Raw genomic sequence first — 144,179 nt, forward strand, 5'->3', positions numbered from 1 at the left:
GAATTGTGGGGGGGACCCCACGCCGTTTTTTTTCGGCGTGGGGCTCCCCTCAAAATCCATACCAGACCCGAAGGGCCTGGTTTGGAACCTCGAGGGGACCCCCACACCGTTTTTTTTCTCATTTTGGCGTGGAGTTCCCCCTTAAGATCCTCAGAGTGCAAGCCACACCACAAGTCAGATCATCCCAATCCGACTTGTGATGCGACTTCCATTCAAATCAATAAGCTGAAAGCCGTATCAAAGACGGCTCCTAGGCAACCAATGTTTTTGAAAGGAGGCAGAAAAAACGCTGCTAAAAGCCAACGTTGCCAAACGTGCAATAACGCCAATGGAAAAAGCTACTAAAAGCAAGTTTTTACAGCTGCTTTTTCCTGGCGTTAGAGGTGGCTTCTGACGCTCTGTGTGCATGGGGCCTAAGGGGGTTAGGTTGGGAGGTTAGGTTAAGAAAGATTGGCTTTTTTAATACATAGACTGAACTAGTACTTCAAGAAATGTAACTAATGTAAAAAAAAAGGATTCTTAAGTGACAGCTTTTTTTTTTACACTGAAAACCTGTTTGAACTTAATTTTCCCTGCTAAAGGATGCGGGGAGGGCTGTCCTGCAGATGGAGCAAAGATCACAAACCAGGGTTGGGCACAAAGCCAGACACTTGGTATTTAACCACTTCTGGACCGGGCCTTTTTCTGACACTTGTTTACAAGTTAAAATAAGTATTATTTTGCTAGAAAATTACTTAGAAACCCCAGACATTATATATATATATATATATATATATATATATATTTTTTAGCAGAGACCCTGGAGAATAAAATGGAGATTGTTGCAATATTTATTATCACACCGTATTAACGGTCTTACAAAAAATACAATTTTTTAAATTAAAAAAATAAGAAAACAGTTAAGTTAGCCCGATTTTTTTCTATAATGTGAAAGATAATGTTACGCTGAGTAAATAGATATCCAACATGTCATGCTTCAAAATTGCGCACGCTTGTGGAATGGCGACAAACAATGGTGCTTAAAAATACCCACAGGCGAAGTTTACAAATTTCTACAGGTTACCAGTTTAGAGTTACAGAGGAGGACTAGGGCTCAAATGATTGCTCTCGCTCTAATGATCGCAGCAATACCTCACATGTGTGGTTTTAACACTGTTTACATATTTGGGCACGACTTGCATATCCGTTCGCTTCTGCGCGGGAGCTAACGGGGACAGGGCGATTTATTTATTTTTTCTTTTCCTATTTATTTTATCTTTTATTTTTTATTTTTACCCTGTCCTTTTTTAAAAAAAAATGTTTGATTACTTTTATTCCTATTACAAGGAATGTAAATATTCCTTGTAATAGAAATAAGCATGACAGGACCTCTTTAACCACTTACCACAAAGTGACGTAGCTCTGTCGGCAAACTTTGCGGGGGTATACCGGGGTGATGCATCTAGCTAGAGACACCATCCCGGTACCGTGGTTTAGAGCCAACGGTCGGCTTTCCGTCGGTAACGACCGATGTGGCTCGGGAGCCGCTCGATCGTTACCCGGGTGAGCGGGATGGGACATCCCCCCCCTCCCGCCGCCTTCCGTGACTTTGCTCGGGCTCCTGTCCCACCGGGAGCCCCGAGCACCCAGCCGGCATGTCCGCCGGCTGGATGGAGTCCCGATCAAAGCCGGAAACGGCTTCGATCGGGTCACCGATGACGTAACCCGGAGGTGGCGTCCAGGACGTCACTTCCGGGTTACTGTGCTGCAAAAGGCGGCAAATTTAAAAAACGGCTGTATGCAAAAATGCAGTTTTCGGCGTTTTGCATACATGGAAGTGTAGTGGAGGGGTCTAGGGTCTTTTAGACCCTCGATCCCTCCATAAAGAGTACCTGTCACTACATATTGCTGTCACAAGGGATGTTTACATTGCTTGTGACAGCAATAAAAGTGATCAGATTTTTATTTTTTAAAAAAAAAAAACCTGTAATAAAGTTAAAAATAAAATAAATAGGAAAAAAAATAAATAAAATTTTTAGCCGCCCCCGTCACCGTTAGCTCGCGCACAAAAAAAACGTACGGAAGTCGAGCCACGAATGAAATCGCTGTTCAAACCACATATGTGGGGTATCGCCGCGATCGCCAGAGCGTGGGCAATAATTAAAAAAAAAGAGCTACACTCTAACTCTAAACTGGCAACCGTTAAAAAAATTTAAAGCGTCGCCTATTGAGATCTCTATTGACCGTAGTTTGTCGCCATCCCACAGGGGGGCGCAATTTTAAACCGTAACATGTTGGTTATCTATTTACTCGGTGTGACATCATCTTTCACAATATAGAAAAAAAATGGGCTAACTTTACTGTTTAGTATTTTTTAAATGCAGTGAAATGTGATTTTTCTAAATTTTTCCATAAAAATGGCATTTTAAAGACCGCTGCGCAAATACCGCGTTACAAAAAATATTGCAATGACCAACATTTTATTCTTCAGAGTCTTTTCTAAAAAAATATATATAATGTTTGGGGGTTCTAAGTAGTTTTCTAGGAAAAAATACTGGTTTTAATTTGTAAACAAAAAGTGTCCGAAATAGGGCTGGGGCTTAAATGGTTAAGTTGAGATCTGGGGTCAAAAAGACCTCACATCTACACTAAAAAAGAAAAAAAAAAAGTTGTTTTTTTCATGATGAAAAAAAATGGGCTCTTTAAATCCGTTGTAGGAAGTGACGTATGACGTTGCTCCGGTCCTCCAAGGCCATAAAGCTGGGGCCATCTTGCCCTCACTCGACTTCCTGCCTAAGGGGACAGCAGACCAGATCGTTCTTCCCACTACCGACGGGTCCGGTAAGCGGGGGAAAACGACCGGGAAGCGGCGGGAGGGGGCACCTCTCCCGCCGCCCATAAAGGTGATCCCGCTGCTGGGACTACCCTTATGTTAAAGTGGAGCGCCCACTGTTTAGCTGCCATAACCCCGGTATTTAACGTCAAAATGCCGATGTAAATACACGGTGGGTGGTCCGTAAGTGGTTAAGAAGTGTGTGATGTCCCCCCCAAGCCGCCCGCACTCAGGGGAGGGCTGGCAGCCTTAGGCCTGGGGGGCAAATCCAGTCAAGTGGCCCATTGAACGCATGGAATCAGCTCACCATCCGTGCCCACCTGGTTTTGGACTGACAGCTGTATACAGTGTCTGGCCCCTACATTAATCCAGCCCTGAGTTTACTACCTTTTTACTAGTTTTTACCACTTTTCAGCGTGGCCCGGGGGGCAATTGCCACCCTACCCCCCTTGCCAGTCCTCCCCTGCCCGCACTTACTTCCACATAAACCAGAACCCCCAAATATCCCATTCCCTGTTTTATAACCCTTTGCCCCATCCATTAGGGACGTAGATAGCCGAGCATCAGTGTACAATATACTGTACATTGAAAAATTTTTTTTTTTTTTTCCCGCCGCACTAGGCTCTAACGCATTGTTATTTTAATGCTGCTGCCTGCTGTTACTCCACCTGACCACCTGGAGTGCCACTATCCCGCCCACTGTCAGGGGCTGTAGGCTTGGCTTGAAATGAGGGAGGCTCTGGCTGACAGTGCTCTTGTCTGTCTGCTCTGCCTCCATACCTCCTCTCTAGTCCAGACTGAGACTCCAGAGACATGTCTTGACTTGTCCAGCCAGTTACAGAAGCTTCCAGGAGGACAGCAGACTGAGAGCAGAGCGGGAGGGAGCGGGCAGCACCTATCCCGCCCACTGACACGTATGATCGGCTCTTCCTCTCTTCGAGCTGCTACTTCCTGCCTTTGGCTGTCGCTTGGGGAAGGAGCTGCCTGAGTCTGAGTGCTGTTAGCTCAGCTGAGCCTGCCTGCCTGCTTGCCAGTAACACATGGAAGGATCATCTCAATTTTCTCTGAAGTGCTGCTGTGCTGTGCTGGAGTCTGGACCTTAACCTTGACTCCAGGAGGACCGGTCCCAAACAACCACCAGGTGTGTCTCTCTCTGTGTGTTCTAGATCTGAACTTCAACCATGGATCAAGTTCAGGGCTGCTAGAACAATTGGAGTTCTGTTTTTTTCTTCTGTTCTTTTATAAACTCTTTCATAATATCTCTTCTTATCCTCCTCTTATTTCATGCTTGCAATGCATACCTCAGTCTCAAAGAAAGGCGACCTACAAATGAACAGGCTCTCTCTCCCCATGGGTCTGCTATCTGCACATTCACATAACAGTGGGAACATTCTGAGATTTACCCTTTGCTGTATGGAGTGCTGTGCTGCTACATTTGAATGCTGCCCTGAAGGTTATTAACCAGTTGCCGACCGCCGCAAGTACATATACTGCGGCGGTCAGCCCCGGCCAGGCAAAGTGACGTATATATACGTCACTAGCCTGTCACTTGCTTGTGAGCCAATAGCGGGCGAGCGTGCCCGCGGAGGCGCACGCCTGCCCCGGCTCGTTCCCTGGGAAGTCCGTGCGTGTGACCGGCGGACCCCGATGTCCGACGGTCACTCGTGATCGTCCGCCGTGAAGGGAGAAAGGCAGGCGGTTGATGTAAACAAGCCGCCTGTCATTCTCCCCTGTGTAGGAATAGTGATCAGATGGTTCTACTATGTAGGACCGTTGATCACTGTTCCTACACCAGAAGCCATGTCCAATCACAGTAAGAAGCACGCCCCTAGGGACACACTTAACCCCTCCTTCCCCAATAAAGTTAACCCCTTCCCTGACAGTGTCATTTTTACAGTAACAGTGCATATGTATAGCACTGATTACTGCAGTAATGTCACTGGTAACCCCAAAAGTGTCAAAAATGTCAGTCAAGGGTCCGATCTGTCCGCCGCAATGTCGCAGTCCCGCAAAAAAAAAAAAATCGCACATCGCCGCCATTACTCGTTAAAAAAAAAACAACAAAAATGACAAAAATCTTTCACTTAGTTAGTAAACACAATAACTTTTGCGCAAACCAATCAAAATACGCTTTTTGCGATTTTTTTTTACCAAACATATGTAGCAGAGAACAAATTGGCCAAAAATGTTAAAAAAAATTTGATTTTTACATTTTTTTTGGGAATTTCATATAAAAAAATGTGAAAAATATTGTTATTTTTGCAAAATTGACGCTCTTTTTTTGTTTATAGCGCAAAAAGTAAAAATCGTACAGGTGATCAAATACCACCAAAAGAAAGCTCTGTTTGTGGGAAAAAAAGGACATCAAATTCATTTAGGTACAGCGTCGCACGACCACGCAACTGTCCGTTAAATTCACGCAGTGCCGAATCGCAAAAAAGGCCCTGGTCAGGAAGGGGGTAAAATCTTCTGGGCCTTAAGTGGTTAATCCCTCTTTAAATGTTTGCTGCTAGCCTGCTACATTGTAGTCCTGCTGAGGAAGTTGTTGGCCCTTTCCATGCGATGCTAGGCCTACTGGTCTTAGCTTAAAGTGGTAGTAAACCACAAAAAAATCTTCTCCCTGAAAGTTAATGGCATAATGTGCTAGTATGCATCGCATACATTATTATTAGTATTATTATCACATTATTTTTATTATCACTTTATTTTTGCGCAGCTGTTTTGTTACATATTTGAATGTATTCTGTGTTTATTATCTCACAGCAGAGCAGAGTCACTGCTTATATCACCAATTAGTTGTGGTTTTAATAATGATGTTTTCCAAGCGCAGTTTCAGATTTTGGATTTTATATATATTCTAAATATCTTCTCTTTTTCTGTATGTATGGACTTTGCAGTGTCTGCAAAGTACCACTTCTCTTATCCTGTATGCCTGTTTAACAAAAAATCAGTGTGTGCTTTGCTGCTTCCTTCCACAAGATGGTGCCCTTTGCATCTGCCCAGTAAAGATCCCAAATTGCTACATGTGAAAAGTCAGGGCCTAACAGGCTAACACAACAGCAATTATGGAGGCCCCGGCCTCAATGTATTTTATAGGTACAAGGAAGCCCAGGTTTTGTTTAAACATGTCTCTTAAACCCTCCCACTCTAATGTTTTGCCACACCCACTTTTTTGCTGCGGCTCGCTGCTTGTAAGGTATTTTCTGTATATATGAACTATGCACAGTGCCGCTTCTCTTGTTTGGTATGCCAGGTTAACAATAAAATCAGTGAGTGGTTCCTTCCACAAGATGGTGCCCTTTGCACCTGCCCAGTAAGATTGGCTATTACAGTACACCACCCTGTGGGCAGTCCAATGGCTGAGGGCACTGTACACTGTGTTCTGTTGAGGGGGGGAACACAATAGCACAGCTGGGGAGATCGCTGTACTAACACAGCGAGTTTTAGTACAGTGATCTGTCAGTTTTTTTCCTTCAGCCAGTACCCAGCTTTAGGCTGGACAATAGCCAACCAAACTGGGCAATGTTCATAAGAACTGGAAGAAGGCAAAACTGAAATCAGGCTCAATTGTCAAGAATATTTGAGGAAATAAAATTAAAAATGTGATTGCTTACTATGTGCAATACATAGTTTTTTCCGTTTTCCAGCTTTTTTCTTAATTTGGCGCAATTCGTTTTTTTAAAAAAAAAGACTTTTACTTAGTACCTACTGCAAAACCCCCCCCCCCCCCCCTCCGAACAAAAATGTATCTCCGGCCCTGTCAACCCTCTATATCTAACTGATATGTAGACCTCTGTAAATCATTTGTACTATTTAGCTACTAAAAGTTTTATATATCACACTATCTCTAAAGGATTCTGTGTCTAGAATATAAGTGTAGGACCCTCCTAGGTAGGTGCTTGGAAAAGTATAGTTGTGGCCCTGTCTGCATATCAGGAGGGCCTGATCTGTTATCTAATCTGTCACATGCCTCCAGGTGTGGCCTGTTGAGTCTGGGGAGTCTCCCCACTGTACCCAATGAGGGATCTTGTTGGGCAGTGGAGGAAACCTAGCCAATGGCACACCAGGGCTTATGACTGTCCCAGTGGGCGGAGTCGGCCGCAATGCACCCTGGGATTGGTAATCTGTGGAGAGCAAGAGTGTCTTTTGGCGGGAGCATCAGTCTCAGGAGGAGGTGACGGCTGTCTCTCCTTCTGTAAAGTGGGAAGGTGGTCCAGGCAGTCGGCCTAGGGACCGGAGTGGCTGACCGAGTGGAGCAGCTGGGCAGAAATCTTCAGGAAAAACAGTGTCGTGAGTACTCAAGAACTGCCCAGGGGTCTGCCTAAGAGAGGGGACCACTCCAGAAAGGTCAAAGTGGATCTAGAAGCCAGCTAACCAGGAGTGCACAGTAAAGGGGGTGCCAAATAGTCAAACCCTGAAGTTGGGGAGTAAAAGGGGGCGTCAGGAAGGGCCCTGAAGTGTTCAGCAATACAGTTTGCTCTAAAGTCAGCTACCTCAAGAAGGAGAGTCTTGGGGAGCTTAACCGCTTGCCGACCGCCGCACGACGATTTACGTCGGCAGTCAGCCCCTCACAGGCAAAGCGACGTAAGGCTACGTCGCTAGCCTGTGAGGGTCTAGGGAGCGAGCGCGCGCTGCCAGAGGCGCACTCCTGTGCGGTCACGGATCCCCCCCGCGCGTGTGCCCGGCAGACCCGATGTCCGCCGGTCACTCGCGATCGTTCGCCGTGAAGGGAGAAAGGCAGGCGGCTAATGTAAACAAGCCGCCTGTCATTCTCCCCTGTGTAAAAATGGAGATCACACGGTTCTACTATGTAGGACCGTTGATCTCTGTTCTTACACCAGTAGCCATGTCCAATCACAGTTAGAAACACGCCCCTAGGGACACCATTAACCCCTCCCTCTCCAATACAGTTAACTCCTTCACTGCCAGTGTCATTTTTACAGTACCAGTGCATATATATAGCACTGATTACTGCAGTAATGTCACTGGTACCCTCAAAAGTGTCAAAAATGTCAGTCAAGGGTCAGATCTGTCCGCCGCAATGTCGCAGTCCCGCAAAAAAAAAATCGCAGATCGCCGCCATTACTTGTTAAAAAAAAACAACAAAAATGACAGAAATCTTTCCCTTTGTTAGTAAACGCGATAATTTTTGCGCAAACCAATCAAAATACGCTTTTTGCGATTTTTTTTTTTTTTTTTTTTTTACCAAACATATGTAGCATAAAAAAAAATGGCCTGAAAATGTTAAAAAATTTAGATTTTTACATTCTTTTTTTTGGGAATTTCATATAAAAAAAATGTGAAAAATATTGTTATTTTTGCAAAATTGACGCTCTTTTTTTGTTTATAGCGCATGATCAAAAATCGCACAGGTGATCAAATACCAGCAAAAGAAAGCTCTGTTTGTGGGAAAAAAAGGACGTCAAATTCGTTTAGGTACAGCGTCGCATGACCGCGCAATTGTCTGTTAAAATCACGCAGTGCCGAATCGCAAAATAGGCCCTGGTCAGGAAGGTGGTAAAATCTTCCGGGGCTTAAGTGGTTAAAGGGACTTTTCCTACAGTCAGAGGTGAAGTTCTAGTATCTGGCCTTGCTGAGGCCAGCATCAGTGAAGAGTTAAACAGCGTCAGAGGAGCGCTAAGTGCCGGTTCACACTTCTGCGATGCGGGAACGCTGTGAATATGCAGCGTGTTCCCGCATCGCATCCGCACCTCTGGCAGTTCACACTGCCATATGCGATATGCAGGGGGTGTCAATTAAATCTTAACGACCCCCAGTTGCGATCGCATATCGCAGTGCGATCTGCAAGTGCGCACAGAATCGGATCGCACAAGTGTGAACCACTATGCGATCCGATTCTACTGCGGCTCAAAAAAAGCCTCATGTGCAAGTTTGGTGCGAATGCGGTGCAAATTCAGCCATACAAAGTGTATGGCTGAACTCGCACCGCACATCAGATCGCATGTAATTTAGGAGCAGTGCGCTCCGAATTACATGCGATCTCCGCAAGCGCAGAAGTGTGAACCAGCACTAAAAGAACGCCAAGTAGCATCATTCAGTGTCCCTGCCTAATTGTGCATAGTTCAGTTGTTGGAGTATCCCACTTCTCCCTTCTCCCATCCAAGTTCTCAAATAAACCCTAAAAACCATAGAAACTGGACTGGTTCTTGTCTGAGGAGCTCACACTTGAAAACATGTCTGAAAGTACTGTTGTTGCTAGCGGTAACCCAGGGGGACCCACACTCAGCTGCCTCCTTCAGAGTAGGGCTACATAAGAAAAGTAAACTGATGATCAAATCACTAATGGGCTTCATTCACTAATTTTTGGATATGAATTCATTATGGTCGGGGTGACTGCAGGAATGACAAGGGTGTGTTCATTATCTCTATATACTGTACTTTGTGCTGAAAGGTTTTACTTTGCCCTCCCGGAAACAGAGGTATGCATAAACAAGTCAGTTAAAGCTGAACTGGCAAATGGCCTAATGCAAATATGGGAACTGTGTTTTCCTGCCACGGGATTTGAGTTTCTGTCTATACAGACTTCAGATTTACACAGCTCTGCCAGAGAGTAGAAGTAACTTTGTGACTTTTCTCTGCTCTAGTTAACCACTTTACCACCGGAGGATTTTGCTGTCTTACGTCTGTGCCACTTTTTGCGTTTCGGCACTGTGCGACTTTAACTGACAATTGCGCGGTCATGCAATGCCGTACCCAAACAAAATTTACATCCTTTTTTTCCCACAAACAGAGCTTTCTTTTGGTGGTATTTGATCATCTCTGCGATTTTTTATTTTTTGCGATATTAATAAAAAAATGTGACAATTTTGAAAAAATAACAATATTTTTCTACTTTGACAGTTAAAAAATATCCAATATATTCAATTTTTGTCATATATTTAGGCCAAAATGTATTTAGCTACATGTCTTTGACAAAAAAATTCTCAATGAGCGTATTTTTAACCGCTTTAAGACCGGAAGATTTTACCCCATTCCTGACCAGGCCATATTTTGCGATTCGGCACTGCGTTAATTTAACGGACAATTGCGCGGTCGTGCAATGCTGTACCCAAATTAAATTGACGTCCTTTTTTCCCCCACAAATAGAGCTTTCTTTTGGTGGTATTTGATCACCTGTGCGATTTTTACTTTTTGCGCTATAAACAAAAAAAGAGCGACAATTTTGAAAAAATAACAATATTTTTTTAATTTTTTTATATGAAATTCCCCCCAAAAAACATGTAAAAATCAAAATTTTTTATCATTTTAGGCCAATTTGTTTTATGCTACATATTTTTGGTAAAAAAAAAAATCGCAATAAGCGTATTTTGATTGGTTTGCGCAAAAGTTATTGCGTTTACTAACTAAGGGAAAGATTTCTGTCATTTTTGGTGTTTTTTTTTTTTAAACGTGTAATGGCGGCGATCTGCGATTTTTTTTTTTTTGTGGGACTGCGACATTGCGGCGGACAGATCAGACCCTTGACTGAAATTTTTGACACTTTTGGGGGTACCAGTGACATTACTGCAGTAATCAGTGCTATAAATATGCACTGTTACTGTAAAAATGACACTGGCAGGGAAGGGGTTAATTTTATTGGAGAGGGAGGGGTTAATGTATGCCTGGTGCTTACTGACGTGTGTGGGGGGAGGTGACTGAGTGACAGAAGGACAGATCGCATGTTCAGCTATGCTGAACCCTGCAATCTGACCCTGCCTGTCACTTAGGAGATCCGCCCGATCTGTTTACACAATCGGGCGGATTTCCACACTAGATCCCCGACGATCGGGGAAGAGCAGTGGTGATCATCGCCTCTCCTCCCCTGGCCCGACTCCCGCTGTAACTGATCACAGCGGGAGCGAGCCTCCGGCGGCGCCGCCGAGAGAGGGGAATGTCTGGTGACGTAGGTCTACGTCGCCAGACGCTAACGAGCCACTTTGCCGCAGTAGCAGCTCAGTGAGCAGACGTAAAGTGGTTAAAGAGGAACTTCAGCCCCCCCTTACCTGCTATGATGGCTTGGCTTTGGTTCACTCGCTCACCTGTCTAATGGATCCAGTTTTGTCCTGCTACAATCCGCTGTTTAGGTGTTACAGCCTAGGTCCCGCGCCACCATCTTGGTCCTCCTCCATGAGCACAAGCCAGCTGCCTTCTCTAGGTTCAGGGAGCCGCCCCACAATGATGAGGACCAGCTTTGCCCCAGGCCACTGTGTGTCCCTACCCCAGTAGCCTCCTGGGTTATGTAATGGGGATATCCTGTTGGAGAAGGGAGAGGACTAAAAGAGAATATTAGCAGGGTGCAGGGCCAGGTTACCAATTAAAAAATATAAAAAGAAAGTTGCATGGACCCAGTCACTCAGGGGAATGAAGGCCTGGTTTACCACCTTCCCAACCGCACTGCAGCCAAAAGACGGTTACAGTGCAGTCGCCCAGTTCTGGGAGGGCATTCATAGATGTTCTCCAAGAACCCCGCCTCTTGCAAGCCTCCTTTGGACACAGCTGATCACAGATCGCGGTAAAGGGCCAATCACAGCAGCCGTATTACCATGTCCAATCACAGCTGATCACATGTAAACAGACCTGCTGGTTATTGGCAGTCCTTTCCTCCCACGCTGTGTCTGTTGGAGGAAAGGAGAGCAGTTAACTGGCAAGCCTGTCAGCACATTGCTTACACTGATAATCAGGGAATCAATGCAGCCCAATCAGGGCATCAATGCAGCCCCATCAGTGGCACCTATCAGTGCCCATTAGTACCACCTATCAGTGCCCATCTATGCCGCCTATCAGTGTCGCCTCATCAGTGCCACCTCTCAGTGCTGCCTCATCAGTGCCCATTAGTGCCACCTATCAGAGCCTCTCAGTGTAACCTCATCAGTGCCGCCTATCGGTGCTGCCTCATCAGTGCCCATCAATGCCGCCTATCAGTGCCTATCAGTGTCGCCTCATCAGTGCCCATTAGTGCCACCTCTCAGTGCTGCCTCATCAGTGCCCATTAGTGCCACCTATCAGAGCCCATCAGTGTAACCTCATCAGTGCCGCCTATCGGTGCTGCCTCATCAGTGCCGCCTATCAGTGCTGCCCCATCAGTGCCGCCTATCAGTGTCGCCTCATCAGTGCCCATTAGTGCACGCTCTCAGTGCTGCCTCATCAGTGCCACCTATCAGAGCCCATCAGTGTAACCTCATCAGTGCCGCCTATTGGTGCTGCCTCATCAGTGCCCATCAAATGCCGCCTATCAGTGCCTCCTCATAAGTGCCGCCTATCACTGCTGCCTTATCAGTGCCACCAATCAGTGCCACCTCATCAGTGCCCATCGGTGCCGCCTATCAGTGCCTCCTCATCAGTGCCTCCTCATCAATGCCGCCTCATCAGTGGCCATCAGTGAATAAATAAAAAAAAAAGACTTATTTGCAAAATTTTATAACAAAAACTCAGAAAAGGTTTTTCTTTTTTTCAAAATTTTCAGCCTTTCTTTGTTCAGAAAAAAGTAAAATAACGCAGCAGGGAATAAGTGCCACTAAAAGTAAGCTCCATTTGTGTTTAAAAAATGATAAAAATTTCATATACAGGTTATGTACAGTGTTGCATGACCGCGCAATTGTCATTCAAAGTGCGACATCGCTGAAAGCTGAAAATTGGCCTGGGCAGGAAGGGGATGAAAGTGCCCGGTATTGAAGTGGTTAAACAATACAGTTCAGTCACCTCCTTGTCCCTGGCATGGACAGTGAAGGTTTAGCAGCAGGTGAGCTCACCCTTCTGCTCACTCTTCTCCCTCCTCCTATCAGCGTGTTTCTTGCCAACACATGTACAGGCAACCCACGTCAAAGGCTCCCAGTGCTGCTTCTCCCTATCAAAGCGTGAGTTCTCCCATAAAAGGGAATGCAGGAGGGTAATACCAAGTCATATCCAGGTGATGGCATTAGCTGTTCCTGAAAATAAATTGAATCCCTTTTTTTTTAATCTGCCAGGAGTTCATTACCCACTGGGACCTCCTGTCCTGAACTATATTTTTTAACTATTGCCCAGAAATACAAATATACAGTATGTCTGGGCAACATTTAAAAAAAAGTATATACTCAGTAAAACACATGCTTATTCCCCATGCATTGTCAGCTCACTACAGGACATATGTTGGATTTCCGGCTGGTCAACAGATATTTGCCCGTACTTGCAGCATGCAAAGAATTAGGCTACGTTCACATCTTGGCGTTGCTATTTACAGGCGTTTTTAGGTTGACTAGTAACCAATGGAAAAAAATAAAAAACGCCTGTAATCTGCCCAAAAAGAAGCTCATGTAGTTTTTTGAGCGTTGGGCGTTTTGCTTAAAACGTCAAAACGCTCAGATGTGAACAGGGGCCATTGAAATGAATAGGATTTGTCTTGTTGGGCGTTTTTTGAGCTGATCCTAGAGCAGAAAAACTCCCCAAAAACACCCCAAAATGCCTACATGTGAACTTAGCCTTAATGAAAAATCAATGGATTCTACTATCCAGAGGAATCTCCCTTGCCAGCGATTGTATTCAGACAGCGGCAGCTCCCAGTAATTGCCTAAAAAAATTTCCACTCGATTCAACAAAATTCAATTCAAAAAGCGACTGGCATGAAAATGATTGGCCAATATTTGGGTTTACTTGGTGCTGACAGGGCCACCCACATCTCAGATTTCGGATGATTCCTGCGGAACACTAGCTGTGTGAGGTAGGGCGACCAGACCTCCCCAGTTTCCAAGGACAGTCCCCGGATTGAGGACCCTGTCCCCAGACAAATTCTGATTTTGTCCCCCCGGATTAACGTAGACAGGGCATCCCATGCTAGCTGAGAAACAGCCCGGTGGCTCAGATGCAGACGCCCCCTGCTGGACAATCTCACTGCCGCTCCTGCTGCTGTTCAGTGGAGGAGAGGCAGAGCCAAAAATTTACTGTGTGGAGGGCTGAGACCGGGAGATAAGCAGATGCGGGGGGGGGTCTGTTTGTACACAAGTGAGGGCATTAGGGGAGCAGGGGTCATAGCTGATGGAGCTGCATGGAGAGCTGGAGAGTTTAGCTGTTGTGAGGGAAGGGCTGCCGCTGCAGAGATAATGTGTAAGAGAAGGGTGCAGAGGTGAGCTATGGATGTGGGGGCAGAAGTGTCCTCTGTGCATAGCAAACCTCTGAACCCTGCACTCTATACCCAACACCCTCCTGTATATTATGTAGTCCTGTGCCCAGCGCTCTGTGTATAATGCAGTCCTGTACCAAGTGCTCTGTGTATTATGCAGTCCTGTGCCCAGCGCTCTGTGTATTATGGAGTCCTGAACCCAGCGCTCTATGTATTATGTAGTCCTGTGCCCAGTGCCCTGTGTATTATGTAGTCCTGAACCCAGTGCTCGGTGTATTATGTAGTCCTGTGCCCAGCGCTCTGTGTATAATGCAGTCCTGTACCAAGTGCTCTGTGTATTATGCAGTCCTGTGCACAGTGCTCTGTGTATTATGCAGTCCTGTACCCAGCGCCCTGTGTATTATGTAGTCATGAACCCTGCGCTCTGTGTATTATGTAGTCCTGAACCCAGCGCTCTATGTATTATGTAGTCCTGTGCCCAGCGCCCTGTGTATTATGCAGTCCTGTGCCCAGTGCTCTGTGTATTATGTAGTCCTGAACCCAGTGCTCGGTGTATTATGTAGTCCTGATTCCAGCGCTCTGTGTATTATGTAGTCCTGAACCCAGCGCTCTGTGTATTATGTAGTTCTGTGCCCAGCACTGTGTATTATGCTGTCCTGTGCCATTTGCCAATAAAAAATAAATAAATAAAATAAATAAATATGTCCCCGGATTTCATTTTAAAAATTCTGGTCACCTTAGTATATGGCCAGCTTAGGACAGCTGAGCAGGGCACACTGGACAGTTGCCTGGGGGCCCCACTTGCCCAGGGGGCCCCACCTGCCCAGCGACACAGCCAAGCATTAGTCCTGATTCCTGTGTGCATCTCGTCGCCAAACTTAACAGGGGGCAAGCGCCTGTCGGCCATGTGCTGCTGTAAGGCCACTTGGGCTGTGGTGGAGGAGCCCACAACTGCAGGAATGCCTGTCATCCCCCACAGGAACAGGCACACACAGGACAGATGAGTCTGACTCCCATCCGTGTGTGTGTTCACCGGACCCAGCCGCTGAACTTGGAAGCTGTCATTAGCCTGGCACTGCTGTACCAATAAATATCGTCTTATCGATAATTTGCATTTTTATTCTCGTGGGTGATTGTGTAGGCGGGGCCCCAGTGCACTGCATTGCCCGGGGCCCTTTAACCACTCTGCAACCGCTCACAGTAATACTACTGCGGCAGAGTGGCTCGTTCCCGTCCAGCCACGTAGTATTAACGTGACTGGACTCCTCCCCTTCTGGGCGGCGCTTGCGCGCCGCCGGAGGCTCGCTCCCGCTGTTTTCATTCACAGCGGGAGTCGGGCCAGGGGAGGAGCAGCGGCGATCGCCGCTGCTCTTACCCGATCGTCGGGGATCGAGTCTGGAGATCCGCCCGCTGTGTGTAAACACAGCGGGCGGATCTCCATAGTGACAGGGAGTGACAGATCGGACTGTTCAGCATAGCTGGACATCCGATCTGTCCATGAATCACTCAGTCACCTCCCCCCCTACACGTCAGTAAGCACCAGGCATACATTAACCCCTCCCTCTCCAATAAAATTAACCCCTTCCCTGCCAGTGTCATTTTTACAGTAACAGTGCATATATATAGCACTGATTACTGCAGTAATGTCACTGGTACCCCCAAAAGTGTCAAAAATGTCAGTCAGGGGTCCGGTCTGTCCGCCGCAATGTCGCAGTCCCGCAAAAAAAAATCGCAGATCGCCGCCATTACGCGTTAAAAAAAAAACACCAAAAATGACAGAAATCTTTCCCTTTGTTAGTAAACGCAATAACTTTTGCGCAAACCAATCAAAATACGCTTATTGCGATTTTTTTTACCAAACATATGTAGCATAAAACAAATTGGCCAAAAACTTTTAAAAAAATTGGTTTTTACATCTTTTTTGGGGGGAATTTCATATAAAAAAATGTGAAAAATATTGTTATTTTTTCAAAATAAACGCTCTTTTTTTGTTTATAGCGCAAAAAGTAAAAATCGCACAGGTGATCAAATACCACCAAAAGAAAGCTCTGTTTGTGGGAAAAAAAGGACGTAAATTTCGTTTGGGTACGGCGTCGCACGACCGCGCAATTGTCAGTTGAAGTCGCACAGCGCCGAATCGCAAAAAGTGGCCTGGACGGAAGACAGCAAAATCCTCCGGTTGTAAAGTGGTTAATGATCTTAAGATGGCACTGCAGCTGAGCAAGTGTTTCCTTACTGCAAAGAAGGCATCTATGACTAGCAAAGATCCCGAGGTCTAAACTCAGCTATACCAGGAACATCACAGTTTTAGAACTTCACTCTCTTAATCAACATTGACTATTTTTGATCTTTATGCTGCTAGCATTCGTAAATAGATAGGACGTTATATTATATTTATTTTAAACTTTTTTTTTCTTAGATTTCTTCAGTTATTTCTGGTTTGTGGCCTAGGCAAATGATGCCATACATCCCAGGAGTCTTCAGGAGGGGAACAGAGACACCCTCCTGCCTGCATGCCTAAGATAAGAGCATATGGATTCCAGGAAGTAATTGCTACATGAATCATCTGCCCTTACTCAAGATGGCTGCAGCTAGAAATGCTAGGGGGTGTGTTTTTCAAAGTGATTTCTCAGCAAAATAAAGCATGGAGACATGGATGGATGGGGGACTTGGCTCTGAATATTGAAAAATTAATTAAAGAGGGTTTTTGGTTTGTGGTACTGAGACGCAGTCTAGCTCCATTTTAACAGCCTTACTAATAGGGGCCCCTTTGCTTTTACAGGCCCTATAGCAGTCGAGTGGCCTCCGATGGTCAAAGATTCACTCATTTAAAATGAGTGAATCTACAATCAAGCATTTATTATTTGGTGTATGTGTGGCTTTAGAATAACTTGTTCAAACAGCTTACAGTCTGGCCACCAATAACTTTATGTCTGTTTCCACCTTGACCTAGACACTCACTGGCCACACTCTCTTAGCTGTAACAATCATAAAGTAAGTTTTTTTTTTCCCCAGCAAAACGCTAATGTTTTCACCAGAGAAAAAGTGAGGCAGGGTATAGTTTGGGGATTGCCCCCTCTCCCTTGGGACACAAATGCAGCCCATATTTGTGGTATTAGCTCTAAGTAGACGGTGTCTGCCTTGCAATGTTTAACCACTTCTGGCCTGCGCTATAGCCGAAGTACGGCTACAGCGCGGACTCGAATTTCCGGGAGGCCGTCTTTAAACGGCCTCCCGCGCATCGGGGAAAATCTGTGTCGGCCGTGTCCCTTGGACACAGCCAATCACAGCAGTGCCACCTCTCAGTGCCCATAAGTGCCACCTCATCAGTGCCCATCAGTGCAGCCTATCAGTGCCCATCAGTGCAGCGTCATCAGCGCACATCAGTGAAGAAGAAAAATGTATTTATTTTCAAAATTTACTCGCAGAAAATAAGAAAAACTTTTTTTTTTCAAAATTTTCTGTCTTTTTTCTTTTGTTTTTGTAAGAAATAAAAAAGCCAGAGGTGATTAAATACCACCAAAAGAAAGCTCTATTTGTGTGAAAAAAATGATAAAAATTTCATTTGGGTACAGTGTAGCATGACCGCGCAATTGTCATTCAAAGCGTGAGAGCGCTGAAAGCTGAAAATTGGCCTGGGCAGGAAGGGGGTATAAGTGCCCAGTAGGCAAGTGGTTAAAGATGGAGTATAAAAAAAAAATGCAAAAAAAGACTCACTGCATTAATGTGACTTCTTTATTAAAATCTCAGTAAAAAAAGAACAATGTTTCGGGTAAAATAACATTTACAACATTTTCCATTTTAATGTCTAACCAGAATTATACCTTACCAGATCAGCGCCTCCCCAAGCCCGCAGTATCAGTCTCCCGGGTTTACTCTCTGTATTCAGGTGCTGGAAGAGACCGAGCCAGGGGCGTAACTACAGGGGTTGCAATCGCTACTGGGCCCCATGCTCCAGGGGGCCCGGTAGCAAACCAGTGGGTGAACTTCCAGGATCGCAAAGGTCACACTTGTGACCGGACCCTGGCATTGCACCACTGTGGGGAGGCCCCAAGATTGCAGGAAGGGGGCCCACTGCAGAACCTGTGAAAGAATCCTGCTGCGGGACCATAATAAAAGGCCATGCAACGAGTGTAAAGAGCCCCAGGATTAGTGGGAAGAGCCCTGGGCTTGAAGGTAAGGGCCCCGGCCAGGGGTCTGGGGGGCCCTTCATGGTTTCTTGCATCAGGGCCCTGAAGGTTCTAGTTACGCCTCTGGACCGAGCACATCCCCTTCCAAGATATCATATAGCATACAAGTATCACCGCACACTGGATTCAACTCCAATATGAAATAAATAAAAGGCAGGCTTCAACTCAAATTTTGCCCATCAGTCAAGCCCCTCTGACATGTTTCACCCACATTGGACCTAATTGTAGAGATTCCACATAGAGGTTCCTCTATGATTAAGCCCAATGTGGGTGAAACAGGTCAGAGGGATGTGGGTGAAACAGGTCAGAGGGACATAGGTGGCAGTTGGGGATGTGGGCCAAAGCCTGTCTTTTCTTTACTTCACACAGGAGGTGAATGCACTATGTGTCAATATTTGCTATATGGAATTAAGCTGGTCACAATTTTTTAAAATTATTTTCTCAGTTTGAATTGCCCTGGTCTGAAACCTCAGTAGGTCAACTGAAAACCACTATGCCCTTCTGTGAAATTCAGGAGTTCTGTACTCCCAGTAAAATAATTTTTTAGAGTTCATTGAAGGATACAGGAAGTCTTAAAACTTTGGGTTATGCTGCCACCTACAGGAGGATCAGACAATAGCAAACACAAAAACTGTTAGCCAGCCTAGGATAACTCCTCCTACTGCCAAGTAAAGCAAAGTGGTACCAAGAGCATGATGATAAACACAGAAAGGTGCGACCTCTGTCCCATAATAGAGCCAAGAAAAGGATTTTACAGTGAGTACAACATTCTGTTTGAACATTGATGGAAACAATAAGTCTTACACCTTAGGAGTGTTCAAAAGTGTTCCAACTTATGCCCCGTACACACGTGCAGATTATCTGAAGACTTTTGTCTTCAGATTTACCTTTTCTATGTAGTGCAAGGGCCTGCCGGATTGCATACAAATTGTAAGTGCTTAGGTTTGACCTCATATTATATGGTTTTGGTAAGTCTGCAGACAAAAGTCTTCAGATAATCTGCACGTGTGTATGGGGCATAAGAGATGTCTGTGTGTGTGTGGGCGCAACACAGTCTAAAATTTCTAACAGGCCCAACATAAAAAACATTGGCAACTGTGGACCGCCTACAATGCAAGAGCTGCCTGAAGGACCTTAAAAAGAGTTGTAAAGTCTCAAGGTTTTTCACCTTAATGCATTCTTTTGATTAAAGCGGTTGTAAACCTAAAATAAAAAAGCACACTAGCTCATTATGAATTACTTACCTTAGAACGAAGCCTCGACACGGACCCCCGAACATCGCTGCGGGCGCTGACATGATCCCTTGGCGTCTCTTCCGGGTTCGGCGGCTCCGGCGCTGTGATTGGCCGGAGCCGCGATGACGTCACTCCCGCGCATGCGCGCGGGAGTCATTTTCAGGCAAGCTCTCGGCAAGGGAAGCTGAAGGTCCGCCGGACCTTCAGAGCGCATGCACCGCTCGCGTGAGCGGCTGCATGCAGGGCAAATATCTCCTAAACTGTGCCGGTTTAGGATATATTAATTGTACCTACTGGTAAGCCATATTATAGGCTTACCTGTAGTAAAAGTGAAAAAAAGCGGTATACTACCGCTTTAAGGTGAAAAACCTTTGGTGCTGCAGCTGTCCCCCAGACCCCCCCCCCCCCCTTTTTCTTACCTGAACACGGTCGTTTCAGCGATGAGCCTAGTGGCTCCAGCCACTGTCTTGAGTCCTCATTGGGTAGATTGATAGCAGCGGGGGTCCTTGGCTACCGCTGCTGTCAATCAAATCCAGTGACACGAGAGCAGGGGGCGGGACTGAGTCCCACTGTGTGTGTCAATGGACGCAGCAGCAGGACTCGTGAGCATGCCTGCACAGGGGACCCATGGGAAGCGGCTCTCTGTGGGGGCACCCGATAATGAGGAGGAGTCAGAAGCGATGCCGGGGCACCCCAAAAAAGGAGGATCAGGGCTGCTCGGTGCAAAATCCTTGCACAGAGCAGGGAAGTACATGTTTGTTATTAAAAAAAAAAAAAAAAGCGAACCTTTACAATCACTTTAAGCCTAAAACTAGCATCAGATGCACCCGAAATGTCCACCTGGCAAAGAATGTAGGATTAAAATGCAAATGTGCTTGCCTGATGCCAGAAAGCCCAAGACTTGCCACATATCCGGTAAAGTCAAGCCTTAACATGGGTAACATGGGGGGGGGGGGGGAAGGGGGGACCTAATGCTTGAGAACATAAGCTCAAATGATGGAACCACCTAAAAATTGATGGAACAAGAGCCTGGGCACCCTTCCAAAAGGCAGGCTTAGGACAACCATGACGGGTAGCTGCAAATCAGAGGGAAACTTATAGCAGTAGTGTAGAGAAAAATTGAAGGATAAAAAATTGCTAGCATATTTGGTTACTTTCTACAGCAGCAGAGCTGAAGAAAAGATGTCCCTCCTCCTAGGACACTAGCAAAACAACGAGGCATGCTGGTAGTAGGAAGGGTTATCCTGGACTGGCCTACAGTGTTTTTGTTTGCCAGTGTCCAATCCTCATGTAGTCCGCAGTGTAACCTGAAGGTTTATACATTTTTGGATCCCTAGATGAATGAGAAAGAAAACTAAATTTCTTAAGGATCAGCATATCCAGAGATATAGGTAGCTGAATTTTATATCCCAATTTATTGACTTTTCCTGAAAAATTAACCTTGATCCAGCCTTCTTAACCCACCGACCCCTTTTATTGTTCTTGTAATTTTTGAATGAACTGACTGACCAATTGAAAATCTCAAGGGATGGAGAGGGGTGTGGCCAAGGCTTTCCTTTATAGAAAAAGTTGAGATGTGCATTTAATTGCATCTGCCTGTGTTTCTGGACCTACCTATTGCCTGTTGCGAGTAGAAACAGGCTTAAAAGATTTCAACAAAATTGATTACGGATTTTCCAAAAGTTAAAAATCACAATTTCAATTAAATTTCTCCTTTCTTCAGAGGTTGTGTTTTTGAAGGGTATATTTAGGGTAGTTAAGCTTATTTCAAATAATGTTATTTGTATTTGTTCGAGTTTTATTATATCTTTATTTGTGTTTGCGGTTTTCCGTCTGAAAAACATGAGCTAAATAATTAGACTAAAGTGGGATACGCACTATAAGAAAATCGGGGCGAACAATTGTCCGATTTTGCTCGTTGTTTCACAGCAAATCGGAACGGATGAAATAATTTTCTTACGAAAATTTGCACAAAAATTTTCTACAACAAAGGCTTTTTTTGTTGTTTATTGTTTCTGATCATGCACAGTCTCTTTTCTGATTTTTCTTTTACAAAAATCGTACAAAAACGGTACACATTAAATGAAAATCATTCATTTTTCCAGTACGAGAAACATTGGAGTTTGTCCCTTCGAGAATTTTCATATGAAAATTCTGAATAATCCGTAGAAAATTCTGTACACACTATACAAAAATCGTATGAAAATTCTTTGGACGAAAATGTACGCCCAATTTTCTTATAGTGTGTATGATCTTTATTGAGGGGCTATTTTTTTCCCAAAAGAACAGGTCCAAGGTAGTTAAAGCTTTAGTTACCCATTTAAACATTATTAAACCCTTGAAAACAAACAAAACCACCTTAATTTCACCTTCCCCGTTGAGTCCAATTCATTTTGTGAAAATGGCAAGTTTCACTAAAATTTCAGCGAAATAAAATTTCAGGGGTGTCCAAACTACGGCCCTCCAGCTGTTGCGGAACTACACGTCCCATGAGGCATTGTAAATCTCTGACATTCACAGACATAACTAGGCATGATGGGAATTGTAGTCCCTGAACAGCTGGAGGGCCATAGTTTGGACCTAGACACTATGTAATCACTGCTTTGGTGGTTTCCATCATACACTTGTTTGTGACAGGTCTGCTTTATTAAAGTTCTATCTAATATATCCTGGAGAGCAGATGTCAAGCCATCAATGCCCTTTGGTACAATACCCTGAATATCTCTTTAACCTGTGATACCTGTAAGATAAAAATTAAGTCTGAATACATCTTACCCATAGTATTCTAAATGATATAAAATTCTTCTTCGATTTATATGCTCACATCCCTTAGAATTAACAATAAAATACATGATCATTTTTAAAAAGTAGGAAAACCTGATTCTCTACATTCTTAGATGTTGGAAACACAACAGCAACTCCTAACGGGCCCATGGGTTGAGCAGGGCCCGCTCTCGTCCCCATGCGGTCATGCAAACCAATTCCATATTTGTTATCTATGAAAGAAAGTTAATCTCAGCTAAGTTTTTATCACTATAGGATCCCCCATCATGAGGATGATATGGCTGAGCTCCACCAACACCCATGACAGGGGAATCTGGCATCTAGCTGGTCGGTCTCTCCAGGAGCTCCAGGTTGACGGGTGAACTTGGTACCATCACGATTCTTATCATTGGCTTCACTTCTACCCCCTGGGGGTTATATCTGATCTCAAACTTCCTGATGATCTGCAACATGCCATAAGAAAGAAATTGGTATAATTAGTATAATTGGATTTGTCCATTGCATGTTTACAAAAGTTTAGTATCTGAGATGCCTAAAGAGCTCTCGCCTCAAAAAAAAAAAAAAAAAAAAATCTAAAAATTCCCTTTAGTAGACAGTCAGTACACGGACTTCTCCCGAAGTCTCTCCTTCCTCTCCTCTGTTCCAGTGCTGCAACATCTGTCAGTGTCTAGCATTTATTGCTTCAGGGAGTGTCAAATGCTATTGTCCCCTCTGCTGCATGCTGTGGTTCCTTGCTTGGACCCCTATGTCACTACAGGACTTGTCAGTGAGGTGGGTCTCGGGGAAAGTAACCACAGCACGTAGCAGGGGACACAGGCATCCAGCACTCCTGGAAGTGTTGAATGCTAAAAAGTTGCCAAAGGCTACAGCTCTGGTACAGAAGGGAAGTAGTAGACACGGGCCAACAAAGAGATTGCAGGAAACGGCTATTTTGAGGGGACTGATGTGCGCCCTAAAGTATAGCTGATATAGGGAGAAATAATGAAGGCTCACATCCTTCTGAGAATTTGGATCGCCTGGCTCTAAAGGTTTTTAGTTGGGAGGGTTTGGGAACGATGGAGTTAAAAAAAAAAAAAAAAGTCTAAATCACCCTGTAATGTGCAACTACACTTTTTTTTTTTTCTTAAATGTTATTTAAATTTTAAGATATAAAATTTTACAACACAAAAAAAACAACAAATCCATTCCCATACCTTCATCCCTTTCACCCCCCCCCCCCCCCACTCCACATATTTATCCGTTTTTTAATCCAGCCTTTTTTTCTCCATATTCCCAGAACTTTTCTACTTGATCTTCTTCTCTACTTCTCAAATATTCCATTATATCTATCTATCTATCTATAAATCAATAAATAAATAAATAATCAATTCTCCTAAACCACTCCCTTATTGTAGGTCTTTCTGCATCTAGCCATTTTTTTGGTATTCCACCTTTAGCTGCATTTAGTAAAAATGTCACCACTGTACTTTTATATTGTTTTTTTGTTTTATGGAAAAGACAGAGCTACAGATCATCGGGTATCTCTGTTCCCGTGATCTCCTCTATGTATTGTTACACCTTCTTCCAATAATCCCTTATCTTTGGGCATTCCCACAATAAATGGGCCATAGTGACCATGGGGTTACATCCTCTCCAGCACAGAGGGGATTTTCCTAGTTGGGATCTGTGTGCCTTAACCGGGGTTATATACCATCTTGCCAGACATTTATAATTCGTTTCTATGCTGTTTATATCAATCGAGAAACAACGTACTGCTCTCAGTATTTTATTTAGTTGTTGCCCAGGTAACTGAGCACCCAATTCCCTTTCCAATTTTGCAATAAATGGAAGCATTCTCGGTTTCGCTATTCATGCAAGTATTTTATAGATCTGTGCTATACAATATTTAGTGGGCTCCTATGGCGGCTGCCCATACAGGGCGCAGGGGCACCGTCCCCCCTAGCCAGGCGTCCGCCCCCCTAATCTACATGTGGGGCGCCGGACACATGGAGTTCAATGGGGCTTCTTTTTTTTTTTAGCCATGTGATTAGAGCCAGAGGCTCTCAGAGGCAAAAAAAAAAAAAAAAAAAGGTGGGCTTGGGGCGCAGAGCAGTGCGCCCCGACCACACCCAGTTGTGTGACAATAGCGAATAAAAATTCACTATTGTCACACGGATTCTCCTCCTGGCCAATAATCAGGAAGCGGGTTTTGAGACCCGTTTCCCGATTGGCTGAAAGGAGAAGCCATGCCATTGGGCATGGAGGAGAAGGGAGGAGATGGGGAAAAAGCCGAAGCTGCCGCTGCTACATCCAGGCAGCTTGAGTGAGCGGGGGGTGTGGGGGGGGTGCTCTCTGTCCTCTCCTCTCTCCCTGTGGTCCGGGGGGGGGGTATGGTGTGCGGCCTGGTGTGGTCCGGAGGGTTTGGGTATGATGCGGTCGGGTCTGCCGCCCCGGCCCATGGAGCACCAGCCGCCACTGGTGGACTCCTGACTATTGCAAAGTTGTTCAAATGGGTTCAGGTCTTCCTCTGACCTAATTGATTGTGGTAGCGTTGACACAAAATGCTTATCTGTGAATATCTCCATTCATTTAATTTCATCAATTTTCCCCTGTGTTTCAGTTCTTTGTAATGATCATATCTTCCCTTCTTTTGTAATGTCTTTTAACTGTGTGTTCTTAACCCAATCCCGAAATAGTGCCCTTTTCCCTGAAAATTAAAAATATGTGCCCGTTAGTGAAATTAAAAGAGAGTTGTAATCCATTTTTGCTTGCAAATCGCCGCCGCTCCTCCCCTGGCCCGACTCACGCTGTGACTGAAAACAGCGGGAGCACGCCTCCGGCGGCGCGTGAGCACCGCCTACAGGGGGAGGAGTCTAGCAACGTAGTACAACGTCGCTAGACGATAACGAGCCACATTGCTGCAGTAGCAGCAACGTGAGCAGACGTTAAGTGGTTAAAAAGAAAAAAAAAAAAAACTTATTAAAAAAATCCGGTTAAACTCACAAGCTCTCCACAGAGCTTTAGATGACGCCCTGTGGGAGGGGCGAAACCGGTCAAGCTTCGAGTCGTGCGTCTGACGTCACATCCGTTTCCAGTGGTTGGAGCACAGGCTGGTTACATCGTCCACCACACTAGGAAGTAGCGCATTATAACACGGAGAGCTTGTGAGTTTAACCTGTATTTTATTTAATAAAATACTTTGCCGTTATAGGGCAGCTGAAGGTCTCTAGTGTGCGCGTGCACCAGATCCAAAAAGGCAAAGATGGCAGCTGCTCTGATCTGTCTGAAGCTAGAAAACAGGGAAAGGTGCACATGGACATGGCAATATACAAAACTGTAAAGGGATCCCCAGCACACTTTCATACTAGTCAAAAAAATAAATAAAAAATAAAAATTTAGCTCTGATGAAGGGGTAGCTCCCAAAATGTGTTGGCTTGTAATTTTAGCATTATAAAGCACTCATAGCATTATTATTTTGTGTTAATTATTATTATTTTCTCACCCGAGCCAAAGCCAGGTGCATCTCCAGCTCTGCAATGCGTCTCCCAACACAGGCCCGAATCCCATAGCCAAACGGAATGGAGCTGAATGGATGGTGATTCATCCCGCCATGGCGCAGCCATCTCTGAGGCAGGAACTTGTCCGCGTTCTGAAAGTAGTCCTCGTCTCTGGAGATGCCATAATGATTCAGAACAAACAGAGTCTGTTGGAAGAGATACATATTTGACAGCATGGAAATGCAACAACCAGTCCAGTCGGGATCTAGACATCGAATTCTAGTGAATGGGTGATAAATGTGTTTGAATAGAGAGGTTGGGGAATGTGCCTAGATTCAACTTTTTTTTTTTTTAAGCGGAGTTCCGGCCTCAAATACCTAACTAAAAATACTCCTATAATACTAATCCATCGCCCTTTACAGAACCGCTATTCTCATACTTACAAGGTGTATAGTATTGGTTTTTAGTCAAAATCTTACTTTTAAAAATGCTGTCAGGGCGCGGCCATCTTGGATGTGGGCATCTGAACCCACAGTGTAATCTGCTGCGTCCTTCTTTCTGATTCCAGGGAGTGTTCTGGGAGTTCTTCCTGATTCCAGGGAGTGTTCTGGGAGTTCTTCCTGATTCCAGTCTCCTGGGAGTGATGACAATGATGACAAACAGCTCCCAGTATGCAATGCAAAGGCGGAAGTGATGTCGGTGGCCGTGGCCACAGAGGGGGGAGAACGAGGAAGTACAATCAAAAATGCCCTGAAAAAAAGGTAAGGGACCCCCGAAAAAAATTTGAAAATGCCCAATTGTTGATCAGCATAACGAGCACTCCAGGAATCACTAAAGTTGCAAAATAGGCCGGAACTCCACTTTAACATGAGGGGTGCGTCAATGCAAAGGATAATTTCTAATTATAAACTTGGTACAGGTAACGTACTTTTTTTGGAAACCAATAGTCACCAATAACGACCTCCCTTTCACAGATCATTCTGCCATTGACAGCCGCGACAGGATACAGCCTGCATGGGAGGAAAAGCAAAAGTATTTTATTATCTATGTTGAATTGTAAATGGATATATAGGCTTTGTTCACACAGGTGTATTAAAGCATACATCCATGTGAGGGCAGTGTTTCTTCACACAGAATGTACAGGTAGTCCCATTTATGTCAGTTGGGGTCCAGCTGCTGCACAGTCACAGCTGCCACACCCACACAGATGTTAAATTGGAAGCAGCGGCTGTGTCTAGCTTAAACCCTAATCACACCTGCATTTTGCATTTTTTGGGGTGTATTTCGTCTGACAGCATAGGGCAGCCCGTTCACTTGAAGGGCCTGTCTTGCAAGCAGGGCTGCTGTTAGAAATCACGGGGCCCCCTACAGCATACCTGGCAGGGCCTCCCCCAAAATTTTAGACAATAAAAATACCCTAAAATCATTATTAGCAGACACAAACATAACAGAGAACCCGCGGGAAGCCCTTTTTCATTGTTTTTACATGTAAAAAAATGATTTATATTTTTTTAAATGTTGAAAATGTTTAAAATTATTTTAACTTTACGATTTTTTAAAAATTACAATGTTTAATTATTATTATTTTTTTTACAATTTGTTATTTTTTTTTACAGGGCAGGGAAGCCTGCAGCGCTGTGTGTGGGTGGGGGGGGGGATCAGAAGCAGGCAGAAAAGGTGTCAGAGATGCAATTACAGGAACAATGCCCTGTGTCTGTGTCTCTCCCCGCAGCAGTTGAAAGCCTGCAGGAGGGGGTAAAACTGGCTTTCAGCTGCTGCAGGGAGTCACACAATGCTTCCTTCTATACTTGCCCCCCTGCCCAACCACACTGATTCCCCATGCTGTTGGGACCCCCCTGTGTGCCCGGGCCCCTTACAGGAGGACTGGTGGTTCCCCCCCGATCAGCATCCCTGCTTGCGAGCGATAGACACACCAAAAGAATGCACTAAGGTAAAAAAAAAAAAAACCTTCACCTTTACAACCACTTGAAGCTCATGGGTGGCTTTTAAATGATAAAAAAAAAAACTACAGCTTGTTTTAGGAAGTATGGGTCATGCTCGGCAGTTGGTAGCAGCTGCTGAAGGTGGCAGGAGGTATAATACCTGCCGCGGTCATATGTAGCAACGCTTTGAAGCTGCAGGATGTGTATACCCCTGGCCATTGCCTCTGCAGCTAAAGGGAGGCAGTTAATAGGGGGTGGGGAGTAAAAGCACGGCTTAACAGTGGGGTTTTTACTGCTCCCCCAGCTGCTAGTGTGAATGAGCCCTTAAGGCTCAAAATTTACATGTGCGCCAAGAACAGGCATTTCATCCGCGTTTTTATCATCTCAGTGCTCTGTACCAATTATGCCCATTGCAGCCAAGTTCACATGGTTGCATCCCTATGGCATCGTGCCAAAATGTATCCAACATGTAGCGCTCAGCTGGCTTTAATCGCTCCTCAAATGCCTCCATTCACGTCAGTGTAAATGCGCCACGTGCGTGCCAAAAACACGTCACAAACACGCCTATGGCGATTGCAGCGCATTTGAGATGTGTTTAGAAAGTGTTACTAGCCAGGATGATGGTACAAAAATTTATATAATAGAAAACCACCAACAAGGATGCATCTGGCAATCATTGTTTAATGCAGCAGAAACGCGTTCAATATTGTCCTTTATTGGACGTTCATGGTATCTAAAATTTCAAAGCACATCTAAGCGAACCCTAAGTGTGTTTTCTAAGTGGGCAATTAAACGGGTCATTTTATTATCTACCCCCACCAACCTTTCCTGCTGGGTTGGGCTGAAACAACGTCATCTGGGTATCAGAAGTCTCACTTCATATGCACAGTGGGTTCTACATAGCCCGAAGCCTCCTGGGATGTACAATGTGAGTATCCCAGGAGGCTTTGTTTGTGGGAGGGGTGGGGGGGGGCATCGTTCTCACCTAGATGAGAAAGGCGGAAGCACAGGTGGATATCCCCCTCTAAGAATTTATTTTTGTGCAATTTGCTGATGTGGTTGTGAAAAAAATGAGTAAATGGGCGCTTTAAGGACAACTTAAATCCAATAACCATACCGGAGGGTCTCTTTAATGGTGGCTTTTAGTAGCGGCATTTGAGAAATATCGTCAGCTGTGGGTATTTCCTCCGATGGAGCCACCCTGAGCACCTCTTCATGTAGGGATTGCTGCAGCTCCGGGTCTTGTGCCAGGTGATACAAACACCAGGTCAACGTGTTTGATGTCTGCAAGAAGAGAAAAATACACCAGGCTTTATACACTATATGCCTAAATGTTCATGGACACCCAACCATCATATCTATCTATATGGCCAAAATATGTGGACATCTCTCCAAATTATTGGGTTCAGGTCCCTGGTGCAAAAAACCATAAAGGGCCCTCCTGATCACTGGGAGCCCCCCCCCCCCCCCTACATATACATATACAGTACATACATACACACACATTTACCAGCCCCTTCCCCAATCTCTATCCTATAAGCATCCTCCTGACGGGAGAAGGGTCCCGGAACCTGGCAGCGCTGAAAGGCTGCAGAATCTAAATGGAGGGGATCGGTTCCACTACTATATATGACACTCCTACTGTCTAGGTGTACAGGGGGCCGGGTTGCAATTGTGACCCCTGTATGTACCCCCCTGGTTCAGGTGTCATCAGCGAAGGGTACTGGAAATACTGCATTATAAAAAGACATTTTAGACAAGTGTGTGCTTCGAACCCTGTGGTAACAGTTTGGGGAAACCCCTTTTCTGGTCCAACTTTACTGTGTTGCACAATCCTGACTCTTAACTCCTAACTCCTACACTTTGTACATTAAACACTTCTGACCCCTGAACTCTGCATTACACATTCCTGACTCCTGCGCTCTGTGTGTTATGTTCTATATGCTTTATTGCATAGTACATACTGTTGTCCAAAGTATTTCTTGTCTCAGCAGGTGTTGGTTACTAAGTAGTACCGGACTATTTTAATATAGGTCTATTTAAGATAAGCTCAGACAAAGTGTTAGCCTTATCCTACCTATGTAATGGAAAAAAAGTTTCTGAGCCTGTAAAACTGTGCAAGAGTAAGGGTAATGCTGGAATTCAGCTTTAAAACAAGTGCCAGCAGCTGGTTCAAGTACTCCTAAAAACTCTATGACTTTACTTTTCCTACCAATTCCCTTTAATCTTCAGAGCCCTGTTGAAGAGGGACCCCTGCAGTCCCCAAAACGCGTTGGATTTTTTTTGCCTTGAGTACACTATCAAAAATGCAATAAATAATTTTGGGATCCTTGCAATTGGCACACTATCTCTCCACAAGCGTTGTGAAACTGTGTGGATGCTTCTAGATGTGTGCAGCAGCCTATCCAGACTCATTGTGTAATATGTGTAATAATGTACTCCACCTTATTTATGCAAAGTGATAAATTATACACAATGGATCCAGTGCCTCTACTCTACACATCTAAAACTTTTTGCAAAACAAAGTCAACAGAGGGTCTAACCTTTTCCCACTTTAATCCAAACCGAAAAAAAAGTTTTGCCCAGAGTTTTACCTTAAAGTGAATTTTATGGTCAGGTTATGAACAAACTAATTTCATGAACTCCAGATATTGTGTATTTGTAAATTACGTCTTATAATGACAAAACGCATAGGGCGGAGCTAGGCAAGTGACGTCATCATGTACCACAACTGAGCGGAGTACTAAGATTGTGCTGTTTTTATCTGGATTCATGAGTTTATTTCTTTGTATCTAATAAAATTGAGACAACGAGCATACTGCACCTTTAGAGGATTCTGTTTTTCCCCTAAGATATACCCTTTGCACCTTTAGAGGGTTCTGTTTTTTTCCCCTGAGATATATCCTTGGGAGCTTACTGTTTATCACCATCTGGTCACTTCAGTGTGTGCATGTTCTAAGCTGAATGTAGCTGGCGCATTATTGCGTGTTTTGACCACTTGTAATTTAGGTGGTCAACTACATCTGGTAAGAGGCTGTGTGTGCTTCCTGAGGTGGTGGAGGAACTCCTTTTTTCTAGGTTATATATCTTTATTCACCTCACAAGTAATAGCATGAGAACTAAAGATGGACTTTTTATTCACTTGGGTGTAATTGTATTAGGTTTTACACTTTCTGTTTTTACTTTGCGTATGTTTGCAGCCGGCAAATAGTGTTAGCAACTATTTTATCATTTTTATTACATCCAAGCATAGGTTTTCTATTATTTATATATATATTGTATATTTTTGCACACTTAGCCCCCGTTCACACTGGGGCGACCTGTGAGGCGACCTGGTCGCCTCACAGGTCGCCGCAGGTCGCCTCCCATAGGGAAGCTGCGGACCCGTTCTGATAGGAGCGACACAAGTCGCTCCGACTCAGAAAAAGGGTCCGGAGCTTCTTTGGGGCGACCAGGAGGCGACCGCCATAGACTTCAATGTTACGAAGTCCGTGGCGGCCGCTCCGAGGTAGCGGCGCGCTGCTCGCACCGCGACCTCGGAGGTCGCGGTGCGAAGTAGCGTCGCCCCAGTGTGAATGGGGGCTTAAAGTGATATTAAAATGGAAGATTAAAAAAATAAATAAAAAACAACAAACATGTCAAATTTACCTGCTCTGTACAGCGGCTTTGCACACAGCAGCCCTGATACTCCTCCTCTCCTCCTGATGCTCCTGGCCCCTTCCTCCTGCCAAGTGCGCCCATAGCAAGCAGCTTTCTCGCTCCTCAGCCACTGCTCTGTGCACCCATTCACACATGAATCATGGCTCAACCCTGCCCACACTCTGTCCTCATTGGCTGTGAGTTATAGTAGTAGGAGGCAATAATGGCTTTTGCTGCTGGCTCAGCCAATAAGGAGGAAGAGGCCCGGTAGAGCCACTGCTCTTGTGTGCATCGCTGGATTGAGAGAGGGCTCAGGTAAGTATTAGCGGGGGCTGCTGCACACAGAAGGTTTTTTTTCACCTTCATTCATAGAATGCATGAAGGTAAAAAGAAACCCTGAGCCCATACAACCACGTCAAGTTGGGCCAGCTTGGCTCGATGCAGGCTGTAAGTATACATATCTGATATCCAGAGGGCCGCTAGGATGCTGTAAATTACTGTAGTAGTCTGCATTTCATACAGTGAGAGTTCCTCTCATGGGTTTTATGTGACTTCCCCTCTGCACACTGGCCACAGAGGATCGCTTGCTTAGCACTACTGCCATTTATGGAATGGCTTTTTTTTTTTAATAATTACACTTTTTTATTGGGCAAGGTGGAGATGAGGGGCAGACGACTTCATAACCACCCACTCATCCATCCAGAGAACACATTGCATTCATTAACAAAATACAAGGTGTTCTATGAATGGTGGAAGTGCCAAGTGAGTGACAAACTGTGACCGGTGTGGAGAGGAGATGCTCACACAGAATGTGGAAGATCGTAGCGTTCACTGTAGTACTACAGACTACTACAGTGATTGTCAGCTTCCACGACAGACTCTCAGTTATAGATAAATACATAAAATTGGACCAATGTAAACAATAAACACCATGCCAGGAGTTCAGCTTTAGATATATATGTTACCTACAGTGTCTACACCGGCCATCAGCAGCTCAGCCACACTGCCGCATATCTCAGGCATGGTCAGTTTTCCGCTGGACAGCAGGTAGGTCAGGTACTCCCCCTGCACCTCCTCTCCCCTCTCCAGCCTTTCCTGGATCTCATTCATCTTTTTATCAATTAGCTTCTTTGCTGCAGGAGAATCAGATAGAAGCTTCAGGTTAAATTATACAAATCCTCATAAATCTTCAGCAAACCATTTTACATGGGTAGGGTCACCACTACTGTAATGTCAGCCAACGCATTTTGGGGACAAACACTCTACCCTCTTTATCAGGGCTTGGAGTCAGTAGCAGGGCTTAAAAGTAGAACTATAGGGGACACTTTTTTTTATTCATTTTGGATACAGTAAGGGTGGATTATAACCCCTGTCAGATTTGGTTTTCGCCATCTGTGTCCTATTGGGGAGATTTCCCTTCACTTTCTGTCCCATAGCCAAACAGAAAGGGAGAGCAAATTAAGGTAATTCCTTGGAGTCCCCATTGGAAGATTTCCCCTCTATTACTTTTCTGGGGACAAGTAAATGTGGGATTTTCTTTTACTTTCAATGATAATGGTAAACGGGACGAATAGAGAGGATGAATCTCCCTAACTGGGGTGCAGACAGCAATAAAAACTGACAGGGGTTCTAATCCCTCTCCACTCTATCCAAAACTAAAATAAAAAGTTTTGCCCTTAGTTATACGTTAAGTGGTTGGGAAGGCTGCCTACTGTATCCAAGTTAGTTTACTTGGCTGCCCAGCTCAGGGGGGGGGGAAGGGTTAATATTGTTTGCATCCTTCCCTGATCATGTTCATGGGCTTTTTTGGGGTCTGGCCTCTTGTCCTGTGAGATATAAAAAGGGAAGAGATTTGAGTCCCAAGAGAGAGGGAGGCGGGCAAGAGAACAGGGACCTTGCAGGAACTTGCTGCCACTTGGGATTCGTCAACGGAATGCCGATCCTTTGAAAGATACCCGAATTTTGGACACCAGACATCCAATGCCCGACACCTGCAGATCGACTTCTACTGTGAATCCTGTATGTATACAATGTAATATATAATGTATCCTATATGTATAGAATGTATTATGTATCCTGTGTGTATAATATGTATCGTATGATGTATCCCGTATGTATACAATGTATTATATAACGGATCCTGTATGTAAAGAATGTATAATATAATGTGTCCTGTAGGTATATAATGTATTATACAGTGGGTACGGAAAGTATTCAGACCCCCTTAAATTTTTCACTCTTTGTTATATTGCAGCCATTTGCTAAAATCATTTAAGTTCATTCTTCTTCCTCATGAATGTACTCATAGCACCCCATACTGACAGAAAAACACAGAATTGTTGACATTGTTGCAGATTTATTAAAAAAGAAAAACTGAAATATCACATGGTCCTAAGTATTCAGACCCTTTGCTGTGACACTCATATATTTAACTCAGGTGCTTTCCATTTCTTCTGATCATCCTTGAGATGGTTCTACACCTTCATTTGAGTCCAGATGTGTTTGATTATACTGATTGGACTTGATTAGGAAAGCCACACACCTGTCTATATAAGACCTTCCAGATCACAATGCATGTCAGAGCAAATGAGAATCATGAGGTCAAAGGAACTGCCTGAAGAGCTCAGAGACAGAATTGTGGCAAGGCACAGATCTGGCCAAGGTTACAAAAAGATTTCTGCTGCACTTAAGGTTCCTAAGAGCACAGTGGCCTCCATAATCCTCAAATGGAAGACATTTGGGACGACCAGAACCCTTCCTAGAGCTGGCCGTCCGGCCAAACTGAGCTATCGGGGGAGAAGAGCCTTGGTGAGAGAGGTAAAGAAGAACCCAAAGATCACTGTGGCTGAGCTCCAGAGATGCAGTCAGGAGATGGGAGAAAGTTGTAGAAAGTCAACCATCACTGCAGCCCTCCACCAGTCGGGGCTTTATGGCAGAGTGGCCCGACGGAAGCCTCTCCTCAGTGTAAGACACATGAAAGCCCGCATGGAGTTTGCTAAAAAACACCTGAAGGACTCCAAGATGCTGAGAAATGAGATTCTCTGGTCTGATGAGACCAAAATAGAACTTTTTGGCCTTAATTCTAAGCGGTATGTGTGGAGAAAACCAGGCACTGCTCATCACCTGTCCAATACAGTCCCAACAGTGAAGCATGGTGGTGGCAGCATCATGCTGTGGGGGTGTTTTTCAGCTGCAGGGACAGGACGACTGGTTGTAATCGAGGGAAAGATGAATGCGGCCAAGTACAGGGATATCCTGGACAAAAACCTTCTCCAGAGTGCTCTGGACCTCAGACTGGGCCGAAGGTTTACCTTCCAACAAGACAATGACCCTAAGCACACAGCTAAAATAACGAAGGAGTGGCTTCACAACAACTCCGTGACTGTTCTTGAATGGCCCAGCCAGAGCCCTGACTTAAACCCAATCGAGCATCTCTGGAGAGACCTAAAAATGGCTGTCCACCAACGTTTACCATCCAACCTGACAGAACTGGAGAGGATCTGCAAGCAGGAATGGCAGAGGATCCCCAAATCCAGGTGTGAAAGACTTGTTGCATCTTTCCCAAAAAGACTCCTGGCTGTATTAGATCAAAAGGGGGCTTCTACTAAATACTGAGCAAAGGGTCTGAATACTTAGGACCATGTGATATTTCAGTTTTTCTTTTTTAATAAATTTGCAACAATGTCAACAATTCTGTGTTTTTCTGTCAGTATGGGGTGCTATGTGTACATTCATGAGGAAGAAGAATGAACATAAATGATTTTAGCAAATGGCTGCAATATAACAAAGAGTGAAAAATTTAAGGGGGTCTGAATACTTTCCGTACCCACTGTATATTGTCTTCTGTATGTATTCAATGTATCATATAACGTATCCAGTATGTATACAATGTATTATATAATGGATCCTGTATCTATAAAATGGATCCTGTATGTATAGTATAATGTGTCCTGTAGGTATATAATGTATTATACAATGTATCCTGTATGTATACAATGTTTCATATTATGGATCCTATAGGTATAGAATGCATTCTATAATGTATCCTGTATGTATACAATTATATAATGTATCCTGTATGTATACAATCTATTTTCCTGTATGTATACAATCTATTATATAATGTATCCAATGTGTAATGCAAGTCTCCTATAATTAGTTCAAGACCTGAAGCTTTCAGTGACAGCTCGGTCTCTGTGTTGGGATCACACTGTGCACTCAGCACAAAGTAGCGCATATATGCCACTCCACGAACATAGACCCATTTCTATGAGACCTCATATATGCGTACGCTCAGCAGGAAAGGGTAAAGGAACTTGGACTCTCACCCCTTGGTTCGGCGCTCCTGTTGGGTTTTCACATTTTGAGTCACATTGGGGGACCCTCTGAAGGGAAGCCTTGCTTGATGTAGTCAGCCTTTCCAGAGCCAGTGAGCTCATTCAATGAGTGTGTATTCTCTGTCTTCTTTATCAAATTAAGTCTCAGCGCCTCTTGAATTTATGTTTTTTTGAGCAATAAAAACCTGGTAGGGGTTCTAATATTCTTTTCTACCCTGTCCAACACTAAAACAAGGTTTTGGATTTATATAGGAAGTAACTTTGACAATATTCACCCTTTCGGGTACAAAGTATGTTACAGTGGTATGTCCATGCATCACTTACACTATACACTGACAATAAAATTCTATGTATGTGCCTACAGCCTCTGCAGAGCAATGGCAACGGCTCCACCTACAGGTTCATCATAAGTATTACACAACACAGTTGTCAACTTTGGGGTTTTATACAGCCATTTATACAGCAATGTATATTTGTTCTGTGTGATTGGGCAAAAACAAACTTTAGGCTATTTTCTCTGAATTAATGTTTAGTAATTATGGACAGAAGAATAAAATTGTATTACGGCTTCTAGGAGGAGTAAAAGAAATACGTCTTTGTAACAAGGGATGCAATGTAACAATGCTAGAGACTGATCGTTATTTGCTAATTCCTGCGAGCGTTCTCTAGAATTGCTACATTGTATCTCTTGCTACAAAGATGTACTGTAAATATTTCCCATGCTCCTCAGCTCCATCTAGTGGCCATTGAGGGATATTTCACTCCTGTCCATAATAAAAGAGCAGCCTGGCTTTTTTTTTTAATTCTTACAGAACAAATTTACATTCAGATTTGCTGAAAGAATGGCTATGCAATTTTTTTTATTTTTATAAATAACCCCCCCCCCCCCCCCCCAGTTTTGGATAAAGTAGAAAAAAGTTAAAAACCCAATAAGTTTACTTTTTGTTGTCTGTGTACTGTTGGGGAGATTTACCTTCAGTTTCTGTCTCAGAGATGCAACAGGAAGCAAGTGAAAATACACTAGATTGTAAAAAGTATTGGGATGCCCACCTTACACGCATGTGAACTTTAACCACTTACCCACTGGGCACTTAAACCCCCTTCCTAACCAGATCAATTTTCAGCTTTCAGTGCCCTCACATTTTGAATGACAATTACTCAGTCATGCAACGCTGTACCCATATGAAATGTTTATATTTATTCACACAAATAGAGCTTTCTTTTGGTGGTTTATTTTCCATCACTGTTTTTTTTTTTTTTTTTTTATTGCGCTATAAATGAAATAAAAAACCCAAATTTTTTTTTTTTTTTTTACAAAAAGGAATTCTTCTTTGTTTCAGTATTAAAATTTTGCAAATTTAGTAATTTTTCTACATACATTTTTACCAAAATTTATACTGCTACATACCTTTGGTAAAAAATAACCCAAATAAGTATATATTATTTGGTCTTTGTGAAGGTTATAGAGTCTACAAGCTATGGAGCGGACGGCCGATCTCATTTCTTAAGACACTAACAGGCCAGGACAGTATAAATACCCAACCCCCCCCCCCCCCCCCAAATGACCCCTTTTTGGAAAGTGTATTTAGTAAGAGGCATGGTGAGTTTTTTTGAAGTTGTAATTTTTTCCCACAATTCTTTGCAAAATTAAGAATTTTTTTTTTTTAAACAAAATTGTTATTTCTCACACACTGTATAGGCATACTTGCAACTACACCTTAAAATACATTTAGCTACTCATCTCGAGTATGGTACTACATGTGAGACTTTTACACAGCCTGGCCACATACAGAGGCCCAACATCCAAGTAGCACCTTCAGGCGTTCTAGGAGCATAAATTACCTAACTTACTGAATTTGCTTTGGGCACTGGTGCGCAGTCATGTTGGAACAGGAAGGGGCCATCCCCAAACTGTTCCCACAAAGTTGTGAGCAGAAATTATCCAAAATGTCTTGGTATGCTGACGCCTTAAGAGTTCCCTTCACTGGAACTAAGGGGCCAAGCCCAACCCCTGAAAACCAACCCCACACCATAATCCCCCCTCCACCAAGTGATTTGGACCAGTGCACAAAGCAAGGTTGACAAAGACCTGGATGCGCGAGTTTTCGGGTGGAAGAACTTGACTGGCCTGCACAGAGTCCTGACCTCAACCCGATAGAACACCTTTGGGATGAATTTGAGCGGAGACTGCAAGGCAGGCCTTCTCTCCTACATCCGTGCCTGACCTCACAAATGCGCTTCTGCAAGAATAGTCAAACATTCTCATAGACACACTCCTAAACCTTGTGGACAGCTTTCCCAGAAGAGTTGAAGCTGTTATAGCTGCAAAGGGTGGGCCAAATCAGTATTGAACCCTACAGACTAAGACTGGGATGCCATTAAAGTTTGCGGATTCCTCCTGTATTGAATTGTATTGTGACTGTACTGTCTGCCCTCACGTTGTAAACTGTTGGCGCTATATAAATCCTGTATAAAATAATAATGTGTGTGTAAAGGCAGGCGACCCAATACTTTTGACAATATAATATATACAAAGTCTACTTCTATTCAAAAATTTAAAAAAAATAAAGGATTTTGGAATTGGCATATTCCTGATTGCTTTGCCCAGCAGAAGGTTCTCCGCTTCCCGATGTGATAAACGCGGTTTTTATAGCGATTAGACCATTTTAGAATTTTCCTCTTACATCCACTTACTGAAAGCAAAGATGGTATCCCAGCCGGAGAGATAGCGCCCCCAATAGGGGAAGACCCGCCTGGTCCATAGCGGCATGTAAGTGACATACACTGAGTTTCTCAGCATGAAGGCGATCGAAGCGATGAATTTCTGGGTCTCCAGAGGAATATTTTTATTAAGGCATCCAGATCTGGCCTCAAATAAGATGTAGGAGAGTCCTAAAAAGGAAGATTTTATTTTTTTAACAAATGAGACATGCACCTGTGTTATCTATAGCCAAAGATCCTGTTATTTATCCACTACCATTAGGGAATAAAATAAAGAGTGATTGGATGTTGGCTGGGATTAGTTATCAGCTCTGTGCTTCCCAATAGATCATTACTGCACTTTTCTTGCACGTTAATGTACATTGTGTTAGGTGACCCTGGATGATGCCTGAACAAAGATGTCCTTCTGCAGAGAAAAGCAGATGCAGGCTTTTGTTTTTTTTTTAGATGCAGGCATTATCAAGGGGATTACGGTGATCTCTATGAGAAGTAATACATACCTGGAAGGGTTACACTGAGGGCTCCTTCACACCAGGAGGAGTGTCCAAGCATGCTTGTTTTTTTTTTTTTTTTTTTTTGGGGCAGCCCTATGGGTCAGAAACGAGCAATATAAGTGCTGGTATTTTTAAAATTGTGAGGCACCAGGGCACATGGTACTGCGGCACCATGCTTTTTGGCTATTGTAAACACACTCATGCTTGCTAGATGCATGGGGGTACCAATAACCACTTCAATACCGGGCACTTCCCCCCCTCCTGCCCAGGCCAGTTTTCAGCGCTGTCGCACTTTGAATGACAATTGCGCGGTCATGCTACACTGTACCCATATGAAATTTTTATCATTTTTTTCACACAAATAGAGCTATGGTGGTATTTAATCACTGCTGGGTTTTTTATTTCTTACAAAAAAAAAAATTTTTCTTATTTTCGGTGAGTACACTTTGAAAATAAGTAATTTTTCTCCTTCACTGATGTGCGCTGATGAGGCGGCACTGATGGACACTGGTAGGCTGCACTTATGGGCACTGATGAGGAGGTACTAATATGCCGCACTGATGGGCACTGATAGGTGGCACTGATGATGAGCACTGATAACCAGCGCTGATGGGCAGCACAGATGAGCAGGAACTGATGGGCACTGACTGGTAGCTCTATGGGCACTGATGGTGGGCACTATTTTTTTACTTTTCTGTAATCAGGGCACTGATTATCAGTGCCCTGGCTACCTGTCCTAGGCTTCCCTTTAAGGAGGAGCCGCTGATCGGCTCTCCTCGCCACACACTCTGACAGTGTGAGGCGACGAGAGCCGATAAATGGCACTTCCTCATTTACATGTGACCGGGGTAATGGGTAAAGAGTCATTGGCTCTTTACCAAGATCGGGGTTGTGCCATGTCCCAGCAACGTGGCGCGCCCATGATTGCTGCACTATGGGCGCGCAAGAGAGGCCGTTCTGGTGCGCCGTCATATGACGGTGTCCCAGAACGAGAGCCGCACCGCTCCACTGTCATTTGATGGTGGGCGAGTGGGAAGAAGTTAAGAATTGAATAGCACCCAGCACGCCTGAAAAAGGGCAGCATGTTTTTGTGCGCTGTGCGATTTTGCATGCATTCCCCGCACTGCACCATGTGTGAACAAGCTCTGACATATTACTGAGCGTGCATCGACTTAAGGTGGTATGAAACCCAAAACCAAAAATGTAATACATTGCAGCTTACCAATCATTAGATGTGATGGCTGCATTTGTTTTCTTTTATTAAGCTCTTTTCCTTGTGATCTGGCCAGTAACACACGCCCCCGCTCTGGATGAAGGAGCACAGGGGGCACCCTTAGACAGCAGAATTGCCAGTCTGGAGGGAGGGGAGTGTTAGATGTACTAGCAGATGTAGACACACTAAAAAATTGAAGCCAAACCCCAGCTCACACTTTATAATCAGTTACAACGAACAGTTGTTTTCCTTTTGGAATAAAAGTTTTACATGTATATAAAAACTGGTTATTGTAAGCACCGCAGTTAGTGTTAAATGTTTGTCTCATCCATACAAACCGATACATCTGGAAGAGAGCTTGTTCTTTTGAAAAACAACAGACTTGCAGGCTGGATCACCAGATGAAAAAAAAAAAAAAAAAGACTAAAAAAGAAAACTAATGCAGATGTTCCGTGAAAAAAAAAAAACCATACTCGTGAGAAAACCATACCCTCGTCACTTCCGGTGCACCTACGAAGGGTATGGATTTCTCACAGTAGTTACACTTGCCGCCATTACATTAAAACAGCTCCTCTGCAACATTAATCATCTCCGCTTCTTCCCCTCTCACTTCCCTGATCTCGGCTAATAAATATAAAAGCGGATCACGGAGCCGACATCTCCGTCATTTACATCTCACACACCCGCCGCCGCTTTTACATTTTCTAGCCGCCATCAGGGAAGTGACAGGGAGAGGAGAGGAGAGGAGATGATTGATGTTGCAGACGAACTGTTTTTATGTAACCGCCGCAAGTATAACATTATACACACTTCCGTTATAATTCCATTCCCTCCGAGCATGCGCACTTCTCTAATTCACAGCTGTTCAATGGTGTTTCCGGGGCTCTGAGCATGCGCACTGTTACGCTGCTCAGCTGTTTCGGACAGGAAGTGACGAGGGTATGGAAATCTAACGTTACACAGCCATTACATCTAATAATCTGTAAACTGCAATATAATAAATGTTTGCTTTTGGATTTCATTTGAAAATGGAATATGTGATGCTTGGTCCACTATCATTGGCAAAGGGGGAAGTTCTCTGTTGTAGAACATACCTTCAAAGGAGAAATTGTAGAAGAGTTTGGCGATGTCAGGGACTGTATTTCCAGAGGAGCTCTCACTGCGGATTTCCTGAATTCTCTCCATCAGATCCGTCACAACCTCATTCACGCTCCCTGTGTAGGCTCTGGCTTCTGTTGGCTTCAGCATTTTCTTGTTGAGCGCGGTGCGGAGATTGTACCACTTGTGTCCCTGCCTGGAGATACAGAGAGAGCCCACAGCCCATCCGACAACAGGTCAAATGATTGCTATCCAGACATACTGCAACTGTGCTAAAGTCTCTCAATTTAGCTAAATGTAGATTTAAAATTAAATCAGATGCAGCCCATCTCCAGATAACCCCCCCTGGAAGTCCCCCACCCCTTTTAGATTGGGTGTTCTCTGGTTCCTCCTTTTCCCCCTCATCAACATACTAATAAAATAAAACCTATCCTTTTCATTGCATACCTTCATTTAGTCCCAATGATCTCATCACTGGGTTTCTGTGCTTCTCTATGCAATGCAGGCAGATCATGGCTGGTGGGAGGGGCCAGCAGGGCACTGCACATACCTTCCTGAAGACATTACAGTACTCCTTCCAAGAGCCCTCAGTCCTGATGCAAGCAGTGGGCTGACTTTTGGGAGGAGTTATGCAAATATCAAAGTGCCTTCTTGGGTGGATGTCCGTCTGGAGGGGCGTGTGTTCCTAGGCAGGCTGTATTTATATACAAACCATGTGCTGTTACACCGATATATAACATATTGCATAGTTATGGTAATATCTATATATTTGGTCATTATACTGCCATCTTATGGTTATTTCGGTTGTTGCACTTTCCTTTCCCTTCTGTGTTTCCTCATGTCCCCTCCCATTTATGGTGTATTTCCTGTTCCTGCTTCTTTATGCTTGTGGGAATAGAGATGACCACATCTGTCTAGGCCTTTATACAATCTGCTTGCATCCAGGAACACATTACCATGTTTTGACTTGCAGATACCATCTTTCAATCATCTGCCACATTTTGTTGTGCAAAGGATTCCCAAAGCACCATGGGTTATCCAAAGAGAAAGAAGTAATCTCCTAGAACAGGGGTGTCAAACTCAATTTCATTGCGGGCCGCATCAGCATTATGGTTTCCCTCAAAAAAACGGTTATATCTGTAAGATTAGATGTCCAGAGCACCCCATGCCCCCTTACATGAGATGTCAAGAGCCCCCCCACCATTATAATTCAAGAGTCACCCACCCTTCCTTGCATCACAATGCACCCCCTTACTTTGTGCTACTGCCAGGAAGAAGATGCAGGTGGATCTGGGAAGAAGAAAGTGCAAGGTCTGAAGGAGAACCAGAAGAGGGCTGGAGTCAGCTTACAGAGTCAGCTGAATGCTGAGACCAGGGAAGGCAGAGACAAGGTGGTGTTGTGGCTGCACAGGGAGAGGTGCAGGATCTGTAGGAGTTCTGTCCTCCTCTCTGCTGCAGACTGCTGAGAAGGGGGGGGGGAGGGGGGCTGAGCAAAGACGAGCCTTTCTGCAGCAGTACAGAGAAGCACAGGATCTGGCAAAGGAGTTCTGTCCTCTCTGCTGCCAAATACTGAAGACAAGGTGGGGGCAGAGACAAGGGGGTGCCCCAGCTGCAGGAGAGGTGTGAGGGCCACATAAAATGGCCTGGGGGGCCACATTCGGCCCGCGAGCCTGGTGTTTGTTACCTGTGTCCTAGAAGATCCATTTGCCTGATTGAAACCTCAGATGGAGTTCTACTGTCAGTGGTCTCTGAGCCCTAAACTGATTCTCACCTAATCCTGATTGGCTGATTGTAGCACTTTTTATAACATCAATTATAGAGGTGATATCACCACTTGGGCTGACTTACTCAGTAAATGGACCGTAGGGCAAGTTCCTGATATCTCGGTGCTCCTTCCAGAGGTCCACTTCTGTTCTCATGGGATATTTCCCCTCTTGTCTCAGCACATTTTCAAGCAGCTTTGGGTCCGCAATATTGACCATTTTGTAGCGACTAATAACCGTCTTGAACAGCGGCCCATAAAGCTTCTTGTATTTTATCTGTCAATGACCAAAAAATAATTAATCGAGGTCCAGCAAGTTGCAGATATTACTATATGGTATTTATCAAATGTCACTCATTTTTGTAGTGCCAGACTTGTAGGCAAACAGCCTTATGCAGTCGTATCCCTTAACAAGTACAGTGTGTTTGTTGCTAGTCTGTAACCTGCCTGAGCTCTGTTGAAATGTTTCTGGACTCTGCAAGTTTCTCCTAATCTCAGTGAGTTAGGCTGGCCATACATTATACAATTTTCTTTAACCACTTCTGGACCAGAAGATTTCCCCCCTTAATGACCAGTGCATATTTTGCGATTCGGCACTGCGTTACTTTAACGGACAATTGCGCGGTCGTGCAGCGCTGTACCCAAATAAAATTTATGTAATTTTTTTCCCATAAATAGCGCTTTCTTTTAGTGATATTTGATAACCTGTGCAATTTTTATTTTTTGTGCTATAAACAAAAAAAAAAAAAAAAAAAGCGACAATTCTGAAAAAAATAAATAAATAGATATTTTTCACATTCTGCTATATAAAACATTCCCCCCCAAAAAAAAAAAAAAAAAATCAAAATTTAACATTTTAGGCCAATTGGTTTTCTGCTACATATTTTTGTTAAAAAAAAATTGCATTAAGCGTATGTTGATTGGTTTGCGCAAAAGTTATCACGTCTACTAATTGCGGGAAAGATTTAGGTCATTTTTATTGTTTTTTTTTTCCTTCTACTAGTAATGTCGGCGATCTGTTTTTGCGGGACTGCGACATTGCGGCAGACAGATTGGACCCCTGACTGACATTACTACACTTTACTGTACAATTACTTACTGTAATAATGACACTGGCAGGGAAGGGGTTAACACTGGAAGTGATCAAGGGGTTAAATGTGTACCTAGGGGAGTGTTTCTAACTGTATGGGGGCGTGGCTTGTGAAATGATCACAGAGACCTGTGTTTCTATATAGAAGGATCACATGAGCTCTGTGATCATTCCAGAGAGAAGAACGGTCGGATGTGTTTACAACAGCTGACCGTTCTCTCTCAGCGGGTAACGATCATGGGTGTCAGGCGGCAATCAGAGCTGCCTGCCCCGTGCATCGGAGTCCCCGCTGACAAGTGGGGGCAGGAGCGCGCCTCACGCTCGGCCCCTAGCTGCAGGCGCGCGACCGACGTATACCTACGTTGGTTCGCGCAGGAGGGCGGCCCTGCCGCAGTATAACTGCAGCGGGTGGTCGGGAATCGGATAAATTTACCTTCAACTATGTAGTACATAGGTCTGCCTAATTGGAAATGATTGAAAGTGTTGTTTAGCTTTGACCTCATTATGTGGTTTGTGGAAAATCTAACAGAAAACTGTACAAGAAAATTGAACATGTATGGCCAGCCTTCAATGTTTCTGCCTGTTAGGAGTGAAGGAGGGTCCAGTAGCCAGGAGTGAAGGAGCTCCCAGTAGCCAGGAGTGAAGGAGCTCCCAGTAGCCAGGAGTGAAGGAGGTTCCAGTAGCCAGGAGTGAAGGAGGTTCCAGTAGCCAGGAGTGAAGGAGGTTTCAGTAGCCAGGAGTGAAGGAGGTTTCAGTAGCCAGGAGTGAAGGAGGGTCCAGTAGCCAGGAGTGAAGGAGGGTCCAGTAGCCAGGAGTGAAGGAGGGTCCAGTAGCCAGGAGTGAAGGAGGGTCCAGTAGCCAGGAGTGAAGGAGGGTTCAGTAGCCAGGAGTGAAGGAGGGTCCAGTAGCCAGGAGTGAAGGAGGGTCCAGTAGCCAGGAGTGAAGGAGGGTCCAGTAGCCAGGAGTGAAGGAGGGTCCAGTAGCCAGGAGTGAAGGAGGTCCCAGTAGCCAGGAGTGAAGGAGCGTCCAGTAGCCAGGAGTGAAGGAGCGTCCAGTAGCCAGGAGTGAAGGAGCGTCCAGTAGCCAGGAGTGAAGAAGGGTCCAGTAGCCAGGAGTGAAGAAGGTTCCAGTAGCCAGGAGTGAAGGAGGTCCCAGTAGCCAGGAGTGAAGGAGGTCCCAGTAGCCAGGAGTGAAGGAGGTTCCAGTAGCCAGCAGTGAAGGAGGGTCCAGTAGCCAGCAGTGAAGGAGGGTCCAGTAGCCAGGAGTGAAGGAGCTCCCAGTAGCCAGCAGTGAAGGAGGTTCCAGTAGCCAGCAGTGAAGGAGGTTCCAGTAGCCAGGAGTGAAGAAGGTTCCAGTAGCCAGGAGTGAAGGAGGTTCCAGTAGCCAGGAGTGAAGGAGGTTCCAGTAGCCAGGAGTGAAGGAGGTTCCAGTAGCCAGGAGTGAAGGAGGGTCCAGTAGCCAGGAGTGAAGGAGGGTCCAGTAGCCAGGAGTGAAGGAGGGTCCAGTAGCCAGGAGTGAAGGAGGGTCCAGTAGCCAGGAGTGAAGGAGCGTCCAGTAGCCAGGAGGGAAGGAGGGTCCAGTAGCCAGGAGGGAAGGAGGGTCCAGTAGCCAGGAGTGAAGGAGGGTCCAGTAGCCAGGAGTGAAGGAGGGTCCAGTAGCCAGGAGGGAAGGAGGTTCCAGTAGCCAGGAGGGAAGGAGGGTCCAGTAGCCAGGAGTGAAGGAGGGTCCAGTAGCCAGGAGTGAAGGAGGGTCCAGTAGCCAGGAGGGAAGGAGGGTCCAGTAGCCAGGAGGGAAGGAGGGTCCAGTAGCCAGGAGGGAAGGAGGGTCCAGTAGCCAGGAGTGAAGGAGGGTCCAGTAGCCAGGAGTGAAGGAGGGTCCAGTAGCCAGGAGGGAAGGAGGTTCCAGTAGCCAGGAGGGAAGGAGGTTCCAGTAGCCAGGAGGGAAGGAGGGTCCAGTAGCCAGGAGTGAAGGAGGTTCCAGTAGCCAGGAGGGAAGGAGGGTCCAGTAGCCAGGAGGGAAGGAGGGTCCAGTAGCCAGGAGGGAAGGAGGTTCCAGTAGCCAGGAGGGAAGGAGGTTCCAGTAGCCAGGAGGGAAGGAGGGTCCAGTAGCCAGGAGGGAAGGAGGGTCCAGTAGCCAGGAGGGAAGGAGGGTCCAGTAGCCAGGAGGGAAGGAGGTTCCAGTAGCCAGGAGTGAAGGAGGGTCCAGTAGCCAGGAGGGAAGGAGGGTCCAGTAGCCAGGAGGGAAGGAGAGTCCAGTAGCCAGGAGTGAAGGAGAGTCCAGTAGCCAGGAGTGAAGGAGGGTCCAGTAGCCAGTGTGGGAAGGGCAATCACTGAGCTATGAATATTTATCTGACCCAGCTGATCCCTGAGGTCTTTATGGTTTGGGTCACTTTTCCAGTGTTCTGTTATTCCTGGCTGGACAGAATGTCTGCATAGAGTGTCTCTCTACACCTGATGCCCAACCGGCGGCCTGAGGGCCACATACGGCCCATTGGGGTTTTCAGTGCGGCCCTTGGAACCCAGCAGTCAGCAATGGGAACTTTGGTTTGTATTAGGGCTGTAATCACCAGCAGTTTCATGTGATACACTATATTGTGCACTGGTCCAAATCATTTGGTGGAGGGGGGATTATGGTGTGGGGTGGTTTTTCAGGGGTTGGGCTTGGCCCCTTAGTTCCAGTGAAGGGAACTCTTGAGGCGTCAGCATACCAAGACATTTTGGACAATTTCATGCTCCCAACTTTGTGGGAACAGTTTGGGGATGACCCCTTCCTGTTCCAACATGACTGCGCACCAGTTCACAAAGTAAGGTCCATAAAGACATGGATGAGTGAATTTGGGGTGGAGGAACTTGATTGGCCTGCACAGAGTCCTGACCTAAACCCAAAAGAACACCTTGTAATGTTGGAACAGGGAGGGGCCACCCCCATCAATTGTTTTATCATTTTTTACAAATAAATATGTGAAAAGTGTGGCGTGCATTTGTATTCACCCCCCTTTATTCGGATACCCCTAACTAAAATCTAGTGGAGCAAATTACCTTCAGATGTCACCTAATTAGTAAATAGAGTCCACCTGTGTGTAATTTAATCTCAGTATAAATATAGCTGTTCTGTGAAGCCCTCAGAGGTTTGTTAGAGACCATTAGTGAACAAACAGCATCATGAAGGCCAAGGAACACATCAGACAGGTCAGGGATAAAGTTGTGGAGAAGTTTAAAGCAGGGTAAGATTATAAAAAAATATCCCAAATTTGAACATCTCACGGAGCGCTGCTCAATCCATCATCCGAAAATGGAAAGAGTATGGCACAACTGCAACCCTACCAAGACATGACCGTCCACCTAAACTGACCGGCCGGGCAAGGAGAGCATTCATCAGAGAAGCAGTCAAGAGGCCCATGGTAACTCTGGAGGAGCTGCAGAGATCCACAGCTCAGGTGGGAGAATCTGTCCTCAGGACAACTATTAGTCGTGCGCTCCACAAATCTGCCTTTTATGGAAGAGTGGGAAGAAGAAAGCCATGGTGAAAGAAAGCCATAAGAAGTCCTGTTTGCAGTTTGGGAGAAGCCATGTGGGGGACACAGCAAACATGTGGAAGAAGGTGCTCTGGTCAGATGAGACCAAAAATTAAACTTTTTGACCTAAAAGCAAAAACGCTATGTGTGGCAGAAAACTAACACTGCACATCACCCTGAACACACCATCCCCACTGTGAAACATGGTGGTGGCAGCATCGTGTTGTGGAGATGTTCTTCTTCAGCAGGGAGAGGGAAGCTGGTCAGAGTTGATGGGAAGATGGATGGAGCAAAATACAGGGCAATCTTAGAAGAAAACCTGTTAGAGTCTGCAAAAGACTTGAGATTGGGGCGGAGGTTCAACTTCCAGCAGGACAACGACCCGAAACATACAGCCAGAGCTACAATGGAATGGTTTACATCAAAGCATATTCATGTGTTAGAATGGCCCAGTCAAAGTCCAGACCTAAATCCAATTGAGAATCTGTGGCAAGACTTGAAAATTGCTGTTCACAGAAAACATCACAGTACTCCTCTCCAGAGCCCTCAGCCTTGATGCAAGCAGTGGACCGCCTCTTGGGGGAGGAGTTATGCAAATTTACAAAATGCCTTGATGAGCAGGTGTCAGTCTGGAGGAGTGGGCGTTCCTAGGCAGGCTGTATTTGCATGAAGACCACCCTAGGTAACACCCACATGTGTTGCTGAGCTTCTATGATTGGAGGAGGGCGGGCCAGGGAGAGTCAGACTGGGGAAAAAAAAGGGCTAGATGATGCTGGATGTCTTCCAGTCAGGAAATGAGGCGGGGCTCTGACTTTCTGCAGCTTCTGATGCACATTGTGAGGAGAGGAGCTCACAGTGTGCAGGGAAACCAGAGTAAGCCATTTCAGTACATGAGAGGACCTGACAAGTGAAGGCTTGCACAGTCGGTAGGTCATGAACATGGAAAGGACGGGAAGGGGGAAGGGGAAAGAATCGGGGGGGGGGGGGGGGGGGTAAAATATAAGCAGATCATACTTCAGCTTTACAATAACACAGGAGCTCCTCTCAGACATCTGATATTACAGGGGTGAAGGTTGTATTATGAGAGAAGGAAATTCCTCCGCATCTGTCACGCCATGGGGTGGATAATGGAACCGGTTTGGTAAAGGGGATTAACTGATGTGAAATGGTGACGGCACCTTTAGGACTCGTGCACCCAGCGGATTCGGGCCAAGATCAGCGATTTTCTGCAGCGGGTACAGCCGGGTGTCTCCAATCCAATCCTGTAGAAAGCAATGGCAGCTGTGCACATATAATAACTCATAGAGTAATTATCTGCATTGAGGGATGGATGTGTCCCCAGGCTGTGAACACACACTTGCTGTACAAAATTTGACCGTAATTCCTCTAATAGATTAATTCCTATGACTGACATCGCCATCTAGTGGCCAAACTCTGGTACCGTTTTCTGAAATACCGCAGTGAGAATTTATGGCGTGTTTTGGCCACTAGATAGCGCTGTCAAATATAGAAATTTAGTTATTAGAGAAAGGACATCCAAAATTGGTGGAGGATGTATGAATGTGGGTGACATTTGTCCAATGATTGTTTTTAAAATAGACCCCTATGCATCAGATGATGGGGTTTATTTACTAAAGGCAAATCCACTTTGCACTACATGTGCACCGCAAGTGCACTTGGACGTGCAGTTGCTGTAGATCCGAGGGGGACATACAAGTAAAATAATAAACAGCTCTTTACCTTGCACATGATTGGATGATAGAAATCAGCAGAGCTTCCCCTCATTTCAGAGCTTCCCCTTAGATCTACAGTACTGCACTTCCAAGCAGTGGCGGCCCGTCCATTGGGGGGCGCAGGGTCGCCGCCCCCCCCCCCCCCATCCATGTGTCAGGCCCCCTAATCTACATGCAGGGCGCCGGACGCATGGATTCCAATGGGGTTTTTTTTTTTTTTTAAGCACGTGATTAGAGCCAGAGGCTCTAATAGGCTTCAAAAAGGGGTGGGCTCGGGGCGCAGAGCACTGCGCCCCGAGCCCACCCAGTTGTGCGACAATAGCAAATGAATATTCGCTATTGTCACATGGATCTTCCTCCTGGCCAATAAGGAAGCGGGTCCTGAGACCCGTTTCCCGATTGGCCGAAAAGAGAAGCCATGCCATTGGCCAAGGAGGAGGAGGGAGGAGACGCAGAAGACTGAGGGGAAAGCCGCCGCCGCAGCCGCCTGTCCACATGTCCAGAGTGAGGGGTGAGTGAGCCGGCAAAGGGTGAGCGGGCTGGTGTGGTCTGGGGGGTGGGGGGGGTATGGTGTGGTCTGTCTGCTGCCCCCCCCCCCCCGGCCCATGGAGCACCAGCCTTCACTGCTTCCAAATGCTCTTGCAGTGCACTGGTAGTGCACAGTGGATTTGTCTTTAGTAAATCAACCCCTATGTGTGTTAGGGCCAATTCACACCACATGCAGTCCAGTGCGTTTTTTTTCTGCATCAAAAACGCATGGAAAGTAGGTTATATGATTTCCAATGGCATAGTTCACACCAGTGCTGTCAGTTTCAGTGCATTCCAGCTCCAGAAAAAAAAAAAAGTAACAACGTGCTGCATTTTTTTCTGCCCTGAACTGTACTGGAACGGGGTAAATCACATCAAAAAAACGCACCGGAACATGTGAAACGCAAATGCATCCAGAATGCATTAAGACTGTGTTTCTATGGTGTTTACTGGTCCTTTAAAATGCATCAAAATGCATGTTAAGGCTAAGGGTTGGGGAAACGCGCAGAAAACTGTCACTCAAGCCACTGGCATGATCAGCTTTGTCTGTGGAATTCCCTGCCCTGCAGTCGCACGTAACAAAGTGGCAGCGGGTGACATCATTCCCCTATTATGGACACATGGCCATATATGATCAATGACATTGATATTCAGCCTGAATCTTAGAGCATGCTTGCTTGGCATCTTCACACCTGGGAACTTTCCGGCTTTCACCTGTAGATACTTCAACTACCAGCTTTCCAGGCATTGTTCTGCGGCCATAAGTGCCAGTTCACACATATGTGATGTCAGACATTGTATGTGATTCGCCGAGCACTGCCCTGCAAATCACATGCGATGTCTGTGCTTTGCGAATTCAGCCATACAGATTGTATGGCTGAATTTGCATCGCATTCGGACCAAAGTCGCACAGGACCCTTTTTTTTTGGTCTGCACCAGAATCAAATAGCATGGGTGTTCATACCTATTCGATCCGCTTCATATCTGAATTGATAGTTCGCACTGCGATATGCGAACTGATCTGGGGTTGTCACTAACTTTGTATTGACACCCCCAGCGATTTGCATAGGGCAGTGTAAACTGTGTGCGAGTCAAGTGCGATGCAGGAACCCGCAGTGGACTCGCAGGGTTCCCGCATTGCATATGTGTAAATCGGCACTTAATTATTCTGCCACTTGCTTTGCCCCCTTTTCTACCCCCATTCTCAGATCCAATGATACTCACAAGTTCCCAGGTATTGGCATCCTATTGTTTTTAATTAGTCTGCTGCTCATCTACACTCACCGTCCACTTTATTAGGTACACCTGTTCAATTGTATGGTAACACAAATTGCTAATCAGCCAATCACATGGCAGCAACTCAATGCATTTATGCATCTAGACGTAGGGACGACGACTTGCTGAAGTTCAAACTGAGCATCAGAATGGGGAAGAAAGGGGATTTAAGTGACTTGGCATGGTTGTTGGTGCCATACGGGCTGCTCTGAGTATTTCAAAAACTGCTGATCTACTGGGATTTTCACACACAACCATCTCTCGGGTTTACAGAGAATGGTGGGGAAAAGAGAAAATATCCAGGGAGCGGCAGTTGTGTGGAGGAAAATGCCTTGATGATGTCAGAGGAGAATGGACAGACTGGTTCCAGATGATAGAAAGGCAACAGTAACTCAAATAACCACTCATTACATCCAAGATATGTAGAATACCATCGCTGAACGCACAACACATCGAACCTTGAAGGAAGTGGGCTACAGCAGGACCAAAATTGGACAATAGAAGTTTGGAAAAACGTTGCTTGGTCTGAGAAGTCTGGATTTCAGCTGCGACATTCAGATGGGAGGGTCAGAATTTGGCGTAAACATCATGCTTAGCTTAGGAATTTTCTTATGATGCTTAGCGTCACCCGGTATCCAAATTTTGTCATTTACAGTTTTAAATCAATAAAAACTATTTACCCGACACAGGTTAAACTTGCCCCATTTGCAAAGAATGAACGTACCTAAACATTCATTTAGAGAACGGCTATGCAGTTTTTTTTTTTTTTTTTTTTAAACGCAACCCCAAGATTCAAGAATGAATACAATTTTTTTCAGTTTTTCTTTTTTTCCTTTTTTCGCTGTGTTTGGTTCTCTCTTTTCTTTATCTCACCCTCCCTCTTGTGTGCATGGCGTAAAAGTAGCATTATTATTGTGAGGCTTATTCCAATTTGATGGAGCTATGCTATAGATTTAGTCAATTTGAGGAGTCACACACTCTGGGGGGGGGTTGGTGTATTTTTGAATATAAAGCATTTTAAACTAATCTATGTGTGTGTTACATGAGGATATTGTTCATCGAAGATACTTTGTTGCAATATGATCATATGTACAGTGTTTTATGATAATGATTATTATGCATCTCTGTGTAGGTTTACTTTTTTTTTTTTTATTATTTTCATGTTTTTACACTCAAATTTATTTCTATTTTTGTTTTTATACAATTCGAATGAGCAAAGTGATATGTGCAAATAATAACAGCGCTTGCTAAAAAATTGAAATACATAAATAATGTAAAGGTGAATAAAGTGCTAGGATATAAGGTGCTAAATGCATTAAATCCACATTTTAATAAAAGTGCAAGAATATATAAGAAATATGAAGTATAAATAAAAGTGTGCAAAAGAATGCACTACGTGATCAAAAGAAATTCATCAATTTATAAAATAGGTCACGAGACGGTGTTCCAGGCAGTCTATTGGAATTGTCTCACTGCACATTTTAAACCTTCCTTTTGTGGAGTATATTTGCTACTTGCGCTATTAAATGGGATTTTAAACACTTCTGGACCGAGCCTATTTCTGACACTTGTTGTTTACAAGTTAAAATCAGTATTTTTTGCTAGAAAATTACTTAGAACCCCCAAACATTATATACATTTTTTTTAGCAAAAACTCTGGAGAATATAGTCGTTGCATTATTTTTTTTGCCACGCGGTATTTGCACAGCGGTCTTTCAAGCACCATTTTTTTTTTTTTTTTTAATGCAGTGAAAAAAAAAAAAAAAAACAGTAAAGTTAGCCCACTTTTTTTATAAATTGTGAAAGATGATGTAACGCCAAGTAAATAGATACCCAACATACACGGTTTAAAAAATTGGGCACACCCACGGAATGGCGACAAACTACGGTACATAAAAATCTCTATGGGCTCTTTCACACGGTCCGCCTCCGTAGGCGGATCCGTGTTGCTCAGCGGGGATCGATCCGCTATCCCCGCTGAGCCGGCGGATGACAGCTCCGTCTGAGCTGTCATCCGCCGGAGAGGGAGGGAGGTGTCTCAGCACCCGCTGCCCTCTATGGGGGGGATCGGATGAGAGCGGACCGCTTGTCCGCTCTCATCAGATCCGATCCGATCCGATTACTGAACGGATGGAAAAATAGGGTTTCCATCCGTCCAGATTTCACACACAGGATCGGATGCGCATGGCAGCGGGTGTCAGCGGAGGTGTCTCCGCTGACACCCGCTTCCCCAATAGAGCTGCATGGAGGATCCGATCAGATCCGCCTAAAAAACTGACAGGCGGATCTGATCGGATCGCCCGTGTGAAAGAGCCCTATAGGTGATGCTTTAAAAATTTTTAACGGTCACCAGTTTAGTTACAGAGTAGCTCTTTTTTTTTTTTTAATTATTACTCTTGCAATAGCGGCAATACCTCCACGTGTGGTTTGAACAGCGCTTTCACTTGCATGTGCGAGCTCATGGCGACGGGGCCACTTTATATGTTCTTTTTCCTATTTCTTTTATTTAATTTTTGGACTTTAGCACAGGTTTTAAAAAAAAATAAAAATCTGATCACTTTTATTGCTGTCACAAGCAATGTAAAATCCCTTGTGACAGTAATAGGCAGTGACAGGCTCTCTATATTGAGGGATCGGAGGTCTAAAAGACCCCAAACCCCTCCACTGCACTTCAGTGTATTCAAAATGCCGAAAACTGCATTTTTGAATACAGACACCTTTTTAAATTCGGCGCCTTTAGCCACCGAGTAACCCGGACAGGACGTCATGAACGCCGCTTCCGGGTTACATCATAGGAGACCCGATCGAAGCCGAATCCGGCTTAGTTCGGGACTCCATCCAGCCGGTGGGATGGGAGACCCAGGCAGAACCGCGGAAGGCAGCGGGGGGCTGGGAAGTCCCCTCCCGCTCGCTGGGGTAATGACCGAGCGGCTCCCGTGGCCATTACCGCCTGAAAGCCGGCCACTGGCTCAAAAAAAAATGGCACCGGGATGATGCTTCTAGCTGCAGGCATCACCCCGGTACAACCACTTCTTGCAGATCACGTAGATCTACAGGAGTCTGCGGCAAGTGGTTAAACAGTACTTCGCTATGATTCTTGTATTTAATTTGGGCTGAGCCCACGAAGGTGTTATTTGAAGTCAGCGTTATTGCTGGATGGTACCCTGACCATACACCCAGGATTTCATACTCACCATTAAAGCGACATTCGACCCAGAGAAGGTCTTTATTTCTGGTGAGTAGGGGTGCAAGAGGGGAGTGGGGCACGTCTGAGCACAAAGAAAATAAGGAATACAAGCACTTTTTGAGCACCTTTGCACATTTTAATATTGTATGAATTATATAAATTGATGAATTTTTTTTGATCACATAGTGCATTCTTTTGCACACTTTTATTTATACTTCATATTTCTTATATTGCTTGCTGGGACCCCGAGACCATTATTCCACCAGAGACCCTATAACATCTTTAATGGGTCCTTGACACCCCCTTATGGGAAAGTATTTCTGCACGTATGTATCTTTTTAACCCTGTGTTGTATTGATGTTGGGTTATATACCCTAATGTCATATATGTTTTTAAGTTGTACCAATAAATAAGGTTTTTATATATATATATATATATATATATATATATATATATATATATATATATATATATATATATATATATAATGGATTGTGGTTTTTGATCGTCCTTCTCCCAATTGGCCTGGAAAGCCCCATCTTTCCTTTCTGTGTTGTTTTGCATATTTCTTATCTATTCGATCACTTTTATTAAAATGTGGATTTATTGCATTTAGAACCTTATATCCTAGCATTTCCAGCGCTTTATTTACCTTTAAATTATTTATGCATTTCAATTTTTTCAGCAAGCGCTGTTATTTTTTTTTATTCTTTCTATTCTATGTCCCTATTGGGTGAACAGCAGCTGCTTATGGTTTTTTTTTTTTTTTTTTATTCACTAACCAAGTGTGTTTTTTTTTTTTTGTATTATTATTTAAAGTGATATGTGACCTAATGACGACCCCCGTCAGGGGTTAAATTGTTTAGTCGATTGATTGCTTGACCAGCCTGTGGGCATGGTCTTTTGTTCAATTAGGTGCATCTGATTTAGTTTAAGACAATTCTGCACATTATGGAGCTTTTTGTTATCTATATAACTTGTTTTTAGTCATACACACTATAGCTACGATTAAGCACTGTTAGTAGTGTGAAACGCATCAGCTGTCTTTGATCCGTACCTCTGTATGCGGTTGTATTTTATCCTCTTTTCAATAAATATTTGCATTGAAGTGCAGCTGTCCAGACATACTTTTTTGTTCTATATGGCTTGCACATTGAGCCTGCACCCTGCACCTGTGCTGTTACTGTGAGGATTTGTGAAGGCATTTCCACCTGGAGCGGTGTGTGGTCTCTATGAATAGACGTGCCTCTTGTATTTAGAAAATATTTGCTTATCCTAAAGTTCAGTTTTAAAGCTGAGCTTCAGGCACCAAACCCAGATATTACCTGGTAAAAGTAGCAGTGGCTTAATCACTATGCTGCACATAGGAGCTGTGGGCGGAGCCCAGCAGACTCAACCACACAGGGGTGTCAAACTGGCAGCCCTCCAACTACAAGTCCCATCATTCCTCTGCCTGTGGGAGTCATGCTTATAACTGTCAGCCTTGCAATGCCTCATGGGACTTGTAGTTCCGCAACAGCTGGATGGCCACCAGTTTGACACCTGTGCCGGGTGGGGGCCCTTCCTGCAGAAAAGTACTGAAGAGGGGGCGGAGACAAGACCAGTCACCCTGCAGAGAGTAGCATTAAGCAGTCTTTTTTTACAGGGAGTGCCTGCTCTAATCAGTAAGAAAGACACAAAGCACACCAAGATTAAAGGAAGATTACACACAGGGCCGGCTGCCCTGGGCGCAGCATGTATTGTAGGGGTGGGGGCGCCGCAAATTCCTTCTATCATAAGGCTGACCGGAGTAGTGACAGCGGCATCACTACTTCTATAAGCCCAGCGCTGGACGCGGCAAGGAGGGGAAGGGAGAGCAGGGAGGAGGTGCTGGCTGTGCTGTCTCTCCCCCCTCCTCGCACATAATGAAGCGGGGCACATATTGGCATCTTTGCCCTGGGCACTGGATGATCTTGTCCCAGCACTGATTCGGCTTCTTCCCCCTCTTCTGCGGCTCCTTCCTCCTCCATGCCCAATGGCATGGCTTCTCCTTTTGGCCAATTAGACGACATTTGCTTATCGCAGGATTAAAGTGGAACTTCACCGCATCTGAGCACCGCACACCAAAAACACTATTCATTTTAATATTCAAAGCAAAACTTCCCCATCCATCCATGTCCTCTATACTTACAGATAACTCATGCGTATGGAACAGGTATCCTCTGATGAAGAACCAATAGAGATTGGTGAGTAGAGAAGGTCCAGGTAAGTCTTCAAAGGTTTTCAATTTTTTGTCCCCCTCTAATACTCCGGCTGCTGCAGCTTCTGTTGCCGCTGCTCCGTGCTGCATCTGCCGTACCCTGGAGGTCTGCAGCAACAGACGGCCCCGGGCCCTCGGGAACTGGAGAGACAAGGACCCTAATCTGAGAGCATTCATGGCTGTGAGGACTATTGTTTAGAGCACTGTTGTTCTGTCATATAAGGACGATGGGTAACACCCATTTATTAACTTCTCTAGCGCTGGAGAGAAATCCGACCATACAGAGAAATCAAGAACCAGAAAAAAAAAAAAAAATGTGATTCCGCCCAGTTTTCACAATTTGGCATGGAGACAAGAAATTTGTACAAACTTTACATTGAATAGGACCAATACCAGCTAATCCTTGACTCATCCCGCATCTCTAGTATACAAACCCTTTGTACAGTAATATGAAATAGAGAAACAGCTTTAACACCATGGAACAGGAAATTCTTGTAAATTCATTTATGTGTAGCACTACTCCCTTGAATGGGATTCCCCTGGGTTACCCATAGCAACAACTTATCAATTCTTAATGCTTAAAGTGTTTGGCTCAGTCAGGAAACAGTCCAGTAGCTTTGGTTTTTTATTGTTTTTATTGTAGAACTTGGAATGGTAGAAGGGATCAGTGGGATACTCCAACTGGATGAACTATGCACAATTTGAGGACTTCTAGCTATGTTGAGTGCGGCAAGCAGTGGCGGCTAGTGCTCCATGGGCCGGGGGGGATCAGACGGACCGCACCATACACACCCCCCCCAACCACACCAGGCCGCAAACCATACATCCCCCCGCAGGACCCCTGGGCCCCCCCCTGCTCACTCACCCTCCCTGCCTGGACATCTGCTGCATCAGCGGCGGTGGCAGATTCGGCTTCTTCCCCCTCTTCTGCGGCTCCTCCCTCCTCCATGCCCAATGGCATGGCTTCTCCTTTTGGCCAATCATGAAACTGGTCTCAGGACCCACTTCCTGATTGGCCAGAAGGAGGATCTGTGTGACAATAGCAAATATTCATTCGCTATTGTCCCACAACTGGATGGGCTCGGGGCGCAGTGCTCTGCACCCAGAGCCCACCCTTTTTTTAGCCTATTAGAGCCTCTGGCTCTAATCACATGGTTAAAAAAAAAAAAAGCCCCATTGAACTCCATGCGTCCGGCGCCCTGCATGTAGATTAGGGGGCCGGACCCCCCCCCCAATGCACCAGCCGCCATTGCTTCACCTTGACACTGTAGTGAAGTACTAGATAAGTGAACTGTATAGTGAATTACTCTTCAGGGCCCCGCTTGGTACCCCCTTTACTCTTCAGGGTTATACTTGGCCCCCCCTTTACTCTTGCTAACTGTGTGAGCTGCCCTTCTATCCTCTGACTTCTCTGGAGTGGTCCCCCTTCCTGGGCATACCCCTTGGCAAGCCCCCTGGTACTCACGGACACTGCTTTTCCAGATGACTCTGCCCGCAGCTCCACCGTCAGCTTTCCAGGATCCTTTAGGCCCAGCTCCACACCTGGCTCACCAGGCCGACTGCCAGTGACCACCTTCCTCAGACAGCAGGAGGAGAGACAGCCGTCACCCTCCTCCTGGGACTCTGCTTCCCACCAAAGACCCCCTGTCACATGTGCCCTCAGCCTTTATGACCAATCCCAGGATGCACTGCGGTGGTGCCCTCCCACTGGGACAGCCACAAAAGCTGATGTGTCATTAGCTGGGTTTCCTCCACTGTCCAACAGGCTCCCCTATTGGATACAGTGGAGACACTCCCCCAGACCAAATGACTCACACCTGGACACATGCAACAGACATGACTAACAGACCAGGCTCCCCTGATAAGCAGATTGGAGCAAAATAAATGCTTTTTCCTAGCACCTATCTAGGAGGGTGCTGCATATGTAAAAGGAAAGTATTTTGAAACCATAGTCCTCAGACTCTGAGAGATGGAATAGACCGCCCCAAGTGATATCAGTCGCTGTACAACCCATTGGATGTGGAGCCAATAGAGCCCTCTTAGGCCCCTTTCACACATTCAGACCGTTCAGATCCGTCTGTCCGTTTTTTTGGCGAATCTGAACGGTCACCCCATGCATCTCTATGGGGCATCGGATGTCAGCGGAGACATGTCCGCTGGCATCCGATCCATCAAATCTGGACGGATGGAAACCCTATTTTCCATCCATCCAGCGGATCGGATGAGAACGGACAGTTGGTCCATTCCCATTCGATTCCCCCATAGAGATGCATGGGGACCTGACAGCTGTGTCTCCGAACGCTGTCATCCTCCTGCTCAGCGGGGGATCGGCGGATCGATCCCCCGAATGGAGCCTAGTGTCTCCATTGCTTATCAGAGGAGACTGACTTGTAGTTTTGCCTGTTACATGTGTCTATGTGGGATCCACCTGGGCTGAAGGAGTGTCCCCACTGTATCCAATAGGGCTTGTGTAACTATCCCAGTGGGTTGGCACAAACAGTGGTGCATCCAGGTATATGTTCTAAAAGCCAAGGGCACATGTGACAGGGTGTCTTTGGGCAGGAAGCCAGGTCCCAGAAGGAGGGTAACAATTGTCTCTCCTTCTGCTGCAGTGGAAGGTGGTCACAGGCGGTTGGCCTTGTGGACCAGGAGTGTGGTGCTGAGCCAGGAGGTCCAGGAAAACTGACTAGTAGAGTTGGAGGCAGAGCAACCTTGGGAAAAAAAGTGTCCGTGAGTACCGGGAAGCTTGCCGGGGGGTCTGCCCAGGAAGGGGGACCACTCCAGTGGAGGGTCAGTGGACAGATGTCAGCGCACTCAGCAAGTGAGAAAGGGGGTGCCAAGTTAGAACCCTGAAGAGTGATTCAAACGGGAACACATTATCTATCTTCACTTCAGTGGCAGGGTGAAGCAGCGGCCTTGCCGCACACTACAGCTAGTTGTCCTCACAATTGTTCATAGTTTATAAGTTGGAGTATCCCACTCATCCCTTCTCCTATCCCAGTTCTAAATAAAAACACCAAAAACCAACATCCCCTGGATTAATTATTGACTGAGCCAAGGACTTTCAATGCTATTTGTCTGCTATCCGTTGCTAAGGGTAACCCAGGGGAATCCAGAAAGTGCAATTCTCAGCAGTCCTCTAGGGGGCAGTGCTACATATATATTTTTTTTAACAAATTTTGTGATGAGTTACACAGTGAAGAGGCTCTCCACAATGTAACTTTCACCTCCACCCAGAATCATCCTCATCTATTTTCACAATGCAACTCCATCATGCCAGCTTGTCAACTTCAGGTGTCCCATCTGAGATTTAAAAAGATGAGTCCAATCTACAGCACAGGCGGCACAGCAGCATGCCGCTGCACACACACTAAAGGTGACTTACCGTCCACACTGCTCTCTGGGTGGGTCCACTTCCACCACTGACCACACCCCCACACGAGTCCCACCCAATCAGATTACTAACTAACCTAGCGGCAGCAGGCTCCGCCTCAGTAGGGAAGGAAGCAGAGTGAGTGCGGGCCTGGATTGCCTGCGGAGGTGAAAGGAATCAGGTGGCGTCAGCGGCTTGTATGATTCCCTTTCTCTATTGCGGACGCCGTGCGGGCCAGCAGCTGCCTGCAGTGCCAACAGTTTAATTTCATATGGTGCTGTAGGGGGGTGCAGCAGGCTGGCCAGCCGGGTCCTTTGGGACGCTCGAGGCCCTTACAAGTGTATTGCCTGTACCAGACATGGGAGTAAGTCACACATGTGCAAGTCACAGGCAAGTCTCAAGTCTTAACCTTCAAGTCTCAAGCAAGTCCCAAGTTACCGTGGCGAAAAGCAAGCAAGTCAAGTCGAGTCCCTGCTAGAAGTCAAGCAAGTCAAGTCAAGTCATTTATTTTGGTCAAGTCACAAATCAAGTCAAAATACTGATCTACCCCAATTTTCACCTTTAAATCAGTTAAAAGTCAGCGGTCAGGAAAGGTTTTGTTTTATTTTCAACATTATCAAAACTGCTTAGTGCTTTTTTCTTGGCATATTAAAGAAACACTTTGAATGCCCAAACAGCTCAAAATCCTTCGTCCGGTCATCAACACCACAGTCACTAAAAACATGTTAAGTATTTCCATTGTTAAACAGCCAGCGTCCTAAAAATCAGAACACACCGAGGTGTTTTAAGTGACTGTGGTGTCAGCAACATAACAGGCACATTAATTTTGCTTTAACACATCTTGAGAAAATGCAAATATTTAATAACTTAAAAAAGTAAATTAATTTCAAGTCATATGTCTCAAGTCAAAGTCAAGTCAAGTCTTTTATTAATTTTAGTCAAGCAAGTCTCAAGTCCTCAAACTGGTGACTTAAGTCTGACTTAAGTCAAGTCATGTGACTCAAGTCCCCCACCTCTGGCCTGTACCCCCCCCCCCCCCCGATGGCGACCCTGGAGATAACAACACATTTAACACACCTGCTCTCCATTCACACCTGAGACCTTGTAACACTAACGAGTCACATGACACCGGAGAGGGAAAATGGCAAATTGGGCCCAATGTGGACATTTTCACTTAGGGGTGTACTCACTTTTGTTGCCAGCGGTTTAGACATTAATGGCTGTGTGTTGAGTTATTTTGAGGGGACAGTAAATTTACACTGTTATACAAGCTGTACACTCACTACTTTACATTGTAGCAAAGTGTCATTTCTTCAGTGTTGTCACATGAAAATATATAATAAAATATTTACAAAAATGTGAGGGGTGTACTCACTTTTGTGAGATACTGTAATAGAGAATTATTTATTTCAGGTATTTATATAGCAACATCAATTTATGCAGCACTTTGCATACTGTGTATATATATATATATATATTATATATTTATAGCACTACTTCCTTGGGAGCTGCTGGTTACGGATTCCCCTGGGTTACCCATAGCAACAACATCATGGTTTAGCATTTTCAAAGTGCTTAGCTCAGTCCAGAAACAGTCTAGGGGTAGGAGAAGGGATGAGTGGGATACTCCACCTTGAATAAACTATGCACAACTTGCTGGGACGTCTAGAGATAACTGAGTGCGGCAAGGCCGCTGCTTCACCTTGTCACTAGCAGTGAAGAAAGAATTTAATGGACTTGTATTTCTCGGTTGAATCGCTCTTCAGGGCCCAACTAGGCAACCCCCTTTATCCCTATTTTTCAGGGTGCTACATGGCACCCCCTTTACTGTGCTTCTCTCTGTATGAGCTAGCTCCTTGATCCCCTGACTTCTCTGGAGTGGTCCCCCTTCCTGGGCCAGACCCTTTGGCAAGTTCCCTGGTACTCACGGACACTGTTTTTCCCGGAAGACTCTGCCAGCAGCTCCACCATCAGCTACACTGGATCCTCTGAAGCTCAGCTCCACACCTGGTTCACTAGGCCAACTGTCCAAGACCACCTTCCTCATACACAGCAGGAGGAGAAACCAGCCGTCTACCTCATCCTGGGACTCTGCTTCCCGCCAAAGACGTCCTGTCACATGTCCCCCCAGCTTTTATCTGCAATCCCAGGATACATTGCAAGAATGCCCTCCCACTGGGACTCCCACAAAAGCCAATGTGTTACTGGCTGGGTTTCCTCCACTGTCCAACATGCTCCCTTATTGGATACAGTGGGGACACTCCCTCAGACCCAGTGAATCGCACCTGGAGACATGCAACAGGCAACCTAATAGATCAGGCTCCCTTGATAAGCAGAAGGAGCAATCAATGCTTTTTCCTAGCACCTACCTAGGAGGGTGCTATATATATATATATATATATATATATATATATATATATATATATATATATATCTCTTCCATTCATGTGTTACTTTGGTGTCCATGCCTCAATGGGTCAGGGCTGTTTTACCAAAAGGGGGCCATACTCAATATTAGATGGGTGGTCATAATGTTATGGCTGATTGGTGTGTATATCATTTACCAAAACCTTCTATTTCTAAATGAACACAGTGAACACTCACCCACTGTGTTCATTCCTAACTGAAGCATTGTAAACTATGTTTACTATGCTTCAGTTTGTGAATGAACAGGAAGCCGCTGAGCACAGAGCACTTCCCATCCATTTGCTGTCCCGTGAAGCTGAGGCTGCAGAGAAAGACTGGGTTCACACTATTGCAAATTGGATGCAGATTTCCCCGCATCCAATTCGCATTTCAGGAGATTGCGACCGGCTCCCTATGGAGCCGGTTTACAAGCCTCGGGAGTGGCTCCGGTGCAAATTGCACAGGAGTCCTGTGCGTCCTCTGGTCCGTTTCAGATCCGAATTCAGACTGAAATCAGGCCTGAAACTGTGAACAGGGACACACCGGAGCCCTGCTGTGAGCCGCTTCGTGCAGCAGTATGAATCCAGCCTAATGCATGTGTGTTTGAGCTTTTGGTTGCACACCCTAATGCAACCGGCTGCGCACGCCTATGCAGCTAAGCAAGTGTTTCTTACTGCACAGAAGGCATCTATAACTAGCAAAGATCTCTTCTGGACCGGAAGAATTTCCCCCTTAATGACCAGGCCATGTTTTTGCAATTAGGCACTGCGTTACTTTAATTGACAATTGTGCGACGCTGTACCCAAATACAATCGATGTCCTTTTTCCCCACAAATAGAGCTTTCTTTTGGTGGTATTTGATCACCTGTGCAATTTTTTTTTTTTTTGCGCTATAAACAAAAAAAAAGAGCGACAATTCTGAAAAAAAAAAAAACAATATTTTTCACTTTCTGCTATATAACATTCCCAATTAAAAAAAAAATTTAAAATCAAAATTTTTCATCATTTTAGGCCAATTTGTTTTCTGCCACATATTTTTGGTAAAAAAAAATCCCAATAAGCGTATTTTGATTGGTTTGCGCAAAAGTTATCACGTATTACTAGTTGTAAATATGACCATGCATATAAGTACATGTACTTATATGCATGGTCATATTTACAACTAGTACTGTGTATCTATTACAAATGATTAGGTTCATAATGTATAGAGCTGTAGTGGTACACCTATAGAAGACACTGTATTGTATTGTATTGTATCGCTGTGCTTTGTTTTTGTTTCTATTTGGGTAATTAACTATGCAGCCACGCCCTTAAGGGCGGTATCTCTTCCCACAATCTGGAGGGTCATGTGGGGCCTGGCCACTCTATTTAAGTTGTGGTCTTGGTCATGGCCCTCAGGCTCTGAGGAAGAAGCACGGCCTCGAAACGCGTCAGCCCTCCATCTACAGGAGACATTGGACTTTTCATTTGAAGCTGTCTTTTGGAATTGATATGCTGTTCTACCACGCATGTTTGTGAGTAGTTGATTTTAACCTTTATTATTAAAAAGCCCGCTGAGGATAATGCGCTAGGCTGGTGCGCCCTTTCTTTGTGTTTGTTTTTACAGTGTATTCGACCACCCTGGTCGTAGAGGGCAGCAAGGCTTAGCCATCTGGGATGCCAAGTGTGGGTTCCAAGATTGAAACAGCCTGAGGATCTGGTTCTGAGCGCAGGAGCAGGGTGCTTAGCTTCACTCTTTTTGTTTCTGGATTACTGAGAAGATTGGACCTGAGAAGCCTGAAGCCTCTTCAGGGGAAGGAAAACTCTGGCCTTGGACATGTACAGGACCCAACCCAGTAGGGATAGACCGATTATCGGCAAGGCCGATATATCAGGGGCCAATATGCACTTTCCCAGATATATCGGTTTCGGCCCCGGAACTGGCCGATATTGCCAATATTTTTGTGACGTCATTCTGCTTTCTTAGGCAGCCTCCCTTGCCTTGGACAGCCTCGTCTGGAGTCAGGACTAGTCACAGCCATACACCCACAGCAGCCCGGTGCCAGCCAGCCACCCACATCCACCGGCCCTGTACCAGTCAGCCAGCCACAGGCCCTGCACCACCCAGCAAGCCACCCACAGGCCCTGTACCAGCCAGCCACAGGCACTGTACCAGCCAGCCAGCCACCCACAGGCCCTGTGCCAGCCACCCAAAGCCCCTGTGCCAACCACCCACCCACCACAGAGTGCCAACCAGCCAGCCACCCACCCACCACAGGGTGCCAGACAGCCAGCCACCCACCACAGGGTGCCAGACAGCCAGCCACCCACAGACAGGGTGCCAGACAGCCAGCCACCCACAGGCCCTTTACCAGCTAGCCACAGGCACTGTACCAGCCAGCCACCCCCAGGCCCTGTACCAGCCAGCCACCCACCTATCACATGGTGCCAGCCAGCCACCCACCTCAGGGTGCCAGCAACCCACCCACGACAGGGTGCCAGCCATCCACCACAGGGTGCCAGCCACCCACCACAGGGTGCCATCAAGCCAGCCACTCACCACAGGGTGCCAGCCAGCCACCCACCACAGGGTGCCAGCCAGCCACCCACCCACCACAGGGTGCCAGCAAGCCAGCCATTAAGCATTAAACAAAAATTAACATAAGTACAAAAATTCAGCCCAGCGCTCACTCCGAATGGGAAGACTGGCGTGCTGCTCTCCTCAGGCAGGGAACTCCAAAACGGGTACATGGAAAAGAAAAGAAGAGGAGGCGCAAACACCTAGTGCATTACCCGTGGTCAATGTTGCAAATTGTTTAATTAAAAAATGCCAAATGCATACTCACAGACGCAGAGATAAAAACATGTTACAAGAATCCACCATGTGTGAACTGGAACAAGTCCTTCAGTCAGGAACGCTAACGCGTTTCGGGGGTCAGGCCCCCTTCCTCAGAGCTCTGAGGGGTAAGCTCATGTGTCAAGCAGTAATAGGAATAGACTACGACTTCTCAGGGCTAAGCTCTTCTGTTCAGGATTTCAGCCACTCAGATTTAGACAGTTGCTGCAGCCAGTGGCTCAGAAGCTGCTAAGGCTGTGTGTAAATCGGATATAGAATCAAATGGAAAGGACTTGGGAGGAGGTTTGTTGCCTCTGTGATCATAGTTAGCATATAACTGGGTAATTTGGATCATGCAGTCTTGTGTGTCTTGGTAAAAACTTTAGGCAAAATGCCCAGCCACACCCAACACGCAGGGCCGGTGCTAGACTATTTTACGCCCTAGGCAAGTCCAGCTACTTGCGCCCCCCCCCCCCAAAAAAAGGGAAGGGGTTAAAAACTCCTCTATGTCATACCCAGTGACCCTGATCCGATGGTTCCTCCATGTTATGCTTTCATACCCAGTGACCCCCCCCATATTCCTCCATGTCACACTCGGGGACCCTAATGTCCCTCTGTGTCACACCCAGGGACTTTGATGTTTTTCTATGTCACACCCTTGGACCCCAATATTCCTCCATGTCATGCTGTCATACCCACTGACCCTGATGTTCCTCCATGTCACACCCAGGGCCCCCTGTGTTCCTCCATGTCATGCTGTCATACTCAGTGACCCCAATGTTCCTCTATGTCAGACCCTGATGTTTTTCCATGTCACAGTTGGGGACCCTGATGTTCCTCGTCACACCTGGGGACCCTGATGTTCCTCCGTGTCACACTTGGGGACCCCAATCCCCCATGGCACACCTGGTGACCCCGAACTCCTGTTACACCCGGTGCCCCCTATCCTCCATGTCACACCTGGTGACTCTGATTCCCCATGGCACACCTGGTGACCCCGATTCCCTTTCATACCAGAGACCCCGATCCCCTGTTCTGGGGACACTAACTGGGCGGTATGAAGAGAGTGGCCCCCACTCTGCCCTCCTTCACAGTGATCCTGCTGATTCCTTCTCCCAGGACGCTCCTCTCCTGGACCACAGTGCTCACCACAGCTCTAACCGGCTCCTGGTGGAGAGAAAAGCAGCAGTCAGAGAGCTCCGCATGTCCTTCATCACCAACCTCCTCAGACCATTCCGGTGCCTCGTCACTTCGGCCCCAGTAAAGGTTCCACCCTCCAGTGCCGAGCTTCTGCTCAGGTTCAGCTCTCCTCCACTCCCTGCTTAATACCAACCCAGGGAAATGAATGGCTGCCTACCAGCTCAGTGCAGAGAGTCACTTCCTGCCTGGGATTAAGGCCGTTCAGCTCCAGCTGAACGGCCTTAACCCCATGCAGCACTCATCATGCAGGCAGCACTCTGGTGGGCTCCATTCCTGCCTCTTGGGGCCCCTCCAACAGTGGTGGAAAGCCAGGGCCTGATAGTTCCGCCACTGCCCAAGACACCTGGCATTTTTCTCTGTCCCTTCTTCCTCCCCTACCGCCACCTCTCCCCTCCGCTCACAATAATCATTCATGATGGAGAGAGAGTGCCGACTCCTGGCTGCGCCCCTAGGTGGCAATGCGCCCTAGGCGGCTGCCTAGTGGAAGCACCGGCCCTGCCAACACGGCAAAAGAGGACTTCAAGAATGGGAGAGTCAAACAACACTGGACAGCATGACTCCAGGCTGCAGACATCAAGACCAGGGCTCAGGGTAAGAGGCAAGGCATCAAGTACTCATGAATCAATCCAGGACAGCTGGCAGCAATTGAGGGTCAGATGGCTGGAGATCACCAAAATCATTGTAGCCGGGCAGCAAGAACAGGTGGAGGACTAAAGTTTTACGCGGCTCTTCACAAGCAGGAGCAACAGCTTTCTTGATGCTGTATGGTTGGAAAAAGGCACGTCATCCATCAGGAAACAGAGAGTAATGGCGCCCATTAAAAATTAGGTAGCTCCTTGTGCTCGACCCTATTGGTCTACCCACTAAGTGAGTCTTAAGAGACAATGTTGGCAGATTTGGAACTGGAAAATGCTCTTCGGCCAACTTTTAGGAGAGCGGAGTCTTGAAAGCACCCTATGTTGAATCCACTGCCCAAAGGGGACTTCGGGGCTATCCCCAAAATGTCCAGTCCAGCAGAATCTGGATGTGGTACTCCAAAAGGCAGGCTAAGGACATCAATGCCGTATATGTGCAAGTCAGAGGGAAACTTACTGCAGAGGTTCATAGAAAATTGAGGGAAAAATTGCTAGCAAAATATTTAGTTACTCTTTACAGCAGCAGAGCTGAAGAAAAAATGTTCCTCCTCCTTGGATACTAGCAAAACAATGAGGCATGCTGGTAGTGGGAGGTGTTATCCTGGACTGGCCTACAGGATCCCTTAATGAATGAGAACGAAAGCACATTTCATCACACTTGTATAAAGTATTCGAAACCCATACTTGTGTAAAAGTACAAGTGCTCGATCAAAAAGTGATTTGAGTAGAAGTGGAAGTGCTCGATCAAAAAGTGACTTGAGTAGAAGTACTAAAGTATTCAACATTTTTTGTACTTAAGTATTGCAAGTAGTTTTTTTTTTTAATTTTGCTACTCAAGTACTGAAAGTAAAAGTACCAGTAGTTTTTAAAAAAAATTTGCTACTCAAGTACTGAAAGTAAAAGTACAAGTACTGTGTTATGTAGTTATTAAAGAAAGAAGTCAAAAGTTTGAACATCATATTGTTTTTTATTATTTCAAATGATTAACCTAAAGGACAATCACAATTCCTTTGGCTGTAACTTTTTGTAAACAAAAACAGATAAAGTATGTCCCTCCCTTTCCCCTTTAAAGCATCCCTCCTTTTCTTCCCTGCGTGTTTTTTTTTTCTCCACGGCTTATTGGTGCGCAAAATCATCTATAAACCAATGTGATATACAACAATATATTCCAATAATGAAATAAAGGAAGAGTGTATGAAATCAAAGTCAATAAAAAGTCCATATATATAATGCCATAATGCCATATATATGTGACAAAACAAGATGAATATATTTTCAAAGGTGCAGGAATCAAACAGGTGCTATTCCAAATAATAGCTGCAGACTCCTCCCACCTTGTGGATTTTCCCCTTACCCGGCAGATGAAGGTAAGTGCAAAATAATATCCAAATAGACTCTTCCAGTGAAACAAAACTGCAAAACCTGTGCTCTCAACTTCCAGTGAAAAAAGCAAAATCAGCCTCTTACCAGAAAAAAGGTCTAAGGTGTACTTTTATGAACGGGTGAATTTTTTTCTCTGTTGGCTTCTCTACAGTTCTCCGGGGAAAATAATCTCCTCTGGCACCCTTTTTATGAATCGGAGAACTTCAGTTCGCCCAGGGTGATCAGAGGAGAACGGTTTTCTCGGAGATCTGTGTAGAAGTCAATGGGGCGTCTGTAATCTCGTGAGACAAAGCGAGATTACTGTAGTATGAAAATCCCTGGCGTGCTTTAACAAGCAGTGATAAATTATCACTGCTGAGTACATGAGGTTAATAAATAATAGTCCCCTTACATAAATATATATATATATATACACTGAATACACACACACATACATTGTATATATATATATACACATTAAATATATATCTACATGTATGTGTGTATATATATACATGTATATATATACATAAATATGGCAGGGGGACATGATTACTGTGTTGGGGGGTCTGAACGAGGAAGAAGGAAGTCCATAATCTTCCTTTTTCCCCCTCAGTTCTCCCCCGATTCTGTCTTCACTCCCCGCTTCACAAGCTCCAGGCTGGTGAACCCGGGAGTGTGAATTCTGGCACAGATCGCCAGTGAAGTGCGGGGATCGCAGCTTCATAGCCTGGCTGTTTCTGTGTCTGTCAATGACAGATTCCTGTGTGAAGAGCTGATCAGCGGAGAACATGTTCTCCCCCGATCATTTCTGTTTCATAAACTGAGAATGATCGGAAATGAGCTGTGATCAGCAGGATCACTGCTCATCTCCGTTTCATAAAAGGACACCTATGTACGCTTGTGACTCTCCTTGGGTGGGGGAGGTTCTCTTTCCCCTTAACAGCAGATATGTAAACCATTTTATTTATACATACAGTAGCATTTATTTTCGTATGCGCTGATTTACACATGACATTATACACATTTTTTCGAACTTCATGAAACCTGCCATCTACTGTTCTGGCAGTGGTCATTTTTATAATTGTATTGAGTAACTATGCAGCACAAAAAAAAAATAGAATAGAAGTATTGAAATCATCGAAAAAATGTAGTGAAGTAAAAGTGGAAGTAGGAGAAAAAAATTCTACTCCAGGAAAGTACAGATACCGCATTTCGGTACTTAAGTACAGTAGTGAAGTAATTCTACTTAGTTACTATACATCTCTGCATTTCATGAGGATCAGCAGATCCAGAGATATAGGTAGCTGAATGTATATTCAAATGTATTGACTTTTCTAGAAAAATTAAGCTTGACCCAGCCTTCTCAACCCATCAAACCCTTGTTCATTTAATTGATGAATAAATTGATTGACCAATAGAAAATCTAAGGGGTGAGAGAGCAAAATTGACTCACAATTTCAACGCAATTTCACTGAGCTTCTTACCACTTTTTTTTTCTCGCTTTCTTCAAAGATTGTGTTTTTGAAGGGTATATTTAGGGTAGTTAAGCAGGTTTCAAAAAAATGCTATTTGCATTTGTCTGGAGTTTTTATTTTTTATTTTTTACATTATTTGCGTTTGTTGTTTTCTTCTGGAAAAAAAATCAAAATAATTAGGCTAATGAGGGGCTGTTTTTTCCAAAAAAAAAAAAACAGTCCAAGATGAATAAAGTTTTAGTAACCCACTGAAAGAAACAGTCCAAGATGAATAAAACATTTTCAGTGGGTTACTAAAACTTTAAACCTTTGAAAAAAACATAACCACCTTAAATTTACCTTCCCTGTTGAGTCCAATGCATCTTGCGAAAATGTCAAATTTCCCTCAATGCCCTCTGGTACTTTGTCCTGAATATCTCTTTAACGTGTGTTATCCATTAGATAAGAATTAAGTCTGATTACATCTTCCTCATATTATTCTAAATTATATTAAATTCTTCTGTGATTGATATGTTCTCACAACTAAGAATTCACAATAAAATACATTATCATTTTTAAGAGTAGAAAAACCTTGTCTATCGTCTATATTCTTAGATGTTGGAAACTCAACAGCAACTCCCAACGGTCCCATAGGTCAAGCAGGGCCCGCTCTTATCCCCATACAGTTATGCAAACCTGTTCCTTATTTGTTATCTATGAAAGAAAGTTATGCCTCGTACACACGCAACGATTATCGGCCGACCGATCGCCCGTCTTTTGTCCAGTGTTGTTGTGTTGGTTGGAATGTGCTCTAGACTGCACACGAATTTTCTCGGCCAACAAAAATCAACTTCAGAAGTGATGTCATGTGCTGGTTTACTTTCCGTGTGTTTTTTCTTCTCTGAGCATGCCCAGTCTTGCTCATCAGATTTTTGTGTGCCGAAATCCGTACTGACTGACGGAAAATCGGCCTTTGTGTTTTGACGGCCAACAAAAATTTTATAGCCTGCACACCAGATTTTATTCGGCCGAAAAGTCGGAGTCGGTTGTCGAAAGCATCATACTAACAAGCCGAAAATCAGCCGATCGGACGTTGGCCGAAAATTCACGGCCAACTATCGACGCGTGTGTACGGGGCATTAATCTCAGCTTAGTTTTCACTATAGGATGTCCATCATGGGTATCACATGATTAAGCTCTTCCCACATCCATGGCAGGGGAATCTGGAGTCTAGCTGGTCGGTCTCTCCAAGAGCTCCAGATTGACGGGTGAACTTGGTACCAACACGATTCTATAAATTGGCTTCACTTCTCCCCCCTGGGGGTTATATCTGGTCTCAAACTTCCTGATGATCTGCAAAATTCCACGAGAAAGAAATTAGCCTACAATAACTGGATTCACCATTGCGCATGTGTAAATGTTCAGCGACTTGGCTGCTTAACCCCTTCTGGACTTCCCCACCTACATTTACTGCAGCGGGCCAGCCTCTCTGCGCAAAATCACATACCTGTACATGATTTTGCTCTTCCTGTCTGGGGCGCGCATGTGTCCAATCACAGCGGGAGCCAATCAGCAGGTCCAGCAGACCCAATGTCCGCCGGGACCTGCCAGCCGTTCCCGAGGCAGACAGAACAGCGGTTCAGATCGCTGTTCTGTGACAGGAGAAGACAGAGATCCTGTGTTTCTGCTAAGCAGTAACATGGATCTCTGTCTTCTTACAGTACAATCTCCCCCCCCTCCACGCACTCCAAAACCTTGTGGACAGCCTTCCCAGAAAAGCTGAAGCTGTTATAGTTGCAAAGTGTGGGCCAACCCAATATTGAACTCTAAGGACTAATGCCCTGTACACACTATCAGATTATCTGAAGACTTTTGTCTGCAGACTTACCAAAACCATATAATATGAGGTCAAACCTAAACACTTTCAATTTGTATGCAATCCGGCAGGCCCTTGCACTACATAGAAAAGGTAAGTCTGCAGACAAAAGTCTTCAGATAATCTGATAGTGTGTACAGGGCATAAGACTGGCAGCTGGAGAAATACTCACGTTTTCTATGTTTTTAATGTATGCGGTTAAATGGATTAAAGTGTTCATGTCATTCAAAGGTGTGTATTAACTTTATAAATACTCTAATGACCTGTTTGCCTTACAAATATTATAATTATGTAGGGGATTGTCATATATCTTTCTCCTTATTTTGAAGGTATACATATTCTATCTATAAATATCAAACTAATTTGAGTATTTTCACCTTATAGACTTGTATGTATTAAGCACATTCTGTTGACCCCTGACGAAGAGAAAGATCCCATATCTTGAAACGCATTGGGTCTCAGCTGTCCGTTGTGTGAGCTGTTATGAATGCCATTGTCTGTACCACTATGTTCAAACCGCTATGTTGTTTTTAATTGTTTGTAGCACTCTTTTGTGTCCCATGTTTGAAGTTTTTAAGGTTCTTGCATAATACAATTTACAATTTTATTCACCTATATTTTTTTTCTTCTACCATTAACATCTATGTCTTCTACTTCTTCGCCCTTTAAAGTCCCATTAGAGGGAATTTTGGTTTCTTCCAACACTTTGTTGAATCTATGCCACAAAGAATGAAGGCAGTTCTGAAGGCAAAAGGGGGCCCAACCCGGTACTAGCAAGGTGTACCTAAAAAAGTGGCCAGTGAGTGTATATATATATATATATATATATATATACATATATATACAGTGCATTGCAAAAGTATTTGCCCCCCTTGAACTTTTCGACCTTTTGCCACATTTCAGGCTTCATACATAAAGATATAAAACTGTAATTTTTTGTGAAGAATCCACAACAAGTGGGACACAATCATGAAATGGAACTAAATTTTTTGGATATTTCAAACATTTTTAACAAATAAAAAACTGAAAAATGTGGCGTGCAAAATTATTCAGCCCCCTTAAGTTAATACTTTGTAGCGCCACCTTTTGCTGCGATTACAGCTGTAAGTCGCTTGGGGTATGTCTCTATCAGTTTTGCACATCGAGAGACTGAAATTTTTGCCCATTCCTCCTTACAAAACAGCTCGAGCTCAGTGAGGTTGGATGGAGAGCGTTTGTGAACAGCAGTTTTCAGTTCTTTCCACGGATTCTCGATTGGATTCAGGTCTGGACTTTGACTTGGCCATTCTAACACCTGGATATGTTTATTTGTGAACCATTCCATTGTAGATTTTGCTTTATGTTTTGGATCATTGTCTTGTTGGAAGACAAATCTCCGTCCCAGTCTCAGGTCTTTTGCAGACTCCATTAGGTTTTCTTCCAGAATGGTCCTGTATTTGGCTCCATCCATCTTCCCATCAATTTTAACCACTTGCCGACTGCTCACATGGAGCGTACTGCGGAAAAGTGGCTCGTTATCGTCCAGCGACCCCCCCCTATTGTGGGCGGCGCGCGCGCGCCGCCGGAGGCTTGCTCCCGCTGTATTCAGACACAGCGGGAGTCGGGCCAGGGAAGGAGAAGCGGTGATCACCGCCGCTCTTCCCCGATCGTCGTGGATCGAGTGAGGAGATCCGCCCGCTTGTGTAAACAAAGGGGGCGGATCTCCTATGTGACAGGCAGTCACAGATTACAGGATTCAGCATGAACCTGCGATCTGTGTCACTCAATCCCCTCCCCACACACACGTCAGTAAGTACCAGGCATACAGGTAACCCCTTGATCAGCAATAAACTTAACCCCTTCCCTGCCAGTGTCATTATTACAGTAACAGTGCATATTGTTAGCACTAATTACTGTAGTAATGTCACTGGTACCCCCAAAAGTGTCAGTTAGGGGTCCGATCTGTCCGCCGCAATGTCGCAGTCCCGCAAAAAAGAACCCCCGCCATTACTCGTTAAAAAAAAAAAACAATAAAAATGACATAAATTTCCCGTAGTTAGTAGCTACGATAACCTTTGCGCAAACCAATCAAAATACGCTTATTGCGATTTTTTTTTACCAAACATATGTAGCAGAAAACAAATTGGCCTAAAATAATACATTTTGATTTTTAAATTTTTTTGGGGGGGAATTTCATATAACAAAATGTGAAAAATATTAGTGCAATTTAATTTGGGTACAGCGTCGCACGACCGCGCAATTGTCCGTTAAAATAACGCAGTGCCAAATCGCAAAATATGGCCTGATCAGGAATGGGGTAAAATCTTCTGGTCTTAAAGCGGTTAAAAATACGCTCATTGAGAATTTTTTTGTCAAAGACATGTAGCTAAATGCATTTTGGCCTAAATATATGACAAAAATTGAATATATTGGATATTTTTTAACTATCAAAGTGGAAAAATATTGTTGTTTTCTCAAAATTGTCGCTTTTTTTTTATTAATATCGCTAAAAATGAAAAGCGCAGAGATGATCAAATACCACCAAAAGAAAGCTCTGTTTGTGGGGAAAAAAGGACGTAAATTTTGTTTGGGTACAGCGTTGCATGACCGCGCAATTGTCAGTTAAAGTCGCACAGTGCCAAGTTGCAAAAAGTGGCCTGGACGTAAAGCAGGAACATCCTCCGGTGGTCCCTTCTTCCCTGTCCCTGCTGAAGAAAAGCAGGCCCAAACCATGATGCTGCCACCACCATGTTTGACAGTGGGGATGGTGTGTTCAGGGTGATGAGCTGTGTTGCTTTTACGCCAAACATAACGTTTTGCATTGTTGCCAAAAAGTTAGATTTTGGTTTCATCTGACCAGAGCACCTTCTTCCACATGTTTGGTGTCTCCCAGGTGGCTTGTGGCAAACTTTAAACGACACTTTTTATGGATATCTTTAAGAAATGACTTTCTTCTTGCCACTCTTCCATAAAGGCCAGATTTGTGCAGTATACGACTGATTGTTGTCCTATGGACAGAGTCTCCCACCTCAGCTGTAGATCTCTGCAGTTCATCCAGAGTGATCATGGGCCTCTTGGCTGCATCTCTGATCAGTCTTCTCCTTGTATGAGCTGAAAGTTTAGAGGGACGGCCAGGTCTTCGTAGATTTGCAGTGGTCTGATACTCCTTCCATTTCAATATTATCGCTTGCACAGTGCTCCTTGGGAATTTGTTTAAAGCTTGGGAAACCTTTTTGTATCCAAATCCGGCTTTAAACTTCTCCACAACAGTATCTCGGACCTGCCTGGTGTGTTCCTTGTTCTTCATGATGCTCTCTGCGCTTTAAACGGACCTCTGAGACTATCACAGTGCAGGTGCATTTATACTGAGACTTGATTACACACAGGTGGATTCTATTTATCATCATTAGTCATTTAGGTCAACATTGGATCATTCAGAGATCCTCACTGAACTTCTGGAGAGAGTTTGCTGTACTGAAAGTAAAGGGGCTGAATAATTTTGCACGCCCAATTTTTCAGTTTTTTATTTGTTAACAAAGTTTGAAATATCCAATAAATTTTGTTCCATTTCATGATTGTGTCCCACTTGTTGTTGATTCTTCACAAAAAAATTACAGTTTTATATCTTTATGTTTGAAGCCTGAAATGTGGCAAAAGGTCGCAAAGTTCAAGGGGGCCGAATACTTTCCCAAGGCACTGTATAGCTCTGATGAAGGGGTAGCTCCTGAATTGTGTTGGCTTGTAATTTCAGCATTATAAAGCACTAATTTTGAGCATAATTATTTTGGGTCAGTTACTCAAAAGTATTAACACCAGACACAACCAGTCTACTCTACTAGCCCCATATGTCTTTAGTGGCAAATATGAACAGACTTATCTGATGCTAGGTGTACTTGAACAGGTATTTTTCAGAGACTACCTTTTTCCCACTTAATTATTATTATTATTTTCTCACCCGAGCCAAAGCCAGGTGCATCTCAAGCTCCGCAATACGTCTCCCAACACAGGCCCGAATTCCATAGCCAAATGGAATGGAGCTGAATGGATGGTGATTCATCCCGCCATCGCGCAGCCATCTCTGAGGCAGGAACTTGTCCGCGTTCTGAAAGTAGTCCTCGTCTCTGGAGATGCCATAATGATTCAGAACAAACAGAGTCTGTGGGAAGAGATACATAAAATATTTGACAGGATGGAAATTCAATAACCAGCGGGGTTCTAGACAGCTGATTCTGCTGAATGAATGATAAATGTGGTTGAATAGAGAGGTAGGAGAATGTGCCTAAACTCAACTTTTTTTAAATTTTGGTAAATTTGTGGTTAAGCTTTGTCCACCCAAAAGTGATATTTCAGTGATTGGTGGATACTGGAAAGTTAAACCCCTTGATAGTCTCTTCTAACTCATGGGAATTTTTTTTTGTATATTATTATTTTATTCAGATTTCAATTAACATAAAATCTCAAGACATTACACAAAATTAACAGTCATATATAAGCATAACATATAAACTTCCTATAATAATAACCAATTTCCTTCCTCCCACCCCCCTACCACCCAGAAAAAAACAAAATCAAAAGAATTACCCAGGTCCTCTCCTATTCTGTTCTCTTCTACCCACACTCCTCATCAGGCTCCTACTGTTACACTTCATATCTCCTGCCCTCGGGGCTGGCCCTACCATGGGCCCCGCTGGGTCCATTGGACCCAGGCACCACTTGGAGAGGGTCAGCAAATTGACTCCCAATATTTTTTTTCCAGCAGTTTTGTGGGTCATCAGTTTGCGGCGGGTTACGGGCGACATTTCCCATCTCGTACTGCCGCCCGTAGTACAAAATGATGAGTATGAGGAAGCGGAGCGTCGTGTGATCGTGGTGTGTGCAATGACGTCAGACATCAGCGCACTCCATCTCAGGCAGGGCAGGCTGGATCTTCTAGAGCGGTGGGCTCGGCAGATACAGGAGTGACAGGAGGTGTTTGGTGGATCAGTCCCATGAGTTATGGAAGAATATATATAATATTTTCTAAATTTTATATTTTTATCAAATAATGGACGTGGGGGCCTTTTGTTGGGTGTGATTTTTTTTTTATGGGGGGGGGGGGGTAGCATTTCATTCTTGGACCCAGGCAGCACAATGTCTAGGGCCAGCCCTGCCTGCCCTTATTTCTGTCCTCTAGGCCCAGGTGGTTCTGCTGCCTAAGCTGTCTCAGTTATTAGCCTCAAACACCCAGCATCTTCATGTAGCTCTCTGCTTTTTTAAACTTCAGCCCCCCCCCCCCCCCCCAGACATCTAGATATTTCTCAAGGGAGTCCTCTGCTTCGGACATTGTTTCATCCATGGATCTCACCCAGTCCACCCTTACGGCCCATTCCCTCTACTCTGGGTTTCTGGCGATCGCCAAAGTGTCGGTATCAAGCTTTTAGCTGCGTTCAGTAGATGGGACACTAGAGTATTCTTATATACCATCACCCTTTTCTCCGTGTTGTGAAACAAGCAACTCCAAGGTTCCACCCGGATACATTTTCCTGTAATCTGGCAGATTGTCCCGATAATCCCTTCCCAAAAAATGTGTATTTTTGTGCACTCCCACCACAGATGCGCAAAGGTCCCTGGGCCTTCGCATCCCCTCCAACATGTTTGGGATATCGCTGCATCAAACCTCTGAGCTCTCTGCAGGGTGAGATACCACCTAGCAAAAAGCTTGTAGCACATCTCTGTTGTCATATCAACCAATGAATAACAAGCTAATCTCAAAACTTTCTTACTCTTTTCATTATCTCGAAGGGGTCCTAGTTCCTGTTCCATTTCCCTAAATATGGCGGGTATAAAGGCTCTATTTCCCTTAGCAAAATCTTATATATTTTTGATATGCTATGCCTAATACTTGCGGAAGAACTGAACAGTTTCTCCATTGGTCTCATATTATCTCTCCTCCACAAAGGCTGCAGTAGGGAGTGCACAAAGTGCTGCAATTGTGTATATCTCCATTTATCAAGTGGCGTATTCCCCCATTTTTGTGTTATTTCAGAAAATGTGCATAATCTATTTCCCACCATTACATCTAGCTCATTTATTGCCCATCTAACAAAGTATAAGTAATCCTCTTTCCCTGGTTTAAAATAATTCGTGTCTAATAATAAAATCAGGGGTGCATTATAAATCGCAGTGAAAAAATCTACACAAGCTATCCCATATCCTTAACGGCAGTGCTTTAAGTGGCCCAAAAGAGGTGCCGGTACTCTATTATAGCCTATAAATTTTTTCGCCCCCCCAGCCCACATCAGGGTCCCCACAGAACATCCCCCCCCCCCCTGGCCTGGGCTGGGACTCCGGAGCATGGGGACTCACTGGTGGTGACTGGTCTGGCTCTGGAGTGGGAAATATTCTTGGGGGGGCAATTGAGGGCGCAGATGTCCAAAATGAGCGTACTGGTTTGCTAAGGCGCACAGAGAGGTGGCGGTATGCTCAAGAGCCATATTTGGAAGTGGCGGTACTGAGTACCAGTGCATACCAGCCCACTTAAAGCACTGCTTAACGGGTTCCTAGTCAGTATACTCTCGATGTGCCTGTGAAACCCAAACCATCTTTCCCAAATCTACCCTGCTTTGTGCGCATTCAATTTCCGCCCAACTCTTACCTTCCTTATTATGTATCCAATCAGCTATTCATGCTATAGAGATTACCTGGTAATATTTTTTAAAATCGGGCGTGGCTCCCCCCCCCCCCCCCCTCCGACCCTTTTCCCTTTTCTAGTACTGCATAGGAAATTTTGGGGTATTTATAAGCCCATATGTATTTTATTACCATTGCTCTTAGCTTCCTGAAATAGACCTAGGGAAGGGTAATTGGGACCATTCGAAATATATATATAAGCTTAGGAGAATATTCGTTTTTACTGCATTAATTCTACCCATCCATGAAAGAGGTCTATGTCTCAGGGAGTTCAACTGTTCCTTCACCTTATTCAGCATTGGGACATAATTGGCCTTATACAGAGTCGTTAGAGATGGGGTTAATTTAATTCTGAAGTATCCCAATTCCTTTCTACTCCATACAAAGGGAAAATTAGGCTGAAATGTCAGAGAGGCCCGGAGAAAAGGAGAGAAGAGACATGGACGGAGGGCCGGCATGACAGGGGTTAAAGGGGTTTGGGACAAGGAGGGGTTTTCAGCCCAGTACCATAGAAAATATAAGTTGTGGGACTTTCAATTGGTGTTTTGGCCAGGAAGGTGTGGGACTACAGAAAGAGGTCAAGCTAGGGGACTCAAGAAGTCTTCAGTCGACGAAAGCTGCATTGGAGAATATTTCCCACCCTCCCTTCCATTTTCTTGTTTTTTCTGACTTTGGGTTTTGCGGTCCACCGCCCTTGTTTTTTATTTTAACAGAGGCTTTCTTCTTTTGGGGTGGTTCTTTGTCATGGCAGCAAGCGGGGTACAAGGTCCTGGTAGGTTAGTACGGTGCAAACATATACTTGTAGGGACCCGTCTGAGGTACGGCTCCCAGATGGTGCAAACTTATACTTGGTATAATCATCTGCTGATGATCTTCACCAGTTGCCAACCGCCCCATAGCAGATTTACTGCTACAGGGCGGCCGCGCTGCGATGGATCATGTGTGTGTGTATATATATATATATATATATATACAGTGTATATATATATATATATATACACATAATGTGTGTGTGTGATCCTGCATTTCCAGGTATTGGAGCCGATCAGCGGGTCTGGCGCACTCGATGTCTGCCAGTACCCGCCGATCATTCTGTACACAGGCAGAACGGCGGTCTGTCAGTATGGAAGACATTAATTATGTGTTCCTGCAAAGCAGCTACAGGGATCTATGCCTTCCCCTAGTATAAGCACTTCCCCCACAGTGAGAAAACACTGGCTAGGCACTCATTTAACCCCTTGATTGCCCTAAATGTTAACCCCTTCCCAGCCAGTGTCATTAGTACAGTGACAGTGCATATTTTTATCACTGATCACTGTATTAGCGTCACTGGTCCCAAAAAAGTGTCATTTAGTGTCCAATTAGTCCGCTGCAATATCGCAGTCCCGCTATAATTTGCTGATTGCCGCCGTTACCAGTAAAAAAACAAAAATATATGTCCCCGGATTTCATTTTAAAAAATCTGGTCACCTTAACCTAGATGTCTCAAAGTTTCTGGCATGAAGCCCCAATCAACCCTGTCGCAGGTATTTTTGGCATCTACTGACAGTAATACGGCCGGATCCTCTTCTTTTTCGCTTCGTGGATCAAGAGGAATGACTTGAGGCAATTGTCCCTCCCCTCCCGGCCAGACACAAAGCCCACCTGATCATTATGTATCCATTTTAGCAGTAAAGGTTAATCTCCCTGCTATTATATTTGCAAAGATTTTTATATCTGCATTTAAAAGGGACATTGGTCTATAACTTGTTGGTTGTCGGGTCTTTCCCCTCCTTCAAAATAAGAGTTATGTAGGCGAGCAAAGATTCCTCTCTTAAATTCTCCACTTTTCCCAGTATGTTGAAATATTCGCATAGTTTGGGAACTAGAATTTTTTGGATCCTTTTATTGTACAGAATCGGGTACCCATCAAGACCCGGGCTCTTCCCCAGGGCCATATTCTTTATTCCTCTCTCCACCGCTTCATGTGTAATCGGGGCCTCTAAATCTTCTAACTCCTCCCTGGGCAACCTTGGGAGATCAAGCCCTCACAGCCAGATCTTCCTTCCCTCTCTCCCTCCCTACCTCTCTCTGTCTAACATTATAAAGCTGAATTTAGTATGAGTGGAATACCTGAGCGATATCTGGGGATGAGTGCACTGTTTCCCCTTTCTCGTTTTTGATTTTGGGAATAAAGGATGCATTTTTTTTCTCCCTTACTGCTTTTGCCAGCCATTTTCCAGGTTTATTTCCCCATTGGTATTATTCTTTTATGACTGTATGAAATGCACTTTTTGTCTCCTGTTCCACAAGTGCCGCCAGTTCCTCTCTTCTCAATTAGCTCTCGCTTCTCTGGGATACCTTTGGGTCTAGTCTGTTGTTCCAACGTGTGAATCTCCCTGCATACAAAGATGGTTCATCCTCACCTTTTCCCTCTTACTTTGTGTCTCAATGCCTATTATAATTCCCCTTATGTAGGCCTTATGCAATTCCCACAGGGTAGCCCGTGAAATCTCTGGTGTGTCATTAATAGCAAAAAAACTCTCCAGCTTCTTCTCCACCTTCTCGACTATCTTAGAATCCTGAATGAGTAAATCTAACCGGACTATCACTGGGGCATAATCAGAGAGTGTAATGGGCTTTATTGTCGCATCCTTAACCACTTAAGCCCCGGAAGATTTTACCCCCTTCCTGACCAGGGCCTATTTTGCGATTGGGCACTGCGTGAGTTTAATGGACGATTGCGCGGTCGTGCAACGCTGTACCTAAGTGAATTTGACGTCCTTTTTTTCCCACAAACAGAGCTTTCTTTTGGTGGTATTTGATCACCTGTGCGATTTTTTGATCATGCGCTATAAACAAAAAAAAAGCGTCAATTTTGCAAAAATAACAATATTTTTCACATTTTTTTTATATGAAATTCCCCCCCAAAAAAATGTAAAAATCAAAATTTTTTAACATTTTTGGCCAATTTGTTTTATGCTACATATGTTTGGTAAAAAAAAAAAAATCGCAAAAAGCGTATTTTGATTGGTTTGCGCAAGTTATCGCGTTTACTAACAAAGGGAAAGGTTTTTGTCGTTTTTGTTGTTTTTTTTTTTTTTCGCTACTGCGACATTGCGGCGGACAGATTGGACCCTTGACTGACATTTTTGACATTTTTTACCAGTGACATTACTACAGTAATCAGTGCTATAAATAGGCACTGTTACTGTAAAATTACACTGGCAGTGAAGGGGTTAACTTTTTTTGAGAGGGAGGGGTTATATGTGTCCCTAGGGGCGTGATTCTAACTGTGATTGGCTGTGGCTTGAGGTGTAGGAACAGTGATCAACGGTCCTACATAGTAGAACCGTATGATCACTATTCCTACACAGGGGAGAATGACAGGCGGCTTGTTTACATTAGCCGCCTGCCTTTCTCCCTCTGCACCGACGATCGCGAGTGACCGGCGGACATCGGGTCCGCCGGTCACACGCGCGGGGGGGGGGCTCCGTGACCGCGCGGGAGCGCGCCTCCGGTGGCGCGCGCTCCCTAGACCCTCACAGGCTAGCGACGTAGTACTACTTCGCTTTGCCTGTGAGGGGCTGACCGCCGCAGTAAATAGTCGTGCGGCGGTTGGCAAGTGGTTAAGGGAGGCTAGTAGTTGATGCTTTATTAAGATATAATCAATACTTGAATAAGACCCATATACTGAGGAGTAACAAATATAATCTGTAAATTCTAGGTGTCTAATCCTCCAAACATCCACCAACTGATACTCCCCCAGTAATCTCCTAGTTTCATTCTGCCTTTGTAGTGGGAGGCCGGAAAACCCCGTTGATGAATCCAGATGCGGGTCCAATCCCATATTAATGTCTGCCGCTACAATAAGCCTCCCCTCCTTAAATACCATCAATTTCTTTAGAATTTTCCTCAGGAACCTATTTGGCTCTCTAATAGAGGAGTAAATGTTTGCAAAGGTAAACTCCATGTCAAATAGTCTTCCCTTGATGAACATAAACCTCCCCTCGGGATCTGCCAGCTGCTTCTTAACGCAGTGCTCCTATCAAATCCAATTGCCACTCTCCGTGAGTGGCTCGAAACCCAGTCACCATAGAACCACATAGGAAAAAGGAGAAATGACAATTTAATCCCTGAGGCATGTGTGATATGTGTTTCCTGTAGACAAACTACTCCAGCCCAATAATGATGCAATTCTTTAGATACCTTTATGTCTTTTGTTAGGTGTATTTAAGCCTCTAACATATATGGCACTAATGCGTTATTAATGTCTAGCTGTGATATACATGTAACATAAGTAAACCAAGGTACCTACATCCCGGAAACAACTTGAAACAATATATTCGTATTTGTGTACCTCTCCTAGTGGGTGCGCTAGCTACACAACCCCCCAAAGGCCCGGAGTGGGGATGGACAGGGCCAGATTAACGTAGGGGCTATTGGAGCTGCAGCTCCAGGCCCCTACCTTTTATATAGGCCCCGGGTTGGCCATATTCACTGTTACCGCTCTTCTGTCACTTGTAAACACAGAAGTCTGGCTTCTATGCTCGCTTCCCCAGGCAGCTCCCTCAGAACCTCCCCACACAGCACGAAGGCCGGACAAGGAGGTACAGTTGCCGATGCATGGATGTGTTTATGGGCTTCAGAGACAGCATCCCATGTGGAATTAGGCATGCATGGCTGCACCCTTCCTCCTCTGGGTGCATGCCAAGGCACGGCCCTTAAGGCCCTTCAAAATCCTCAGCACCAAGCCCATGATGCTCTTAATCCGGCCCTGGGGATGAAGCAAGCAGGTCCACCATGGACAGGAACACAGAAAAGGGACTTGTAGGGATTTTTTTCTGGTACCGTACTTATTAAAGATAATGAGGTAGTTTAATAAAACAATTATAATTTATTGAATTAAAAAAAAAAAAAAATGAAAATATTAAAAGCACAAGAGAACATAAACAGACAAGATCTTGACATTAAATCAACATCAGATTATACACATTTCTGTGAGAGGTTCCTGGGCCTCCAATTAGGTGATGTTCATTAGAGATGGCCTTGCGGTTCGCTACCCGCCAAATTTGCGAACACATGGCGTCGTTCGCGGCGGCCATATTTGTTTACATTGGCGAGAACTTTCCATGACACAGCCATGACACAGCCACTTTCCATGACACAGCCATCAGGTGGAACGGGACAGCCAATTGAAACATTCCAGCACATGGACAGTCCCCCTACCCTATAAATAGACCTGACCTGGCGGCCATTTCACATTCCACTTTTTGCCAGTGTAAGGAGAACTTGCTTGTGCTCATCAGGGAGAGTTTGCTAGACACATATAGCGTTGTGAAGATCCACAAAAGTCCTTTTCAGGGCTGGTATTTCGGTATAGGTCTACTAGTATCTTTTGAATTTAGGGAGAGGTATCCAGTGGTTGCTTTAGGGGCAGTTAGAGATCGGCTGCAGTCACACAAATCGCTCTGTTAATGTCCACAAAAGTCCTTTTCAGGGCTGGTATTTCGGTATAGGTCCAGTCTCTCTTCAGTATATGGACAGGTTATTCAGTCTGTGCTGTAGGGGCAGTTAGAGATCTTCATCTGCAGTGACACAAATTGCTCTGTTAATGTCCACAAAAGCCATTTAAAGTGCTCCAATGTCGTTATAGGGTCTATTACAGTCTCTTTAGTATAGGGAGAGGTATCCAGTGGTTGCTGTAGGGGCAGTTAGAGATCATCAGCAGTGACACAAATCGTTCTGTTAAGCCCCATACACACGTACCGAATGTCGGCCGAACGATCGGCCGTCTTTTGTCCGGTGCTGTCCTGTCGGCTGAAAAGTGCTAAAGACTGCACACGAATTTTGTCGGCCAACAACAGCCGACTGCAGAAGTGATGTCATGTGATGGTTAACTTTCCGTGTGTTTTTTCTTTTCTGAGCATGCCCAGTCTTGCTAATCTGCTGTTTGTCGGCCGAATTCTGTACTGACTGGCGAACAATCTGCCGTTCTGGTGACGGCCAACAAAAATTTTAAAGTCTGCACGCCAGATTCTGTTCGGCCGAAAATTCGCTGTCGGTTGTCAGAAGCATCATACTAACAAGCCGGCAATCGGCCGATCGTTCGCCGGCCGAATATTTACAGCCGACAATCGCTACGTGTGTACGGGGCTTTAATGTCCACAAAAGTCATTTAAAGTGCTCCAATGTCGTTATAGGGTCTATTACAGTCTCTTAGTCTTAGTATAGGGAGAGGTATCCAGTGGTTGCTGTAGGGGCAGTTAGAGATCATCAGCAGTGACACAAATCGCTCTGTTAATGTCCACAAAAGTAATTTAAAGGGCTGCAATTTTTTGGTATTGCTGTGCAGTGCACTAAAAAGGGGGTGGGGGAGGGGGTTAATCCACAGTATAATATACTTTGTAGAAAGGATATTATAGTGGATTAGTAGTATTATTGTGCACTGTGCAGCATTGTGACAAGTGTGGTGGTGAGACTGAGCATTTCTGCAGCAACACTACACACAGTGGCAAACTCCCTGGCCAATTATTTGTAGAACTGGTGTGATAAACCAGTGGCCCCCCAATACCACATATTGAAGTAGGGTGTTATCTGAGTATACTTTTACAAGTGTATTTGTGTCCTGCAACAATGTTGCCTCTTTTGCTGAGTGAAGTCTGATACACACAGTGCAAAACTCACTGGCCAATTTTTTCAACAACTGGTGTGATAAACCAGTGGCCCCCCAATACCACATATTGAAGTGGGGTGTTATCTGAGTATACTTTTACAAGTGTATTTGTGTCCTGCAACAATATTGCCTCTTTTTGCTGAGTGAAGTCTTATACACACAGTGCCAAACTCACTGGCCAATTTTTTCAACAACTGGTGTGATAGACCAGTGGCCCCCCAATACCACATATTGAAGTGGGGTGTTATTTAACAGTATACTTTTCAAAGAGTGTATTTTAGTCCTGCAAAAATGTGGCCTCTCTTGCTGTGTTGACTGTGCTACACACAGTGACAACAGTTACTGGCCAATTATTTGTAGAACTGGTGTGGTAGACCAGTGGCCCCCCAATACCACATATTGAAGTGGGGTGTTATTTAACAGTATACTTTTCAAAGAGTGTATTTTAGTCCTGCAAAAAATGGCCTCTCTTGCTGTGTTGACTGTGCTACACACAGTGACAACAGTTACTGGCCAATTATTTGTAGAACTGGTGTGATAGACCAGTGGCCCCCCAATACCACATATTGAAGTGTGGTGTTATCTGAGTATACTTTTACAAGTGTATTTGTGTCCTGCAACAATATTGCCTCTTTTGCTGAGTGAAGTCTGATACACACAGTGCCAAACTCACTGGCCAATTTTCTCAACAACTGGTGTGATAAACCAGTGGCCCCCCCAATACCACATATTGAAGTGGGGTGTTATCTGAGTATACTTTTACAAGTGTATTTGTGTCCTGCAACAATATTGCCTCAATATTGCCTCATATAACCAGTGCCCCCCCCCCAATACCACATATTGAAGTGGGGTGTTATTTAACAGTATACTTTTCTAAGATTGTATTTTAGTCCTGCAAAAATGTGGCCTCTTTTGCTGTGTTAACTGTGCTACACACAGTGACAACAGATACTGGCCAATTATTTGTAGAACTGGTGTGATAAACCTGTGGCCCCCCAATACCACAGATTGAAGCGGGGTGTTATCTACCTTTTTCCAGATATACTGCGATTCTCTAGAGACGTTTGTCACTGGGTAATTAAAAAACATGACAGGCAGAGGAAGAGGCAGAGACGTACGCAGGGGTGGTGGGGGTAGGGCAGGAGCAGTAGGCCGGAGCCTAACTGTGAAGTTTCAAAAGCCGTGTGCAATTATGACAAAGGACGCACCAAACTTGGTTGAGTGGGTCACTCAGCCTTCCTCTTCTGCACCCTCCTCATCCTCTCTATCTGCACAATCTTCACGCTCTGCTGTGTGCACCCCCAAAGACACCACCACCACATACCCTCCACTTGAGTCACTGGAATTATTTTACGATCCATCACAAGACGTTTGCGATGCGCAGCCATTGTTGGCATCGGATCAGGAAGAGGAGGTAGCAACAGCCGCCACTCAGCAGTCTGACGACAGTACCCAGATCAGCCCAAGGAGGTTGGTCCCCACTGTTGCTGCCTACTCCGAGATCTCGAATGTTAGTGGTGGGGAAGGTGACGTGGATGATGACGAGTCTATGGACGTCACGTGGGTGTCCACAAGAGAGGAAGAGGAAGGGAGTTCAGAGGGAGAGATGGACCAGCAGATAGGGAGCAGAGGCAGGCAGAACTTGCATTGCACAAGAGGTAGAAAGCAGACTGCAAATGTATCAGGAGCGAGCCATCAACCATGTAAGTCACATCTGGCGCTCCCAGGATGCCGGCACATGGCTCCGCGGTTCGCAGACTTTTGAGAAAATTTGCGGCTGGCGTTCGCGAACCGTCCTGGCCGATGTTCGTCCATCACTAATGATCATCATCTAATTGGAGGTCCGGGAAAATCTCACAGAAATGTGTATAATTTTATGTTGATTTAATGTCAAGTTCTTGTCTGTTTATGTTCTCTTGTGCTTTTAATATTGTAATTTTTTTGTAAAATTCAATAAATGATAATTGTTTTCTTAAACTACCTCATTATCTTTAATGAGTACGCCGGTACCGGAAAAAAATCCCTACAAGTCCCTTTTCTGTGTTCCTGTCCATGGTGGACCTACTTGCTCCATCCCCACTCCGGGCCTGTGGGCCATTGTGGGGGGTTGTGTAGCTAGTGCGCCCACTAGGATAGGTACACACATACGAATATATTTTTTCAATTATATGGCACTAGATTTACCACAGCCATGGGCAACCAAAGAAGCAGCGAGCACATCTTTTTCTAGAGATAAAAAAAAAGAGAAGAAGAAGAACCCCCCACCCCAACCCCATCCCAACACCCTTCCCACCCTTCCCAATGAGGTTATCCCTTCGGAGGACTGGATGATTGTCCAGATCCTATTCATTGTACGGATCTGGTGACACACAGCCATGTGTCCCCTCCTGTCCATGCCTTCCCAGGGGGCAACCACTGTAATGCTCTGATCCATCCTCACCCACTGGACCAACAGGCTCTTTAGCCCTCTCCCCCCCCCCCCCACCCCACCGCCACCACCAGAAGGAGAAAAACAAAAAGAAGAAGAGGGAAGGAAAGAGGAAGGAACAGGAAGTACCAAATTTCCTCACATTCCCTCCTCCTCCTCTCCCCCCCTCCCCCATCCACCCACTCTCCTCTCAGCTCCCCACCCCCCTTCACCGAGGACCACCGTTCTTCCCTCGGCATCACTGGTGTGTCTGGAATCTCTTCCCACCCCAGCAGGGTTCAAAGTGGTAGATTCAGTTTGCTACAAAATTCTCTCCAATATTCTGGGAATCTCAGAACCGCTGTGCGGCCATCTTTTCCCCCTTGAGGCAGGCCGGAAACCCCCAGCGATATGAGATATTAGAGGCCCGCAGCTGTTCTATCAGAGGTTTAAGGAGTCTCCTTCCTGCCAGAGTTTCAGTCGACGTATCAGCATATAACTGTAGATTTGCTCCTTCAAAAGTAATCCCAGAATAATTCCAGGCTTTTTCCATAATTATCGTCTTTTCTTCTACGTAGTGAAACCTCACGATCACATCTCTTGGGGCACCCCCAGCCTAGCTTTGGTATCCTCCCACCCTGTGCACTCTGTCAGGATTTCAAGTTTCTGGTGGGCCCTTTTCCCAACATAGGGTTAAAAAGACCCCGCACTACTTCCTCCCACTGCTTCTCTGGTAAGCCATTTATTCGCACATTTTTCCTTCGACTTCCATTCTCCTGATCTTTTAATAACTCTTGGGAACTTTGTTGGTGGGATCACTGTGCTGAGTTTTCAGGACTGCAGAGCTCATTATGAGTGGTTTCCTCCATTCTTGCTAGATACTTCATCTATTTGTTATTCTGGAGAATGTAACCAGGACCGGACTGGCCTAACGGGATATCAGGAAATTTCCCGGTAGGCCAGCACAGGGGCTGCTTTGAGGGCAGCAGCTCCCGTAAAAAAAATATGGCTGAGGCCGGGCCCGTAAGGGCTCGGCCATTCTTGGGCAGGCGGGCACATGTGCAGTGACGTAATGGCGCCAGGTGGTGCCATTTTTAAATGTAAGGCAGCAGGGGTGTTCTTTATTTGGGTGAACTAAGGTGCGCAAAACTATATAATTACAGTGGCTGCAACTAGGACTCCAACTGTATTGGAGTGAATAAGAATAAAGGAAAATGCAATTAGTGCGCTCAATACTGTATGTAAATTAGGTGCACGTCAAAACATGTAAATAAGTGTGAACAATGTAGGACAACACAGTGTCAAATTACATATACATAAAACTCCACATAAGCACCCATTCACACTGGCGCGACACGACTTGCTGGGGCGACCTCGGCGCGACTTGCAGGGACTTCATATAATTGAAGTCAATGCAAGTCGCCTCCAGGTCGCCCCAAAGTAGTACAGGACCCTTTTTCTAAGTCGGAGCAACTTGTGTCGCTCCTATTAGAACTGGTCCTGTGCTAATCGATGGCAGGCGACCGACCGCGACTTGTCAGGCGACCAAGTCGCCTGACAAGTCGCGCTAGTGTGAATGGACCCTAAATCAAGTCCAAAAAGTCCAAAAGAATATAAGACTAATGAATCTTCATTAAGATGAAGGATAAAGAAAGTGAGTTAGGTGTGGATTCACAGACTCCGATTCCCCCAACAACACCACGTGACAGCTGATACTGTGATAGTACCCTTACCAGCTCCTGTATATCATGCAATCAAAAAACAACCAAAGCAAAAGCAGGGTTCGGTGGAACAGGGTGTCTTCCCACAAACCAGATGAATCACTGTGTGGAATAAATAGGGATTGGACTCTTACCAGATAATTAAATGCCATGTGCTAAATGCTGGATATTCATAAGAGAATCGCAAACTCCAGGACCCTGGTAGTGCAGATATATCACTCTCCACATTCCACTAGCTCCTGCTTGCTCCCCTCACTGTGTCAATGCTGGGTTAGATTAGCACAGATACAGCGGGGAAAAGGAAGAAGCAGGCAATAGTGCATTATCCCAGATAAACATTTTATTGAAATAAAATGGGGCACTTACATGACGAAACGATAAAATAGACACAAAACTTCCAGCAACAGATGTTCGTGGCCACTCTGCAGCGCAGATCGCGAGAAGTGACGGCGTGGCTTCTCAACCTGACGCGTTTCCCCTCAGAAGGCGTCAACTGGGATTGAGTGGTGTTGTGTCCGGCGGTAGCGCGCGCCTCATCACGGCCTGGTAAGACCCTTCAGCAGCCTGACATCTCCTGTACCATGCCCACAGCTCCTGCATCTCCTATACCATGCCCGCTGCCTTCTCCTGTACCATGTCTGCAGCCCCTTCCTCCTCCTGTACCATGTCCGCAGCCCCTGTATCTCCTGTACCATGCCCGCAGTCCCTGCATCTCCTGTACCATGCCCGCTGCCTCCTCCTGTACCATGTCTGCAGCCCCTGCCTCCTCCTGTACCATGTCCGCAGCCCCTATATCTCCTGTACCATGCCCGCAGTCCCTGCATCTCCTGTACCATGTCCGCAGCCCCTGCATCTCCTGTACCATGCCCGCAGCCCCTGCATCTCCTGTACCATGCCCGCAACCCCTGCATCTCCTGTACCATGCCCGCAACCCCTGCATCTCCTGTACCATGCCCGCAACCCCTGCATCTCCTGTACCATGCCCGCAGCCTCTGCATTTCCTGTACCATGCCCACAGCCCCTGCATCTCCTGTACCAGGCCCGCAGCCCCTGCATCTCTTGTACAATGCCCGCAGCCCCTGAATCTCCTGTACCATGCCCGCAGCCCCTGCATCCCCTGTACCATGCCCGCTGCCTCCTCCTGTACCATGTCCACAGCCCCTGTATCTCCTGTATCATGCCTGAAGTCCCTGCATCTCCTATACCATGCCCAAAGCCTCTGCATCTCCTGTACAATGCCTGCAGCCTCTGCATTTCCTGTACCATGCCTGCTGCCTCCTTCTGTACCATGTCCGCAGCCTCTGCGTCTCCTGTAACATTCCCGCATCCCCTGCATTTCCTTAACCATGCCTGTAGCCTCTGTATTTCCTGTACCATGTCTGCAGCCTCTGACATCTCTTCATGTAACAAGTCCGCAGCCTCTGCATCTCCTGTACCATGTCTGCAGCCTCTGTATCTCCTGTACCATGCCTGCAAACTCAGCATCTCCTGTACCATGCCCGCAACCTCTGATGTCTCCTTCTGTACCATGTCCGCAGCCTCTGCATCTCCTATACCATGCCCCCAGCCTCTTCATCTCCTGTACCATGCCCGCAGCCTCTGCATCTCCTGTACCATGTCCACAGCCTCTAATTTTCTCCTTCTGTACCATGTCCGTAGCCTCTGCATCTCCTGTACCATGTCCGCAGCCTCTGCATCTCCTCTACCACGTCCACAGCATCTGATATGACCTCCTGTACCATGTCTGCAGTCTCTGACATCTCCTCCTGTACCAAGTCCGCAGCCGCTGACATGTCCTCCTGTACTATGTCCGGAGCTTCTGACCATCTCCTCCTGTACTTTGTCTGCAGCCTCTGACCATCTCCTCCTGTACTGTGTCTGTAGTCTCTGACATGTTCCCCTGTACCATGTCCGCAGCCTCTGACACGTCCTCCTGTACCATGTCCGCACTTTTACCACTTTTACCCAGCATTTGCTCTTAAAATGCCCTATATGCTTTCATATCTCACTCATATATATATATATATATGTATATATAATACACTCTTCAAAATGTGCTTTAAAATGCATGGTTTTCCCTTTTATGAACAAGAAAATAATGACATTATGCTGTTGGGCCGGTATAATAATGCTATGGGGCTGGTATGAAATTATTTCCAGTGCTGGTTTTTATTTCCAGTTCAGCCCTGAATGTAACTATAGGAGCTGTGGAACAAATTGTGGACCTAAACTCCTAAATAAGCAGGATCAGAGCTGATACTTGCATCAAGGAGATCTTGTTGTTGGGTTATCCAAGGCATGTAAGAAGTAACGGGCTGACTCAACCCCTCCAGCTCCACCTAGAACTGAAATATCACTTGGTTGGACTGCTCCTTTAGGCTGGGTTCCAACTAGTGTGATTTGAATGCGGGTTTCCCTGCATCCAATTCGCATTTAAGAGACTGTGACTGGCTCTCGCTTCGGGACGGCTGCAGAGCGGTTTGCAGGACAGTCCTGTGCGTCTTCTGGTTTGTTTCAGGTTCGAATCCAGCCAAAAATGTGTGCCTGATTCGTCCCTAAAACAGAGAACAGGGACACACTGGACCCCTGTTGTGAGCTGCTCTGCACAGCAGTGTGAACCCAGCTTTACAGAAAATCATATACTAAACTCGACATGTGCATGATGAAAAAATTTGTTTCTTTTCATTTCGTTTAGATTCATTAATCCGGTCATTTCGTTTCGTTAAATTTGGTTGATTCGTTCAATTCGTATTCGCAATTCATATTTGGGATACGTATTTGGAATTCGTGTTCAGAATTAGTTCAAAGTATTTTTAAAATTTTCTTTGAATTTACCGATTTTTTTTTCTCGATTCAATCTGTTCAAATGGATACATTCAGAATTGGTTGAATCGAAAATATTTTGTCTATTCGAATGCGGCAGCCGAGAAAGGCTCCTTTCAGACGGCCGCTCCGCTGCTTAAGTCCGCTGCAGGACTTTTTTTTTTTTGTCCACGGAGCGGATGACATTTCTGTCATCCGCTCCGTGTGCCCGCATATCATCCCATCCGTTTGCGGATGATATACGGACATAATGTAAGTATATGGCACTGCGGATGTCAGCGGATGACACCGCTGACATCCGATTTTCCTTCCTTTCCGTTTTTTACACGGATGGAAAAATGGGGTTCTGTTCCATTCGTAAAAACGGAACAGAACTGAAAGGAGGAAAATCGGATGTCAGCGGATGGTATTCCGCTGACACCCGCAGTGCCATTCACTTACATTGATGTCCGCAAATCATCCGCAAAAAAATAGGATGATTTGCAGACACACGGAGCGGCCGTGTGAAAGGACCCTAACCAAACATCTGATTGTGATTTATACACATTGATCTTGTTTGTATAAATAATACAATTATATATATATCAAAATATGAGACATTTTCTAATTAATAAAAGTATTATCTTAGGCTGGCCATACACTATACAATTTTCTTGTTCAACTTTCCTTTAGATTTACCAAAACCATGTAATATAGGGTCAAACCTAAACACTTTCAATTTGTATGTAATCAGACAGGACCTTGCACTACATAGTTTAAGGTAAATCTAAAGGAAATTGAATAAGAAAATTGTATAGTGTATGGCCAGCCTTACTTTCAACATTTTACTATATAAAATACTGTGCAGAAGTTTTAGCCAGCTGAGAAAAAATAATGTCAGCTACAAATGCAAATATTTATATTTTACTGGTTTATTTATCAATTACTGGTTTCTTTTTATCAATTTTACACTTGCAAAGTGAACGAGCAAAAGAAAAATCTTCATCCAATGATTACAATGACTCTTTAAATCATCTTTGGCTTAACAACAAACTGAATTATTTCTAAATGGTACTCTAATAACAGTCTTTGAATTCAACAATATGTTTACAGTTTGAATTTGAATTGAATTAGATGGAAAATTAAAGTCAAATTTCAATTAGAATTTCGGAAATTTGGGCAAATTTCAATTAGTTATTCTGAGAATTTGGTAAAATATGTTTGCACTGTAATTCGGGGATTTGGATATATCCGAATCTCCGAATAATGAAAAATTTGTCCAAATATTTATTCGGAACGATACGAACCGCACATGTCTATACTCAACGCAACCAGATTCTGCATTAGAGAAATGATGAAATCTGATTGTTTGGCATGGGAACTTTTTTTTTCTTGTTTAACACGAGGGGGGGGGGGGGGGGGGCTCAATGCAAGGAATAAACTGTTGTTATAAACTCGGTGCAGGTAAGGTAACGTACTTTTTTCGGAAACCAATAGTCACCAATGACGACCTCACTTTCGCAGATCATTCTTCCGTTGACAGCCACGGGAGGATACAGCCTGCATGGGATTAAAAAAGAAAAAGTATTTGATTATCTGTGTTGGATTATAAATGAATATATAGGCCTTAGGTATAACTAAAGGCAAAACTTTTTCGTTTTGGATGGAATGGAGGTCTTAGGCCCCTATCAGACTTGTGCTACCTGAAAATCGCGCGATTTTGATGCAAATTCGACGTGACTTGAAGCAATGCCTGTGGAATCTATGGACCTCAAGTCGCATTAAACTCAGAACAAAGTAGTGCAGGGACTACTTCGAAGTCACTACGACTTGAAGTCGCACATTGGAAAGCATGGGGTACGATTTGTCATGCGACTGCAGTCCCAAGTCTCAGGACAAGTCGCACAAGTGTGAAAGGGGCCTTACATGCAACAAGTGTATCAAAAGAAGCTCCTGCGTCTTTTGGGTGGTGAGCTTCACATGTTTTTTTTTTTCCTTGGCTTTTTGGCATGTTTGTTGTACATCTTGTTGTGAGACAAAACATACATATCTCAGCTACGTTTGGGGTGCCATTGCCAATTAAATGGCTCTGTAAGTGTGACTTGGGTTTTTCGTGAGATTCCAGAACACGCAGATGTGAATGGGTCCTTAAAGTGGTTGAAACTCAACACCGATATAAATATGCTAAATTACTTTTATTGAAAATGGACTGACACAAATTCCAGCTGCTAAATTGCAGCCGGCAAAAACCTTAAAACACCCAGTGGTAGCACACGTAAATAAAAATAGCGGTCACTCAACCAGCGCATAAACGGGCCTCATGCGTCCATCCATGCTCACCGTATCTAAACCTTTTGTTACTGGCCTATATGATCATGAAAAAATTTAAAAAAATCTACATCTAGCTAATTAGCATAGTCACATATTCAGATCATCACTTCAATTCTGGCCAGGAATAGGTTAATTATCGCATATAGAACAGCTCCCCATAGCTAGATAAGCTTCCAGATAGTTGGGGAATATTTCCCATCCAAGATGACACAAATCAAAGCCAGCAAGGTAGCCTCCAGCTCATAGTTCAGTGATCTTATCTATAGATAGGGGCAATTAAGTAGAATACTCCACATTCTTATTGGCATTGTTCTAGTTAGATGTAGTTCCAAAACAGTACTATGATGCAGTCATTATAATGTGTCTCCAGATTGATATCAATGATTTCCTCTGCTCTATATCAATATTCTGGAAAGTTTTTAAACTGATTACTTTCAGTATAATGGACCCCTTACATACAGTCACATTGTTTCCCAGCGGCAGCAATATACAGCTATCAGGTTGACAGGCAGGTTGTAGACATGAAGTACAGTAAAACCTTTGATTGGGAGCATAATTCGTTCTGGAAACATGTTTGTAATCCAAAGCACTCGTATATCAAAGCGAATTTCCGAATTTCCCCATAAGAAATAATGGAAACTCAGATGATTCGTTCCACAAGTCCTTCAGTTTATAGTCTATATACAAAGATTATAGCAATGTGATAGGTTGTGTAACCATAAAATGTCCATCCACAATATGCAGCCTTCCCAAGGGGATTAGAAGCAAAATCTAGCAGAGCTACAGAATATAAGAGAGATGAGAGGCGCCTTTAAGTGTAGCAATATGATTATATTTAATGAAGGTTCAACATTTAGCAACTCACATGGTTGATGATTAAAATAGGAACACCTAAGTATGCAGGCATCAGGGCTGAAGCTGTCCACATAGACGATCTTCTGAACCACCGGCTCTCACCACTGTCAGTCTGCAATCGTGACCGGGAAGAATAGCCTGCAGTAGAGTGATCTGAAAGTGAGGCTTTGAATCACTCTTGGAGTGCAGCGGGGAAGGGATGATGAAGATGGCTGTGCAGAGGATGGTCTATGTGGATAACTTTAGCCCGGATGCCTGCATACTTAGATGTGCCTGTTTTAATCATCAACCATGTTGCTCCTCTCTTCTTTATTATACATGACGCTACTTGTATATCAAGACATCGCTTTTATATCAAGTCAAATTTTATTTTAAAAATTTGCTTGTCTTGCAAAGCGCTCTCAAACCAAGTTACTCTCAAACCAAGGTTTTACTTGTATATTCGCTTGTAATATCTTCCTTGGGATTGTAGGCTTTAACAGTTCTTTGGGGCAGGGTTCAACATATATGATAGCCTTAGATAATGATAGTGGGTTTCCCCGTCAGTATTAAAGTGGAAGTATCATTGCTTTTTACCTTTTACCTACAGGTAAGCCTATAGTAAGGCTTATAATAAGACTTACCTGTAGGTATAATTAATATCTCCTAAACCTGCACGGTTTAGGAGATATTTGCCCTGCATGCAGCCGCTGACCTTCAGAGCTCTTTGCCGGCTCCTTGCCGGTAAGTAACTCCTGCGCGCATGCAATTCCAGCCACTCACAGTGCCGGAGCCGTCGAACCAGGAAGAAACGCTGAGGCACATGACAGCTCCCTCAGCGGTGATCGGATGACCGTGTCGGGGCTTTGTTTCAAGGTAAGTATTAAATAATGAGCTAGTATGCGATGCATACTAGCTCATTATGCCTTTGTCCTGCAGGGTTTGTTTTTTTTTTCTGGTGAGGATACAACTGCTTTAAGTTCCTTATTCGGCTTAATAATGTGAACTCCTTACCCCCATCCGTAAGTGGCACATTTACCCTTAGGAGCGATCATCAACTGCTTTCAAAGAGGCGCTTCAGCAGCCGCAGGTACTGGCCTTTACCGCCGTCTTCTCGGCGTCTGTAACTGGGAGGTTACCGCCGAAAATAAGCAGAGCTATTACGTGGAGAGCAGGGTGGAACGCATCGCCTTCATGCTGATGACGTCAACGCATTTCGCGTGCGTCACGCACGCTTCGTCAAGACGTCCTGGCGAAACGCATCGCCGTATATTGCTGCCCCTGGGAAACAATGTGACTGTATCTAAGGGGTCCATTATACTGAAAGTAATCAGTTTAAAAACTTTCCAGAATATTGATATAGAGCAGAGGAAATCATTGATATCAATCTGGAGACACATTATAATGACTGCATCATAGTACTGTTTTGGAACTACATCTAATTAGAACAATGCCAATAAGAATGGCAATCGAGGTGCAGTACGCGGCTCGCTGCATGGGATTGTGGCTGCCGCTGTGCTTTTAAATAAAGAAATGAAAAAAATTGAATATACCTTTAAGCCGCACGCGGCACGCACAGGTCTTTTAGGCGGGAGAAACGTGACTTTGCGTCATACGGGAGTACACGTGACCTTCTATAAGCTTCCGTCATGTGATCAAATAGGGCTATACAAGCAGCTGCGTGAGGGCTCCGGGCTCAGTTGGTCTAGTACGGCGTAGCGAGCTCATCAGCTATAATACAGAGCTTTAATACTGAGCTCGCTCGGCGGAACAACCATGAAGACGCTGGTCAGAAGAGTCCTGGAGAAGGCAGCGGAAGACGGCGGAGAAGAATGGCTGCGGAGATGCCTCAGCCTGTCGGGCGAAGAGTCGAGAGAAGAAGCGGTCGGATCGCCTTCGAGAGAGGAAGATGTGGAGTCGGTGCCGGAGAGCGGGAGAAGACCGGAGCAAGCCCGGGAACAAGAAAAGAGGTCGGCGGCAGTGTAGGAACAGAGGGGGATGACCGAGGCGGCCTCAAGACATCTTTCAAGCCCGCAGAGGAGTCGTCTTCAAGCAAGAAGGAGGATTCAGCGGAGCATCCCGCCCGCCCGGCCAGCAGCGGAAGTTCCTCCGGTGGCAAGAGTATGGTCAGACCCAGTGGCTAGTAATTCACAGGTCAATATTGCTTATACTTTGAAGCCCAGTCTTGCTAAGGAGGTTTCAGTTCATAATATCCCTGCCACATGTTTTAACCGCTTGCCGACTGCGCACAGTATATTTACTGCGGCAGTCGGCCCCGGCCAGGCAGAGTGACGTAGGTCTACGTCGCTCGCCTGTCACTCCTTCCAGAGCCAATAGCGGGCGGGCGCGCGCCCGCTGAGGCGCGCGCCCGCCTCGGCTCGTTCACGGAGGAGTGCGGGAGTGTGACTGGCGGACCCGATGTCCGCCGGTCACACTACGATCGCCGCTACAGCGGGAGAAAGACAGAGCGGCTTGTGTAAACAAGCCACCTGTCAGTTCTCCCTGTGTAAAAGTGAAGATCAAACAGTTCTACTATGTAGAACTGTTGATCTTTGTTTTTACACTAGTAGACCTGTCCCTGCACAGTTAGAATCACGCCCCTAGGACACACTTAACCCCTCCCTGTCCAATACTGTTAACCCCTTCCCTGCCAGTGTCATTTTTGCAGTAACAGTGCATATATATAGCACTGATTACTGCAGTAATGTCACTGGTACCCCCAAAAGTGTCAAAAATGTCAGTCAAGGGTCCGATCTGTCCGCCGCAATGTCGCAGTACCGCAAAAAAAATCGCAGATCGCCGCCATTACTCGTTAAAAAAAAAAACACCAAAAATGACAAAAATCTTTCCCTTTGTTAGTAAACGCAAACCAATCAAAATATGCTTTTTGCGATTTTTTTTTACCAAACATAGGTAGCGTAAAACAAATTGGCCGAAAATTTTAAAAAATTTTGATTTTTACATTTTTTTTTGGGGGAATTTCATATAAAAAAAAGTGAAAAATATTGTTGTTTTTGCAAAAATTACGCTCTTTTTTTGTTTATAGCGCGTGATCAAAAAATCGCACAGGTGATCAAATACCACCAAAAGAAAGCTCTGTTTGTGGGAAAAAAAGGACGTGAAATTCGTTTAGGTACAGCGTCGCACGACCGCGCGATTGTCCGTTAAAGTCACGCAGTAAAAAATCGCAAAATAACCCCTGGTCTTTTAGCAGGAAAATCCTCCGGTGGTAAAGTGGTTAAGGAAGTTTTACCATGTGAAATCTCTCCTTTGGGCTTTCACTTGTCAAATGTTACAAGAAAATATGGAGAGGTGAATTTATTGACTTATTTTCTTTACTTCCGCAAGTACTATTAATTACTATTTAGTAATGCTAGTGTAAATGTGCCCTTAACCAGTTGCCGACCGCCGCAAGTACATATACTGCGGCGGTCAGCCCCGACCAGGCAAAGTGACGTATATATACGTCACTAGCCTGTCACTTGCTTGTAAGAAAAAAGCGGGCGAGCGCGCCCGCGGAGGCGCGCGCCTGCCCTGGCTCGTTCCCTGGGAAGTCCGTGCGTGTGACCGGCGCACCCGATGTCCGCCGGTCACTCGCGATCGTCCGCCGTGAAGGGAGAAAGGCAGGCGGCTAATGTAAACAAAGCCGTCTGTCATTCTCCCCTGTGTAGGAATGGTGATCATACGGTTCTACTATGTAGGACCGTTGATCACTGTTCCTACACCAGTAGCCATGTCCAATCACAGTAAGAAGCACGCCCCTAGGGACACACTTAACCCCTCCTTCCCCAATAAAGTTAACCCCTTCCCTGCCAGTGTCATTTTGCAGTAACAGTGCATATGTATAGCACTGATTACTGTAGTAATGTCATTGGTAACCCCAAAAGTGTCAAAAATGTCAGTCAAGGGTCCGATCTGTCCGCCGCAATGTCGCAGTACCGCAAAAAAAAAAATCGCAGATCGCCGCCATTACGCATTACGCATTAAAAAAAAAAAAACACCAAAAAATGACAGAAATCTTTCCCTTAGTTAGTAAACACAATAACTTTTGCGCAAACCAATCAAAATACGCTTTTTGCGATTTTTTTTTCCAAACATATGTAGCAGAAAACAAATTGGCCAAAAATGTTAAAAAATTTTGATTTTTACATTTTTTTGGGGAATTTCATATAAAAAAATGTGAAAAATATTATTTTTGCAAAATTGACGCTCTTTTTTTGTTTATAGCGCAAAAAGTAAAAATCGCACAGGTGATCAAATACCACCAAAAGAAAGCTCTGTTTGTGGGAAAAAAAGGACGTCAAATTAGTTTAGGTACAGCGTCGCACGACCGCGCAATTGTCCGTTAAATTCACGCAGTGCCGAATCGCAAAAAAGGCCCTGGTCAGGAAGGGGGTAAAATCTTCCGGGGCTTAAGTGGTTAAGGCTAAGTTTACACGTGCGACAAGAACAGGCATTTCATACGCATTTTATAGCCTCAAGTACACCTGTCAGTGCTTTGTACCAATTATGTACATTGCAGCTGAAATCACAGCGTTCGCATTGCATCATGCCAAAATGTATCCAGCATCCGGCAAGCGTTATTTAATGCTGCATAAACGCGTTCAATATCATCATTTTATTTGACATTCATGGAAATTACAATTTCAAAGAATCTCTAAGGCTCCATTCAGATACAGTATAGGCGTCTCGGTTCGCTGCGATTCTGCCCGCGATCCTGAATCATTGCAAATCGCGGGACGCCCATGTGATTCCTGTAACTTGCAATGGCACCCCAAACATGGCGCGATTTTGCAGCGACGGTCACCCGACAAATCGCAGTAAAATTGCGCAAACAGAATCCCAGGACGCCTGTCGCCCAAAAGAAGTTCTTGTACTTTTTTTGGGTGACAGGCGTCCCGCCTAAGGCTTCATTCGCATATAGGATATATTTCTGCAATTCTGCCCGCGATCCCGAACCATCGCAAGTCGCGGGACGCACTGTTTGCGGGATTGTATAAAAATCGCACCGCGTTTTTTGATTGCAAAGATTGCAAAATCATGCCGCGTTTGGGGTGCCATTGCAAGTCACGGAAATCGCACAGGTGTTCCACGACTTGCAATGGTTCGGGATCACGGGCAGAATCGCGATCCGAGACGCCTATATGTGAATGGAGCCTTAGTGTGTTTTGTAAGAGGGAAATTTAAACAGGGTTAATTTTAATTTGAAGCCCCTTCTACTTTCCTGCTGGGCTGAGCTAAATCAACATACTGTCCTCAGAAGATCGGATGTCTACTCCGGGTCCTAGCAGCTGGCTCCAATGATGCTCATTTCGCATGCACAGTGGGTACTACATAGCCTGAAGTCTCCTGGAATGCAATATGTGGGCAACCCAGGAGGCTTTAGCTATAGATGGTGCGATTTTCAACCCTTTGGTGCAGGAAAGAAAATCGCTCAATTCCTCCTTCAACAGTTAGTGTTGATGGGGTAATCCCTCCCACGGAACTGTTCTCCCAGCATGTGGAGGGGGGGGAGCCAATCATGATGGGAGAATACACAGTGACTATTGCTAGTGGCTATAATTGCATGAAAAATCAGACATGCTGGGGGGAGCATTGTTTTCACCTAGGCGAGAAAGGCAGAAGCACAGATCAATATTTCCCTCTAAGAACAATTTTTTTTGTGCAATTGCTGAGGGGGTGGAGCAGCAAGATATTGAAGTGAAAAAAGTGAGTAAAGTTCTGCTTTAAGGTCAACCTAAATGCAGTAAGCATACCGAAGGGTCTCTTTGATCGTGGCTTTTAGTAGCGGCATTTGAGAGATATCGTCAGCTGTGGGTATACGTTCCGATGGAGCCACCCTGAGCACCTCTTCATGTAGGGATCTCTGCAGCTCCGGGTCTTGTGCCAGGTGATACAAACACCAGGTCAACGTGTTTGATGTCTGCAGTAAGACACAAATACAGATACAGAGGGCTTTATACACTATATGCCTGAATATACACGAACACCCAACCATCGTACCTTCCTATATGGACAAAATACGTGGACAGCTCTCTAAATTTTGTGGTTCAGGTGTCTGCAGTAAAGGGTAATGGAAATACTTAATTACACAAAGACATTTTAGACAAGTGTTTGCTTTCAACCTTGTAACATTTTGGGGAAACCCCTTTTTTGGTCCAGCTTTTCTGGACTGTGCCCCTGTGTACAAAGCTAGTAGGGATGCACTCAGGTGTGTTTGGACATGAGTCAGAACCATCTTGAGTTCTCCTGCCAGAATCTGTCTAAGCTGAAAACCAATAAGGCTTTGGAGGCATTCCCTGCCCTGCATGCATGAAAGGGGCAAGTTGCATTGTAGGAAATACCTCTGGAGCAGATACCGGTCCTGCTGATGGGTGAGGGACCTTCTATGGCCCTGTCCAGCTCTCCTAGAGTAACTGCCTGTCTCCTGGAATCTCCTCCATGCTTCTGGCAATGGCACATATTGATGTGCCATCCTGGGGGTATTGGACTGCCTGTGCAACCTCTATAGGATCCAGGTATCGCCTTATGCTACTAGTAGTGACCCTAGCCAAATGCAAAACTAGTGAAAAACAGTCAGAAAAGAGGAGTAGGGAAAAAAATGTCAGTGGCCTCCACGTGTAAAACTATTCCTGTTTTGGAGGTCGTCTTATTGTTGCCCATCTAGTGCATTTGTTGTTAATTTCATTAACACCAGAGCAGCTGAAACTGACTAACAACCCCCGCTGCTACTTAACTCATCAGATCAATATCCCAGGAGTTTAATTGACTTGATGCTTTAGGCCCCTTTCACACAGGCGGACCGTTCAGATCCACCTGTCTGTTTTTTTGGCGGATCTGAACGGTCCCCCCATGCATCTCTATGGGGGATCGGATGTCAGCGGAGACATGTCAGCTGACACCCGATCCGATCCAATCCGTCAAATCTGGACAGAGGGAAACCCTATTTTCCATCCGTCCAGTGGATCGGATCGGATGGGATCGGGTGAGAACGGACTGACGGTCCGTTCTCACCCGATTTCCCCCATAGAGATGCATAGGGAACTGACAGCTGTGTCTCCGCACACAGCGCAGAGAAACAGCTGTCATCCTTCTGCTCAGCGGGGGATCGGCGGCTCGATCCCCCGCTGAGAAAAGCGGAGTCCGTTTGACGGACTTACTGTGTGAAAGGGGCCTTACTCTGATTAAAAAGTGTTCCTTTCATTTCTTTTGAGCAGTGTATATTTATACTTCTATCGTGTGTGTATATATATATATATATATAAATATATGTTTTTTTTTTTAGTACACTGTATTGAAAATGCAATAAATCATTTTGGACTTGCAATTGGTGCGAGACTCTATCACTCTACAACTGTTGCAGAATTGTGTGGAAGCTTCTAGATGTGTACAGCAGCCTATCAAGAGTCATTGTACACCACCTTATTTATTCCACAATGTAAAGTGAGAAATGTTACACAATGGGGGTAATTTGCTAAAGGCAAATAGACTGTTGCACTCTGCAAGAGAAGTTGCTTCAAAAGCTTAGTAAATGAGCAGAAGGTCTGCTGACTTCCATCATCCAATCATGTGCAAGCAAAAATGCTGTTTTTTAAATTATGCATGCATGTGATTGGTTGTTCTTTGCAGAGTGAAGCTTTACTTCACTTACAAAGCTCTGGAGCAACTGCACTTAAAGAGTGCAACTGCACTTTGCAAAGTGCACAGTCTACTTGCCTTTAGTAAATCAACCCCAATGGATCCATAGGGGTTAACCTATGCTGACCTCCATCATCCAATCATGTGCAAGCAAAGATGTAGGTTTTTTTTTTTTTTCCTTGCATGTAATTGGGTATTCTTTGCAAAGTGAAACTTTACCTCATTCACTATGCTCTGGAGCAGTCTGATAGCCTTTAGTAAATCAACCCCCGGTGCCTCTACTCTACACATCTAAAACTCTTTGCAATATAAAGGCAGCAGATGTTCTAACCTTTCCCTACTCTATTCAAAGTTCCAGAGTTTTACCTTATGATCAGGTTATGAACAACCATCTAAATTACATGAGCTTAAAGCTGAACTCCAGACATTGTATATTTTTGCACAGCGAAGTTGGGCCAGCTTGGCTCAATGCACTGTAAGCATACATATCTGATATTCAAAGGGCCACTAGTATGCTGTAAATGACTGACCCGGCGACCCGACCCCCAGATTACCGAGCACCAGCCACCACTGCTTTCCAGTTTTAGTAAATCAACCCCATTGTATTTATTTAAAAAAATACAAGATGTTCTATGAATGGCGAAGATGCCAAGCGAGTGACCCCCAGTGGCCAGTGTGGAGAGGAGATGCTCACATAGAACCTAGAAGATCGCAGCTATCACTGTAGCAGTGCAGACTACTACAGTGATTGTAAACATGCAATAAAGACAATGCCAGTAGTTCAGCTTTAGATATATATATATGTTACCTACAGTGTCTACACCGGCCATCAGCAGCTCGGCCACACTGCCGCATATCTCGGGCATGGTCAGTTTTCCGCTGGACAGCAGGTAGGTCAGGTACTCCCCCTGCACCTCCTCTCCCCTCTCCAGCCTTTCCTGGATCTCATTCATCTTCTTATCAATTAGCTTCTTTGCTGCAGGAGAATCAGATAGAAGCTTCAGGTTAAATCATACAAATCCTCATAAATCTTCAGCAAACCATTTTACATGAGTAGGGTCACCACTACTGTAATGTCAGCCAACACATTTTGGGGACCAACACTCTACCCTCTCTCTCAAGGCTTGGAATCGCTAGCAGGGCTTAAGTGGGACAAGATACTGTACAAATGTGTATAAGATAGATCTTGAGATCATAGTAAAACAAGTGTCCCAATGTGGAAATAGCAGCAGTTGGGCCCCAAAAAGTTTGGGCTATTTTTTTTGTAGTCCTATTACCAATCAGTAACCCCTTCATAAAGAAGGTAAAACAAATCCTAATGCCTGAACACAGTTTTACAACTTTGACATGTATTAGTAAAAATGTACATATTGTAATTTCCTTAGTGCATCCAGCTAAATTATAGTTGTTTTTTTTTCAGGAAAAATGAGCTTTCATTTGGTGGTAATGGATATCTCCTGACTTTTTTATTATCAAAGAAAAACTGTCACAAAATTGTAAATAAATCATTTATTTATTTATTTATTTTTTGTAAATTTAGCTGTATATTTCTTGCTATTACCATGACCTACACTAAATAAATTCCCAAAGAACACTAAATAAATTCTCCTGCTCCTGACAATCACTGCGATTCCACCTATGTGGATGTTATTTGTTGTTTGTACCTGGAGTAAGGCCCAAAAACAATAGCACATATCTTTTTTTTTCCCTACCTAAAACACACTGACACTAACTGACAATGGTACTAAATTAAAATGTTTTTTTTTTTTTTTTTTTTAAATCCTATCTAAAATAGATTAACTCTGTCATTTGACTCTGACCTTAACCATAAATCTATCTCTGACAAAGAGCAAACTTTGGTCTAGCTGTGTTATCTTTTTTTACACACACTTTTCTTTGTTTACAATTCTATCCACTAGCAAGGAAAAAAAGATACAATGTATATGTATAATATTTTATGTATGTATACAATGTAATACTCTGACCATAACCATATCTCTGACAAAGAGCAAACTTTGGTCTAGCTGTGTTATCTTTTTTTACACACACTTTTCTTTGTTTACAATTGTATCCACTAGCAAGGAAAAAAGATACAATGTATATGTATCCTGTATGTGTATAATATTTTATGTATGTATACAATGTAATAAATAATGTATCCTGTTTGTATATAATGCATTATATAATGTATCCTGTATGTATACAATGTATTATATAATGGATCTTGTATGTATATAATGTATTTTACAATGTATCCTGTATTTATACAATGTATTATATAAGGTATCTGTATGTATACAGCGTATTATATAATGTATCCTATATGAAAATAATGTATTTTATAATGTATCCTGTATGAATATAATGCATTATATAATGTATCCTGTATTTATACTATGTATTATATAATGTATCCTGTATGTATATACATGTATTATATAATGTATCCTATATGTATTGTGACAGGAAATCAGGTAAATCTGTGGATGTAGTCACAGACAGGAGATACATTTCCACCTGGTTTAGAAAATTCATCAATTACTATAGGGTGTCGGCTGCAAAGGTAGCCAGAACTGTCTAAGGACGTGGAACAGACTTCAGCTGTTCGGAATGAGGAAGTTAAGGCCTCTATAATTTGTCCAAAGGAAGTCCTATTGATTGCTGCCTCCTGACGCCGTGTGGTCTAGGGAGAGGAGGACAGTCAGATGTGTGCCTCCCGATGCTGTGAGAGCCTGGGAGAAGGATTGCTGCCTCCTGACGCCGTGTGGGTAGCGGAGGACAATCAGATGGGTGCCCCCTGAAGCTGTGTGAGCATAGGAGGGGAAGACCTCCTGAAGCGATGTGCGCTGAGGAGGGTAACAAGTGTGAAGACTACTCAAGGATCGTTTCTATGTGAAAAGAAACCAATGGACATTTCCTGTGTGAAGGGGAAATTAATGAAGACTGAAGACTACTCAAGGTGAGGTCTGGGTCTATTTCTATGTGAAAAGAAATAACTGAACTGTTTGCTATGTGAAGAGACAAGCAAAGGAATGGTTGCTATGTGAAGAGACAAACAAAGGAATGTGTTCAATGTGAAGAGGAAGAGGGACATGTTCAATGGACATTTGTTACGTGGAAGAAAATAAATGGACTATTGAGTGTCTGCTGTAGGATCAGCAAAGTTTGCCCAACAGTAGGTTGGAGACAGACTCCGTAGGTAAGTTCCTGTGTGTGAGAAGGTAGCCGCCCACAGTGGCAAGGATTTATTTTGTGTTTTATTTTGATGTTTTGAGGCTTGCACTTGTGTGAAGAAAATTGCAATAATAAACCAAACTGTTGTTTGCAACCACTTCTCGGCTATCTCCCTGTGTAACGAACACCCCCCCCCCCCCCCAAAGGGGTCATCCACGCCCGCCACCGAGCTAATCTCCCACAGTATATAATGTATCCTATATGTATATAATGTATTCTATAATGTATCCTGTATGCATACATTGTATTATATAATGTATCCTGTATGTATATAATGTATCATATAATGTATCCTGTATGTAAACTATGTATTATATAACGGATCCTATATGTACTGTATATAATGTATCATATAATGTATCCTGTATGTATATAATGTATTCTATAATGTATCCTGTATGCATACATTGTATTCTATAATGTATCCTGTATGTATACAATGTGTAATGTAAGTCTCCTATAATTAGTACAAGACCTGAAGCTTTCAGTGACAGCTCGGTCTCTGTGCTGGGATCACACTGTGCACTCAGCACAAAGTAGCACATATATATACGGCTCCACGGACATAGACCCACTTCTGTGAGGTCTTATATATGCGTACGCTCAGCAGGAAAGGGTAAAGGAACTTGGACTCTCACCCCTTGGTTCGACGCTCCTGTTGGGTTTTCACATTTTGAGTCACATTGGGGGACCCTCCGAAGGGAAGCATTGCTTGATGTAGGCAGCCTTTCCAGAGCCAGTGAGCTCATTCAATGAGTGTGTATTCTCTGTCCTATTTATCAAATGAAGTCTCAGCGCCTCTTGGATTTATGTTTTTGGAGCAATAAAAACCTGGTAAGGGTTCTAATATGCTTTTTATTTGGTATTAGATATACAGTAACTTTTACAATATTCACCATTCAGGGGACCAAAGTATGTTACAGTCAGCCTCGGCAGCAGTGAGGACCTGTCATTTTCACTAAACAGTCTGCCTGTCTGGTGTGTCCATCCCTAAAGCCCCGTACACACGTGCAGATTGTCGGCCGAAAAGATTCGGCCGACGACCGATCGGCCGATTTTCGGCTTGTTAGTATGATGCTTCCGACAGCGCACTTTCGGCCGAACAGAATCTGTCGTGCAAGCATTAAAATTTTTGTAGGCCGACACCAGAACGGCCGATTGTTCGCCAGTCAGTACAGAATTCGGCTGACAGACAGCAGATTTGCAAGACTGGGCATGCTCAGAAAAAAAACACAGGGAAAGTTAACCATCACATGACATCACTTCTGCAGTCGGCTGTTGTTGACGGACAAAATTTGTGTGCAGTCTTTTGCACTTTTCAGCGGACACGACAGCCCGGGGACAAAAGATGGCTGATCGTTCGGCCGACAATCTGCACGTGTGTACGGGGCTTTACACTTCATACACAATACAATTCTATGTATGTGCCTAGAGTCTCTGCAAAGCAATGGCAACAGCTCCACCTACAGGTTCATCATAAGTTTACACAACAAAGTACAATTGTCAACTGAGGAGTCTTGCATGGCCATTTATCCAGCGAATTCCGCGTTTAAATTCATTCTGTGCAATTGGGCTAAAGCAAAGGCTTCTTTCTCTGAATGAATTTTCTTTATTTATGGACAGAAATATAAAATTGTATTATGGCCCTTAGGTGGAGATGAGGAGCCTAAGGCTGGCCATACACTATACAATTTTCTTGTTCAACTTTCCTTTAGATTTACCAAAACCATGTAATATAGGGTCAAACCTAAACACTTTCAATTTGTATGCAATCAGGCAGGCCCTTGCACTACATAGTTTAAGGTAAATCTAAAGGAAATTGAATATGAAAATTGTATAGTGTATGGCCAGCCTAAATCTTTGTAACAAGAAACACAATGGAGAAAACAAGAGAGTGCAAAAACTGGTGCAGCTGTGCATGGTAGCCAATCACCTTCCAACTTCAGCTTGTTCAATTAAGCTTTGATAATAAAACCTGAAAGCTGATTGGTTTCTCTGATGCCAAGCTGCACCAGATTTTGCACTCTCCTTTATTAGTAAATCAACCCCAATGTAACAATTCTAGAGACTGTAATTGTTATTTGCTTACTCCCTCTAGCGTTCTCTAGAATTGTTACATTATATCTCTAGTTACAATGACATATAAACTCACCGGCCACTTTATTAGGTACACCTTGCTAGTAGCGGGTTGGACCTCCTTTTGCCTTCATTCTTGGTGGAAAAGATTCAACAAGGTGTAGGAAACATTCCACAGAGATTTTGCTCCATAGTAACATGATACCCTCACGCAGTTGCAGCAGATTTATCGGCTGCACATCCATGATGGGAATCTCCCGTTCCACCACATCCCAAAGGCGCTCTATTGGATGAGATGTGGTGAGTGTGGAGGCCATTGGAGTACAGTGACCTCATTGTCATGGTGAAGAAACCAGTGGTGAGATGATTGGAGCTTTGTGACATGGTGCATTATCCTGCTGGAAGGAGCCATCAGAAGATGGGGACACTGTAGTCATAAAGGGATGGACATGGTCAGCAACAATACTCAGGTAGGCCGTGGGGTTTAATCGATGCTCAATTGGTCCTAAAATGTGCCAAGAAAATATCCCCCACACCATTACACTACCACCAGCCTGAACCGGTGATACAAGGCAGGATGGATCCATGCTTTAATGTTGTTTACACCAAATTCTGACCCCACCATCTGAATGTCGCAGCTGAAATCGAGTTTCATCAGACCAGGCAATGTTTTTCCAATCTTTAATTGTCCAATTTTGGTGATCCTGTGTGAATTGTAGCCTCAGTTTCATTTTCTTAGCTGACAGGAGTGGCACCCGGTGTGGTCTTCTGCTGCTGTAGCCCATCTGCTACAAGGTTCAATGTGTTGTGTGTTCAGAGAAGGTATTCTGCTTACCTTGGGTGTAACGAGTGGTTATTTGAGTTACTGTTGCCTTTATATCACCTGGAACCAGTCTGCCCATTCTCCTCTGACCTCAACAAGGCATTTTCCTCCACACAACTGCCTCTCACTGGATATTTTCTCTTTTTCCCACCATTCTCTGTAAACCCGAGAGATGGTTTTGTGTGAAAATACCAGTAGATCAGCAGTTTTTGGAATACTCAGACCAGCCCGTCTGACACCAACAACCATGCCACCTTCAAAGTCACTTAAATCCCCTTTCTTCCCCCATTCTGATGCTCAAATTGAGCTTCAGCAAGTCATCTTCACCATGTCTAGATGCCTAAATTCATTGAGTTGCTGCCATGTGATTGGCTGATTAGCAATTTGTGTTACCAAGCAATTGAACAGGTGTACCTAATAAAGTGGCCGGTGAGTGTATATATTTCCCATGCCTCTCAGCTCCATCTAGTGGCCATTAAACAGTATTTAACTCTTGCCCATGATAAAAGATCAACTGTTCAGAATAGAAAATAGCAGAGAACATTTGTATTTTTGTAAATTCACACAGAATGAAGGTACACACGGATTTGCTGGAAGAATGGCTTTGCATACTCATTTGTGTATGTATAGCCAAAACCTTTATTTCTTTCGTTTCGGATAGAGTATGAAGAGGTAAAACTCCCATAAGTTTTCTTATGGGGGTTTCTTATTATCGTTGTTTGTGTCCAGTTATGGAGATTTATCTTAACCGCTTGCCGACTGCCTAACGCCGATTTACGTCGGCAGTCAGCCCCTCACAGGCAAAGCGACGTAGATCTACGTCGCTAGCCTGTGAGGCTCTAGGGAGCGAGCGCGCGCCGCCGGATGCGCGCTCCGCTCCGTCACGGAACTCCCCGCGCGTGTGCCCGGCGGACCCGATGTCGGCCGCTCACTGGCGATCGTCCGTTACACCGGGAGAAAGGCAGGCGGCTAATGTAATCAAAGCCGCCTGTCAGTCTCCCCTGTGTAAGAATGGAGATCATACGGTTCTGCTATGTAGGACCGTTGATCACTGTTCTTACACACACAGCCACAACCAATCACAGTTAGAAGCACGCCCCTAGGGACACACTTAACCCCTCCCTCTCAAAAAAAAGTTAACCGCTTCACTGCCAGTGTCATTTTTACAGTAACAGTGCAAATGTATAGCACTGATTACTGCAGTAATGTCACTGGTAACCCCAAAAGTGTAAAAAATGTCAGTCAAGGGTCCGATCTGTCTGCCGCAATGTCGCAATCCCGCAAAAAAATCGCAGATCACCGCCATTACTCGTTAAAAAAAAACAACAAAAATGACAAAAATCTTTCCCTTAGTTAGTAAACGCAATAACGTTTGCGCAAACCAATCAAAATACGCTTTTTGCGATTTTTTTTTTTACCAAACATATGTAGCATAAAACAAATCGGCCTAAAATGTTAAAAAATTTAGATTTTTACATTTTTTGGGGGGGAATTTCATATAAAAAAATGTGAAAAAATATTGTTATTTTTGCAAAATTGTCGCTCTTTTTTGGTTTATAGCGCAAAAAGTAAAAATCGCACAGGTGATCAAATACCACCAAAAGAAAGCTCTGTTTGTGGGAAAAAAATGACGTCAAATTCGTTTAGGTAAAGTGTCGCACGACCGCGCAATTGTCCGTTAAAGTCACACAGTGCCGAATCGCAAAATAGGCCCTGGTCAGGAAGGGGGTAAAAATTTTCCGGGCTTTAGTGGTTAAGTTCCTGTCCCAGAGATGCAACAGGAAGTGATCAAAAATATCTACAAAGTCCACTTCTATCCAAAACTAAAAAAAAAATTGTAAATTGGTTTTGGAATCAGCATTTTCCTGGTTGCTTTGACCAGCAGAAGGCTCTCCTCTTTCCTATGTGATTTCCCATTTTTATAGCGATTAGACCAGAATTGTTCTCTTACATCCACTTACTGAAAGCAAAGATGGTATCCCAGCCGGAGAGATAGCGCCCCCAATAGGGGAAGACCCGCCTGGTCCATAGCGGCATGTAAGTGACATACACGGAGTTTCTCAGCATGGAGGCGATCGAAGCGATGAATTTCTGGGTCTCCAGGGGGACGTTTTTATTAAGGCATCCAGATCTGGCCTCAAATAAGATGTAGGAGAGTCCTAAAGGAAGACAAATGTATTTTTTTATCAGCTGAGACATGAAACTGTATTATCCATAGCCAGAGATCCTGTTATCTTTCTAGCACCATTAGGAAATGAAACAAACAGACTGATTGGCTGTTGGTTGCATTTAGTTATTGTCCAAGTCCAGACCCTATGGGGCCTAGTCAAAACTTTACAGCACAGCGCATTACTGCACTTTTCTTGCACGTTAACGTAGATTGTGTTAGTGGATGATGCCTGAACAAAGATGGTGCTGTCCTTCTGCAGAAAAAAACAGATGCAAGGGGGTACTGTGATCTTTGTGAGAAGTAATAAATACTTGGAAGTGTTACACTGAGGGGTCTTTGACATCAGGCGGTGTGTCTGAGCACGCACTTTGTTTTTTAGGGCAGCCAAATAATGTCAATGTGATCCCCTAGGCTTGGTTTACACCCATGCAGTTTGCTTTTGATCCGTTTCTGCAGTGCTTTTTGCTGTGCGTTTTGCGGTTTTGCACACTCGATTTTACCGTGATTTTCATTTTGCATTTTTAATTCTTTTTTTTTTTTTTTGGACAATTTGTTGTTGAGCAGATTAACCACTTCAATACCGGGAACCCCCTTTCTGCCCAGGCCAATTTTCAGCTTTCAGCGCTGTCGCACTTTGAATGACAATTGCGCGGTCATGCAACACTGTACCCATGTGAAATTTGTAATAATTTTCCTCACGCAAATAGAGCTTTCTTTTGGTGGTATTTAATCAACACTGTTTTTTTTATTTTTTGCTAAAAAAAAAACAAAAAAAAGACAAAAAATGGAAAATTTTGAAAATTAATAATTTGTTTCCTTCACTGATGTGTGCTGAAGTGGCTGCACTGATGGGCAATGATGAGGTTGCACTGATGAGGCGGCATTGAAGGGCACTGATGAGGTTGCACTAATATGCAGCACTGATGAGCACTGATAGGTGGCATTGATCAGCACTAATGAGCACTTATAGATGGCACTGATAGTGCTGCACTGATGAGGTGGCACTGATGGGCACTGATGAGGTTGCACTGAAGAGCACCGAGGAGGTGGCACTGATGGGTACTGACGAGGAGGCACTAATATGCAGCACTGATGAGCACTAATGGGTGGCACTGATGGGCACTGATAGTGCTGCACTGATGAGTTGGCACTGAAGGGTACTGATGAGGTGTCACTGATGGGCACTGATGAGGAGGCACTAATATGCAGCACTAATGAGCACTGATAGGTGGCACTGATAGTGCTGCACTGATGAGGTGGCACTGATGGGCACTGATGAGGCGGCACTAAAGGGCAGTGATGAGGTTGCACTAATCAGCGTCAGCACTGATGAGGCAGCATTGAAGGGCACTGATGAGGTGGCACTAATATGCAGCACTGATAAGCACTGATAGGTGGCATTGATGGGCACTGATGAAGTGGCACTGATGAGGAGGCACTAATATGCAGCACTAATGAGCACTGATAGATGGCACTGATAGTGCTGCACTTATGAGGTGGCACTGATGGGCACTGATGAGGTGGCACTGAAGGGGACTGAGGAGGTGGCACTGATGGGCACTGATGAGGAGGCACTAATTTGCAGCACTGATAGTGCTGCACTGATTAGGTGGCACTGATGGGCACTGATGAGGTTGCACTGAAGAGCACTGAGGAGGTGGCACTGATGAGGAGGCACTAATATGCAGCACTGATGAGCACTGATAGGTGGCACTGATGGGCACTGATAGTGCTGCACTGATGAGTTGGCACTGAAGGGTACTGATGAGGTGTCACTGATGGGCACTGATGAGGAGGCACTAATATGCAGCACTGATGAGCACTGATAGTGCTGCACTGATGAGGGGGCACTGATGGGCACTGATGAGGTGGAACTGATGGGCAATGATAGGCAGCACTGATTGGCATAACTGATGGGCACAGATTGGCCTCACCTATTCACTTATGGGCACAGACTGGTGTCACTGATGGGCACTGTTGGGGCTGCATTGTAATCAGGGCACTGATTACCTTTACATGTATTTCCTATGAAGAGATGCCGCTTATCAGCTCCACTCACCTCACACTCTGTCAGTGTGAGACAGGAAAATCCGATAAACGGCACTTCCTTGCTTACATGTGATTGGCTGTGATTGGACACAGCCGATCACATAGGCAAAGAGCCGCGGCCGCTGAAATCGGGGTTGCGCCATGTCCCAGAATTGCAGCTTTACTGGCTTTACTGGTCATATGACGTCATCCCAGGAGGGGGTGTGGCAAGTGGTTGAAAAAAAATGCGAATCGCTGTAAAATTGCACCAAAGACACACTACATGCTTTTCTGCAGCTTCTCTATTAAAGTCTATTGAAGCAAAAAAGCACAGTTTTGCATTTAAAAAGGTCCCTGACCCTTTCCAAAAACGCAGCAGGTATAGAGGTAAATGTGTCCCATAGGAAGCCATGTTAAATGGACTGTAGTGCGTTTCTGTAAAAAGCAGAGGTGTAAAACAGGCCTTAGTCCAACAAAAGGGTGCTGGCGCTATTTTTTAAATTGTGCCGCACAAAAACTCATGGAACACGCTAAATGTGTGGGGTTAGCATTAAGAAATAATGGCAGCCACGCATGTATGGAAAGTGCGGTAACACCTGCGATTTTGCATGCCTTCCTGCACCACATCTGGTGTGAACAAGCTCTGACACATTACTGAGCATGCATGGACTTAAAGCGGTAATAAACCCATAGCCAAAAATTTTATACATTGCAGATTACCAATTATTAGATGCGGTGGCCGCATTTGTTTTCTTTTTTTTTTTGTTTTTTTTCCCCTCTTTTTTCACCTGGTGATCTGGTAAGTAACACTCCTCCTGTATTAGAGTGCGCCCACTCTGGATGAAGGAGCACAGGGGAGCACCTTTAGACAGCCGCATTGTCAGTCAGGGGAAAGGAGAGTGTACGATGGTCTAGCAGATTTAGAGACAGTCGGTCCGTTCTCATCCGATCTCCCCATAGAGGACAGCTCTGTCTCTGCACACAGCACGGAGAACAGCTGTCATCCACCTGCTCAGCGGGGATCGACGGATCAATCCCCCGCTGAGCAGAGAACGGATCGCGCCGTGTCAAAGGACCCTAAAACATTGTAACCAAACTCCAGCTCACTTTAGATGCAGTTACAGCAAACTGTTTTTTTTTCCCTTTGGCATAAAGAATTTATACATATAAATAAAAGCTGATCATTGTAAGCATCTCTGCCAGTGTTGAATGCTTTGTCTCATCTTAACAACTGCTACATTCTGTGCTTTGAAAAACAACAGACCTACTGGCCAGATCATCAGATGAAAATTGAAGGGGAGAAGAAAAAAAGCCTAAAAAAGAAAACAAATGCAGCCATCACAGCTAAGAAATGGTAAGCTGTAATATAATAAATGTTGCTTTTGGGTTTAGTAATGCTTATAAGTTGAAAATCGAATATGTGATGCTTGGTCCACTATCATTGGCAAAGGGGTAAGTTCTCTGTTGTAGAACATACCTTCAAAGGAGAAATTGTAGAAGAGTTTGGCGATGTCAGGGACTGTATTTCCAGAGGAGCTCTCACTGCGGATTTCCTGAATTCTCTCCATCAGATCCGTCACAACCTCATTCACGCTCCCTGTGTAGGCTCTGGCTTCTGTTGGCTTCAGCATTTTCTTGTTGAGCGCGGTGCGGAGATTGTACCACTTGTGTCCCTGCCTGGAGATACAGAGAGAGCCCACAGCCCATCCAACAGGTCAAATGATTGCTATCCCATAGCTCCCAACTATCCCGGATTTTAAAGGACTGTCCCTGATTTGGAGCAAAGTCCCTCTGTCCCTCTTTCCTCCTCATTTGTCCCTCATTTTGGTCTGATCTAAACTATATTACCAAAAGTATTGGGACACCTGCCTTTACCCACACATGAACTTTAATGGCATCCCAGTCTTACTCCATAGGGTTCAATATTGAGTTGGCCCACCCTTTGCAGCTATAACAGCTACAACTCTTCTGGGAAGGCCGTCCACAAGGTTTAGGAGAGTCTATGGGAATGTTTGGCCGACCGCCTACTGCCTCCTCCGCCGTCTCACATTTCTTATATAGGTAGGGCGGGAGCCACATGGCAACTTCACTTATATAATAACTGTCAGATGGTGTAGGCGGCCGGCCTTCATGGACAGCGGGAGACATTTTTTTTTTCTTTTTCGGGTGTGACAGCATTGACAATAGTTTTCTCATTGGGCGAACACTGTTTTTTATTTTGTAATAACCCAATTGTCAAAAATTGTCTTTGTGTATTTTTTACTTTTTGACGCTTTTTTGGTGAATGTGGCCTAGTATGGTTCAGGGGGAAGGGGGGGGGACTTGCCCCCCCCTCCCCCCTTTTCCCTACCTGCCAGATTGCATGCTCGGATAAGGGTCTAGTATAGATTTGGGGGGGGGTTCCCCTTAACCACTTCTGGACCGGAAAGATTTGCCCCCTTAATGACCAGGCTATTTTTTGCGATTCGGCCTTGCGTTACTTTAACGGACAATTGCACGGTGGTGCAACACTATACCTAAATAAAATTGTCTTTTTTTCCCCACAAATAGAGCTTTCTTTTGGTGGTATTTGATCACCTGTGCGATTTTTATTTTTTTGCGCTATAAACAAAAAAAGAGCAAAAATTCTGAAAAAGAAAAACAATATTTTTCACACTCTGCTACGTATATAAAATCCCCCCCCCCCCCAAAAAAATTTAAAATCTAAATTTTTTAACATTTTAGGCCAATTTGTTTTCTGCTACATATGTTTGGTAAAAAAAAATAGCAATAAGCGTATTTTGATTGGTTTGCACAAAAAGTTATTGCGTCTACTAACTACGGGAAAGATTTATGTCATTTTTATTGTTTTTTTTATTTTTTTACTAGTAATGGCAGCGATCTGCGATTTTTAGCGGGACTGCGACATTGCGGCGGACAGATCAGACCCCTAACTGACATTTTTGGGGGGACCAGTGACATTACTACAGTAATCAGTGCTAAAAATATGCACTGTTACTGTAATAATGACACTGGCAGGGAGGGGGTTAACACTGTGGGTGATCAAGGGGTTAAATGTGAGCCTAGGGGAGTGATTCTAGCTGTGGGGGGGCTTGTGAAATGATCACAGAGACATGTGATCCTATATAGAAGGATCACAGGTGCTCTGTGATCATTGCAGAGAGAAGAACAGTCATCTGTGTTTACAACAGCTGTCTGTCCTTCTCACTCAGCGGGGAGCGATCGAGCATCGGAGCCCCCGCTGCCGGCGGCTCGCTCCCGCCCCCTAGCTGCAGGTGTGCGACCGACGTATACCTACGCCGGTTTGCAAGGGAGGGCCAGCTTTATACTGTGGCGGGCGGTCCTTAAGTGGTTAAAATCCATACCAGGCCCGGGGGGGACTCCACACTGTTTCTTTCTTTATCTTTTCAATAATCAAGTCCTGGCAATTGTAACCGCGAGTCACTATTAATGTGATTTGACTCGTTTACATTTTCTTTAGAAATGTCATTTTTCCTGCAGCATGTTCTATATTTGCTACAGATGCCCCACTTTACAGGCAGACTAAGGGGACCCCCCAGGCACTATATTTAAATAAATTTTTCCTTTTTTTATTGTTGCACTTTAAAGCGGGGTTCCAGCCTAAACACACTCACCTGTCCAACGGTCCAGCGATGCGGCCGCCCGAAGCCTCGCTCTTCTCCCTCTCTGCTCTGTGGCACCGGCATCATTGGTGTGGGCACCCGGGTGTGACAGTTTGCGGATTCACAGCCAGGTACGCACTGCGCACGCGCGAGTTGCGCTACGCCTCGTGATTGGCTGGCAATCTTCTGGGACCTCTGACATGTCCCAGAAGATTGCAGGGAGGGAGGGGGAGAGGAGAACTTCCGCTCAGGGCGCTGCGGCGCTCCGAGCGGAAGTAGGAGCGGGTACATGTCAAAACTAGGTACCCGCTCCCCCCCCCCCCCAAAAAAAATGACATGTCAAATGTGGCATGTCAGGGGGTTAGAACTACCTAAAGCGAAAGTTCCACTTTTGGGTGGAACTCCGCTTTAAGCATCATTAAAATTACTGCTCCTGGAAAAACGATTGTTTTAAAACTTTTTTTGCATTGATACATGTCCTCCATGGCAGTACCCGGACTCTCATGCCCTTTTTATAGCCAATTACTTGCATATAAGCCTTCAAAATGGGCACTTTTGATATTTTGGCTCCCATAGACTTCAATGGGGTTCGCTGCTCAGGTCAGAACTTTTCCCGTCTTCGGGAGGAGGGTGTTCGGCCCATCTCTAATCTCCGCAGTCTTCCAGGCTGGGGACTGCACATTGGGCCCTGTTCAACCCAGAAGACTGGGGACATCTGGTGGAGGAGAACAGGTAATGTAGGGCACAGCACTGGATATAGGTTGAGTATTTCAGCTGAATATTTTCCAAGATTTAGCCTGGAGTTTAGAATTTCCTATTGGCTGTCAAGAAGCCGGGACCTTTGGAAATTCCAGAGGCTGATTATGTTGGAAAGATGTGACTACATCACTGTGGGTCTACTGCAGCAATATGTTGACAAGTTGCGGCTCTTGGAAGTGGAACTGGCAAAGGACATGGATTTTGAATATAAAAGACACTTCTAAAGACACTTCACTTTATAAAAATGGGTAATAGGTGACTGGCTGGGGGGGGACTTTAAGTTTGTCTATGTCGAAACAGTTTTTTTTTTGTATCAGTAATTATCCATCTATATAAGGCATTACAAAAGGTTCCCAGAGCACCATGGGTTATCCGAAGAGACAACAGTAATCTCCTAAAAAATCCATTTGTCTGATTGAAACCTTGGATGAAGTCCTACTGTCAGTGGTCTTTGATCTGTAAACTGTTGAAAACATAACCCTGATTCGCTGCTTTGCGTTATAGCATTTTTTAAAACATTCATTTCAAGAGGTGATATCACCACTTGGGCTGACTTACTCAGTAAATGGACCGTAGGGCAAGTTCCTGATATCTCGGTGCTCCTTCCAGAGGTCCACTTCTGTTCTCATGGGATATTTCCCCTCTTGTCTCAGCGCAACTGCAAGCAGCTCCGGGTCCGCAATATTGACCATTTTGTAGCGACTAATAACCGTCTTGAACAGCGGCCCATAAAGCTTCTTGTATTTTGTCTGTCAATGACCAAAAAACAATTAAACGAGGTCCAGAGATCCTAGTCCCATCCTACCTGAGCAATCCAGCCAGGAAGCTATCACTGCACACCGCCAAATTGAGCACCGTGTGTATGTGCAGCCGGGGCTGCGGGGGCCTATGATTGGTGGTGTGCAGTGAGGGCTTCCTGGCAGGATTGCTTAGGTGGGTTGGGAATAAAATCCGAACACGCCTGAGCCCATCCCTAATAGCCAGTGTGGGAAGAACAATGCCTGGGCCATAAATATTTATCTTACCCAGCCTATCCCTGAGGTATTTGTGGATAATACGTATTTGGGTCACTTTTCTCCTGGGTTTCTGCCTGGAGTGGATGTCTGCACAAAGTGCCTCTATTCTAGTGGTTGTCAGGTTACAAACAAAAGGGGCCTCAAATTTGGCTCTAGACATCACCCAAGGGCCTCACATATTGTTTAATACACTGCCTGGCCAAAAAAAAAAGTCGCCACTTAGAATTAACTAAGCAACTAACTAAACTAAGCATGCAGTAACTATCCTATTGGATAGTTACTCCATGTGGCCAAAGTATGAGGTCAGCTGACTACCTGAATATACTGAATGACCAGGTATTCCATCAATGGATTTTTTCTTCCCTGATGGCACGGGCATATTCCAAGATGACAATGCTAGGATTCATCGGGCTCAAATTGTGAAAGAGTGGTTCAGGGAGCATGAGACATCATTTCTACACATGAATTGGCCACCACAGAGTCCAGAACTTAACCCCATTGATAATCTTTGGGATGTGCGGGAGAAGGCTTTGCACAGTGCTCCGACTCTCCCATCATCAATACAAGATCTTGGTGAAAAATAAATGCAACACTGGAGGGAAATAAATCTTGTGACATTGCAGAAGCTTATCGAAACAGTGCCACAGTGAATGCGTGCTGTAATCAAAGCTAAAGGCAGTCCATAGTGTGTCACCTTTTTTTTTTTTTTTTTTGGTGGCGACTTTCTTTTTTGGCCAAGGCAGTGTATATGTAATGCTTGAGAGGACTGTCAGAGACTGCTGACCTAATAGAGGAAATGAGGGTCAGAGAGTGGGGACAAGATACATGGTTGGCTGGAGATATGCTGTAGACGACAATAGGAAACTGGGAAGATGTTACATGAGGATAGTAGAGATCAATGTTCCCCCCCCACAGACTGCTGAGGTCAGAGGGCTGCACATCATTTACTCAAGGGCCACATTCCGCCCTTGGGCCATAGGTCAGGCACCAGGGCTATACACTATGTAGCTCTGTGTATCCTGCACTGAAATGCTAGCAAAATAGGGTGACAGTTTGCACAACTAAGAGAAAAGATATACCTGTGCTCAAATCCCAATAGCTTGTACATGTATTTAAACTCTGACATGCAAGTGTCAGCGTGAGTCCAGCCCATCCACCAAAGATATCAGCAGCCTTTCACCTCCTTAATGAGATCAGATTGGTCTAAATACACTTTCCCACACTGTGGGGATATACTGTAGATCCCCCGATGGTCAGTCAGGGGCACATATGTAGATTATTCCATAGGATGTATATATATATGGATAGAAATATAACTCTTTCAGCGATACTGCAAGGATGTCCGCAGTGTAGCGATAGGCATCCACTCTGCTGAGGCTGAGGCTGAGTCTGCAAGCAGGTCAGGCACGTGCAGTAGGCTGCAATCTGCTGTCTCACACACACTCAGCAGACTGATGTGCAGGCGATGAGTCCTAGGAGCAAGAGAGTTCAAACCTGCTAGGCAGATAGCTTTATAGTTCCTCCCAAGATGCTTCACTCCCCCCTTTGCTTCCTGGGAAGGTAGTTTCTTTAGTAATTCAGGCACATGATCATCACCCTGCAAAGACTACAGTTCCCACAATTCCACTCTTCCAGTTTTTGCAAGATGACGATCCCATCTGAGACCAACACTAGAGGGGCACAGAAACGGCCCCACAAACAAAATGTAGCACTGCCCCCTTGAGGACTGCTGGATTTTTCACCTTGGGATCCCCCGGGTTACCGATAGCAACTGCAGCATGCACAATTTAATTCTTCACACTCAGTCAATGAACAGTCTAGGGGTTGTAGTTGTTTTTGTGGTTTTATTTACATTAGGGATGGGAGAAGGGAAGAGTGGGATACTCCAACTTGAACTATTCACAGTAATAGAGGACTCCTGTCTGAAGATGCAGCCAGGTTGCTGATTCACCTTGCCACTTAGATGAATTTAAGATTAGGTCTTTGTGTAGATGACTTGTTAGGATGAATTATCTTCGGGATACACACCTAGTACCCTCTTTCTCTTGACACTGCTGACACCTGTCCTCTGACTATTCTACACTGGAGTGGCCCCCCTCAGGTCAGGCCCCTAGACACGATCCCCTTTATTCACAATACTGTTTTTCGAGGGTCTCCAGTGTCTCTACCCCTCCAATCAGCTCTCAGGGACCTCTGGGTTCAGCTCCTTCCTTCTGGTCCCCAGGCCGACTGCCTGTAACTGGGTGCCACTGCTACAGAGGAGGAGACTGCAGCCACCCTCCCTCCGGGACTCTGCTCACCAGCCAAAGACCCCACAGCACATGTGCTTCTGGCTTTTATACCACACCCCACAATGCATTGTGGGAGAAACAATCAGTCTGTGCAAATCAATGGGGCTGTATCAAAGCCTGTGTACCCATTGCTCAGATTTCCTCCACTGTCCAATATGCCTCCTTATTGGACCAGTGTAAAACACTCCCTAGACCAGATGAATCACACACTGAGCACCATGAGCAGACCTAACTCACAGATCCTGTTCTTTGGTAAGCAGAAAGCAATATAGGTTTCCCTGCTGCTCCTCTGATAGGCAGATAGAGCCAAAACTATACTCTCTCTCTCTAGCACCTACCTAGGAGGGTGCTACAAAAAGATAAGTCTGTATACTCAAACATGGTAGTCCGGTCCCAGCTACACATTTAAAAGAAGAGGCAAAAGATTTACCTTTATGGCAGTCTGTGCATTAAAATGCCACTTCTTCCTGGAGATTGGAGGTATTGCGCACTTCTGGGTATGTGTAGGCAGGTAGAGTTAGCTAGTCTTCCACAAGGTGGCTCTGTGCCAGAATAATGTCTGGGTACAGTATGCATCAGGTCATTTAGGTGCTAGGCCTCTTTTAAGTTGAGCCCTCCTGTGGTGATGTAATGGCTAAGACAGTGTCCAGTTTTAAGCCAGGTTGGGAGAAGCCCTAACACACTTAGGGCTTGGGAGCCAAACAACAGCATGTGGAGTCCTTGGACATGGCTGGAGGCCGGGGAGGAGTAGACCTGCACCGAGGAGAGCCGGCTGTAGACTTTCTGACCATTATGAAGGTGGGTTGCAAAAGGCCATTTAGACCAGGCCAAGGAGTGAGTATATCCCCCTGGATGGTCCCCAGAGAGGTATACCTATGGAGTAGATATCTACAGAGATCTCAATCACAGGAGTACTAATGAACCTGGGGAGAAGGAGAGACTGTTGGAGGGAGATGGCTGTTTAACATGTTGCATATGCTTTCACATGTGACTGCTGCGGACCGTTCATTAAATGTGATTGACTGTATATTGTCAAGGGACCCTGAAATGTATGTCAATGTGAAGTGACTGCTATGCCATTCCCTGATTACCATCAGCAAATCTATTCATGTGTGGACATTCCTTCCTTGGGCTATGAAGGTCAACGTTTGGGAATGTCATGTGGAGGCCTCTGGCATGGAGTGGGGCACAATATGGTGGAAAGTTTGGCCTTAGCAGGAGGCATGGTGTTCTAGCAGGGACAAGAATGGGGCAGAGATTTGTGCTCTTGGTGGCAATTCTCGCCAATCGCAAAGCCCACTCTTACACAGTAAATCTCAGTAAGCTATTTTAGTACAGGAGAGGAGCCTGCACAATTGTGCCAGACTGAAGGGAAGGCTTGGACAGTTGGTATGTCATGAACATGGAAAGAAGAGGAAGGGGGAAGGGAAGGGGGGATGCGGAAGGAACCAGGGGAGGTAAAACATCAACAGATTATACTTCAGCTTTACAATTTCGCAGAACCTCTTCTCAGGCATCTGATATTATAAGGGTGACGGTTGTATTATGACAGAAGAAAATTCCTCTGTGTCTGTCACGCCATCGGCGGATGAGGGAACCGGTTTGGTAAAGGGGAATAACTGATTCTTGAAAAAAAAAAGAAAAAACAAGTACAAATGTTCAGTAGAATTTAGGAGCAAGATATAGTGACTTTAAATGGTAACTGCACCTTTAGGACTCATGCACACAGCGGATTAGGGCCAAAATCAGATTAGGGCCAAGATTAAACATTTTCTGCAGTGGGTACAGCCAGGTGTCTCCAATCAGGAAGCCTGTAAATAAAACAATGACAGGTTGACACTTCCCAGCTGTTCGCACCCAGAGAGTGATTTCTTGTGTTGAGGGACGGATGTGTCCCCAGGCTGTGACCACATATTGCTGCACAAAATTTGAACCGTAATTTCTCTAACAGATTAGTTTCCATAACTGACAGCTCCATCTAGTGGCCAAAATATGGTAAAGTTTTCTGAAATACCTCAATTGGCTACTAGATTCGAGCAGAAAGGGAATTTAGTTATTAGAGAAATTACATCCAAAATTGTGCGTGACATTTGTCCAATGATTGCGTCAGACCACATCCATTACAACACATCAAAACACACGTTAAATGATATTAGGGATGAGCTAAGGTGTGGGCCAAATTACACTTGGCCTGAAGAACCTGCAGGAAATAGTCGGCCCGATTAGCTGTGGTCGTGGAGTTCCCTGCTTTGAGGTTGCACATAACAAAGGGGCTGCTGGTGACCTTATTGACCTAATATGGCCACACGATCAATGACATTGATATTCACCTGGAACTTTAGCTCATGCTTGCTGGGCATCTTCACACCTGGCAACTTGACAGCTTTCACCAGGAGATACCAAATTTATTTAGGAATATGGGTCTGCATCCATCTATGTCTACATCTATCCATGGCTCCATCCATCCATCCATCCATCCATGTCTCCATCAGTCCATGTTTCCATCCACCAATCCTTCCAAGTCTACATCTATCCATGTCTCCATCCATCCATCCCTGTCTCCATCCATCCACCCATTCATGTCTACATCTATCCATGTCTCCATCCATCCATGTTTCCATCCACCAATCCATCCATGTCTACTTCTATCCATCCATCCATGTCTCCATCTATCCATCCATTCATCTCTACATCTATCCATGTCTCCATCCATCCATCCATGTCTCCATCCATCCATGTTTCCATCCACCAATCCATCCATGCCTACATCTGTCCATGTCACCATCCATCCATCCATGTCTCCATCTATCCATCCACGTCTACATCTATCCATGTCTACATCCATCCATCCATGTTTCCATCCATCAATCCATCCATGTTTACATATATCTATCTATACATCTATCCATCCACGTCTCCATCTATCCATCCATCCATCCATGTCTCCATCTATCCATCCATCCATGTCTCCATAGACCGATCAAAAATTCAGCTGGTTTACCCGGTACTGGTTGAATTTCAATCCATCTATGGGTAGGCTGGTTGTACTGAAGTTTATCCATCCAGCTCTTAGCTTAGCTAAATGTAAATTTTTTATCCGCATGTCTTATGCCAATGTGGAGATATTTTTTCAAAACTGAACTCTAAGCACAAACATTTTACAACATTCCTCAATAGTCACAAAGCAGAGAGAGTAGCAGTGATTGGTCTTTATTAGCCGAAGCTCCTGCACAGAGGCAACATTTCATACAGGATTACTGCATAGATCTGGAAGAAATACACAAAGCATACCCGGGGTGTATTTATAAAGAGATTTCAATAGCAATTTACCCATTGAAATTGGATTTACATTTGATCCATGCGAATGAGGCAGAAAAATTTATGTTTTATGGCTATTTCCTTTGCTAGTGAACAGTTTAGAAAAATACTGCATTTGGCCACTAGATGACGCTAAGTTTTAGAGAAATTTCCGATGATAGCACCATCCTCTGGCCAAATATGTAGCACCATCCTCTGGCCAAATTTGTAAAGGAAAAAAGGATTAAAAAAAAAAAAAAAACACAATGGACTTTCTCAGTACCCAAGGAACATGGGATTCAAACATTGGAAAGTACAATGCTCAATAAAATTAAAGGAACACTTTGAAAACACATCAGATCCCAATGGGGAAAAATCTCATGTTGCATATCTATACTGGTATGGACTGGGTAATGTGTTAGGAAGGAAATGATGCCACATCGTTTGATGGAAATGAAAATTATCACCCTAAAGAGGGCTAAATTCAAAGACAGGTTCAGCATTTTGCACTGCCTCTAGTGGCTCAGTAAAGAACTACAAGGAACTCTAGGAGCCTCTATACTTACAGATAACTCATGCATATGGAATAGGTATCCTCTGATGAAGAACCAATAGAGATTGGTGAGTAGAGAAGGTCCAGGTAAGTCTTCAAAGGTTTTCATTTTTTTGTCCTGCTCTAATACTCCGGCTGCTGCAGCTTCTGTTGCCACTGCTTTGTGTTGCATCCGCTGTACCCTGGAGGTCTGCAGCAACAGACAGCCCCGGGCCCTGGGGAACTGGAGAGACATGGACCCTAATCTGAGAGCATTCATGGCTGCGAGGACTATTGTGTAGAGCACTGTTGTTCTTTCTGTCATATAAGAATGACGGGTAACACCCACTTATTAACTTCTCTAGCTCTGGAGAGAAATCCGACCATTCAGAAAAACCAACAACCAGAGAAAAAAAAAAATACAATTCCGCCCAGTTTTCACAATTTGGCATGGAGACAAGAAATGTTGAGCGTACAATTGTACAAATTAAGACCAATGCACACTTATCCCGGACTCATCATACAACTCTAATATATAAAACCTTTGTACAGTATTATGAAATAAAGAAACAACTTTAAAACTATGAAACAGGAAATTCTTTAAAATGAATTACAATTTATCTAAAGCAAAAACACTTAAAAAACAAAACAAAACACATTTTACATTTTTTTAAAGTTGTGTGGAGGCGTTAGAACCTTCTGGTTTTTACTGGTGTCTGTGTCCCATTAGGTAAATTCAACCCCACTATTTGTACTGGCGACCATTATCATTGGGACTGAAAGTGATGGGAAATCTAAGGGGTCTTATTATACATGTTTTCACTCACGATTCACCCAAGATTTTCACATTTTTCTAAGTGGATTTAGCATGATGGCGCTGAGGAGCATACTTATATTCTGTGATAAAGGTATGGCCACTAAATGGCAAAAAGGAGCATACTTTTTTCCTATGATAGCAGTATGGTCTCTAGATGGCGCTGACTGTTATAGAAAATAAGTATGCTCCCTTAGCGCTATATAGTGCCTATAATGCGGTATTTTCTGCATTCACACCTTCAAATTGCAGAGAATATAGCCCAAAAATTATTTGATTTTTCCCAATTCGCACAGACTCAATTTAAATGCAGTTTTAATGGACAAACAGCTAGGCAATTTTTTTTTTTTTTTTTAAAGCGTAACTCCGCTTTTGTTGAGAAAAAAACATTCCCCTCTGGGTGATCTCTGTACATTACAAGGATTTTTAACAAACTTTTTTTGCAGATTCCTATCTTTTGTTATTCTGAAGAAATCATTGTTCCTCTGTGCTGAGTGGGTCAAATGGGAGTGGTTTCATAATTATCTGACAGCTGCGGCAGCTGCAGGGCTCTAATGAGGAAAGCTGCTGGGCCTGCATCCCTTTAGACATGTTCCTATTGGGAATATCTCACCAAAAATCTTACCGTAAAATTCCTTTCTCTGAGTCCTCCGACAGTCGCCACCCACTCATACAGTCTTCACCAATGGGGTATTGACTTCATCTCCACAGGAGTAACTAGGCATAAGACTTGTTAAAAAAACAAAGCATTTACATAGACACACCCATGGGGGCTGTCCCACTGGTCCAATACCCCCCCTGCTATCAGCCATCCCAACTCAGTTTGGTAGCAAGCAGTTAAGTGTATAAGAACCCCAATAGAGGGGCGGGGGCGGCGACTGTCGGAGGACTCAGAGAAAGGAATTTTACGGTAAGATTTTACAAAAATTCCGTTTACTCTTACGTCCTCCGACAGTCCCCGCCCACTCATACAGTCTTCACCAATGGGGATGTCCCAAAGCAGTGTAGGCATGAGGGGTGGGAAACGCAACGCAGTACCCACATCAGAGAAAGGAACCTTACATGAATAGCAAGGTAACCTTATGGGTAACAAAAAGGCTCAACAGGAACAACAACCCAGGAAAGCAAATAACCAAGGGGGTAAACAACCCCAACAGCCAGGGACCCGCAACAAAACCTGGGTGCCCTACAGCACTGCCGCACAGAGAACTTTGCGGCCAAAGGAGGCATCAGCTGATGCCAGAACATCAATTCTGTAGAATTTGGAAAAGGTGTCGCAGCCTTGCACACCTGGGCCACCGAGGCCTGATGCTCTGGTAGAGTGCGCCTTAACAGGGAAGGGCGGTACCCGTTCCTTCAACGAATAGGCCTGTACAATTGTCTGTCTGATCCATTTTGAAATGGTCGCCGCAGACGGAGCCATACCCTTCCGAGGTCCCTCAGGAAGGACAAAGAGAGAATCCGATTTTCAAAAGGATTCAGTCGACGACCCTGATCGCCCTAACAACATCCAAAGAATGCAAGGCAACCTCCTTAGGATGCTTAGGATTTGCACAGAGCGAAGGTAAAACAATGTCCTCATTAAGGTGAAAATCCGAAACCACCTTTGGAAGAAAGGACGGGTTACGTTGCAAGACCACCTTATCCCTATGAAACACTAGGTAAGGGGAGCGACAAGACAACGCCGCCAACTCCGACACTCTGCGAGCAGAAGTGATCGCCACCAGAAAGGCAACCTTTTTTGACAGCAGAGGTAACGAGATTTCCCTGATGTTTTCAAACGGGGAACGTTGTAACACGGACAGAACCAAGTTCAAGTTCCATGGAGGTAAGGGCTCCCTTCTAGGAGGGGCCAAGTGACGCACACCTTGAATGAAGGTGCGAATCAAAGAATTAGACGCCACCGGGCGCTGGAAAAGGACAGCCATTGCAGATACCTGGCCCTTAATCGTGGCCAACGTAAGGCGCTGATCCACACCGGACTGAAGGAAAGCCAACACTCTCGCCACCGAGTATGAACGAGGAGAGAAGCCCCTGGACTCACACCAGGCAAAATAAGCTTTCCAAGTACGGTAGTACGTAAATCTTACCAGACGAGGCTTTTCTAGCCTTGATTAAAGTAGGAATGACCTCTGAGGAGAGACCCCTGTCTCTCAGGACCTGGCTTTCAACAGCCATGCCGTTAAAGCCAGCGACTGTAAAGCAGGATGGAGGATCGGTCCCTGAGACAGAAGATCTTCCTGCATTGGAAGCCGCCATGGAGGCTCGACGGCCAGAAGAACGATGTCCGCGTACCAGGACCGGCGCGGCCAGTCTGGCGCCACCAGAATCACCAAGGTTGGTTCCGAGACCAACCTGCGAAGGAACCTGGACAACAAATGAATCGGAAGAAAGGCATAGATCAGATGATACTGATGCCAAGGCACCACCAGCGCATCCGAGGCGTCTGCTAGCGGATCGCGCGTTCTTGCCACGAACCTTTCCACTGTTTTGTTTAGCCGAGACGCGAACAGATCCACATCCGGGGATCCCCATTTCGCACACAGCATTTGAAACACCTCCGGGTGCAGGGACCATTCCCCCTGATCCAGGGTCTGGCGGCTCAGATAATCGGCCTGCCAATTCTCTACACCCGGAATGTGAACTGCCGAAATCGCCGGGACATGAGTCTCGGCCCAAGACAGAATTCTGGTCACTTCCTGGGCCGCCCAGGCACTCCTGGTGCCCCCTTGGTGGTTGATGTAAGCCACCGCAGTGGCGTTATCCATCTGCACCCGTACAGGACGGCCCTGAAGATGATCCGACCAACGGAGCAGGCACAGCCTGATCGCTCTCAATTCCAATATGTTGATTGGAAGGGAGGATTCCTCCTCCAACCAAGTGCCCTGGGCAGACAGGTTGCCCAGGACGCCACCCCAGCCAACAGGCTGGTATCCGTGGTAATCACCGTCCACAGTAATGGCCGGAAGGATTTCCCTCCCGACACCGCCGGGGACTGAAGCCACCACAAGAGATCCATTCTGGTTTGGCGACTCAGAGACACTCTCAGGTCCAAGGACTGAGGTAGTCTGTCCCACCTGGCCAGGATCTCCGCCTGGAGAGATGGCGTGTGAAACTGTGGGAATGGTATTGCCTCGAAGGCTGACACCATCAACCCCAGGGACCGCATACAGGTCCTGAGTGGCGAGGATTCGTTGTCCCTGATGGACCTGACCTCGGACTGCAGGCCTCCGGCAAGAACACCTTTGCTTGAGCAGAGTCCAGAACCATCCCCAAATACGGGAGATGAACCGAAGGAGACAAGGTCGACTTCTGAACGTTGATGGTCCATCCGAACTCCTGTAGCGTCTGGACCGTAGTGGACAGATCGCGCAACAGGCTCCGACTGGCACTGGATCTTAGCAGGAGATCGTCCAGATATCCCAGGACCGCAATGCCCTGTGCCCGCAACAGGCCCAGAACTGGCGCCAACACTTTGGTAAAGACCCTTGGAGCCGAAGCGAGACTGAAAAGTAACGCCACAAACGGATAATGTTCCTCCGAGATAGCGAATCGGAAGTACCTCTGATGGCCCTCGAAAATGGGGATGTGTAGATACGCATCCTTCAGATTGATAGAGGCCAGGAATTCTCCCGGACTGAGGGAGGCCAACACCGAGCGGAGCGATTCCATGTGGAACTTTCAAGCACGCACGAAGCGGTTCAGAGCTTTTAAGTCCAGAATCGGACGCACCTTGCCCTCCTTTCTGGGCACAGTGAACAGATTTGAGTAAAACCCCCGAAATCTGTCTCGATGAGACACCGGGACGATTACCCCCTGGGCAAGGAGATCCTGTACCGCTTGATGCGGGTCTTGTAACCGCCCTGGGGTCAAATGAAGATTTGAGGGAAAGAATCTGTCCGCCGGCCGTGAAAGGAATTCGATCTTGTATCCTGATCGAATGATTTTCTGAACCCACCTGTCCGGAATTCGGAGCAGCCAAGGTTGGAGGAAACCACGCAAACGTCCCCCCACCCCTGAAATGGGTGAGGGCGCCCCTTCAGGCAGAGGCGGACTGAGCCGCCGCACCGGCGTGGCCGGATTTAGGTTTGCCCGCCCAGGGCTTTCTCTGGCCACTTTGGCCCTTGAAAGGTTTCCCTTTGTTCTGTGTCTTGAAGGCACGAAAGGACCCCTGATTTGGTTTAAAGGAAGGGCCCCACTTACCGCGGAAAAACTTACCCTTAGGGTTCTGGGGCAACAGAGTGCTCTTGCCCCCAGTGACCCCTTTCACCAATTCATCCAAGGATTCACCAAAAAGGCGAGACCCCGCATAGGGGATGTCAGCCACGGTTTTCCTTGAAGTCTGGTCAGCCGACCAGCTTTTCAACCATATCAGGCGACGGTTAAGCAACGCGATACTAGACTGGCGCACAGCTAATGGGGCCTCATTCAAGGTTGCATCGCACAAATACATGACCCCCTGATAAATCTGGTCCACCAACGCCACGGTAGTAGGGGGAGCAGAATCAGCCAAGAGGGTGCGTCTGAGCACCTTGGTCCAATCTGCCACAGCCTGAGCTGCCATGACAGAGGCGAAATAGGTTTCAGCATGGAACCCGCCACCATGTAAGCAAAGCGGGCAAGTGATTCCATCCTCCTATCCGTAGGATCCCTAAATACCGGGTGATCTTCGGTGGGAACCAGAGTAGCCTTGTTCAACCTGGCCACAGTGTGATCCACTTGAGGAGCCACACACCAGCGCGAATCCGTAGGAGACGCGAAAGGGTAAAGAAGTTGAAACCTCTTTGGCACCACAAAAGTGCATTTTAAACTGCTCCATTGCTCATTCACTGTAGCATGGAACTCAGCGGGGCAAGGGAAGACCTGCGCCGCCTTGCGGGTCCTGTGTGTACCAAAAGAGGACACAATGCCCGGAGGATTGGGCTCATCCTCTGAATGGAGTGTTTCTTTAATGGCAGAAATCAGCGCATCCATAGCTGCGCGTTCCTTGGGCGTCCCGGGGGGAATCATCCACCCCTGCAACCTCCGCCTCCCCCTCAGACAGAGAAGAGCGAGACCCCGAAAAGGGCACGCCACCCATGGCAACCAAGTCAGATTCAGAATCAGAAGAAAAGGAAATCCTAGGCCTTTTTCTATCCGCACGTTCAGTCATCAGAATATCCACCTTTGACACCAAAGCTGCCACTGCAGCAGACAAAGTAGTCAGGGTAGAAGATTCAGAGGAACCTGAATCACCTACCAAGGCTGGAGGGAATTTGCTGTCCTGAGATTCCATGTCAAAAGAAAAAGTTTTTTTTTTTTTTTAAAAGTACTGGCCCTTTAAGCGCGCCGCGGACCCCCAAAGCGCACTGCTACACTAACTGTAAACACAGACCCGTAAGCAGGATAAACTGACAGCCAGAAAGATTGCACAAGGAAAAAAAGGACAGCAGACAGACCCCACAGGAGTGTTACCACCGCAGCCGAGTTCTTCTGAGAGAAAGGAGGAAGTGATGTCACCGCAATAGACTGAACTGAGACTTTAGGCTAAAGAAAAATGGTTGCCAATAGAAAGTAATGGGAGGCTTCGGTAAAATGGCCGCCTCGGAACGAACGTTTTGCCACACACAAGATGGCGCCGCAAGGCGCCAAAAACACATCATATATATGCTGTATAAGCGCCCATAGTGAAGCCAGACATGCTGCCCACACCTAAAATGGCGGACCGGCGGTGTTTTAACCCTGCAGCGGTCGCCACACGTGTCTGTACCTCCAAAGCACCCTAAAGTGACACAGGAGAGGGACCCCAGAAAACAACACAGCGTACTGATTGCGACAGAAAACTCCCGCAGGGATCGGGATCAGGGAGCCCAAAACGAACAGACATGAGGGTTAACACAGACACACAAGACTGCCAGCCTCAGACAGAGGCCCCACACAGAATGTACTTACCTGTACCTGATGGCTTGGGGTGCCTCTCATCGACGGGAAACCGCCCGCCCTCAGATGGCAGGGGTGCCGTCAGCCAAAAACGCAGGACGCCAAATAATGCACGGATAACCGTGGATGCGTCCGGGTGAGGTAGCCACCTCACAGGCTGCATCCCTGAGGACAGGGATGGGTCGTTTGCGAGGCCAGGGCGAACACATAGCCTGCTAAACGCTCGATGGCGGGCTGGGATTCCATCGGACCCTCTGTCCTGGAGAACCAGGGCGACCAGTCCGACTCCCAGCTCCGCAAACGCCGTCTTCGTTCGAAGATCCGACTAACTAACGCTGACAAAATAAACAGCTAGTAATGCAAAGAAAAAATGACATTTGCAGAAAATAAAAATCATAAAATAGAAGAAGGCTGAGACTGTAGCCCCAGCACAGGGAAGCCTATCTACTCCTTAACTAGGCAGAAGACAAACTGAGTTGGGATGGCTGATAGCAGGGGGGGTATTGGACCAGTGGGACATGCCTAGTTACTCCTGTGGAGATGAAGTCAATACCCCATTGGTGAAGACTGTATGAGTGGGCGGCGACTGTCGAGGACGTAAGAGAAAACGGAATTTTTGTAAAATCTTACCTGTAAAATTCCTTTCTCTGAGTCCTCCGACAGTCGCCGCCTCTTCATATTCGTCACATATGGGGTATTAGACTTTTCTCCGAAGGAGTAGCTAGGCAACAGAATATGTTAACATTAAAGCTTTTAACATATCCCACCCTCAAGGGGTGGTCCCCTCAGTCAATACCCTCCTACTTCCTGCAACCATATCTCAGTTTTAGTGGAATAGCAGTAGAGTATACAACCAAACCCCAAAAGAGGGGCGGGGGCGGCGACTGTCGGAGGACTCAGAGAAAGGAATTTTACAGGTAAGATTTTACAAAAATTCAGTTTTCTCTTACGTCCTCCGACAGTCGCCGCCTCTTCATATTCGTCACATATGGGGACGTCCCAAAGCAGTGCAAACATGAGGGGTGGGAAACGCATCCGCGCCGAAAGGCAACGCAGTCTCCGCATCAAAGAAAGGAACCTTACCAAAGGAAGGAACCCAGCTGGGCAACAGGAAAAAACAGGTGCTCAACAGGAGCAACAACCCAGGAAAAGACAAATACCCAAGGGATAAAAAACTTATCCCAACAGCCAGTGGTCCCCACAAGGGACCCTAGGGAACCGCCGCACTAAGAACCTTGCGGCCAAAGGAAGCATCCGCCGATGCCTGAACATCTACTTTGTAGAATTTTGTGAAAGTGTGCACGGTCGACCAAGTCGCCGCCTTACACACCTGGGCTACAGAAGCCCCATGACGACAGGCCCAAGACGTACTCAGAGATCTAGTAGAGTGCGCCTTCACAGGCACAGGGGGAACTTTCCCCTGCAAAGCATAGGCCTGTTCAATGGTCTGCCTGATCCATTTGGCGATGGTAGAGGCCGACGCCGCCATGCCCTTCCGAGGACCCTCTGGAAGAACAAACAAGGAGTCCGTCTTTCGAAAAGACTCAGTCGATTTAAGGTAAACCCTTATCGCCCGAACAACATCCAAAGAATGCAATCGCACCTCCTTTGGATGTTTAGGCTTCGCGCACAGCGAAGGCAAAACAATATCCTCATTAAGATGGAATTCCGAAACTCGCTTCGGAAGAAAAGAAGGATTAGGTCGCAAGACCACCTTATCCAAATGAACAACCAGATACGGAGACTTGCAGGACAAAGCCGCCAGCTCCGACACTCTGCGAGCCGAAGTGATCGCAACCAAAAAGGCGACCTTTTTGGACAACATAGACAACGAGATCTCCCTGATCTGTTCAAAAGGAGCACGTTTTAACACAGATAGAACGAGATTCAAGTCCCAAGGGGGCAGAGGATCCCTCCTAGGAGGAACCAGATGCCGCACTCCCTGAACAAAAGTGCCAACCAAGGAGTTGGAAGCCACGGGACGTTGAAACAGAACGGCCAGCGCAGACACCTGACCCTTTATCGTAGCCAGCGCCAAACGCTGATCGACACCCGTTTGAAGGAAGGACAGAACTCGGGAAACCGAGTACGTGCGGGGTGAAAACCCCCGGACTCACACCAGGCAAAATAGGCCTTCCAAGTACGGTAATAAACCTTCCCCGAGGAAGACTTCCTCGAGTTGATCAAGGTATGAACGACCTCCGGGGAGAGACCCTTCTCCTTCAGGACCTCGGTCTCAACAGCCAGGCCGTCAAAGCCAGCGACTGTAAAGCAGGATGGAATATCGGTCCTTGAGACAGGAGATCGTCTCGAAGAGGCAGACGCCATGGGGCGTCGACCGCCAGATTCACGAGGTCTGCGTACCAGGACCGGCGAGGCCAGTCCGGTGCCACAAGAATCACCGTGCTGCGTTCCGAGTGTAACCTGCGAAGGAACCTGGACAGCAACTGAATCGGTGGAAACGCGTACATCAGCCTGTACTGATGCCACGGGGCCACTAACGCGTCCGACGCGTCTGCCCGAGGGTCGCGCGTCCTTACCACGAACCTTCTCACCTTGTTGTTGAGACGAGACGCGAACAGGTCCACATCTGGAAGACCCCACTTCGCGCACAACGTCTGGAAGACAGCCGGGTGGAGAGACCATTCCCCCTGATCCAGGGTCTGGCGACTCAGATAGTCAGCCTGCCAGTTCTCCACCCCCGGAATGTGAACCGCCGTTATCGCCGGGACATGAGTCTCGGCCCAAGACAGAATGTCGGCCACTTCTCGAGCCGCTCGGGCACTCCTGGTGCCCCCTTGGTGGTTGATGTAGGCCACCGCCGTGGCATTGTCCGTCTGCACCCGAACCGGGCAGCCCTGCAGCCGGTCCGACCAGCGATGAAGACAGAGATTTATCGCACGCAATTCCAGAATGTTGATCGGAAGGGAGGACTCCCCCTCCGACCAAGTCCCCTGGGCGGACAGAACGCCCAGAACACCACCCCAGCCCGACAGGCTGGCATCCGTGGTGATTACCGTCCACGAGATAGGACGAAACGACTTGCCCCCGGACACCATCGGGGACTGGAGCCACCACAGAAGGTCTCTTCTGGTGCGATGACTCAACGAGATTTGAAGATCCAGAGATTGAGGTCGCCCGTCCCATATGGACAGGATCTCCGCTTGGAGACCCCGCGTGTGAAACTGGGCGAAGGGAATCGCCTCGAAGGCCGAGACCATCAATCCCAGACATCTCATGCACGTCCGCAGAGACGAGTGCGGAACGTCCCTGAGGGACCTGACTTTCTCCTGAAGAGTTCTGAGTTTGTCTTCCGGCAGGAAGACCTTCGCCTGCACCGAGTCCAGAATCATTCCCAGGTAGGGAAGACGAACCGACGGACTCAGTGTCGACTTTGGAAAATTTATCGTCCAACCAAACTCCTGCAGAGTTTGCATCGTGACAGACAGGTCCTTCTCCAGACCCTGGCTGGTCGCAGACCGAACCAGAATGTCGTCCAGATACCCCAGGACAGAAATGCCCTGGGCCCTCAACAATGCCAGAACCGGTGCAAGCACCTTGGTGAAGACCCGCGGAGCCGAGGCGAGACCAAAAGGCAACGCCACGAACTGGTAGTGATCCTCCGCAATGGCAAATCGAAGGTACCTCTGGTGACCCTCGAAAATGGGGATGTGAAGATACGCATCCTTCAAATCGATGGAGGCCATGAATTCCCCCGGAACCAAGGCAGCCACCACCGATCGCAGGGATTCCATGCGGAACTTGCGAACCCGCACAGAGCGGTTCAGAGCCTTCAAGTCCAGAATTGGACGAACCTTGCCCTCCTTTCTGGGCACGGTGAACAGATTGGAATAAAACCCCCGAAATCTGTCCCGATGAGGCACCGGAACTACCACTCCCTGAGCCCTCAGGTCCCGCACCGCCAGGTGCAGGTCCCGTAAACGCTCTGGAGACAGTTGAAGATTTGAGGGAAAAAATCTGCTCTCCGGCCGAGAGAGAAACTCAATCTTGTAACCAGATCGAACGATCTCCTGAACCCATCTGTCCCGCACGCGGGTCAGCCAGGGCTGAAGAAAACCGAGCAAGCGTCCCCCCACCCCAAAACTGGGTGAGGGCGCCCCTTCAGGCCGCACTGTTATGGGCTGCGGATCCGGATTGACCGGACTTCTGTTTACCAGACCAGGGCTTCTTCTGAGAGCCTTGACCTTTGAACGGTTTGCCCTTGTAGTGCGACCGAAAGGCACGAAAGGACCCCTGAGGGGGCCGAAAATTAGCATGCTTCTTCCCAGAAGCCCCCTTAGCCTTGGGGAAATGGGGCAAGAGAGTGCTCTCACCCCCGGTGATCCCCTTAATCAACACATCCAAGGACTCCCCAAAAAGGCGAGACCCATCATAAGGCAGATTGGCTAAGGTCTTACGTGAAGACTGGTCCACCGACCAACATTTTAACCAAACCAGGCGGCGAGACAACACCGCCACGCTGTGCACACGTGCAGCCAACGGAACTAGGTCCAAGTCCGCATCACACAGATACATGACACCAGGATTTGATCCACCATGTCCAGGGTCGCCGGCGAGGCCGAATCGGCCACTAGGACGCGCCTAAGCATCTGCGTCCAACTTGCGATCGCCTGGGCCGCCATGAGAGAAGCAAACAGAGCCTTAAGCATAGAACCCGTAACAGAATAAGTATGACGGGCAAGAGACTCCAATCACCTATCCGTGGCATCACGGAACACAGGGGAATCCTCTGCAGGAATCGCAGTGGATTTGTTTAAAACCGCAATTGCGTGATCCACTGGGGGAGGCACACACCACCTTTCATCAGTGGAAGGCGAGAAAGGATAACGCAGCTTGAACCTACTAGGTACAGCAAAAGGTTTGCGCAGATTGCGCCATTGTTCCTTAACAGCGCGCTGAAAATCATCATTGCAGGGAAAAACCTGCGGCGTCCTGCGTTTTCTCTGCGTCCCATAAGCCGCCAAGGCAGCGGGGGGACACACTTCATCCTGCAAACGCAGCGTTTGCTTTATGGAAGCAATCAATTCATCCATGATTGCAAGCTCTTCAGGTGAGCCAGGGGGAGAATTATCAACCCCTTCAACTTCAGCCTCCACCTCAGACCCCACTAGATCCAGGGAGGAGCGGGACCCCGATAAGGAGGCCCCCGCCATAACAGCCCCATCACCTTCACCCTCAAAATCAGAGGAAAGAGCAACTCTGGGTCTTTTAGTAGATTGAGCAGCCACCAGCATCTGCACCTGAGCAGCAAGGCCCGCCACAATAGAGGGGGAAACAGCTGTCCCCTGGCTTTCCACCAAGGCGATAGGAAATTTGCCCTCCTGAGAATCCATTGCCCCTATAACAAATGCCGGATAATAAAGGGTTAACTGCCCCCTTAACAAGCGCGGCGAGCGCAGCCCACCGCGCCACACACAAGCACAATGAGACCCCCACAGGGACAATAAAACTGACACAGGCAATGGATAGGAAGGATATAACCTGAGAAGACCCTCGCCGCTGCTGCTGCCTCGATCGGTGTTCCTGGAGAAGAGGAAGTGATGCTGCCAGGGCGCTCTATGAAAGCCTATGGAGGCTACAAGAAAATGGCCGCCATGCATGTAGAACATGAGGCCGGAGAGAGTGTAGGCAAAATGGCGCCGTTTGGCGCCGAAACCGCCGCTCCACAGTACAGTAAAAACACACATGTCATCCATGTATAAAAACAACATGTGAGATCGCCGCAGCGATCGCTGTATAGTGCCCAAACATGCCACAAAACATGCCTCACAGCACACAGCTGCACACACTGACAAGGCTGACACACACAGTGTCACACAGCTCCCCCCCCCCCCCCTTGCAGCCCACAGCATGCAGCCGAGAGATAGGGAGACAAACAGTGTGAATAGAGGCAGGTTACACAGTCCCAGACTGACACCCCCCCAGACAGACAGGTCCCCACATAGATACACTTACCTCACAATGGCGTGGGGGACCCGCACAGGCGAACAAGCCGCTGCACATGAGGCAGGGAGAGTCGCAAACAAGACGCACAGAATGGGGGTTAAGAAACCGCACAGCGTCCAGTGAGGTAGCCACCTCACCAATCATCCCTGCACCGAACAGGGATGGGTCGTTCACTGTACCAGGAGCGTTACCTGGCTGAACGCTCGATGGCAGGCTGGGAAGCCACTGACCCATGACCTGCGACAAGGGGGATCAGCCCGAGACCCAGCCCGCATGATCCTCTTCATCCGAATAACTAACTAACGCTGACAAAAAGAACAGCTAAGTAAAGGTAGAGAGAAAACTCAAACAAAAATTCAAAAAAGAAGAAAGAGTCTGGGGCACAAAGCCCCAGCACAGAGAGAGCCAGCCACTCCTGACAAGCTAGACATTAAAACTGAGATATGGTTGCAGGAAGTAGGAGGGTTTTGACTGAGGGGACCACCCCTTGAGGGTGGGATATGTTAAAAGCTTTAATGTTAACATATTCTGTTGCCTAGCTACTCCTTCGGAGCAAAGTCTAATACCCCATATGTGACGAATATGAAGAGGCGGCGACTGTCGGAGGACGTAAGAGAAATGACATTTTTGTTGCAGGGGATGCCAGAAATCTGACTTGTATCTTAGGCAGACTTCTGGGAAAATCAGTGAGCCAATCACACAAGCAGGAAATTAAGTTTCTGGGGGTGTGGTCAGTATACATTCTGTGTACAGAAGAGCTCCAGGTAGCCATATTGCATTTCCAGAAAATTACAGGTAAAAGTAAAGGTCATTTTTATTAAAATGTAATTAAAATATGATTTCTGTCGCAATTGTATATGCTATATTGTGTTTTCTCTATTCGCTACTTTTTTTCTCCTCACGAAAGTGGGGTTACCCTTTAAATACACCCTAAAGTGTGTTACTGGCAGGATCACCAGGGGAAAAAAGGGACAAACAGCCTGAAAAAAAGAAAGATAATGCAGATACCAATTGCCCCCCCAAATTAACCAATTTGGTTAAATACAAAAGATGAGGTTGTACCGAGTGAATAGATACCCAACATGTCAAACCTTAGATTTGTGTGTGTCATCAGTTTAGCGTTACGGAGGAGGTTTGGTGCTAGAAATATTGCTCTCGCTCCAGCATGCACAATGGTATCGCTTTCATGCGTAGATGCATTTACGTTCATTATGCGTATATGTGGGGATGGGGGGGCCTCAAAAATTATTTGGGGGATATTTTATATGCTTGGGTGTACAGTACAATTAAAAAAAAAAAATGTCATCACAAAAAGTCCCCTGTGTGATGATTTTTTTGGAGACAGGTTCTCTTTAATGAGATATTCAGGTTCTAAAAGACCCCGGATGTCTCCTCTGGGCTCCACTTAATGTAATGAAATGCAGATCTTCTCTTCAGTCTTTACAGAAGAATTGGGGGGCTACACTAACCCAGCTTGTAATGATAAACTAAAAAATGCACCTCAGGAAGTACCGCCATGGCTAAAAGAAGATAGACTTAGAACTAAACTAGAGAAACTTAACATATATAAATCACCGGGACCGGATGGCTTGCACCGAAGGGTACTTAAGGAACTCAGCCAGGTGATTGCCAGACCATTATTCTTGATCTTTAAGGATAGTCTACAGACGGGTATGGTGCCAGCTGATTGGAAAAAAGCCAACGTGGCACCAATATTTAAAAAATGGCCAAGATATATCCCGGGTAACTATAGGCCGGTCAGCCTAACATCAGTAGTCTGCAAGATTTTGGAGGGGATGTTAAGGGACCACATACAAGACTTAAGTAAAGAAACTGTATTATTAGTGGTAATCAGCATGGATTCATGAAAAATCGTTCTTGCCAGACAAATCTATTAACCTTCTATGATGAAGTGAGCTGCCACCTTGATAAAGGTAAGCCTGTGGATGTGGTGTATCTGGACTTTGCAAAGGCATTTGACACCGTTCCCCACAAACGCTTACTGTACAAACTAAGGTACGTAGGTATGGACCATAGGGTGAGTACCTGGATAGAGAACTGGCTCCAGGGGAGAGTCCAGAGGGTGGCCATTAATGGGGAGTACTCGGATTGGGCGGTGTGGAAAGTTGGGTCCCCCAGGGTTCTGTCCTGGGACCAATCCTGTTTAATTTATTCATAAATGATCTAGAGCAGGGGATATCGAGTACAATCTCAGTATTTGTAGATGATACTAAACTAAGCATGCCAATATCTTCTATGCAGGATGTGGAAACCTTACGAGCAGACCTGAACAAAATAATGGGGTGGGCAACTACATGGCAGATGAGGTTTAATGTTGAAAAATGTAAAGTAATGCACTTGGGCATCAGAAACACGAAAGCAAGCTACTCTGGGGGGAACCTCTGGGTGAGTCTAAGTTGGAAAAGGACCTGGGGGTCCTAGTGGACAACAGGCTTGACAGTGGCATGCAATGCCAAGCCTCTGCAAGCAAAGCCAACAGAATACTGGCATGTATAAAAAAAGGGATTCACTCCAGAAATAAAGAGATTATTCTCCCACTCTACAAGACTCTGGTCCGGCCACATCTGGAGTATGCTGTCCAGTTCTGGGCACCGGTCCTCAGGAAGGATGTGCTGGAACTGGAGAGAACCCAGAGAAGAGCAACAAAAATAATTAGGGGAATAGAGGACATCAGCTATGAGGAAAGACTACAAGCACTGAACTTATTCTCTCTGGAGAAGAGACGATTGAGGGGGGATATGATATCAATGTACAAATACTGTATTGGCCACCCTAGCATAAGGAACAAACTTTTCAGAGAAAGGCAATACAATAAGATACGTGGCCACTTACTAAAACTAGAGGAAAAACGGTTTAACCTTAAAACACGTAAGGGTTTCTTTACTGTCAGAGCAGTAAGGATGTGTAATTCTCTTACACAAGCAGTAGTATCAGCAGGGAGCATCAATAGTTTCAAAAAACTGTTAGATGGGCACCTTAAAGACCACAACATACAGGGGTATACAATGTACGGTTAGCAGCAAACACACACACACATCATAGGTTGAACTGTATGGACTGATGTCTTTTTTCAACCTCACAAACTATGTAACTATGTAACAGATCACATTGCATTACATTCTTTACCGACCATACTGGCCGGGGAAACTGACAGGGTGACTCCAAAGTGACATCAAACACATCGCTTCCAGGTCAGCAACAAGAAGGGAATGGGACATAGGTCCACCAAGCTCCCTCCCCCCTTACCTGGTGGCACCCACTATGCCAGTCCCAGGCCTGTAGATGGGAAGGGGAGGGAGCGCACATTACCAGGGCTTAAAAGCAATCCAGTGCTGCAGCCCCGGGACTGTGTGTAAAATCCCCCCTATCATGTCCGTACAATGTACAGACCTGGCAGTGAAAGGATTAAATGATGACTAAACCCAAGGATAAAAAGGTAATACACTATATTACCAAAAGTATTGGGACGCCTGCCTTTACACGCACATGAACTTTAATTGCAAACCCAGTCTTACTCTGTAGGGTTCAATATTGAGTTGGCCCCCCCATTGCAGCTATAACAGCTTCAACTCTTCTGGGAAGGCCGTCCACAAGGTTTAGGAGTGTGTCTATGGGAATCTTTGACCATTCTTCCAGAAGCGCATTTGTGAGGTCAGGTGTCTATGGGAATGTTTGACCATTCTTCCAGAAGCGCATTTGTGAAGTCAGGCACTGATGTTGGAGAGAAGGCCTGTTCAGTTTTTCACAAAGGCTGGCAGGTTGAGTTTAGCAAGAGTTCTTCCATCTCTTCGGTACTTTGGCAATGGGATATCAGCTTTGAAATGTACTTTTTTAACCGACAGCCAACTGATGGAAACACCCAAGCTGACAGATTCTCCATAATGCAGAGTTGTAGGCAAGGTGCCTACAAAAGGGTTAACATGTCTTCCTGTGTGAGTTCTTGTTATTCCTGTCTGTTTTGGAGCCCTCATGTTATTTGAGCCAGCCAGATGAAAAATGTTACAATGTCTAAACCTCCAGTTTAACTCTGCTTTGGCTGTTTTTTTCTCGCCGCGTTCACATCAATTAACTCCCGCTGTGGCGAACTGGACAGCGTTACAGCAACAGTGAATTCCACCTTCAGCGGCGTTGATGTAGGCTGAATTGTGATCTTGCACATATCCTCTGATTCATGCATCTCACTCTGCCGTAGGTTCTAGTTTGACCATCTCCACCTAGTAGTGTTGGGGAGAGATATGTTTTTTTAAAACTCTGACAGATTGGATCATTTTTATGGCTCCAAAACTTACATCAAGTACATACAGATAACATGATGGCACATACAGTGTGAAGCGCTTGCAAAGTCACATCATGTACAGCTATTTCATTATCTCATCTTTGTATGGATTTGAACTCATGGTTGCACTGTGCATAGCAAACATTACAACCACTACACCTACTACACCACTCAGGTCCACATTAAAAACTCACACTTTTTCAATGGTCTTCTTCCTAGATGTCCTACAATGTTCAGTACCTTAGCTATATGTGCATTTGAGCCTTAAAGCGGAGTTCCACCCAAAAGTGGAACTTCCGCTTTAGGGAGTCCTGACCCCCCGACATGCCACATTTGGCATGTCATTTTTTGGGGGGGGGAGCGGGTACCTAGTTTTGACAGGTACCCGCTCCCACTTCCGCTCGGAGCGCCGCGGCGCCCTGAGCGGAAGTTCTCCTCTCCCCCTCCCTCCCTGCAATCTTCTGGGACACGTCAGAGGTCCCAGAAGATTGCCGGCCAATCACGGCGCGCAGCGCGACTCGCGCATGCGCAGTGGGTACCCGGCTGTGAAGCCGCAAACTGTAACAGCCGGGTGCCCACAGCAGTGATGCCGGCGCCGAGGGAGAGGATCGAGGCTTCCGGCGGCCGCATCGCTGGACCGTTGGACAGGTGAGTAAATGGCTGGAACTCCGCTTTAAGCCACTCCTTTCTCTTCACAAAACAGCTCGATTCTGCAGAATAGCTAACTGCTTTGCAACGTAACTACAGTTAACAAGGTCATGGTTTCAAATCCCAACAATGACTACACTTTGATGTATTGTCCCTATCAAACTTTTTTGGTTTTTGGTTTTTGTTTGGGGGGGGGGGGGTTTGTGGCAGGCGCAGCACTACAAAGTGCCTTATGCGCTGTGGCATTAGAAGAATTGGCTCTCTCTGACTTCAGTCTAACCAGACTGTCTGTTACTCTATAAATTCCTCTAATACCGTTCTATGGAAAGCAGTAGGTTTAAAGAGCACACCAAACGCTTAAGATATCTTCTTTATTAACTTCAACTTTTCTTCATAGATAACAGTGACACTTTTGCAGCAGACAGTCCATGTCCAAGATGTGCTGAATACAGTATAACAAATGGTGGATATATTTCTCTCTCTATTGCTGTTTGAGTTTGTTTGCTTGGGTTTGGTTTTGAGTTGTTAGAGTTGTTTGGGTTTGTTCGATAGTTTGAATTCGATATAACTTTTGAAGTTTGATTTGATTTCATGTTCGAGTTTGTTGGAACTACAAGTGAACACATAACTAGTTCAGTATACAGCTCTAATCACATTACTAACAATAGGAACATGTATAACTGTTAATTACCTATTTTTGGACACTTGCTTCCATAAAACTGCTCTGTGGATCTGTGTGTCTATTCAGTTCTCTTGCTCTGTAGTGGAATGAGAAGGTTGGCTGAAAGCATGAGGCTTCAGAGAAAAAAAATGGGTGTAAGGCTGGCTGTGATTGGCCAAGACTGTTGCTGAGTGTGAGATTGGCTGTGATTGGCCACAAACTCCTTATGGGTAATAAAGTTTAACTCTGTGCTTTCTGGTTTAAATTCCGCTGTGTCTGAGCTTACCTTACAGGCATATAAATGAATCTTACAAGCAAATTTCCTTTTGCTTCTGTGAACACAATATACAATTGTTATATGACATCCAAACATGAAATCACAGTAAATAACTCTGCTTTTGTCTCTCACATATAAACATATGCACTGTATTGAGGTTATTAACAGGTCTAGCTGTATATACATGTAGGTCATATTAACAACCTAGGACAGGTTCTAGCTGGCCAGCTACACTCCCACCAAAATGACCTATAATTCTGTTCTCTATAGTAGGATTTGCACATGAATTTGGGGGATTTTCTATCAGGTTCTCAACTTCCAAGTAGAACAACTAACTGCTGTATAGGACGTTCCAACTTGAGTGGAGTAGTGAGACGTTTTCCCTTTTTGTCAAGTTTTGAGTCTTCTATTTGTAACAACACTCTTCTTACTAGTCTGTCTTTATCCTTTTGAACTTCTAGAACTTTAGCCAATTTCCATTGACTTCTAGGTAAATCTTCTTCATTTTTGTTGGCCAGGTACTTCATACCTTAATTGGCGCAACCTGGAGACGATGCTGCTCCAAACAAGTGTACTTTCATTCTGTATTCTGCTGGCTCTGTATCTGTATCTCCGTCCTCCCACCATAGAAACCTCAGGAAGTTTCTATCTTCATTCTTCAGATGAAACTGGTGGAACATCTTTTCAACGTCACACATGACCGCTACGGGATACTTTCTGAATCTACAGAGTACTCCAGGCAGAGTGTTTGTGAGGTCTGGTCCTTTTAGTATATGATCGTTCAATACAACACCATCATACTTTGCTGAGCAATCAAATACTACTCTAATCTTATCTGGTTTCTTTGGGTGGTAAACACCTTGATGTGGAATGTACCACACTTCTCCTTCTTTAGGTTGGTTATTCACCTTCTCTGCATGTCCTTCTTCAAGGATGCCTTCCATGAATTTAAAATAATCTTGCTTGAATTTGGGATCTCTTCCCATCTTTTTCTTCAGGCATTTCAATCTTGCTAGGGCAAGATTTCTGTTATTTGGCAGACAAGGTCGTTCTCTAAAGGGTAAGGGCATTTCAAGATAACCTTGTTGATTCTGCTGAATACTTTCTTCTAGAGTGTGTATGAACTTTATGTCTTCTGAGATACACTCTTTTCTTCAGAACTTATGTCTGCAAAGTCAGACTCACGGCGCCAAAAGCTGGTCATTAAGCTCCACCCCTCCCA

The 144,179-nt window shown here is 45.3% G+C and overlaps 1 protein-coding gene across 1 annotated transcript; it reads right to left on the reverse strand.

Moving 5' to 3' along the window:
* Nucleotides 1–22,436: 22,436 nt before the first annotated feature.
* LOC309558749 (sterol 26-hydroxylase, mitochondrial-like) lies at nt 22,437–117,973 on the reverse strand (the record flags this gene model as incomplete). The annotated part of the gene is made up of 17 exons (XM_082261796.1): nt 117,797–117,973; nt 114,334–114,533; nt 110,620–110,817; nt 103,338–103,501; nt 100,644–100,810; nt 93,201–93,282; nt 75,424–75,624; nt 70,849–70,966; nt 56,297–56,556; nt 42,886–43,076; nt 41,034–41,233; nt 38,206–38,403; nt 32,144–32,307; nt 28,653–28,819; nt 26,521–26,602; nt 25,598–25,798; nt 22,437–22,559 (listed from the first exon to the last, which is right to left on the reverse strand). The coding sequence occupies exons 1-17, from the start codon at nt 117,928–117,930 to the stop codon at nt 22,437–22,439; spliced, it is 2,850 nt and encodes a 949-aa protein (XP_082117922.1). The 5' UTR covers nt 117,931–117,973.
* Between the last annotated feature and the right edge of the window lie 26,206 nt (nt 117,974–144,179).

This window comes from Pelophylax lessonae (assembly GCF_965119305.1).
Source record: "Pelophylax lessonae genome assembly, chromosome: 6".
Classification (NCBI taxonomy): Eukaryota; Metazoa; Chordata; class Amphibia; order Anura; family Ranidae; genus Pelophylax; species Pelophylax lessonae.